General features: G+C 32.5%; 12 protein-coding genes and 5 pseudogenes across 13 annotated transcripts; 9 read left to right on the forward strand and 8 right to left on the reverse strand.

The window, feature by feature from the left end:
* Nucleotides 1-4,596: 4,596 nt before the first annotated feature.
* Nucleotides 4,597-9,712, reverse strand: LOC124832527 (receptor-like protein kinase FERONIA pseudogene; annotated as a pseudogene). Its single transcript, XR_015786083.1, has 2 exons — nt 6,990-9,712; nt 4,597-5,224 (listed from the first exon to the last, which is right to left on the reverse strand). The product of XR_015786083.1 is annotated as a receptor-like protein kinase FERONIA pseudogene (transcript).
* A 10,535-nt stretch (nt 9,713-20,247) lies between these two features.
* On the forward strand, nt 20,248-23,124 carry LOC124832525 (receptor-like protein kinase FERONIA pseudogene; annotated as a pseudogene).
* A 7,442-nt stretch (nt 23,125-30,566) lies between these two features.
* Nucleotides 30,567-30,989, forward strand: LOC148199224 (receptor-like protein kinase ANXUR2). Its single transcript, XM_088112605.1, has one exon. It carries the CDS (start codon nt 30,567-30,569, stop codon nt 30,987-30,989), a length of 423 nt encoding a protein of 140 aa, XP_087968731.1.
* A 1,056-nt stretch (nt 30,990-32,045) lies between these two features.
* On the forward strand, nt 32,046-33,970 carry LOC124832510 (receptor-like protein kinase ANXUR2). The gene is made up of 2 exons (XM_047306727.2): nt 32,046-32,780; nt 33,196-33,970. Exons 1-2 carry the CDS (start codon nt 32,156-32,158, stop codon nt 33,585-33,587), a joined length of 1,017 nt encoding a protein of 338 aa, XP_047162683.2. The 5' UTR covers nt 32,046-32,155; the 3' UTR covers nt 33,588-33,970.
* Nucleotides 33,971-37,552: 3,582 nt separating this feature from the next.
* On the forward strand, nt 37,553-40,420 carry LOC124832522 (receptor-like protein kinase ANXUR2). Its single transcript, XM_047306742.2, has 3 exons — nt 37,553-38,099; nt 38,603-39,402; nt 39,791-40,420. The coding sequence occupies exons 2-3, from the start codon at nt 38,778-38,780 to the stop codon at nt 40,216-40,218; spliced, it is 1,053 nt and encodes a 350-aa protein (XP_047162698.1). The 5' UTR covers nt 37,553-38,099; nt 38,603-38,777; the 3' UTR covers nt 40,219-40,420.
* Nucleotides 40,421-42,888: 2,468 nt separating this feature from the next.
* On the forward strand, nt 42,889-45,542 carry LOC148199225 (receptor-like protein kinase FERONIA pseudogene; annotated as a pseudogene).
* Nucleotides 45,543-47,363: 1,821 nt separating this feature from the next.
* Nucleotides 47,364-48,716, reverse strand: LOC124832515 (receptor-like protein kinase FERONIA). Its single transcript, XM_047306733.2, has 2 exons — nt 48,070-48,716; nt 47,364-47,994 (listed from the first exon to the last, which is right to left on the reverse strand). The coding sequence occupies exons 1-2, from the start codon at nt 48,683-48,685 to the stop codon at nt 47,621-47,623; spliced, it is 990 nt and encodes a 329-aa protein (XP_047162689.1). The 5' UTR covers nt 48,686-48,716; the 3' UTR covers nt 47,364-47,620.
* Nucleotides 48,717-50,097: 1,381 nt separating this feature from the next.
* On the forward strand, nt 50,098-51,463 carry LOC124832506 (putative receptor-like protein kinase At5g39000; annotated as a pseudogene).
* Nucleotides 51,464-53,912: 2,449 nt separating this feature from the next.
* LOC124832513 (uncharacterized) lies at nt 53,913-57,096 on the forward strand. Its single transcript, XM_088113973.1, has one exon. The coding sequence runs from the start codon at nt 53,966-53,968 to the stop codon at nt 56,825-56,827; it is 2,862 nt and encodes a 953-aa protein (XP_087970099.1). The 5' UTR covers nt 53,913-53,965; the 3' UTR covers nt 56,828-57,096.
* A 46-nt stretch (nt 57,097-57,142) lies between these two features.
* On the reverse strand, nt 57,143-58,863 carry LOC124832521 (coumaroyl-CoA:anthocyanidin 3-O-glucoside-6''-O-coumaroyltransferase 1 pseudogene; annotated as a pseudogene).
* A 1,175-nt stretch (nt 58,864-60,038) lies between these two features.
* LOC124832520 (uncharacterized) lies at nt 60,039-65,150 on the reverse strand. The gene is made up of 6 exons (XM_047306739.2): nt 64,862-65,150; nt 64,036-64,417; nt 63,124-63,320; nt 62,405-62,549; nt 61,844-61,997; nt 60,039-60,486 (listed from the first exon to the last, which is right to left on the reverse strand). The coding sequence occupies exons 1-6, from the start codon at nt 64,900-64,902 to the stop codon at nt 60,461-60,463; spliced, it is 945 nt and encodes a 314-aa protein (XP_047162695.1). The 5' UTR covers nt 64,903-65,150; the 3' UTR covers nt 60,039-60,460.
* Nucleotides 65,151-68,522: 3,372 nt separating this feature from the next.
* Nucleotides 68,523-72,040, forward strand: LOC148199226 (protein COBRA-like). Its single transcript, XM_047306737.2, has 6 exons — nt 68,523-68,761; nt 69,587-69,666; nt 69,854-70,310; nt 70,900-71,059; nt 71,144-71,421; nt 71,592-72,040. Exons 1-6 carry the CDS (start codon nt 68,680-68,682, stop codon nt 71,795-71,797), a joined length of 1,263 nt encoding a protein of 420 aa, XP_047162693.1. The 5' UTR covers nt 68,523-68,679; the 3' UTR covers nt 71,798-72,040.
* Nucleotides 72,041-79,245: 7,205 nt separating this feature from the next.
* Nucleotides 79,246-82,950, forward strand: LOC124832517 (protein COBRA-like). Its single transcript, XM_047306735.2, has 6 exons — nt 79,246-79,518; nt 80,442-80,521; nt 80,948-81,404; nt 81,640-81,799; nt 81,883-82,160; nt 82,315-82,950. The coding sequence occupies exons 1-6, from the start codon at nt 79,437-79,439 to the stop codon at nt 82,602-82,604; spliced, it is 1,347 nt and encodes a 448-aa protein (XP_047162691.1). The 5' UTR covers nt 79,246-79,436; the 3' UTR covers nt 82,605-82,950.
* Nucleotides 82,951-83,007: 57 nt separating this feature from the next.
* On the reverse strand, nt 83,008-85,303 carry LOC124832519 (COBRA-like protein 4). Its single transcript, XM_047306738.2, has 6 exons — nt 85,136-85,303; nt 84,964-85,043; nt 84,251-84,707; nt 84,017-84,164; nt 83,654-83,931; nt 83,008-83,558 (listed from the first exon to the last, which is right to left on the reverse strand). The coding sequence occupies exons 1-6, from the start codon at nt 85,185-85,187 to the stop codon at nt 83,278-83,280; spliced, it is 1,296 nt and encodes a 431-aa protein (XP_047162694.1). The 5' UTR covers nt 85,188-85,303; the 3' UTR covers nt 83,008-83,277.
* A 9,398-nt stretch (nt 85,304-94,701) lies between these two features.
* LOC124832528 (UDP-arabinopyranose mutase 1) lies at nt 94,702-97,207 on the reverse strand. The gene is made up of 4 exons (XM_047306749.2): nt 96,796-97,207; nt 95,702-95,952; nt 95,436-95,604; nt 94,702-95,344 (listed from the first exon to the last, which is right to left on the reverse strand). The coding sequence occupies exons 1-4, from the start codon at nt 97,105-97,107 to the stop codon at nt 95,015-95,017; spliced, it is 1,062 nt and encodes a 353-aa protein (XP_047162705.1). The 5' UTR covers nt 97,108-97,207; the 3' UTR covers nt 94,702-95,014.
* Nucleotides 97,208-100,457: 3,250 nt separating this feature from the next.
* LOC124832523 (cytochrome P450 85A) lies at nt 100,458-104,518 on the reverse strand. Its single transcript, XM_047306743.2, has 9 exons — nt 103,891-104,518; nt 102,775-103,096; nt 102,525-102,674; nt 101,889-102,134; nt 101,717-101,803; nt 101,507-101,585; nt 101,048-101,154; nt 100,819-100,943; nt 100,458-100,665 (listed from the first exon to the last, which is right to left on the reverse strand). Exons 1-9 carry the CDS (start codon nt 104,079-104,081, stop codon nt 100,572-100,574), a joined length of 1,401 nt encoding a protein of 466 aa, XP_047162699.1. The 5' UTR covers nt 104,082-104,518; the 3' UTR covers nt 100,458-100,571.
* Nucleotides 104,519-119,555: 15,037 nt separating this feature from the next.
* LOC124832529 (B12D protein) lies at nt 119,556-120,438 on the reverse strand. Its single transcript, XM_047306750.2, has 3 exons — nt 120,320-120,438; nt 120,142-120,230; nt 119,556-119,846 (listed from the first exon to the last, which is right to left on the reverse strand). The coding sequence occupies exons 1-3, from the start codon at nt 120,341-120,343 to the stop codon at nt 119,699-119,701; spliced, it is 261 nt and encodes an 86-aa protein (XP_047162706.1). The 5' UTR covers nt 120,344-120,438; the 3' UTR covers nt 119,556-119,698.
* Nucleotides 120,439-121,896: the final 1,458 nt, after the last annotated feature.

A 121,896-nucleotide genomic window follows, 5' to 3' on the forward strand; every position in this document is an offset into this window, starting at 1 on the left:
TTCAAACCTAGTTCTCCTACTTTACTCCTTGCACCTCATCTTTCCATCTCTCATTTCCGTTTAACAATTTATCTTCCATTTTACTCTGCAACCCCATTTGTCTTATTTGTTTCACTTCTCCTCCTCCGTTTCTTTCTTCTTCATTTTCCTTATATTATTAAAATACATTAAAAATATATTCAAAAATAATAAATTAAAACATTTAAATTAATTATTAAAATATTTCCAAAATAAAGAATAAACTAATAAAACAAACCCTAAAATAAAAAACGTAACCTTTAAACGGAGGTGACATCCTTCAACGGATGTCAACATCTGTTTAAGGAAAAACGGATGTTGACATCCGTTGAAGGATGTCACCTCCGTTTAAAGGTTACATTTTTTATTTTAGGGTTTTATTTGAATGTTTATTCCAATACACACCTGGAGGAAGCAACAAACGCAATGCACCACGAGAGTGACACTGCACCATGAGAGGGAGACTGCTTGAGAATTCTTTCCACCATCACCAATCTTTGCAACTTGTAGTATCTCACAGCAGCGAAAGAAAGAGAAAAAGAAATATAATGTTAAAATGAAAAAAAAAATATTTTACTCATGTACGGAGGACTAGAATAGGTTATTAGTGGAATAGGTTGTGAATGTGTAAAATTAAAAAATAATAATCCTAAAAATAAAATTTTACTTAGGGACAAAATAGTAAATAAGAGGTGGAGGGAGAAAGGTGTGGTGGTGGAGGGAGCAACATCCGACTTTTAATTACCAAAAATGAATTATCCAATTAGTACTGCAAAGGAAGTCAGCTTATAAAAGAAATCATATTTCCAACTGAATTGTTGATCACACTAGGGTTGACAGAAGTATATGAATTCGCTCTCAGTAATTTGAAGATTTTATTGTAAAAAATAAATATTTAATGACTTTTAAGGTTTTTAGTGCAACAATATAAGTTAATTCCACTGTAACGAGAGATGTATTTTATAATTTTAGTTAGTTGTATTATTATCGGGGAACAATTGTTTATCTTTTAAATTTATATTTTCTTCAATTCATTTTAAGTTATGCGACTGAATATTTTTATAGTTTTTGTTTAAGGTTTTAGATAAATTTATTGAATTCCTTCCCTAATTATTAAATTGTTCATTAGTATAAAATTAACCTTTTCACATCACAAAATCAATTCGAGACTAAAAAAATATATAGTGATATTTTTTAAAATAAATAGAACTTATTTACATCATATTTTTTTTTTGTTTATATAAGATTTTTTAGAGTTTGACATAAAATTGAATATTTACATTGGACTATATGTGAGTATGATATACTTGTCAAGATTTATATCAACCTCCAAATCATAAAACTATTTAAATTAGAATTTCTAGTTTTCTTCTTCCTCATGATTTCGACGCTATGTTTTCCTTTTGTTTTTCTTTGATAATTATTGCATGAATGTTGGTAAACGTTTTGAAGATCGTTTTTGTTGTGTGAATTTATGCTTGTAGGTGTTTCATGGTGATGGACCCTTTTCTTTTATTTGATTAAAGTTTTTGTAGATCCAATTATATTATTAAAGTAAGTGTCTTATATATTCATTATATAATTGAAATTTAAAATTTGATTATTGTGTTAATCTCAATTACAAAAAATACATGAATGTCTCAGTTGATTATTATTATTGATGTAATTTTTATTTTCACCAACTTAAATACTCTTCGAAAAGTAATTATTTCACTATGTTTTTGTGTTTTTATTATTCACCTGATTTTGTAAAATTCATCAAAAATGGTTAAAAATTGATTTTTGACTCAATTTTTTTTATGATAACTTATTTTTGTGTATATTTGGTAGTAAAGTCTTTACATGTGATGACATAGTCATAAATTTTGAGATGCAAAATTATGGTGGAGAAAATTCAAAATATTAATTTTTTTATAAAGATTTCGAATTAAGGCACATTTTAAAGAAAGTTGTTCGAGATGAAAATAGAAATGTGATGACCAATTCCAAAAGGATATTAGGAGCTGCCAACATATCCAAATATTGTTCATTTACTAGACAGTTTTTGTTTTATTTTTTTAGTATTTTTTAGGCATTTTTCTATATTTTAAACTTTTTGTTCACATACTTATACTCATAAATTTTTTATGTATTTTCTTATATCATATAAAAATTTATCAAACCTTTACATCTTACATATTTCATACTTTTCATTGTGTGATTTTGCATGTTGTCATTGTTTTTAATTGATGTATATATATATGACCAGGTTGAGTTCACATATTTTGCATTTTTTTATTATGAGATTGATAGGACGTTTAATGGAAATTTTTATATGTTCCTTTTCATAGCATAGTTAGTGAGTTATATAGTGGTATCGTTTCAAATTCAAATTGTGGAAACGTGGCCCATAATAATAATGAGAGAACTTTGAAAGATGTGGGTTAGTTACCAACCAATATACATTCATGTTTCTCCATTGAAATTATAATGGATTTATGAATTATACTCTAAATTGGTTTAGAAACAAAATTTTAACCATCAAAATATTAGTACGTAAATTTGTCTCTATATGATTAATTATTTAAAATTAAAGATTAATTTATATATTAAAACATTGGTATCTAATGTTAGAGATAGACTCTAATTTATAATACAATTATAATTATGTATTTATAATATAATTATTTTAAATACTAATAATTTTAATTTATAAATTAGTATTTAAATTAGTCTATGATTATTTATTTTTAATCTCTAGAATTGATTTTTTTTAATGATTTTCTTGTAGTTCACAAACTATATAACTAGTGCAATCAACCTATACTGTCTCGGTTATTTTTTCAAATAGACACCGGTTCTATAACCGGTGTATATGCACACGAGGTAAAAAAGAATGAATTTTTTAGCTCGGTCCTGAACCGAATCAAAAGATTTCAGATTCTGACTCGGTTCAAAAACAATCGAGGCAGTAGAGTCTTTTAATTTTTTTATTTTCAACGAGATCAGAATGAGATCAGAGTTTTTATGTTTGTTTATTTGGTTAAACTTTTTTCTCTTTTCTGGTTAAACTTCTTTCTCTTTTCTACAATTCTTTTCATCCATGTCTTTCCACAAAATTACTTTGACAATCAAAGAAGAAGGGGAATAGGAAGCACAAAATTACTTTGACAATCAAAGAAGAAGGGGAATAGGAAGCAGAGAGAACAGACCGGAGATAGAGATCCAAACCAAAAACAAAAAATCAATGCATTTCGCCATCTACCTGCAAAGAAAGAGAACCAAAAACCAAAAATCAAAAACCAAAAAACGCAGAAAAGGGTTTCCGCCATTGCAGCCGCCGTCGCGGGCTCTCGCCGCCGTCACGGGCTCTCGCCGCACCATCGCGAGCTCCCTCGTCGCGCCGTTGGAGTTCTCTCGCCTCGCCACACCATCGCGAGATCTGTTCTCGTCGCACCGTCGCGAGATCTGTCCTCGTCGCACCGTCGCCGCACCGTCTCATCTCGCCTCATCTCGTCTCGCCTCGCCGCACCGTCTCGTCTCGTCGCACCGTCGTGAGATCTGTCCTCATCGCACCGTCTCATCTCGTCTCGCCTCGCCGCACCGTCGCCGCACCGTCGCCGCTCCGTCCTAGGGATGCAGAGGGAGAAGCCATCTGGTGAGAGAATGATGGAGTTGAGGGAAAGGGGACTGGAGAATGAGAGCCGCAGTGGAGTTGAGGGAGAGGGGACTGGAGAATGGAAGCCGCAGCGTCCTGGGGATGCAGAGGGAGAGGGGACTGGAGAATGGGAGGGGTTGCAGGAGAATAGGAGGGGTTGCAGGGAAAGTGAAACGTGGGAAATGAAACATCATAACGAAACATGCAGGAGTTAGGGTAATTTTTTAATGCACCGGTTCACTCTCCACCGAGGTATATAGTCCTAAAAAAAAAATATTAAATAGCTATACGCTTCGCTTCCCGTCTAAACCGAGGCATAAATATGGATTTGCACCGGTTCTTACTGAACTGAAACCATAGGTTCTCTACAGATTTCAAAATTCAGAACTTTTAGGCATCGGTTTTGCTATGAACCGAGGTAATATTACTTATATGTTTCAGGTTCCCTTGAACCGAGGCATATAAGTTCACCTAAATTACAAAAATGCCACCGCGTTTTGATAGACTTCGGTTTTTCCTAAACTGATACCTATACCGCGAGTTAGAAAGCAATTTCTTTACTAATAATCTTGTTGTGCTGCCAAATTATATAAAACACACTTTTCCTTTTTTTTCATTTTTTTTATAAATTTAAAAATATTTTAATCTAGCTATAATATTTTCAAATTTAAAATAATATGATTACTTTTTTATTTCAACATATATTTTTCATTAATTTATATATGCATATTTATCGTGTTGCAAAAATAAGAATAAATAAAAATCTTAAGATTCTTGTATCGGAATAATTTTTTAAGTACATTAATTTCTTAATTTGGAAAGGAACAAAAATAATAAAAAGTAACAGTCCATGAAATAAGGCACCACTGTTTACATGAAGTTAGAACTTTCATTATGGTGTCCGAGGAATGAATATGAACTTTCAATTGCTGGTTTACTAATAACATGTAAACAAATCATACTATCGTTCAAGGAATGAAGACAAACTTTCAACATCAGCCGCCGCTATCGTCCGTTATCGTGCAAGACAATATATAACTAGAAACTTCATTAAATGATAGTTGAAATAAGAAAAACAGACATTTGTGACAGTTATTCTTACAGTAATGAAAGTGATACATGCCCAGTAACTCTAGATACATAGAACAACGACGGAAATGGAGGAGGCAGCGAAACACAAGACAGGTTGACATCCCAATCATGGAAGCTATTCAACAATTTCTTTTGTAGGGATCACAACGTTCTTGTTTAGGTATTTTGATCTCATCAGGAAAACAATCTTTATAACGGTTAACGCGGATGTGACAGGAAGATTCACGATTTGTTGTTAGAAAGAGGGTCTTACTGTTGATTTCACCAAGCATTCTGGCGAGGTGAGAGGCGGCGATGGTGGGGAACTCCGAGTCCAAGTGGCGGTGGTTGAGGCACTCCTCTAGGGAGCCATCGCAAACAGAAGTGGTGTCGTTGGTCTTCGCCGGATCTGAAATGCTGAGGCATGCGTTGACAAAAATGATCAGCAACCACATCACACCAGAAATGTGTGCTCTTTTCATTCCGGCTCCTCTGCAACTACAACAAAATATAGAGATATATCTCAACATGAAGCACCACTATATCAATATAAATCCTACCACTGCATCAGCTTCGGTGCTCATTTTTCAAATGCTTAATCATCTTCCTTTTTCACATGTGTAGTTTATGGGGCTACATGTAATTGCAATATAGCTGAGTGATAATGACACGTTCGGTCTAGTTTCCTCCTCCAAGGTCACACTAACCTACTTATAGACCATTTATTTCTACTTTCTTTTATAATAAGTCTTCCTTTAACATAGTGGAATAGATAGTGCTTGTATTGGATGCAGTGGGTAAAAGAAACTCGATCCACAGTCTTTTTCTCTACTATGGCTACATTAATACACTGCCACTAATATATATTCTTTCTAAAACTTCGTATTATACCTCTCTCAAATTCATGTACGATCACTAATCATCGTCCAACTGTTTTCTTACACTTCGTAGCTCTAAAATTGATGTTCGGTGATCTATATAATTATATATATTATTCGACATTTGATAAAGAATTTATTTCTTTGTTATCCTATTCTTACATCTTTATCTATTTTTGTACTTTAAGACATGTTACATTTATTTTACACATATTATAGAAATAAAATAGTTATATAAAATAAGAGAATATTTGTATTTATAAAAAAATATTTAATAATCAATGATAAATAATATCAAATAAATATTCAAAAATTTTAAGCATGAAGATATATGAAAAACATATAAAATATTTCAATGCATTCACGATACCTGACAAAAGATAATTCTAAAAATATATGACAATTAGGCTGTGAGGGGGAGAAAAAGTATCACAATATTTCTCTAATTAAAAAAAATAAAAGTTAAATAAATTGTTGTGGTGTTAATATATCAGTGTCATACTACCTACAAAAAAAAGTTAGAAAGAGATTTTCCTTATCTTCAATACACAAAAGTAATCCTGGTTGACACAGGATGTGAGGGATAGACTATCACTCGTTCCACACAAAAGTTGTCAAAAAAGTTGTCACTGATCAAACAAACAGAAAGAAATGAAGATTTAAAGCTCATATAAAATTAACTTCTTAATACAACACAAACGGCTTCTCTTAAATTCACAATAATTACTACACATCTCTTTCAATAAAAAAACTTGCTTAGACTTGTGTATACACAAAAAAGTTATAAAAAAAATTGTTAAAAAATCATTTTCCCACACAAAAACCACTAAAAACATTTCCACCAAGTTGATCAATGTATACCTAAGACAATGACCAGCTACAACATGTGAGAAAGTATTCATACTTATTTATTTATGTATGTATATATATTGAAGTTCTTACAATAAAGAGATACAAATTGAGTGAGGACCATTGTATCTTCTTTCTGCAACTGTATACATTTTTCTTAAATGAAAGACTTTCAATTCATTTACATAAGTATTTATCACCAAAATGAACCTAACTTTCATAATACTACTGGGTACCAGAACATTAATAACCCACAACAAAAAAAAAAAGGAAAAAGAAAGGAAGAAATTTTGGTTTAATTTCCTAAACAACATTATGCTCTTTTTATAACATTAAGAATAAACAAGAAAGTAAATTCTTCCAATTCCGTTCTTTTAATCCAATCTTCACCAACAATAACCACTTTGCTAGAACTAGTTGTGAACCTTAGGGATGGCTAGTTACACACAGATCAAACTTTAATGCCCTTTGCTATTACAATTGGAACCATTTTTCTTGTCACCAAACTCTACTTTAAATCGATTGAGTACACTAACCTCGATCAGCGTCCCTTTGGATCCTTAAGCTCAGAAAAAACATTATCAGCGATTAACCTATCAGATTCCTTATTACCGTAGCTTGTAGTGTTCAATACACTGCTATTACTATGGGAGCTGCTAAACATGTCCTCGGTTGTACTGCCTTCATAATCCCCACCACTCTCCCACACTACATCACCATGAGCACTGTCCTGAAGCTGAAGCTGCAGAACAAACTCTAACACCCCAACGACGTCGTTCATGGAAGGTCGCTGAGTCCCATCCTCAAGTAAACAGCTCATCGCAACCTCACTAAATTTGCGCAAACAGAGAGGTGCTATCTGACCCTTCAGTGCTGGATCCACAATCTCACTCAGAGATCCCTTCTCATACCGATGCTTCGCCCAATCCACGAGGGACACCTGTTGCTTCTCCACCGTTCGGAGCAAAGGCTGCCTCCCACACAATACCTCTAAGAGCACCACTCCGTACGAGTACACGTCCGACTTCTCCGTCAAACGCTGTCGTTTGTAATACTCCGGATCTAAATACCCAACACTGCCCTTCACCTGAGTGCTCACATGGGTCATTGAAGAACCTATGGGCCCAACTCGAGACAATCCGAAGTCTGAAACTTTCGCCACCCATTTTTCATCCAACAAGATGTTTGTGCTCTTCACGTCACGGTGAATGATCATCTGTTTCGCACCTGTATGCAGATAATGCAGTCCTCGTGCCGCCCCGATGCATATCTGAAGCCTTTGCTTCCATGAAAGCAAAGGGTTATCGGTGTCGTAGAGATGATCACGGAGGGCTCCACGATCCATGAAATCGTAAACGAGGATCATCTCGTTGCTCTCGTAGCAGTAACCGATGAGGGAAACAAGATGGAGATGTCGAAGTTGAGAGAGCATTTCGATCTCGTTCATGAACTCGTTCAGACCTTGCTGAGAACCCGGTTTGAGCCTTTTGATTGCCACAGGTGTTGAATCGTCTATGTAGCCTTTGTACACGTTGCCAAAGCCTCCCACTCCAACGACGAAGAGTTCGTCGAAGTTATTGGTTGCGGCAATGATTTCAGAGATTGAGAAGTGACGACAGAGGTTGGTTGGTAGTGGTGATGACCCATCCCGGCGAGAATTTCCCTCTTTCTTACTTTCAACGGAGATGTTTTTCTTGCGTTTGACGAAGAAGAAAGCGACAATAAAAGAGAGGAAAAGGACACCGAAAACTGTCCCTGTCACGGCGGCTAGGGTTTTCTTGGAGGCTCCGTTTTTATTGTTTGACCCTTGACGGGATACCACTGCGGTTTGTAGAGGAGGGTCCTGATTTGGTCCAGCAAGACTACCTCTATAATTGCTGATTTTGAAGATTTCAATTGCATTTATTTGTGCGTCCTGGATAATGCTTTTAGGGTGAGGATGCATTTTTAGCGAAAGGTTAACTTTTTTCGGATTCTCTGAGATGATAACTACATACTCTTTAACCACGGGCACACCCCACTGTTTCGTCCACATGAAAACGTCTGCCCAATCGGTAGCCAACTGATCATGTATGAAGATGAAGAATCTCAAGAAACCAGCCTCGTGAACTCTCGGGTTAAGCTCACAAAAGTATAACCTTAGCAAGTAGGTGAAGCCGGAATCAACGGTAAGTTGCCAAGTGATGTTGTTCCTCATGTTGAAAGATGCATCCCTTCCCATATTCCTTACAGATCGGAATACTTGGTCTGGTGCCGTGTAGTTAGGAATCTTCTTAGTGAAGCTCAGCTTAGTTGTACTCTTAAACTCAATAGATTCTTCACTTTGAGTATCTAGGTACTTGCTATCGGCATCCCAAGTCCTGAGCATACCCGTGTCCTCAGAGGAGGAGATTGTATGTTCACCAGCTTTTAACCTGTACATGGTCTCGAGAGCAAACTTGTTCTCAACGAAATAGAAATCCGGGGTCATGGTGCCAACAAATTGCGGCTGCTCTGTGGAGTCGTCAGGATCGGTGTAGTAGAGATAAGGGGGCATCGAAACAATCTCGATCCCGTTGATGAAAGCGTAGGAATCTGTGGTGCTAGGAAGGAAGGTTATGTTGAGCTGGTCACCATCTTGGAGGTTGATGCAATACTCTTTGAACAAGATGTCAGGGTGGCTAGGATCATCATCAACATCGGCGTTGAGTGAAGCATTGAAATGTTGAAGGAGGGTGTAGGGGCCTGCTTGGACTGAGAAAGAGGCTAGGGAGCGAGGGAAGTTTTGGTATGAAGTAGAGTAGAAGAAGAGACGAATGAACTTGGGGCCTGGTGTGAGAGGGAATGAGTAAGTGAATGGAGAGTGAGAGAGACGAGCATGGGTGTAGGGACCCTGTATGGTAGATGGTGTGAGTGAAGGAGCAGCGACTGAGAGGTTGGTTGGAGAGAGAAAGTGATTGTCTGAAGTCCAATTCCGAGTGTCGGGAGTGGAGAAGTTGGTGGATGAGCCACAGCTGATGCTAAAGAGGTCAGTGGGACGATAAATAACGTCTGCCATGGAAATGAAAGAGAGGCAGCACCACAGGAGGAGGAAGAAGATGGTTCTTAAAGCTGTTCTTGTGCAACTTGTGTCCATCGATAATCTGTAATCAAAGTAACAAAGGGATCGAACACCATAAATCTACCAATGAATATATAAGGATTTCTGAGAAATTTTCTCAAAGCTCTGTAGTCTTTCTAAGAAAGTGGGACATTTCAAGTCTAAGCATATGTTCCCTCTGTCAAATCTAAAATCCTATGCATGGTTGGTTTGCTAGAAAGGATTGATTAGAAAAAAATATATAATTTTATTTATTGACATTTAATAACATTAAATTATTTTTAATAACTTATTGTTGTAACTAAAAGAGAATAAAATAAAAAACAAAAAGCATGCTTATAATCAGTTGTGTCTATATTATAATAAGTTATGTTTAATTAAATGAATAAAAATACTTATTTTTTAGTAACATAGTCAATTATTATATTTATAAGATTTTTTATTTTGTTTGTCATTCTCAAAAGATTTTCTTCTCTTTTATTCTTTTTTTTTCTTTCGTTTCTTCTTACACAGACGACTTGTCAAAATCACCTCTCTCGTCCCTTTTCCTAAAGCAAATGTGTTCCCTTCCCTTACCTAGGTATATAGCTATGCTTTTATTTAACAAGCTTTGCAAGTTTAAATATTAATGATGTTTCTATGTAGTATTTTATTTAAAAATCTGAAATACTTATTTGTCTTGGTTTATTTAAATGTTAAATATTTATTATTTTTAAATACTTTTTAATTCAGATTATAAATTTATGATCCTTTCCATTTGCCTTTTTTTTTCATTAAAAAACAAGTTTAGCTGAGTTAAAATTTAAAATTAAGGTAGACTTCTTAGTTCAAAGAGTATTTACAAAACTATTTATATTTTATCCTCTAAAAATATTAAAGTGTTGAAGTACTTTATTTGAAAATATGAACATAGTACTTAGTTTTTCACATTTTGTACATTTAAGTAGTTATATGTTGACATTTTTAATTAATGGTTTAAATTTGCCTAAATTAAAAAAATGTACAATGTCTAAATTAAAAGATAACAGTAAACAATAGATAAAATAATTGTCTTTTTATAGGCCTTTGGTCAATGAACAAGCCAATAAGCAAGTCATATTATTAACTATTAGTTTTTGGGTAGAAAGTAAACAAAAGACATTCCAATATTTCCACAGCCAGCCACACTTGATTGGTTAGATAGACTATAAATACATTATGGTGCGTTGTTTACGGGCACAAAGAGGAAGATTGGATCGCACTAATAAGCAATAGATATTTCCCACTCATGACTTACTTTTGGCTTCCATTATCTTTCATTCCCACTTTAAGTCTCCTCCAGTACAAGGATAATTCCAAAAATAAATTTGATTTAACTAAACTTGGATTCAGTTTTGATTTACCTAGTAACAAATACAAATTTTAGATTTTATTTTATTTATTTAGACAAACTATCACTACTAGAAATTCATTTACTTAATCATTTATTTTAGCGACCGAAATATGGTTGATAATAAATAGTGACAGCATTAGTCACCGATTTTTGTAAGTGGCAAATTATAAATAGTGACAAAATGAAAAGTTAGTCATTTAAGAATATTTACCAATTGAATTAGTGATTGACATTATGTATTGCAACACTTCGATCGCTAGATCAATAACTGTTTAAAAGTAAAATAAAGGAAGATCGTTAGTAACTGAATTTGAAACTGAAAAATCCATCTACAACGCATTTGGTTTTGGTTACAAAAATAAAACCAATTGGTAGTGATTAATTCTTTTTTGGTGACTAAATTAAATTCTCCTTTTGAAACATTTCAGCTTGCCTCCATCTTACTAAAACTATGTAACCTCCACAATCACGCATTTGTGTTTCGGTCACAAAAATAAAATCAACTGATGAATTCGTGACTCATTCTTTTTCCGTGACTAAAGTAAATTTTCTCTCTAAAACATTTCAATTTACATCCATCTTATTAAATGTCATTAGCATTGCATTTTCTGAATGTTATCATCTCTTATGTTTATACTACATTCAAAAAAATATGCAAAAAAATATGTAAGCCAAATACAAAATGTTATTCAATTTTATTTAGGTATGGGATGTCGTCACAGGAGTATGGAAAAATATCATGAATTGTGAACATGAATCAATTTTTGTTGTTTTATTGCTTACATCATAATTGTATTTCATGACCTTTATTCTTTGAATATATCAATAACTCTTGGATCATTCATACAATAAATACTTTGTAAAGGCATGGAAAAAATCGAGTATGTATTTAGAAAAAACAACATCAAACACGTATGTTTTAATCTTATTTTATTTAGTTGTTTTTGTTAGATGTTTAATGATGATGTTCATATCATTTGTATTAGGGTTGAGTCTGCTCACTAGAGTCTAAAGAAAGTATTGGATAGCAATATTGGGTAACAAAATTCGAAAATAATTCGACTACTTTACTAACTAGTCTCTGTCACATCACGAATGCAATATAATTGACATAACTCGTCAACAGCGTTGTATTATGTGGACCTTCAAGAAATTCACCTACTTCATGTTCTTCTTGAACAACACCCTCTTGCTTATGAAGATCAATATGAACGTTCGTCCTGGAGGGGGTCGGACGTCTATAATATAGTAGACGTCCGGCCCCTCTAACGGACGTTCAAAAGGCTGACGGGAGAGTTGAAGATTCAGCCTTTTGAACGTCCGCCCTAGAGGGGGTCGGACGTCTACTATATATAGACGTTCGGCCCCCTCCAGGACAGACGTTCAGAAGACTGACGGGTGGTGTTGAAGAGTTGATTGCTTCAGCCTTTTGAACGTCCGTTCTGGAGGGGCCGGACGTCTATAATATTGTAGACGTCCGGCCCCCTCTAGGACGGACGTTCAAAAGGCAGACGGGTTCAACTACCCTGTCAGCCTCTTGAACGTCCGGCCCCCTCCAGGACGGACGTTCAAAAGGCTGACGTGTTCAACTACCCTGTCAGCCTCTTGAACGTCCGGCCCCCGGACGTTCAAAAGGCTGAAGCAATAAACTCTTCAACTCCACCCTGTCAGCTTTTTGAACGTCCGTGCTGGAGGGGGCCGGGCGTTCAAAAGGCTGACAGGAGAGTTGAAGAGTTGATTGCTTCAACCTTTTGAACGTCCGTCCTGGAGGGGGCCGGACGTTCAAAAGCTCACGGGAGAGTTGAAGAGTTGATTGCTTCAACCTTTAGAACGTCCGTCTTGGAGGGGACCGGACTTCTACTATATATAGACGTCCGGCCTTCTACTATATATAGACGTCCGGCCTTCTACTATATATAGACGTCCGGCCCCCTCCAGGACGGACGTTCAAAAGGCTGAAGCAATCAACTCTTCAACACCACCCGTCAGTCTTCTGAACGTCCGTCCTGGAGGGGGCCGGACGTCTATATATAATAGACGTCCGACCCCCTCCAGGACGGACGTTCAAAAGGCTGAATCTTCAACTCTCCTGTCAGCCTTTTGAACGTCCGTTAGAGGGGCCGGACGTCTACTATATTATAGACGTCCAACCCCCTCCAGGACGGACGTCTCCACACTCAATTATTTACATTTATGCCATCGGTCAATTATTTACGTTGAGATTTTTGTGGACGGACGTCTATGGGGTGACGTTAAAGGTCAATTCTACACTAGTGTATAAAGATAAAATTAGGAATAAGATTTGTTAAATTAATTATATCACTTTCTGTATGAGATTATTATAAATACTAAAATGAAACTCCAAATTCTAAATATTTATATTTATATGTGTTCAAATTGCCATTCCAAGGATTTTATAATTATTTATACCTGTACACAGATTAACTAGTATACATTATAATGTTGTCAATGGTCTTGTTACTTTTTTTAAGGATACAGGTTTAATAATAGTTTTATCGAAATTATATATGAGAATACATTTACTATTCAAGTATTTGAATAAATACCAATAACATTTATTTAAAAAAATACAATTATTAAAAACATAAAGCTGGTAGTTTTAAAATGTATTTAAAACTGGAAATAGTTTAAGTGTAATGAAATAGAAATTTCTGGAAAAAAAATTGTAGACTTACATATAAATATATATATATATATATATATATATATATATATATATATATATATATATATATATATATATATATACACTAAATCTCTTATATAATTATTTATATACAGTATACATAGCAGCTCATTTTTTTTTTCTTAAAACGAGTTACTTCAATTCATATATGTTTTAGTAGATATTTTTGGGACCGAGAGACTAACCTGCTAACGTGTCTGGGCTGCTTGCTCGTCTCTAAACTCCTACTGTTGGCCGATCGGTGTTAGGCGTGTGATTTGAAGAACCTCGGCTCTTGGTTGAATATTTAGTGAATGATTATCACTATTGAGTGTAACATCCCAAAAATTCACCTAAAAAAATAATTTTCAAAACTTTAATGGTGTAAAAAATACATAACATCCCGAACATAAACTAAAATCTATACATCAGTTTTAAGCTCAGACGCAACTACAAAGATAACCTTGAATCCTTCTAATTCGATCTTCCATCTCTTCCTCCACTTGCACAGGATCACGTGACAGACCTTCAACTGCTCCCGTATAACATCACACATTATACGATCATCGCATTCACATGCACAAACAAGCAAAGTAAGGGTGAGCTAACCTGAAACACTTCACTTATAAAACGTGCATAGTTATTTCAATACAAATATCATATAATAATTAAGTCAGACATCCTCAAACCAACGTACCACAATTCCTGTTGGACACTCATTCCATAGTACCTAATAATCAACCCAATACACAATAAACTCTCATCCGGATGATACGTTGATGAGCAAATCAACGGAAGGTGTCCCACTTGCAATTTCATTCTTAGTCCCCTCAATATGTCCACAATCAACCACAGATCAAGACATCCTATTACAGTACCCTCAACCTCAATACATACCCAGATATCGTATCATTACTGAATCAAGCGATAAAACCACGAACTTATATTACATCGGATACTGTTTACACAAACAATAAGATTGATCACTTAAGCTCGAAACTGAACATCAAATGCTATTATACCGAATACCATTAGGTCGAATACCAAAAGATCAAACGCTAATTAAGATCAAGTACTTAAACTTCGCGTTAAGACAGTGTACTCTACTAGAACAATTACTATTATTTCGAACACTATTCGAACGATTGCTTAAAGATCAAATCTCGCACACCATAGATTAAGTACCATTCGGACGGACACTTAATTGATCACTTCCTGAATCATGCATCATCACGACTAATCACTATTTATTAATCGATCGTTACCTCAACGACTATCAAGGTCGGTCACTCCCTATAAATGATTACAACCTCAGAGCAACATCACCAATAAAGATCATTCCCTAAGAACCATCACTACGAGACAGGACACTATAATAAAGAACACTTGAGTCTGGTTTAAACGCCTAAAGTACTCTGCTGAACACCTCAGTACTGACCGAACGTAATCAAACTAAACCTCAGGTTACCAAATTAAGATCGGACGCTAGCTACCTCAGATCTACTAACATCAAGATCAACTTTTACCTAATAACGCTCGCTACCTGAAAATAAATAACACCAAGATCGAACTTCACTAGTAAGAATGCTCGTTACTACCTATAGACCCAACAAGTTTTACTTCCCGTCTCTCTCTCGAAGTATTCCAAATCCAACTTTATCTGCACTACCATCTCTCCCGTATCCGTACGACCATCACGGTTAGAAACCACAGCCACAACATGCAAGATGAATAACCAGAATTATCACATTATAAACCCACTACATATACTATAACAATTCCCATGATAAATCGACTCACATGACATTGCAGACTAGTCTTTCATAAACTGATGTCGTTTACTTGTAATTCGTCGTCATAACCTGCTCTCAATAACAGGCGACCCGAGCCGTCATCCATCGCGACTTCAGACCTATCTCCCCGACTCCTCAAGGACTAACGAGTAAAAACATCGATACTACGCGTAACGATGCACTATACTCAACACGAGCCGAAGTCAGTGGGCGAGACATTCACCTCCTCGCGCAGAAGAAAGTGACACTCGAATCTCCGTCTCACGCGTGAGACTAGCAAAAATGCTAAAAAGACCGACGAAGTTACAAGTAAATAACATAGTGTATGTACCACCTCCAACAGAATAAACGTGCTCAATCACGAAGTCATACATATTCTCAATAATATGTATAACTAGAATAAACGTGCTCAATCACGAAGTCATACATATTCTCAATAATATGTATAACTAGAAATAACGTGCTCAATCACGAAGTCATACATATTCTCAATAATATGTATAACTAGAAATAACGTGCTCAATCACGAAGTCATACATATTCTCAATAATATGTATAACTAAACCAATATTGGATCAAGGAAAATAACTAACAATTCTCAATAATTGCTTCAAAATACTTCCACGGATTCATGCATTATTACCGAATGCTATTTCCAACTCTGATGCTGTCTGAACGAACGTTCTAAAATCAATCCTCATAAAAGGGAACGCTGCCGATGAACACCAAACCTAACCGAGCTCTAAGGACGAACGCTCACAGACCAAGGACGAACGTTCACAAATTCAAGGACGAACGTTCACCAATTAAAGAACGAACGTTCACAAATTAAAGGACCAACGTTCACGAAATACGGACGAGCGCTCCCAAAACCAAGGACGAACGCTCACCAAAACCAAGGACGAACGTCCAAGATCCACATCGAACACTTATAACCGAACGCTCTCTGATATCCAAAAACCGAACGCTGACTTACACTCCAAAACCGAACGCTCACTTATACTCCAAAACCGAACGCTCACTTATACTCCAAAACCGGACGCTAATAATTACCACAATACCAAGGCCGAACGCTCAACTACCGAGCCGAACGCAAAGTCAATCACTTAGGCCGAACGCTAAACCCTTGGACGCTATCCTGAATTCATCACTGCTTGGACGAGCGCTTAAAGATCGAAATCCTTAAAGAACGGACGTTCGTTAACCCATAGAATGACCGAACGCTCATTACAACCTATGGACGTACGTCTTGAGACCAAAGCCGAACGTTCCAGAACGTCCCACGAAAATACTAAGTCACGGATGAACGCTCATTAACGCACTGCTTACATACGACTTGGACGAGCGTCCCATATATACAACGAACGAACGCGGACGTTCGTTCAGAACCGAACGCTCACCACTGAGCAATTTGGACGAACGTCCAATTCCACCAGAATTTTACGAACGTTCGGAAGTTGGCCGACCACTAATTGGTCGAGCACTGTTGGGACGAACGTCCAATTTTGACTCCCCAAAATTGGACGTACGCTCATTCTGCAGAATTCTGCAGAATTACGCAGGTTCCAGAGAAAACCCAGAAACCCCTTTCTTCATCCCCTTCTTCCCAAATCCTACCCAGATTGCAGCAAATACAAAATATCTTAAAAATCAAGGAAATAAATCAACTCCCCTTACCTCTTGAAGACTTCCTTGCAAATTTTGAGATCTATCTCCTCCCAAACGTGCAGCTCAAGATCTTCCAGGAACTTCAGCAGCTCTTCACTTCCTCTTCCAGCTCTTGGTGCAAGAACTTCATCCTCACCAGGTGCCCAACTCAGATCCTCCTCTAAGCCCCTTCTAAGGTTGGAACAGCTTCCCATGGGTGCTCCTTGGATGGCTGAAAACGGGAGAAGGGTTCCCCTCCCTCTGGCTGCTCACACTCTCTCTCCCTCTCCTGCCAAAAATGCCTCCCCCACTTTGTGCAAAGCTTCCCGTAATAATGCACCAACAATAATTGCCTTATGATAGTCAAAGGTGGGTGACCACCATGCCCCACTATGTCCCCCACCATAAAAGTTACGGGTCTTACATTGAGTATTTGAGAGTAGCTTAGAGTGAATAATGCGTAAGTGGAACATACATGCCTTTCGGCCCTGATTTTATATTTATAATTTACGTCATGGATCCTAAGCTGATATAAGCCCAATAAAATATAAACAGAATAAGATATAAACAGATTATCTGAAAATCCGGTTGGTTGTTTGTAACCAGTCGGTCAATATTTCATAAGATACATCAATATAAGTTTAGCTTTTTCACATATATTTTACATAATTATGTGGCTCTGATCATATAATTGAACATGTTACAAAAGGAAATGGTACGATAGAGAAAGAGAAGAAACGTTACTCTCTTTTTTCAATCTCCAAATATTTATTTTATAATTATAATTTTTTCAATAAATTTAATTTTTTATTTGAGAGCATATATAATCTATTTTCATTTTAAAGATGAATTTCATTTGAAAGTTTTATATTTTAAATAGTATGTTTTGGTTGGATTCTTATATCTGGTTTTAGAAAAAAAATACTGAAATTATGTTCGATATTTAATGATTTTAAATAAAAATTCCGTAGCAATATTAATAAAAATTTCAAATAAACTTTTGAATAACAAATTTTCTTTTCTCCACAAATAAGATGTGGACAGTGTCTGGTTTAGCTTCCCATCTTTTATTATTATTATTATTATTATTATTATTATTATTATTATTATTATTATAATTATTATTATTATTATTGTTGTTGTTATTATTATTATTATTTTCTTTATATTTTAAACTCATTTATGTCTGCAGATTGATTGTGAAAAATTAGAGTGTGATTCTAGATAATTTGTGTGATAAACATTTCTTCTTTTTTTGCATTTGTCAAATTATAAATGCATATAAATTGCTATGATTTTTAAAATCCAGAACAATTCACACGTACACAGAAAAAAAAAATAAGTAAAATTTTTGAAAGTTAAATTATATATATAAATTTAATATTGACACATAAACAACTTCAGAAAACACAAACAAGGAGTTCAAGAAATTGATTTCAGAAAAAGCTCATAGATATGTTCACAATCTATCTTTCCTGATATTTGTCCCATGGACTTATTCTTGCAATAAAAAGAAACATGGGAAACTGATCAGACATTTTTATAACAGTGGGATGAAGAAACCAAAGCATCAAGAGTACATAAATAGCATGACCAACAAAATCATAATCGTACATATTCATCATGAAGGAGGGCAATCCCTTTGTTGGTACGAACGACAATAAGGACCCTTACCCTGCTTTGGTAGTCTTAATTGCGTACAGTAACGATAACCATCCTTCTGTGTACAACGGATGACTGGCTTACTTTCCTCCAAAGCATTGGGAACGGTATTAACACTGTCCCCAGCAAGCATTCTGGCGGTGACGGTGGGAAATTGTGAGTCCAATTGATGGAGAATGGGGCAGTCTTGTAGGGAGCCATCACACAGAGACATGGTCTCATTGGAGTTGGACAGAGCTGCAATGTTAAGATGTGCATGCAGCGTAATCACCACAACCCATATCAAGAAACGGGTTGCTGATCGCTTCTTCATGCTTCTCCTCACTTCTACACTGTAATGGACATCCAATATCTACCCCTTAATATATATACACATGGTAGTCCCACTATTACAGCTGCACTTCATTATGGTGGCTGTTGCAAATATAAACCTAACTTTCTCCCTCGTTAATTCTTCTTTCCCATGTGCAGTGGGGCATAAGAACATTCTTAGGACAGTCTTTTTGGAATCAGGATCAGCTGTTCAGTTCAGTTTTCAATAGCGCGAATCTTAATTCACAAATCAGGCTATTCATCCATCTTTTCTTAATACCCTCCACCATGATTCCTAATTCAATTCCACTCATAACACACAAAAACATTCTTAATTTGTTAACAAGTTATCTTAGAAATACATTTTTATATTTATTTGATATAAAGATAAAATAGTTATAAAAGAATAAATTTTTATAATTTTTTAATAAAAAAGATAAAAAAATTTGTTAAATAAATATAAAAAATTGTGTGTATCAAAATATCATTTTATTTCGTTTAAATCATTATCGATTGAAAAAATTAACAACAGAGATGTTCTATAAATTATCATGGGATACTTTGTTCTCTTAATCACAATTGAAATTATTCATAATTTTATACATTAAAGATATTTACTTATTATAAATTCAATTAGAGCATAATTCTCTTTATATATAAAAGAGTAACATCTTATTACATTCGATCTATTTAATAAATTTATAAAAAAATATTTTAAAAAAAATTTGTATATATTCATTATACATATATACTTATCGATTCTTTTTAAGTAATACGAAATAATTTCTTATAAAGTGAAACTATAAAAGTAGTTACAGAACAATATGTTTTAAAACTCATAAGATAATTCAAAATATTTTTGAATGTTAATACAAAAATAAAAATAATTAAAATGACTAGTGATGTTAATTTTTTAAAACAGAAAGTGTTACATGTTTCCTGTTTCAATTTTTAAAACAAAAAATTGTTAATACACCTATATATATATATATATATATATATATATATATATATATATATATATATATATTATTTTATCTTATCGTACGATTTAATAAATTTATTGTTTTTATTCTGTCTATATCAACATTAAATACTGGTAAACTTTTTTCTACGTACATAAATATGTTTCTTTTAAGATATTGGATGTTAAACAAAAAATCACTCAGATATTTTTGGCGAAGCTGAAATTTCCACCAATGATAATAATAAATACAGCGAGCGGTGGCACCCCGTGCATTTATGCCTCACATGTTTTCGTGAAACAAATACAGAAATCTGATTAATAAAAGTTTATCAATGGTCTGTGTATAACTAGTGTGTCCAGCTTTGCTTACAGTTTATCAATGGGCACAACTTACACACCAATTGCTTTGGGCACGATCCTATTCTTCCTCCTCTGGTTGTGCCACCCTTATTTTTCCATAGCAGACGTTATCTACCGTCCGGTTGACCATTTCACCGTAAACTGTGGCTCCACTATAAACTTCACTCTCGATGGTCGGAACTGGACTGGAGATAGCAATACGAAATTCCTCTCCGAAAGTAAGGACTCAGTTGCTGTTCCAGCAGACACACAATCAACAATACAGGGCCCTTACACTTATGCTCGTCTCTCTCACTCCCAATTCACCTACTCCTTCCCTGTCACCACACAAGGCCCCTTCTTTCTTCGTCTCTTCTTCTACTCAACTTCATACCAAATGTTTGACCGCCCCAAAGCCAATTTCTCAGTCCAAGCAAGCTCATACACGCTCCTTCAACATTTCAATCCTTCCCTATTTGCTGAAGCTGATGACGACCCAACCCACTCTGACATCTTGTTCAGAGAGTACTGCATCTACCTCCAACATGGTCAGAGGCTCAACATAACCTTCACTCCAAGTACCACAGAGTCGTACGCTTTCATAAATGGAGTCGAGATTGTTTCGATGCCCTCTTATTTATACTACTCCAACCCTAATTACACTGTTTCTGACGACTTCACTGGATTGCCACAACTTGTTGGTCACATGACTAAAGAATATTTCATTACAAATAAGTCTGCTCTAGAGACAAAGTACCGGTTGAACGTTGGAGGACCACAAATCTCACCGTCAGAAGACACTGGCATGTTCAGGATCTGGGATTCGGATGAGAAATACATATCTACTGATAGTGGACAATCAGTTGATTTTAAGCAAAAAGCTAATCTCAGCTTCAATAAGACTCCTAACTACACGGCACCGGACCAAGTATATCGCACCGTAAGGAATATTGGATCGAATCCATTTAAGAACCTCACATGGCACCTTCCTGTTTATTCTGGCTTCTTCTACTTGCTAAGGTTACACTTTTGTCAGCTTAACCCGTATTTTAAAGAGCGCGGTGATCAAATATTCTACATCTTCATTCAGGATCAGTTGTCTGAAACAGGGGCAGACATTCTCAAGTGGAGCGACAAGATGGGTGTACCAGTGGTTAAAGACTACGCAGTTTACATTCCGGGAAATAAGGAAAAGGCATATCTTTCACTGGAAATGCATCCAAATAACATATCCGTATATCAGGATGCACAACTGAATGCAATTGAAGTCTTCAAAATCAACGACACAACAGGTAGTCTCGCTGAATCGAACCCAGACCCTCTTCCACAAACCCCCAATAAGAAAATCTCAAAGAAGAAAAATAGCGGCACCAGAAGACCCCTAATTGCCGCGGTCGCAGGTGCAGTTTCCGGTGTCGTTTTACTCTCCATTATAGTGGCTTTCTTCATCAACAAACGCAAGCAGAACGTTTCCGTTTACAAATACCAGAAAGATGGAACTTCTCGCGGGGGTGGTTCATCATCGCTACCAACCAACCTCTGCCGTCACTTCTCAATCGCAGAAATCAGGACCGCCACAAACAACTTCGATAAACTCTTTGTCGTTGGAGTGGGAGGCTTTGGCGACGTGTACAAAGGCTATATCGATGACGGCCAAACACCTGTCGCTATCAAAAGGCTCAAACCGGGTTCTGAGCAAGGTCTGAACGAGTTCATGAATGAGATCCAAATGCTCTCTCAACTTCGTCATCTCCATCTTGTTTCCCTCATCGGTTACTGTTACGAGAGCAACGAGATGATCCTCGTTTACGATTTCATGGATCGTGGAACCCTCCGTGATCATCTCTACGGATCCGATAAGCCTCCGCTTTCATGGAATCAAAGGCTTCGGATATGCATAGGGGCCGCGCGAGGACTGCATTATCTGCATACAGGTGCAAAACAGATGATCATTCACCGTGACGTGAAGAGCACAAACATCTTGTTGGATGAAAAATGGGTGGCGAAGGTTTCAGACTTCGGGTTATCTCGAATTGGGCCCACGGGTTCTTCAATGACCCATGTGAGCACAAAGGTGAAAGGCAGTGTTGGGTATTTGGACCCGGAGTATTACAAACGACAGCGTTTGACGGAGAAGTCGGACGTGTACTCGTATGGGGTGGTGCTCTTGGAGGTATTGTGCGGGAGGCAGCCTTTGCTCCGAACGGCGGAGAAGCAACAGGTGTCACTTGTGGATTGGGCGAAGCATCGGTATGAGAAGGGGTTTCTGAGTGAGATTGTGGATCCAGCACTGAAGGGCCAGATAGCACCTCACTGTTTGCGCAAATTTGGTGAGGTTGCGTTGAGCTGTTTGCTTGAGGATGGGAATCAGCGACCTTCCATGAACGTCGTGGTTGGAGTGTTGGAGTTTGTTATGCAACTTCAGCTTCAGGACGGTGCGAATGTCAATGTCGTGTTGGAAAGTGGTGGGGATTATGAAGACAGTACTACTGAGGACATGTTTAGCGGTAGCCATAGTAGTATGCATGTTTCGAACTTCAGTAATAGCAGTGGATTGAACTCTACAAGCTACGCGAGTCAGGAATCTGACAGGTTGATCTCAGAGCTTGTTTTCTCTGAGATTAATGATCCAAAGGGACGCTAATTAATCCACTTCAATATGCTGTTACTAGTATTTAATGAAGATTATTACTTTTTTATTCAAAATATTTAGTGGTATTAACTCTTTATATGCATAATTGTCGTAGCACTATTTTATACTTGTAATTTTACACTCTTAATATGGATAATTGTCATAGCACTGTTATATAGTTATTTTTAGACTCTTTTAATGTGTAATTTTCATAGCGCTATATGTAGTTATTTTTAGTCTATATTCAAATTCTCTTTCTTCTAAATTTTATTTTGTAAAATGTTACACCTTGGAATATCACCAATAAAGTGTAAATAGATTCTTCCAAAATCATACTGCTGAGGAAAAGACCTAGATGATAATGTTACTTAAAGTAATCACATTTAAGTTCAGATAAACTAAACAATCTTAGAGTAGGTCCAAGCAAGGAAACAATAGGTCTTATATGAATATCTCATCCTTTTGTAAGAAGACATGCTACCCTTCCAACAGCTTTTAGATTCTTGTAACAAAAAGAATCACAAATACTTCAACATCCATTATAGCACAATTTATAACATGTTTTTATTTGAAGGAGAAAATTATAATTTTTATGGTTATCAACTTATTTTACATTTTTGGATGCATAAGAATTTATACAAGTAGAGTACACTAATCAAGTCACTACTTACTACATTTGCACAACATGCAACGTTGAAAGAAAAGAAAATCAAATGTTGAAATTCTCGGAATGATTTAAAGAAAGTTTCACTAGTTATATATCTAAGGATCATGAGAGCAAAAACAACTAAGCATGTGATACTCTTCAACAAGAGTTTAAATTCAAATGTGACTACGGTCAAACTTCAATATCTCAAGAGAGAGTTTGAGAATAAAAAAAATGAAAGAAAGAGAAAGTTTGAATTAATACTTCAATTTTTTATTGTTTGAATCGGTGACTCAAAATGAATCGGATGGATGGGGCTGGGCATAATTAATTTAAATACCCTAAACTTTAGTTTATCTCATATATGATATGGAGATACAACTGATTATTGAAGAATTGTGGATAAAATTCCCATTAATTTATCCTATGGTGGTTTTAGAAATTAAGGACTTGTTCATCATAATCTCAATTAAGATAGACTCATATGACTTTAAATATTAAGATAATCAATTTAAGTAAAATATTTGTCACTGACTGTTTCACATAATGCATCATTTTAGTAGAATCCATATAAACATTAAGTTTGTTTGTATTAAGTACAAAAAATCATTTATATATATATATATATATATATATATATATATATATATATATATATATATATATATATATATAAATTGAATAACTTTGTACTTCACTTGAATATTTCTATGTTATCAAAATACTAATTACTTTTATCTTATAATTTTTCTCTCAATATTAATCAATTTTATATAAAATTTAAGTCTCACATCGACCAATTTTTAATTTATAAATAGGTGTAAATCTCTTCTATTAGTTGATTTTCTAGAATTGAGTTAGGTTTAAAATCTATATATAGAGTTAATCTGAATATCTATGAATAGTTAATTTATAATAAATTATAATTTATTTTTGTGAATTCATATATTATCACATTATTTTTAAGACTTTCTTAAAATTTTATTTTAATGTAGAAATTTGATAAGATTCAAGGTTTATTAATTTTTTTATATTTATAAATAAGATAAACACACACGTTATATATATATTACTCTTTTTTATGAATATGTTATTATTTAATAAAATAAGAAAAAAAGTTTTCTCTTACTGATAATTTAAATATAGTCCGTTAAGAAAATTAATTTAAAAATTCAATTTCAAAAAAATGATCCATCTTTATTAACAGTTTAAAAGAATCACTTTCAACCAGAAACTTTTACTTTTACATAATTATATATTATTAATATATTCTACTTATACTTTTACATAAATTCCGTCTATTGATAATTTTATTTCAAAATAGGTACATGCTTTTCATTATTTTTAAATGTAATAGTCTTTTATATTTTAAATAGTTGTAATTCAGATTATAAGTTCACGTAAATCACATAAATATTACTACAAAATAAATTTAGTTTTTAAATATCAATGTCCATCAAATTACAATACTATTGGATAATTAAACTGACATAAATATGAGGAATTTTTTAAATTAAAAAATGTACAATTATTTTTTAAGTATTTTTAATAAATAAATATTTATGCTAGTAAACATATTAGTGTTTGCTCAGCTAACTCTAATTTAATTTTTTAAAATAAAAAAGACAAAAAAAATTAATATTACTATTTAATTTTTTATTAAATAAATATTTGTTTGTGTCAGTTTAATAACATTAACTAAAAACTAATACTACAAATAAATAAAGTTAATGTTCACTTAATACACAAACCTTATTTAGGTTTATCATCTTTATTTAAATTATAGTCACTTAAGGCCAAATGTTAATAAAATTATTAAAAATAAATAATTTATCAGTAGATCATAATTAAAATAAATAGTTAAAATAAATAAAATCGATATATTTTAAAGTGATGCTAATCTTAAATTTTTAATATTTATATTTTAGGTAAGTAAATGTTAGTTTAATGATTCTAAGTTATATATTTTAAGTTTTATATTTTGAATTTCCATGCATTATTGAAATGAATATAAATTATAAATTATTTTTAATTTAAAGATTTAAACTCAAAATTGATAAATTCCTTTATTCATAATTTTATGTTTCACTTTCTTTATAATTTTAGTAACATTTATTTTCTTGATTCACGTTCATAAATCACCTCGAATTTAACTTTTTACTCGTATCATACTCATGTTTTATATCAATATTCATCTTTTTTATCTACATTTTTTTTTCTGATCTCCTTCATCCACATTTATTTTCTTCATATACATTTTTATTTTTTATCTACACTCATCTCCTTCATCTATTATAATTTTTTATTCTAATTTTTTTCATTTATATAATTTAAAGATGAAAGTACTATACGATTTTTTTGAGTATCATTCTGCCAAACTGATGCAAATTGGAATAATATTAAAAATATATTTTATTTAACATTCGTTAAACCAATATTAAATTGAATAAATTTCAAAATAAAAAAAATATTAATATCGGTCAAGCTCACGATAAACTATTTCAATTAAAAACATAATTTAAAAATTGGAAAATAATTAAATTGGTTAAGACCACACTAGTTAGACTCAATCTTCAAAAACCCTACTTAACAAATTAGTATCAACGATTTTATAGTTAGGAACATATACATGTGCAATACAAATTCATTACTAGCAACTAATTGACATCGACTTGTATTTGTTACTGTCGGTTTTTGGTTTACAATAAATATCTGTTTTAATGTACATGTTAATGAAAAATAAAATACTTACGGGTTATAATTAACTTAAACCTTCCTCTCTACTACTTATAGTTTCGTCAATGTGTATTTTGATGTCTATAAGAATTTAATATATATATATATCATCTAATTATTAAAAGATAACATATTCTTGTAATAAAAATGTAAAGTTTATAATAAAAAATTATTAATAATATTGTACAAAGCAAGTAATTACTTGTTTTTGACTAATGTTTTACTAAAAGATCAAAATTGTTTAATTTCAGAAAACCGAAACATGTATGATATTTAATATTTGTAAAAGTAAAAAAGTAATACAAAATTATAGAAAGTAAAAATTAGATTGAAAATTTTATATTTTTAGTTAATCGACAAATCGTTGAGCAAGTTATGCAATGATATATTCATTAAGTAGACGAAATATTTGTGGCTAGAAACCATAGTTGCTAACAATATATGCACTTTTCTATATATCCTTCTGGCATTGAAAGAAGATGATGAAAGCTTAATTATGAGTGCTATAAGTGAGAGAACGTTGAAGTTGAAAGAAAATGAGTAAGGAAGCATTCCATTACGTCCAAATAAATGTTTCTAATAATTTAATCTAAGTCTTATTACAAGTTGAAAGAAATAAGTGTTTGTGATTTAAGTTTCTAGAACTAGTTAAATTTAGTGTTCCCACTTGAAATTTAACTTTTTTTAACGAAACATTTAATGATCTGAAATCTTTGATTTATTAATAAATAAGGTGAGGTGTGAAAAATAAGGAAGAAAATAACGTTTTAATAACTACAAATGAATTATTAAGTTTAATATTTACAACTAAAATAGTCTTTAAGTAATTATTTAAAGAAAAGTAAGTACCAGTGAAAAATCACTTTTTATATATTTCAATCAAATTGAATAAATTAAAAGTTATTTCTCTTTAAGTTATATAAACGTGAATTATTTATCTAAAGCAAATAAAGAGTATAAATTTTATATAATTAACTAAAAATATATAGTTATTAAGATTTCAATACTTTGTTGTAATTTATCACATATAATTATCTATTCTATAACTTTTAATTTTAGAAAATATAAAAGCATGGATGTGATAATCAAAATGTTGCAATTTTAATTTATATATATAATTTTTAGTCTACAACTGTAATAACAAAATTTAAATATTTACAAGTTTTGTATTTAGAAGGGGTGTATGATAAAGGAATTGACACCGTTATTAAACTGTGGATCACTGATTAATTCCATAGATTGTATATATAAAAAGATTGAAAAATATGCAACTATCAAAAATGGATTGATCTCTAATTTAAATGTAAATTATATTGTTATTATAAATTAATATTACAAAAAACAATAAGGGGTTGGAAAATATAAATATTATAAAAATTATATATTTACTATATTTTGCAGGTAAATATCAATGCAGCTGTTGTTTGGTGATTATCATACATAAAATATTTAAAAAAATTGATTTTAGTCGTTTTTTAAAAATTTGTTTTTATATTTTTAAATTGATGTATTCAATCCTCTCTTTTTTTAATATATTATTTTAGTTCTGTATATTTAAATTTAATATCTAATGAATTTTTTTGACTGTGACAAGATTTACAGAAAGATTGTTGAATGAAGTGAGAGTTTTAAACCTTATAAACCAAAAGATATTTTTTTTAGTTAAACCAGATTGAAATCCTTAAACTGAAGAAAGCGATCCACCGTAGGCACAGTTTTAGCGTTGTTTTCAAATGTTTATCTTCAACGGAGATGTTCCGCAAAACTAATGGTCCATTGTTTCCCACAATTATTAGCCTTTCATGGTCATCATAACTACCCTAATCAATTGCATGTGGACTTAATCTTATATGGGACATTTCATATATGGAATAATATCCAATATTTTATCTGTATTAGAAAAAATGAAATATTTGAGAAAATAATAATAAGAAAAGTGAGTCGTTAATCTCTGTAATGAAGGTATTTTTGTGTGTTTGTATGAGGATATCAAAAGATCTTAAATTGTCAACATTTGTTTTCTGTTAAAGTATACAATATAAAAATAGTGTACATAAAACAACGTATTCAATTATGTTAACTGTTTTTTGTTTGCTGTGGTTGATATTTTCAGACATATTAAACAACTTTGTTTGTAAGTATTCTTTTTGTAGTACGCACTTCTTTTAGATATCTCTACCTTTTGTGGCCTGTATTTTTAGCATTTTTATTGTATCTAAAGCTGTTATTCTAATTATTATGTACTCTAGTTTAGATTTCAAAGAAAAATAAATTATTGCTTGAGCCTAGTGGAAATAAAGTCGATTAGTTGGTCATCTATTGTTGATAGCGAGTTCCAATATTCTAGAGTGTAGTGTGTTGATAGCGCAGAGCGGGTTGAGAGTGGAAGAAACAAACAAAAAAGATTCAAATTATGCCTAAACGCCGTACTAATTGACCATTTAATATATACCAGATGAATGAAGAGATAGGGAAGAAAACTCATATGGACTATTCTACAACACGTTTTTATCTTCTTTTTCAAAGGGGAAACGCGTAAATGAAACCAAAACAGGACAACCTTAGCTATAATGTTTGAAGAGGGCTAGATAGATGAATGCTTCTGGGCAAGTGCCTAGACTAGTAATTAATTAAAGACTTCACTAGTGCAGTTAGGGGAAACGACAACGTTTATTTTCGTCAATAGACAGCGGTTCTTGAATCGAGGCATATCTAGACGAGATAAAAAGTCTACAACTTTTTGCTTCGATTTTGAACCGAGACATAAAAGGGTAGGATACTGTCTCAGTTCAAAGTTAACCGAAGCAGTAGATTTTTTAATTTTTTTTCGCAGGACTTTATACCACGGTTCAGAGGAAACCAAGAAGTATGTGTAACACCCCTAACGGAGTGCCACTAGAAAATAACAAAATCTAAAATTTACGCCAATTTTTTTTTCATTTAAAAATCAACATCACGGAAACAAAACCTCAAAGGTTTAAGCGTCTTACAACAAAAAGTTCAAACCTTACAAATGTCAAATCCATTAATCAAAAACATAAAAATAACTTTAAAACATGATAAATTTCTCCATAGTTATTCCCATAAAACTTTAAGCGTCTTACAAAACTTCTTCTTCTTCTTGTTTCATGCATTCTCATGATGTTTGGCTTGCAAGGCTCCTTCAATGACACCTTCTTGTCCCATGGCTCTTCTTTGCTCATGTGCATGCAAGGCATTGAAAAGCTCTACAAGAGTGATCTGATTAAGATCCTTGGTATTTTCCAAGACTGAAATAGATGCCTCAAATTTTTCACTGTTAGAAGAATTCTTTTCAATAACTCTGGAGTCTGTGAATGCAGAACCAAGCAATCTGATTTGGTTTGCAATGTCCAATAACCCATTAGAATACTCTTTAAATTGATTTTGTTTCCTTCATCTTCTACAGCTCGAATTCTCGAACCAAGTTCAGCACAAACATTCCTTTGATTCTTGCATTTCCTTCATACTTTGTCTTGAGATAATTCCATATCTCATACGGCGACTTCAGAGTCATAATTCGAGTGAATATATAAGATGAGACTAAAGCGAACAAACAAGTCTTTGCTTTGGATTTCTTGGTCTTTTTCTCCTTGTGCCATTTGATTTGCACCATAGTAGGATATTCTCGGAGGGTAGGAATTTCATAAATTTTTTCAATTGCTTCCCAAATATCCACGTCTTCATATATGCCTCTATACAAACTACCCAAACTTGGTAGTTTTCACCATCAAACACCGATGGAGAAATTGAAGACAGATTGGGACTTGCTTCAACGTCCATGACAAAGACTCACATACCCCTTAAGAATAAGGCTCTTAATACCAATTATTAATTTTTAGAAGCAAAACAATAGCTATTGAAGCCAACAAAACGTATGACTTATAAATAGAAAACATTGCAATATTTAAAACTTAAAAAAGTAACTACCCACAATCCTAATTTTAATCCACCACACATAATAAACAAAATAACTAAATCCTAAAAATTAGAACAGTGACTCATTTAAATTAATAATAAAACACTCTTAAAGCATTTTTTTTAACAAACACGACTTTCTTTATATAAAGTCGTATTTACAAAGCACATTAACTAATTCCTGCAAATTGTTTTCAATTATGGAACCTTCGAGGTGAAGTTCCAGCAGAATGGTAACAAATCCAAGATTTTGTCAGTTAGAATAAGACAATGCTTTCATTTATAGGTACTATTGGCTACATCGCTATGGAGCAATTTGTGAACCTGACCATCACAGATAAAACCGATGTTTATTCATTTGGTATGGTTCTATTCGAAGTTGTGAGTGGAAAGAAATATATGAGTTTGATTACAGAAGAGGAATTTCCGATTGAAGAGAAAGTTGATCCGAAAATCAAAGGAAAGATTGCACCTGAGTCTTGGCAAGTCTTCATAGATATCATGCAAGAATGCTTGAAATACGAAGTAGATGAGCGACCAACAATGGGTGAGGTAGAGGTGCAACTTGAGCATGCTCTGTCGTTGCAGGAACAAGCAGATATCACAAACATCCATGGTGATTATGTTTTATTGTCTGAAACCTTTATTATTTTCCCAAAGCCTGAGTTAGAAGATGAAGATATCGCTATAACAGAAGACAGTGACTCAGAAGACATGTTTCATAGGTAATTTTGTGAGCTCAAATAAAGGCTTTTAGCTTTTCCAGACAAACAAAGAAGTTATCGTATACTTTTGCAATAGTTCAGTTCATTTATGATATCTCTAGCTTTTGTACCAATCCTTGTTCAAGCATTTTGATGAATGCTGAAGTATATAAATATGGAGAGTGAAGAAATTATTGTTGGTTTTTACTTCTCGTGTTTATTCTCAACCCAACTTCTATAAAATATTTGTTGGGAATATAACAGTGAGTCTAAGTCTTATAGACGAAAAAGTAGAGCACCTTATAAAGGTGGAAGACCCATTAATCCATTGTCTTAAAGTTTTGGATAAAGAGTGGTATCAATCCCTTATATAGTTGACTCTAATGTTATTAATATTGGTGTTTGTGTAATTAACAGGAAACCTTCTCCTCGATAGATCCAACAGTGACATCTTCACAATTTTGTTTTTCAGAATACGTACCTGCTTTTCATGATTTTTTTAAATCCAATATGTTTTTTATATTTTTTAGTATTTGTATTTCAGATTATAAATTTACATAAACTACGCAAATACTTGTTAATAAAAAGTAAAACACTTACTAGCTATAATTAACTTTAAATATTTCTTCTACTTCACATAGCTTCGTCAATGGGTAATTTTGGTTTCTATAAAAAGTTAATATGGTCCCTAAGCGTTTAAATTAAACAATTTTAGTCCAATATAATATATCATCTAATTTCTAGAAAAATCTAATATACTTTTAGTAAAAATGTAAAGTTTATAATTAAATACGTACTATTAAAAAATTCTAGAAAACAAGTAATTAATTTTTTGGTGGTGAATGCTTTACTAAAAGATCAACATTGTTTAATTTCAGAAAACTGAAACATGAAATATGATATTCAATATAATATTTGTGAAAACAACAAATTACAAAATTATAAAAAAAATATATATTTATTGTCAAAAAGTCAATGACCAAGTCATACAATTATCTATTTATTAAGGAGATGAAATATTCTTCAAATTTGCTAACAAGGAACAGTCTCAAATCAATGAAGGGAAAAGATTTAGGTGTGTTAAATAATCATTCTTCAATTTAATAATGTACAATTACCGTGAGAAACACGATATATAAGCACTTGAAAGAGTTGAAAGACAGATAACTCCAAAAGAAATTAGAAACAAGGATGTTTCTCAAATGTTGGGGCTTCTGCCATTCGAAGCACACAAGTTCATGTCAGTATACGACAATAATAGAAGAGCTGTGCCATCGGTTCTCTCTCGCCGATATTAGGAAATCAACCGACAACTTTGATCATAAGAGGCTAATTGGGTATGGAGGATTTGATATCGGAGTATATAAAGGTTGTCTTCAGCATGATGGTTCTGATTATACAGTCACTATAAAGCGATTTAAGGCGGATGGACCTCAAAGATGGAACCTGTTCAAGAATGAAATAGAATTGCTCTGCCAGCTTCGTGACCCTAATTGTATCACACTTATTGGATTTTGCAGCCACAAGAAAGAGAAGATTCTGGTGTACGAATACATGTCCAATGGATCTCTGCATCGGCACCTACAACATGGGGATCTGTCATGGAAAAAGAGACTAGAGATTTGCATAGGAGCGGCTCGTGGATTACACTACCTTCATGCTGGAGCCAAGCGCACCATCATTCACTGTGACTTCAGTACTAAAAGAATTCTTTTAAATGATGACATGGAGCCAAAACTCGCAGATTTCAGCTTTTGCCGACAAGGAGCACCTTCTCTGTCAAAGCCAAAACCAATTAAAGTAGATTGTGTTACGAGTAAATTTTATATTTTGAGCTTACACACCGCAATGATTTTTTGTTAGTTAAACTTGGGTTTTCAATCACAAAAGAAAACCAGAGAAAAAGAGAAGAAGAAACTCTGTTTATTAAACAGTAGTACAAATTAAACAGATTAAGATCACGTATCAACCAACCAACCAACCATCCAGGGTACATAGGGCGTTAAACAGTGATCTATATATACCAAGAAACCGTTAAGATGCTAGATGCTTTTTAGAAGTGTAAGATTTTGTAGACGTTCTAATGTTAGGCGCACTTTAGTCACAAACACTAAGAAAATCTAGTCTTACTATGAGTACATGCACTTTAGTAGACAGTTTTCCACGCTTTTATCAGAAGATATGATTTAGAGTTCATCTTCACAAAACTAAAGTAATACTTTCACCAATAGGTACTTCATGTTTCATCGCTCAGGAGTATTCCCGGGACGGTACAATCACGGACAAATGTGATGTTTACTCGTTTGGTTGGGTTCTAAAAGAAGTTGTGTTTGGAACGGGATACCTTATAGAAGAAGTGCCTGGTAGGCCGGTTGAGGATATAATTGATAAAAATATCAAAAGGAATATTGCACCTGAGTGTTGGAGAGTTATTGTAGATATCATACAAAGATGTGTGCAGTATAATCCTCATGAGAGACCAACAATGGGTGAAGTGGAGCTGGAACTTGAGCATGCTCTGTCATTGCAAGAACGAGCAGATATTGCAAACACCAATGGTGACTATACTTTGTTCTCCAAAACCATTATTAAGACTTGTAATGGGGAAGAAGACAGTGTTTAAGCTTCGTTAGTTACAATGAGCGAGTGCTATCCCACATTCTTGCCTAAGAAGGAAAGTCAGGGCACAAAATGAGAGCTTTGAACAGTGGTTAGAATCTCAGAAGAAACAAACAAAATATACATATAACTTTTTTTAAAAACGTTATGTGGAATTTTTCGTTATTAGTTAAAGTTTTGAAAGATAATTGTTAGTTTTAAATAAATCCTCTCAAGAAATTGAAAAACTTGGTTATTTCTCTAAAATAAATTGTGCCCATAATAGTAGAAGTCTCTGTATGTGGTTGAAGAACGCTGGTTTTACGATGAAAGTGAGCGAGGATTTGAATTCACCAAAACTAGGTAGGACTATTTCGTAGAAAGTATGAAAGAATGTATCTCAAGTTTCCAGAAAAATATTTAGACTCAATCTTCAAAAACCTACTTAACAAAATTGTTTTTGGTTTTTGGATTACAATAAATATCTGTTTTATAATGTACATGTTAATGAAAAATAAAATACTTAGTTGTAATTAACTTAAACCCTCCTCTCTACTACTCATAGTTTCGTCGATGTGTATTTTGATGTCTATAAAAATTTAATATGGTCTTTAATTATTTAAAATTAACCAATTACTAGTAAAAAATCAGCATTTAAACTCGCACAATAGATCTTGGTTTAGAAGAAACTAAAGCCTATCAGAATGCGGTGACATTTTTGTAGTTTAGTCGAACTTATATGCCTCGATTTAAAGGGAATCGAGGCATATAAGTTGTATTACCTCGGTTGCAATTCCAACCTATGCCTAATACTTTGAAAAATTCAACCACCTCCCTGCAGAACTGACTTCTCGCACTTGGCAGCTTTTCAGATCTTGCCTACTACCTTGGTTTTTGGGTGAATCGATGCGGTATGTTTGTCCAGCACTGACAAGTCTGATTATTGAACGTTCTAATTCTTTTTTCTCAACACCTACGACCTCAGTTCACTCAAACCCGGTGCGAAAAAGGGTTTATACTTCGGTTAGGTAGAAAACCGAGGCGTATAAGTTGAATGTAATTTCAAAAATGTCATTTTATATTTTATTTTTATTTATTTCTAAGGTGTATAGGCATCGATTGCTTTGTTAACCGAGACATATAGGCATCTATTATCTCAGGTAAGTGAAGAACCGAGGTAGTATAGCTTTTTATACTCCAGAATGTATTAAAAATTTTAACCTACTGTTTAATCTTCTTCTTCCTCCCGCAAGAGCTCTTCTTCCTCGCGCACCCAAGAAGTCTTCTTCTTCCTCATGCAAGCCTCCATTGCTCTGGCACCATCCTCGTTGCTCGCTTTCTTCACGCTTTGGTGCCTCTGATTCTCTCGTTGTTGCTCCAAAGTGTATTGTTGCATCCCTCCAAAGTGTCTCGCTGTTGCTCCAAAGTGTCTCATTGGGCTTGGCGGAGTTTCGCGAGATCAGGAGGAAACTCTTTTCTCATGGCGCGGCGAGAACGCGGCGGTGGCAACGTGGTGGCGATTAGGCGTTGGATCTGCGTTTCACGACACTTCCTTCACAATTTTGGGCGATTTTGTGGTCTGATTTGCAGGTTTGGAAGCTAATGAAGGTGTGAAAGGGTTCGCAATTCTTGCAATTTGGGGCTTGATTTCTGGTTTGGTGATTTTTGTTTGTAGGTCGCGAATGGAGTTTCTATGAAGACGAAGCTTGCAATGACACTGTCTCGTAATTTCCATGGTGGCACGATGGCTTCGCGTGATGAAGACGAGTTCTTGCGGTGGTTGTTGCAATGGGTTTCGCATATGGAGGAGATCGCGATGAGCTCACATGCTTGGAGGTTCGGAGATGGTGGCTTCACGACGACGCAATTTAGTGGAGGCACAGAAAAGGAAGAAGACGCGACTAGGGTTTATGAAAAATGGATGTGTGATTTGGAACTAAAAAAATTAAAAACACTCTACTGCCTCGGTTGTCTATGAACTAAGGCAGAATCCGAACCCTTTTGTCTCGGTTCAAAACCGAGGCAAAAAGCCTACTCCTTTATGTCTCGCCTATATATGTTTTGGTTGCAGAACCGCTGCATATAAACGAAAATAACCGATATTGTTTCCTTTAACGACACTAGTGAGTTTTAATCCAATATAATATATAATCTAATTAATAAAAAAATTTAACATATTCTTGTAATAAAAATGTATATTTTATAACTAAAAGTATTAATAATATTCTTGTAATGCTTTACTAAAAGATCAAAATTGTTTAATTTCAGAAAACTGAAACATGTATGATATTTAATCTTTACAAAAGTAAAAAAGTAATACAAAATTATAGAGGTAAGAATTAGATTGAAAATTTTATATTTTTAGTTAGTGGACAAGTCAATGATATATTCATTAAATAGTTAGTCGACAAGTCAATGAGCAAGTCATGCAATGATATATTCATTAAATAGAGGAAACATTTGTGGATAGAAAGCATAGTTGCTAACAATATATGCACTTTTCTATCCTTCTGGCATTGAAAGAAGAATATGAAAGCTTAATGATTAGTGCTATAAGTGAGAGAATGTTGAAGTTGAAAGAAAATAAGTAAGGAAGCATTCCATTTCGTCCAAATAAATGTTTCTAATAATTTAATCTAAGTCTTCTTACAAGTCTTCCCCTTTGTTCTTTGGGTAGTTCAATATTTATTGTCCTTTCTTTTTCACATTAAAGAAATAAGTGTTTGTGATTTAAGTTTCTAGAACTAGTTAAATTTAGTGTTCCCATTTGGAATTCAACTCTTTTTAACGGAATATTTAATGATCTGAAATCTTTGATTTATTAATATATAAGATGAGGTGTGGGAAATAAGGAAGAAAATAACGTTTTAACAAGTACTCTCTACACACAAAATTGTCTAGATAACTAATAAAAAATTAAAAAAAAAACAAAAAAAAACATAAAGATATAAAATTAAAAAAAATAATAAATAAATAATTCTTTCTTTTTTCTTATCATGTTTATTTTATTTCATTTAATTTATTTTATTTTATTTTGATTCGATGATTTTATTTGGTTTTGGATTTTATTTCATTTTATTTGAGTTTATTTTTTATTTGATTTAATTTTGTTTTAAGTGATTTGATTTTAAGGATTTTATTTTATTTTATTTTGTTTTTTTTTATTTTATTTTATTTTATTTTATTTTATTTTATCTTATTTTATCTTATCTTAGTATGTTTTATTGTTTCTTTCTTCATTTTATTATTCTATTTTGCCAACCTTTAATTCCATCCTTTACAACTCACAGCCCACGTTACAGACTACGGCCACAACATCTGGACCCATCTGCTGGACCCATCTTCTTGGCATCATCCCACTCTGCTCAACAAAAAGAATACAAATCCCATATTCTAGGCACCTCGGATGCCTTCACATGTCCCTCCACCAATACCATCATGACCCACCCATAACACCGTTTCATCACCAATCTGGGGATGCTAATTTGAATAATAAGAAAATGAACTGCGTGTACAACGAGAAAAATAAAATATTCTTTCTTCCTGTATATAAAATTGTGTAGAGCTAAGAGACACTTTTTATGTTGTCCTCTTTTTTATTATCTGATTTTTGAACTTCATACGTCAAATTCTTCCGGAGAGGTGTGTTTTAGGAATTCTTTCTCACGTATTAGGACTTAATAAAGTGTACTTACCTTTTGCAGCTTAACATTGTATTTATAGGTTATTTCATAGAACCTAAACTAGAATAGGTACAATAAAACGAACTTACATTTAAATTCGGTCTTTTATTCATAAATAATTTTCTTATCCTATAATTAGTTATTAATATATATAATCAATATCTTTAATCGTTGTCTTTAATCGTTGTATTATTAATTTATTAACAGTTATTTTTGTCCAAATCATTAGCCCAATAATAATATCTTAAAAATTAGTACAATTGAACATCAATAATAATTTTAAGTGGTGGTCTGTATCAATAAGTTAAGCAGCAGCCAAACATTTAATCTGCTTGACCGCAGCGTACCAAGATTTAATCTGCTTTACCTTTGATGTAAGGAATAGACCGAGTGGTTATGATTGTTAACCTTTCTGCGTATCCTAGATACCATACATACTTCAACTAGTTTCATTTCCTTTTAAAAAACACAATGAGTGGATTGGCATGGGGATTCCCATTTTGTAAAGTAGAGAGAAAGGGTTTGAAATCGAAAAAGAAAGGAAGAATAGTGGTAAGCAGAAAAAAAGCTGGGGCTGGGAAAAGCTACTGGACTGGAAAGAAACCAAAAGGAGAAACAGAGGGGATAGCAAAGAAAACCAGAAAAAAAAAGAAAAAAAAAGAGGAAACCTCTGGAATAAGGTTGGAGGAAAGGAATTGAAGACGATCAGAAAGGATAATTACACAGCAATAGTGAGAAAAGGAAGCTGCTGGAAAGAAACGAAAAGAGGAAAGGAGGAGGAAGCGAGCACGGAGAAAACCAAAGAAGAGTGGTAAGCAGGGGGAAATGAGAGAGATTTTTCTAAAGCTACGAAGGTAAGTCTTTTCTATATTAGCTTTTTGGTCTTACTCGTGTTATGAATCAATGTTTCCTACATGCTGTTTAATCATTGTTTCACCTCTGCATCCTATTGTTATTTGCTCTGTTGTATACCCGTAAGGTTCAATTATGTTAACTGTTTTATGTTTGAATAATGCTCCGCTGTGGTTGAAATTTTCAGACATATTAAATAACTTTGTTGGTAAGTATTCTTGTTTTAATACGCATTTCTTTCGGATATCTCTACCTTTTGTGGCTTATGTTTTTAGCATTTTTATTGTATCTAAAGCTGTTATTCTAATTAGTTTAGATTTCAAACTGAATTAATTCATGCTTGGAAATAAAGTCGATTAGTTTGTCATCTATTGTTAATAGCGAGTTCCAATATTCAAGAGTGAGTGTTGATAGCGCAGAGTGGGGTTGAGAGTGGAAGAAACAAACAAAAAAGATTCAAATTATGCCTAAACGCAGTCCTAACTGACCATTTAATATATGCCAGATGAAGGAAGAGAAAGGGAAGAAATCTCATATGCACTATTCTGCAACACGTTTTGATCTTCTTTCTCAAAAGGGAAACGCGTAAATGAGACCAAAACAGGACAGTCTTAGCTATAATGCTTCTGGGCAAGTGACTAGACTAGTAATTACTCAAGACAGTATCACGGACTTGAACCATGTTTCTCAAATGTGTGGGGTTCAACCGTTCCAAGCACACAAGTTCATCTCAGAGAAAGTATCCAACGATAATAGAAGAGCTGTGCTGTCAATTTTCTCTCGCCGATCTTAGAAAATCAACCAACAATTTCGACTATAGACACAAAATAGACTCTCGTGGTCGAGTATACAAAGGTATTCTTGAACATAATGGTGTCACTGATTATGCTGTTGCATTAAGGCGGATATTTGAGATAGAAAACCCTGGAATCATTCACTTCAAGAACGAAATTGAGTTGTTGTGTCAGCTTCATCATCCTAATTTGATCCCTCTTATAGGATTCTACGAGGGAAAAAATGAGAGGATTCTTGTATATGAGTACATGGTTAATGGATCTCTAGATCGACAACTGGAAAGAGGGGAACTTTCGTGGAAGAAAAGACTAGAGATTTGCATAGGAGCAGCACGTGGACTACACTACCTTCACGCTGGAGCCAAGCGCACCATCATTCATCGCAACATCAAACCTAGCAAAATTCTTTTGGATGCAAACATGGAGCCAAAGATTTCAGATTTTGGCCTTAGCGTACAGGGACAGCGTTTTATGTCAAAGCCAAAGCCAATTAAAGTAGATTATGTTGCGGGTAATAATGTTTTATTTTATCATATTACTTACGTACTGCCATGAAATTTTGGGTTGTTTTTACCATTTTGGTAATGGGTTGGTCACGACTTTGTATAATAAAATCACTTTCAGCATCCAAGGTTATCAGATACCATACAGAGTTGGCACAGCAGAAAGCAAAGCTAACTAGAAACAACAGAAAACTAAAAATGATATGTCCTAATAAAGGTTCTGCTTTGTTTTCATGTTAATCACGACTTTCTTTACATAAAGTCGTATTTACAAAGCACATTTACTAATTCCTGCAAATTGTTTTGAAATATGGAACCTTCGAGGTGAAATTCCAGCGGAATGGTAACAAATCCAAGATTTTGTCAGTTAAAATAAGACATTGCTTTCATTTATAGGTACTTATGGCTACGTGGCTGCGGAGCAATTTAAGAACCTGACCATCACAGATAAAACCGATGTTTATTCATTTGGTATGGTTCTATTCGAAGTTGTGAGTGGAAAGACATATATGAGTTTAATAGAAGAAGAGGAAAAGTTTGAAATGCCGGTTGAAGAGAAAGTTGATCCGAAAATCAAAGGAAAGATTACACCTGAGTCTTGGCAAGTCTTTATAGATATCGTGCAAGGATGCTTGAAATACGAAGCAGATGAGCGACCAACAATGGGTGAGGTAGAGGTGCAACTTGAGCATGCTCTGTTGTTGCAGGAACAAGCAGATATCACAAACATCCATGGTGATTATGTTTTATTGTCTAAAACCATTATTTATCTAAAGGCTGAGTTAGAAGATGAAGATATCGGTATAACAGAGGACAGTGACTAAGAAGACATGTTTCATAGTTAATTTTGTGAGCTCAAATAAAGGCTTTTAGCTTTTTCAGACAAACAAAGCTGTTATCTTAACTTTTGCAATAATTCAGTTCAATTATGATATCTCTAGCTTTTGTACCAATCATGGTTCAAGCATTTTGATGAATGCTGAAGTATATAAATCTGAAGAGTGAAGAAATTGCTGTCTGTTTTTACTTCTCGTGTTTATTCTGAACTCAACTTCCATAAACTATTCTTCACAATTTTTGTTTTGTTTTTCAGAATACGTACCTGCTTTTCATGATTTTTTTTAAAATGCAACATATTTTTTTTTATATTTTTAAGTATTTTTATTTCAGATTATAAATTTACATAAACTACGCAAATACTTGTTAATAATCAACACTTGCTAGTTATAATTAAATTAAATCTTTCTTCTACTCCTCGTAGTTTCGTCAATGGGTAATTTTTGGTTTCTATAAAAATTTTATATGGTCTCTAAGGGTTTAAATTAAACAATTTTAGTTCAATATAATATATCATCTAATTTAAAAAAAAAATCTAATATACTTTTGTAATAAAAATGTAAAGTTTATAATTAAATACGTACTACTAATAAATTCTAGAAAACAAGTAATTAATTTTTTTTGTGGTGAATGTTTTAGTAAAAGATCAACATTTAATTTGAGAAAACAGAAACATGAAATATGATATTCAATGATATTTGAGAAAACAACAAATTACAAAATTATATTTATAGTCAAAAAGTCAATGAACAAGTCATGCAATTATATATTTATTAAGCAGATGAAAATTTCCGGCGAGAAATCAAAGTTTGCTAACAATATGTGTAACTTTCTATCCTTCTGGCTTTGATAGAAGATGACAAAATGTTGAAGTTGAAAGAAAAGACGTATATATGGAAAAATCCCATCGCGTCCAAATAAATGTTTCTAATAGTTTTACCAAGTCTTAGCCTTTGTTCTTTGGACGGTTCAATATTTATTGTCCTTTATTTTTCTCATAAAAAAACAAATTTATGTTAGTTTAAATTTCTAGTTATTAAATTAAGTTAGTGTTGTTACTAGGAATTCAACTTTTTTTTTTTAAGTGGAACATTATTAATATGCAAGACAAGTTGTGGAAAATAAGGAAGGAAATAATTTTCTATTAACTAAAATAGGGAAGAAAAATAAGTTTAATTTTAACAACTAAAATAATATTTAAGTAACTATACAAAGAAAAGTAAATACTATTGAAAAAATCACTTTTTATACGTTTCAATCAAATTGAATAAATAAAAACTAATTCATTTTAATAAGTTAAATAAATGTGAACTATTTATGTAAAGTAAATAGAGTGTATATAATTTGTAAGGATCTAAAATTTAATTTGTAGTAATAAGTGATTATTTTATTAATAAAAGTTAAATTATAAATAAGATTTTGTATTAATAAAGTTTTATTTTATAAAAATTATTATTTCTTTATATATTTTTTTTAAATTTCTTTGCCTACTCTCTAATATGTGGTTTTATTTTTTATTTATTTTAAGATTAGAGATATCGGAAGGATTTTTATAAACAAACTAACTAATCTAATCAATTAAAATTAAAAATAGAGTAAGTTTACTTTTTATTTATATTTTAGTTAGTTTAACGATTTAAGTTTAATGTGCTTTTCTGTTTTTGTATGTGACTTAAAATGTGTTATAATTTTTTATTGAAATTTTCCAAACGGAATTAGAACATTTTGAGACCTAGAATATTTAGGAACAAGTATAAGTGAATGTTTTCTCCACCAGGTAATAGAAATCTTTAATTGTATATTTTAGCTTGTTTGTATGAATTAATGTCTGATTATTGAGTTCAATTGTATGATAAATTTTACTCTGTGATACTGGATGTACACTTGTGAAGATTGAATTATTCGGAAAAGCACAATTTTCATTTTTTTAGTAAGTTAAAATCAAATTACACATACTTAAATTTCTGTAAAAAAAAGAGGTATGGTCTAACTTTTTCAAAAGCTTAATTACAAAAATTAATTTGAAATTCAAGATATAAATGAAGTGATTATATATTTTGTTTTATTGCCCTTAAAATACCCGTGGAGAAATTTGAGGAAGAAGACCATACTTCATTGACTTGTACAGCAGCCAGTCCAAACAAAAAGAAGACAAAGAAAGTATAATCTTGAACTTTACAGGTAGTTTAAAATAATAAAAAATATATATAAAACTTTGACCATTAGAAATCAATATTTTCTACCTAGACATGAAGTTGATTAGTGAAAAAAAGAAAAAAAAAAGGGTAGGCCCTCTGGAATGTTTATATAAAAAGTAAAAATGCAAAAAAATTATTTACAATATCACTTTTGTAGTGATAAATAGAACTATTACCTACTTATACAAATTTTATCACTCAAAACTTGTTTAAATACTAGATATGAATATTAAAAAATAAATTAGGATATATTTTCAATAATAAAATTTTAAATAATAAAATAAGAATAATAGCAAATAAATTAAAATATATTTATCTCATATAAATATAGAAGAATTTTGTCTTAATGAAACTCTAATAAATATGTCTCGAAACCCATTTTAAAAGAATTTAATATATCTTAAGAAAAGTAAAGACATAAAATATTTAATAATTCTAAAAAGTAGTTAATATTAACTTATTAATATTAATTTTTAAGTTGATTTTTGGTGTTTGAGTTGAGCTCTCTTTGTCGCTCTGATTACAGATTATCGATGGACCCAACTTGCACACGAACTGCTTTTAGAACCATTCTCTTCCTCTACCTTATGTGGTGCCTCTCTTTCCTTTCCACAGCAGACGATATTTATCGTCCCACTGACTTCTTTAGCATCAGTTGTGGCTCATCGACCAACTTCTCCACTCCCGACACTCGGAATTGGACTTCAGACAATCACTTCCTCTCTCCAACAAACCCCTCAGTCGCTGCTCCTTCACTCACACCATCTACCATACAGGGTCCCTACACCCATGCTCGTCTCTCTTACTCCTCATTCAATTACTCCTTCCCTGTCACACCAGGCCCCAAGTTCATTCGTCTCTTCTTCTACTCTACTTCATACCATAACTTCCCTCGCTTCCAAGCCTCTTTCTCAGTCAGAGCAGGCCCCTACACCCTCCTTCAAGATTTCAATGCTTCCCTCAACGCCGATGCAGATGATGACCCTAGCCACTCTGACATCTTGTTCAGAGAGTATTGCGTTTACTTTGGAGACGGTGAGAACCTGACTATAACCTTCTTTCCCAGTACTACTGATTCATACGCTTTCATCAACGGGATCGAGATTGTTTCCATGCCCCCTTATCTCTACTACACCGATCCTCACTCCACAGAGCAGCCGCAATATGTTGCCAAAATGACTCCATATGTCACTGAGCACAAATTTGCTCTCGAGACCATGTTCAGGTTAGTCGTTTCCGCTGAAATTGCTTCCTCACGGGACACGGGTATGCTCAGAACGTGGAAACCTGACATCAAGTACGTAACTACTCAATATTATCAACCAGTTAACTATGAGAAAATTAAAAGGCTGACGTTCATTACAACCTATAACTACACGGCACCAGACCAAGTGTACAGAACCGTTCGGAGTATGGGACTTAATGCCTCTATCAACATGGGTTTCAATCTCACATGGCAGCTTCCTGTTGATTCTGGCTTCACCTACATGATACGGTTACACTTTTGCCAGCTTGATCCTAGGGTTAACAACACTGGTGACTTGATTTTCAAAATCATCATAGCGGATCAGTTGGCAACCAACTGGACAGACGTTCTCATGTGGACTGATAATCAGAGGGGTGTACCGGTGGTTAAAGACTACGTAGTTTCCATCTTAGCCCCAGATAATCAGAAAAAGGCATATCTTTCTGTGAAATTACACCCTCACGATAAAAGCTTGATCAAAGACGCACAACTAAACGCAATTGAACTCTTCAAAATAAGCGACCCAACAGGTAATCTCGCTGGGCCGAACCCAGACCTGCCTCCATTATCAAAAACTAAAAAGAGCAGAACCCCTGCCGCCGTTGCAGGGGCAGTTTCGGGTGTCCTTTTGTTCTCCTTTATTGTCGCCTTTTTCCTCATCAAACGCCGGAAGAATGTCGTTGACAACAAGGGTCCCAATAAAAAGGAAGGAACTTCTCGGAGCAGCGGCTCATTACTGATACCGACCGCCCTCTGCCGACAGTTCTCAATGGCCGAAATGAAAGTCGCAACCAACAACTTCGACAAAGTCTTCGAGGTTGGCGTCGGAGGCTTCGGTAACGTGTACAAAGGTCACATCGACAAAGGCTCAACTACTGTCGCAGTCAAAAGGCTTAAACCGGGTTCTCGCCAAGGTATTCGCGAGTTCAAGAATGAGATCCAAATGCTGTCTCAACTTTGTCACCCCAATATCGTTTCCCTCATTGGTTACTGCTACGAGAACAACGAGATGATCCTCGTTTACGATTTCATGAATCACGGCAACCTCAGTGACCATCTCTACGACACTGATAACCCGTCTTTGTCGTGGAAACGTAGGCTCCAGATATGCATAGGTGTTGCACGAGGATTGCATTATCTGCATACAGGTGTGGAGCAGGTGATCATTCACCGTGACGTGAAGAGCAGCAATATCTTGTTGGATGAAAAATGGGTGGCGAAGGTTTCAGATTTCGGATTATCCCGAATTGGGGGGCCCAGTGGTTCTTCGATGAGTCTCGTGAGCGTGAACACTGAGGTGAAAGGTAGTATTGGATATTTGGACCCAGAATATTACAAGCGATACCTTTTGACGGAGAAGTCTGACGTGTACTCACTTGGAGTGATGTTGTTGGAGGTGTTATCTGGGAGGAAGCCTTTGCTCCCTGGGGAGGAAAAGCAACGAATTTCACTTGTTAATTGGGCGAAACATTGCTATGAGAAGGGAACTCCGAATGAGATTGTGGATACAGAACTCAAGGACCAGGTAGCACCTCAGTCTCTGCTCAAATTTATTGAGGTTGCATTCACCTGTTTGCTTGAAGACGGGACTCAACGACCTTCCATGAACGATGTCGTTGAGCTGTTGGAGTTTGCTCTTCAGCTTCAGGATGGTGTTGTTAATGGTGCGTTGCAGAGTTCTCTTAATTATGAAGATTGTAACACCCCCAAAAACAGCATTATTTAGGCCTTTAGGCTTTACTAAATCCTACGCTTTCAACCACATCTATCTTCAGCATTCAAAGCAGAGAACTTCACCATGTTCTCAGACAAAGTCCAAAACATTAAAGTCCAAAACAGAGAACTAAATATAATATTATTTTAATCATATTTGTTTTATATTTTAATCTAAAATTCTAATATACATTATTATATTATTATAATGGGTTGTACACTGGAAATAAGAGAAAAATACGAGAATAATAATTTTTCATAGTCATATTACACTATTAACTTAGCATGGGTCAGCATCTATTCAAGACTTCACTGATTCACCATTTTCTATCAGGTCTTTGACTGAGCATAGGTTTACCTCCTGTTTCAGGTTTTCGGAAAAACAACTTTATCTAAGTGAAGGAAAAACTATACATTTTTACCCAAAAAAATTATAAGAATTTTTTGTCCTATTATTTTTAATCTCTATATTTTTAATCAAATTTGATCATGAATCTGTAAATTTTCAAATTAGTTTTCCTTTAGAAGAAATTTGTGACTTTTGTTCTTCTCTTCTAATTCCATCAATGATCTAACTGACCGCAAGGATAATTTAGTGATGTTTATGATTTGTTGCTACCTGTATTAATGTGTAATTGTTTAAAGTCCTACAGATATATGGCGGCCAAGAGTTGCTTTTTGTGTTTGGTTTCTTCGTTTGTTTTGCGCAAAAACTGCCAATAAAACCTAAGTTTAATAATACTGCAAACGCAAATTCAGGGAGCTCTAGGCCACTAAAAATTATATTTTAGATTATCTCAATTTAAAAAATGTTAGCAAATAATTTGTTGTTTTCAACACTAACATAGTTAATGAGAAAGGATGAAAGTCTTAATTTATCTTAAAAATACAGAACTACTTACGGATTCAAAGATGAATATATCAAATTTGATTAATGTCAGTTTATTTTATTATCTAGAGTTATCAAATGTATGCATTTTAAATTTAAATAATCAATAGGAGTGGACTTATTTTATTTGTCATTTTCTCCTTTACATCTCCCTTGTCAAAAAAAAAATGAGTGGACATTTATATTTCTGTATTAATTAATTGAAATGCTTAAAGTTGAAGTTAAATGACCGTTTTATACATGCCAGTGACCAAGTTAAATAACCATTTTCTTCATTCTAAGTAAACATTACAATTCACAGGAGGCCTGGCTTAATACTTATTTTAGTCCGTTAGTTTTGTTTAAAGTAGTTTTTGACTTTTTTCAACATTCAATTTAGTTTCAAGCACAGTTTGTCATTTCGCGAACGTGAAGATATCAGTATCGTAGAAGACAATTACTTAGAAGTGATGTTTCATTGGTAATTTTGTGAGCTCAATTGAAGGCTTTTAGCTTTTTGGGACAAACAAAGCAGTTGCTGTATACTTTGCGCTGTAGTTAAGTACAATTAAGATATCTCTGGCATTTGTAGCAATCCTTGTTTTAAGCATTTTTATGAGTGTGATTGTATCTGAATTATAAATCTGAAGGCAGTGAAGAAAATCTTGCTTCAGCCTATATTGTTTTTACTTCTTCTCATGTTTATTCTGAATTTCATAACTTCACACTACAAGAAATTGAATGAGAAAACAACAGTATAAAGATGAATCTTTAGGCCCAACCTTAGAAAATAATTGAGAACTTTAATCGGGAGATATCAATAGAAACATATTACATGTTTTTGCGTGCTAACCGCAGGTCAACCCTGTGTCCCAGGACAGGAAAGTCAGCTGTGTTATCTTAACAAATGTGACTAATTTGTATACTCTCCACACTCGACCTATATACCAGATTTAACAAATCACAGTGAAAACTATTATCTTTTATCCTGTAGTGTCATGTTGGCCACAAGAAACAGTAGGAGTAAGAACAATATGCACTCAAACAGTTATTCCTTCACAGCTTTCAAATTATAGTAATTAAAGATAATTGCAATGATGACATCTTTAGATACAGTGAGATTAAAACAGCTACAAACAAGGATCACTACAAAAGCTAGTGATATCTCAATTTAGTTTAACTGCTGAAAAAAGTACATACACATTGAATTTTTTAATACATTTGGTAAGCGTGAGTAAGGAAATGCTTTATCAGAATGGTAGCTCCCTGAATTGATTAGAGCTCACCAAATAACTAAAGAAAGATGTGTTGTAAGCCCTGTGATATCTTTCAGAGACAAAGGATGTTCCAAATCCCATTCTGGTCTAATTAATAATGGTTTTGGACAATAAGGTATATTCAACATTGGTATTTGCAGTATCTGCTTGTTCCTGCAACAACAAAGCATGCTCAAGTTGCATCTCTACTTCACCCATCGTTGGTCGCTCATCTGCTTCATATTTTACGCATCCTTGAATGATTTCTACAAAGACTTGCCAACACTCAGGGGCAATCTTTCCTTCGATATTCGGATGAAGTTTCTCTTCAACAGGCCTCAGAAATTCTCTTTCTGTTACCCTTTTCACATATGACCCTCCACACACAACTTCTAATAGAACCATACCAAATGAGTAAACATCAGTTTTATCAGTGATGGTAAGGTCCACGAGATGCTCCTTAGCCAGGTAGCCAAAAGTACCTATAAATGAAAGTATCATCTTAGTCTAACTGGTAAAATTTCATTAATAAGCAACGTCATGAAATGAAACATTACCAACAACAGAATCTACTTTAATCGGCTTTGGCTTTGACATAAAACGCTGTCCCTGTACGCTAAGGCCAAAATCTGCAAGCCTTGGCTCCATGTTCCCATCCAAAAGAATGTTGCTAGGATTGATATTACGATGAATGATGGTGCGCTTTGCTCCAGCGTGAAGATAGTGCAGTCCACGCGCTGCTCCTATGCAGATCTCCAACCTTTTCTTCCATGACAGTTTCCCGCTTTGTATGTGTTGATAAAGAGATTCATTGGAAAGGTATTCGTACACAATAATCTTCTCTTTCTTGTGGTTGCAGAATCCTACAAGAGAGACGATATTAGGGTGACGAAGCTGGCAGAGCAACTCTATTTCATTCTTGAAGATGTCATTGTCTTTTACATTAAATCTTTTTATTGTGACTGTATAAGGAGAGCCGTGTCTATGTTGGAGAGAAGCTTCATATACTTTGCAAAATGAATCACGTCCAACTACCCTTTTTGGATCAAAGTTGTTGGTTGATTTGGTAAGATGGGAGAGAGAAACTTGATGGCACAACTCTTCTATAATTGTTGGATAATTTCTCTGAGATGTGTTCTTGGAACAGCTGAAGCCCAGACATTTGAGAAACATAGTTTCAAACACTTGCCTCTAACCCACCACTGTCCACCTCTACTCATCTTCGATCTTCGTAGCTAAGCTTGTCGTTGGTTTGTTTAATCAACGCGTTTCGTTAGAAAGAACTTTGTCAACCGTCCAACATATCTTGACAGTTGGCGGATCATATTTGTTTGAAATATTTGGAAATGTACGTGACTTTTTCTTACGGTCATTTTATTAAAATGTCAGATGTCTATGGTGTTTGTATTATGATTTCATGAGGACATCAAATAATTCAAGTTTGGGGAGTTGATAAATATGAAAAATATATGTTTTCAGATTTATTAATTAACTCAAAATTTGTATTTATTTATGAAATATTGTGTTTTCCTCGTTCAAAAGTTGTAATTAGAAGTAGAAAACTGTGTAGTAAATTGTACAGGAATTTATACATCAAAGTGGAGTACTATCAGATGTTTATCGCTAAGCCAGCATTAAATGGCTTAGCTAAATAGAGTTTTATTCGCTCAGCGCACCAGCACAACTCGCTGAGCGAATAAAGAACAATTAAAGATATGCTGCAGTTGAATATTTGCTTAGCGCATAAAGAGTTATGCGCTTAACAAATTAGTTATTTTTTCAATTGGCTTTTAAAGTGGGAAATAGACAGAAAGAACTCCTGACAGAAGTTCAGACTAAAGAAAGAAACGAAAACATCTCAGGAACTTCTGGAGACTACTTTAAGGCATCAAGACACTATTTTTTGCAAGGGATTGCTTCAAATGTGTATGTTTAGATGACTAGGAGTAGTTTTTCTTTCGTTGGAATGGGATGTAATGAACTCAATGTGATGTAATTTTTCTCTTCAATATATCGTTGTTCGTTCATATGCTCTTGAATTTACTATCATTGTATGAATATAATATAATGTTATTTGAATGTTTCTTATTACTGGAAAGTAACTTTGAACATGGACATAGATAGAGCACCTAAGTGATTTGGGATTTAGGGATAGACTCAATAAGTTGGTCATTCTTAACGTCGGACTTAATGCAAATTGTATGTTAAATTGACTAAGGGATTAACATTTTGATATATAAATTTAGAACAAGATGCTAAGGGATTAGGACTAATATTCCTTGATGTGAATGTTTAAATGAAATAATGATATATTGTATTTATATGATTCATGAAACTCAATTCCAACCAAATTTCTTTTAAATATAATTCCTTGCACACCAACAATTTGATAAAACACCAAAAAGAGTTTTTTGTGTTGTTTTGTGCATTTTGATGTCTAATTGAGTTATAAAAGAAGAATTGTCATGTGTTACACAAGTCCTTTGAGAGAACGATACTATGAACTTACTCTATATTACTTGGAACGATTTGGTATACTTGTCAAAATAGTTATCATTACTTTTCATTATCTTCCAACAACTTTTATGTCCTACCTAAGGTTTTGGATTGTGTTTATCACTATATTTTAAGTAGACCCAAAGTTGTTTTTATTCATATTCTTAAAATAAATATATATATATATATATATATATATATATATATATATATATATATATTTATTTATTGAGACACATAAACTTTTATATTTATTTAATATTGTTTCTTTTTTATTTTTTATTTTCTTTTTTCTTGAAAATATATAATTTTTTTTTATAACTGTTTTATTTTTATATTATATGTCAAATCGTACCATTTCAACTGTACGTTTCGGCAAACATCTAGATTCTATCTTTATTTTGAAAAAAAAAAGTTAGTTTGACACTACTTTTAATAATACATATTATTATTTTAAATTAAAAACATAATATAATTATAATCAAAATATTATTATTTAACTGCTTATAATTTCATTCCACGGATAAAAGTAGAATGTGACCCATTTAATTTGAAAAGTTAAATTTTGTAATGGGAAAATGTTCTTTTAACAACATGACTAGACATGTCCTTTTTTAGTTTCTGAGAAATATTTAAGAGCTTAGATGAAGAGAGTGATGAGATGAATGTTTTTAGCAAGTGACAAGTAATTAAGCAAGCAAGCGTCACAAATTGGAACCATTCTTCCTAAATGTTTGGGTTGCTGCGGTCGGAAACAGTATCCAACCGTAATACAAGAGTTGTGCCATGAATTTTCTCTCTCTGATATTGAGAAATCGACAAACAACTTTGACCGTAAGAGAATAATTGCAATTTCAAGCTTTGGTGGTAAAGTATACGAAGGTTGCCTCCAACACTACGATGGTTCTCAATATTCAGTTGCAATAACGCGATTGAATGAAGATGATGAAGACAATGAAGGACGCGACTGGTTTGAGAAAGAAATAGAGTTGCTCTGTCAGTTTCGTCACCCTAATTGTGTGTCTCTTAATTATAGGATTCTGCAACAACAAGAAAGAGAAGATTATTGTGCACGAGTACATGTCCAATGGATCTCTAGATCAACACATAGTACGAGGTGGGGATACAGAAGCACTTTCATGGAGGAAAAGGATAGAGATATGCATAGGAGTAGCTCGTGGACTACACTACCTTCACGCCGGACTCAAGCGCACCATTATTCACCGTGACGTTTGTCTCAGAAACATTCTTCTGGACAGCCACATGGAGCCAAAACTAGCATCTTTTAATCATTGAACTTAACACAAATTGTTTTGTTGAGTTACATATTGAAACTTATCAAAGGAATTTAGGTTCTTTTCATGTAAAGAATTAGGGTTTTTGACCAATTTGATGATGGAAGTTAATATTAAAATTCAAATTATTTGATCGAATATAATATTGTAAGAGTGATGTGTTCAAGTTATGTCTAATCTCAAAGTTTTACTCCTTTGCACAAACTCTCAATACTACAAGAATTTTAAGAATTATTGATAAATTTTATCTTTATAATTTAAATTATCAAGGATATTTTTTTCGATAATAAATTCATTGGTAAAAATCGTCAACAAAATTTGTTTGTAAAATTTATTAGAAAATTAGAAGTTATATTATCGATATATATATATATATATATATATATATATATATATATATATATATATATATATATATATATATATATATATATATATATATAGATAACAAATCTGACTTTTCATTTCGTCCATAATTTATAATTTTAATTTTTGACGAATTCTTTTGTTAGTAAATTTATCAATAAATTAAGTGACAAATTTTACGCTAAGTGATTTTTTATATATTAGTGTCAAGAAGAAGAAAATAATAAGATAAGGAGAAGGAGGAAGAGAAGGGCGAGTATGTCATGAAAACAGAGATGTAGTAACAACTTAATGGCGATGTGAAGGCACAATTGTGGCAGGGATGTGCGACGACAATGGTTGTTAGAATTGGAGGAGGTAGAGAAAGTGAAAGAGAAAAATAAAGAAAATGAGGATGAGTCAAAATTGACGGTAGTCAACATAGTGGTGATGGCAACAACAATAGAAGTGCGACAAGGGTGAGAGGAGGTAAAAAAAGATACAGAAAAAAGATGAAGAAGAGAATAACAAGAAAAGGAGAAAGATGAGTTTTACCAACAAACAGAATCTGTCAATAACTACCTATAAATATTTAGCGATAAATTTGTGATCATCAATAAATACCAACCTATTTTCTAATTCGTCAATAAAATTTATCAAAAACCACTTTATTGACATTTTTGTTGTTGATAATTCATGATAAACTTGAATTACTAATTGATTTTTACTATTATCAACCAATTATTTCCATCAATAATATGTTATTTCTTACGAGTCAACTTGTTAGAATATTTGTTTATCTTATTTAACAATTTCACAATAATTTGTTTATAAAAATTTTATAGTTCAATTAATTTAAATAATAAAAAAATATACATTTTGTTGCTATTATGCAAGTTTATTGAAATTTTTATTTCACTACTTGTATAATTTGGTATATTTGTCAAATAGACAGAGACGTGAGAAACTTTATGATATCAAGTTTATATATTTTTTATCATTGCAAATACTTTCTTAAGAATGGCATAGTCTTGAACAAAGCTATTTTACGAATAATATAACTTGGATTTTCCTAAAGTTTTGATATTGACCAAAGATTTTGTTACAAATTATATACTTTGATTTTCATAAAGTTTAGAAGAATATGAAGTCCTTCAAAAGAAGGGTTCAATATTTTAAAGACTTAGGTTAGGAGCTTAATCAATGAAAAATATCTTCACAAAGTAAGATTAACATAGGAAATGACTAAGAGATAAGATCATAAAGTCATGGTTGAATGGAAGTTAGACATAAAAGCATAGTGCCAGCAAATGATCATTTCCACGTACGACAGAACCAGCAAGAACGCAGGAAGCTTCAGACTAAACGCGCTTCAAGGAATATCCAAAACACTTTGCTAAAAGCCACGTGGGTGTGACACTTCACAAATACATCGATTCAACGTACAAAAGAAGTTTGGATTGGAGTTTATGAAGTTAGCGTCAGGATTAAGGCAAAGACTAGAAATAGGATTGCACCCATACTTCTTTTTCTTTACCTAAAACGCACGATGTTGTCTCTATTATCATTTCATTGACTAGACATGTTTATTTTTAGTGAAAGTCAATGCACGTAGGGACAGAGCAAGTAATGGGAGTGGCCAGCAATTAACTGTTCAATGTGATGTCTTTTGTTTCTGATCACCATTTTGTCTTCCCTTTCAAATTGAAACAATAAAAAAACTTTAGCTTTTCAAATTGAATGGTCACTTTGTACCTTTTTCCGTGGAAAAAAAAATGAGAGAAAATGAATATAGAATGAAGACTTTTTCCAAAATGCAGGGTTGAAAGTATGGCAGTGAGATCTAACAAGAGAAAGCAACTTGAATCTACTTAAAATATATACTCTATGGGAACATCTCTGACGTTTTTTTTCTGAAAACAATCTTGATACTTCTCCATTTAAGAATTGGAACTTATGTTTTATCAATCAAATCTCCATTTCAGATATGCTGAATGAAGTAAGGACGAGTTCAATGTAAACACATCACAGTAGCTTGAATTTAAGAGTGAAGCTTTTTGGATTGTAGATGATCAAGTTGGCTTCACGATTAACACAAAGACCAAACTAGACCGGCACCCATAATTTTCTTACTCAAAATGCACTACACAATTATGCTTGTCACTGTCATAACTAAACATTTTCAGTCTTGATAAAGGTCAATTCAAGTGACTAGATATTCTGCATACACAGTTGATACTTGAGTATAAAACCACTTGGTGCATCTGGCTTTTTATTTGCACATTTCAACCTACAAGTTATTGAAACATATAAAACAATGGGGTTTCGTTGGTCTCTTGCTCTGTCAATCCATTTTCTACTGCTTTATTCACTGTTTTCATTCTCAGTTACTAATTGTCGTCTTTCTGTTAATCATACAAAATGCCATGAAGATGAAAGCTACGCCTTGTTGAAATTTAAGGAAAGTTTTGTCATTAGTAAGTCTGCTTCTTATAATCCTTTCGGTTATTCTAAAATAGCTTCTTGGAATGCAACCATAGATTGCTGCTCATGGGATGGTATTCGATGTGATGAGCACACAGGTAATGTCATCAACATTGATCTTAGTAGCAGCCACATCTATGGTACAATGGATGCTAATAGCAGCCTCTTTCACCTCAAACACCTTCAAAGCCTTGATCTTTCTGATAATGACTTTAATCACTCTCGAATTCCATCAAGGATTGGTGAGCTTCGACAGTTAAGATATCTGAACCTTTCTGGAGCCAATTATTTTGGTCAAATTCCACAAGAAGTTTCACATTTGACCAAGTTGCTGTCTCTTGATCTGTGTAGTTTATTCTATTCACCGGATCCTGTCAATCTGTTGAGTTTCAACATATCCACTCTAAGAAGCTTAATTCAAAACTCATCTAATCTTGAAATTATTCGTCTTAATTATGTGTCGATTTCATCACCTGTACCTGATATATTCATAAATCTTACTTCTTTAAAACAACTCAGTCTTTACAGTTGTGAACTATATGGGGAATTTCCAATTGGAATATTTCATCTTCCAAGCTTGAGATCTCTGGATTTGGGAAATAATTATCACCTCAGTGGTAAACTTCCAAATTTTAATTCAAGTGCACAAATTACCATGTTGCAACTCACTTCCACAAGTTTCTATGGTACACTGCCTGCGTCCATTGGGAATCTTAAGTCTTTGAAATATTTACTAATTTCACAATGCAAATTTTTAGGTTTTATCCCTTCCACATTTGGGAACCTCACTGAGCTTACTTATCTAGATGTTGGATACAACAATTTCAAGGGTCATCTTTCTTCTTTATTGGTAAATCTCACCAAACTAAGCATGCTGAGAGCAGGTTTTAATGAATTTGTTACTGACACCATCTCATGGATTTGTAAGCTGCCAGGAATAACTGATTTAGAACTAGACTTTGTAAATATTGGCTTCGATAGTCCACTCTGTTCTGCAAATCTCACCCAGCTATCTGTACTATCCCTACGTTACACCAATTTAAGTGGACAATTTCCATCTTGGATAATGAACCTAACCAGCTTAGGTTACATGGATCTTTCAGGAAATAATCTTCAGGGTGAAATTCCAAACTCTCTCTTCAAACTTGAGAACCTAGAAACTCTTTGTCTGTCCAGTAACTTGTTGGAAGGAGAATTAGAGCTTAATAAGTTTCTAATGCTCAAAATGTTGTTTTTTGTTGAATTATCTTTGAACAAGTTGTCATTAATTAGTGGAAAAAATTCATTCAATGCGAGCCTTTCTCACATTCAATTGTTAGGTTTGGGTTCATGCAATTTGAAAGAGTTTCCAAAATTTCTCCAGAACTTGTCTGAGCTGTCATATCTTTACGTGTCAGACAATAATATCAATTCATTCCCCAGTTGGACCTGGGGGAAAACAAGTCTTCAGAGGTTATATGCTTCCTATAACTCATTCATAGGAAGTATATCTCCACTGATATGCAATTTGAAATCTCTTATGCATCTTGATTTATCATTCAACAACTTAAGTGGCATGGTTCCCTCGTGTTTGGGAAGTTCTATGCAATCTCTGCAGACATTGGTGCTCAAAGGAAACAAATTGTCTGGCCCCATTCCTCAAAGATATATGGTGGCAAGCAGTTTGAGAATGATAGATCTAAGCAATAACAATCTGCACGGTCAACTGCCAACAGAATTGGTAAAGTGTAGAATGTTAGAGGTTATTGATTTCAGCCATAACCAAATTAATGATTCGTTTCCATGCTGGTTGGGCACTCTTCCGGAGCTGAAAGTTGGAGCTTTAGGTCATAATCATTTGTATGGATCTATAAGGTGCCCTGCAACGTTCTCATTTCCCAAACTGCACATCATTGATCTTTCTCACAATCAGTTCTCTGGAAACTTTCCTTGGGAAACAATCCAGAATTGGAAATCCATGATGGCTTCCAACGAGAGTAGATTGCAGTATGAGCTTCATTCAAACATCACGTTGTCGGGAAGGGTCAGTTGGTGGAGTAATGGTTATAGTTATTCGCTGACAATGTTTAACAAAGGGAGTGTCTTGGTTTATCAAAATCTCCAGGAGCTTTACTACTTGATAGCCATTGATCTTTCAAGCAATAAATTCTCTGGGGAAATTCCTGTTGTTATGGGAGACTTAACTGGACTTGTTTTTCTCAACTTCTCCAACAACATGCTTAGTGGCAGCATTCCTTCTTCCTTAGGAAAGCTTTCATACCTTGAAGCATTGGACCTTTCTTTCAATAGATTATCAGGGAACATTCCCCTACAGTTGGAAGAACTGACTTATCTCTCATACTTGAATGTGTCCTTTAACAACCTCTCAGGACACATACCACAACATAATCAGTTTGCTACATTCCAAAATAGTTCATTTATGGGTAACCAAGGACTGTGCGGGAGTCCATTATCCAAGAAATGTGAGAATGATGCAGGGTCACCGTTTATTCCACATTCTACATCTGATGATGATGATGATGATGATAAAGATTCAGGATTTTTTGTTGGATTTAACTGGAAAGTGGTTCTGATTGGGTATGGTGGTGGACTTCTTGCGGGATTGGCACTGGGATGGACTTTCAGTCAAGAAGTATTTGAATGGCTTAAGACTGTTCATTTGAGTTTTTATTTTTTCTTAAAGGAAAGGTTTTGAGCTCAGTTATAATATATAGGAAAGTGGAATTTACTGTACAACTTTTTCTTTTTAGGTACTTCTGAGTGTAGACTTTATTTCCCTTCGGATGTTGTGATTTTCACACTCTCTCTTGTTAACAAGAGTGTTTTGATTGTACTTTTACTTTTGGAATTATTAGTTAATGTAATTAGGAAAGACAACGATTACAGCAAATCAGGAGACTAACACTACCTATATGTAAATAATCTGGACCATCAAGTAAAGACACAATTAGAATTTTCCTTATATTTTCTTTGAATCAACGTAATATTTTTATGTATGAATAACTGCCACTAGACCAAAAGTATCTTTGATACAGACAATCATAAAAGGTGTTACAAATACATTATAGCTATGCTTGGTGCCATGTTCAATAACCTTGTCCCATAGAGAACAATAACATGACTATTGGAGAAGATTAATCTATGAACATGTGCTTGTTTTAATATAAAGAGACATAAACCTTCGGGCTTAATTCATATGATATGAATATGAATGAAATTTTTCAGTCAAGAACGCTAATTTCTGTGAGATGCTCTTCCAGAATGGTACTGAATTTCTTCATTTGACTCTTTTCAAGTGCTAACCCAACTTCAATTCGACCTTCTTTGTCTCTACAGTCAGAAAGGGAAATTGATCCAGAATTATCGACATTAACCACTTCACTCTTCTCGGGCTTTCCCCACCCGAAGTCCGTTTCATACACTTTAAGACTTGGAAACCCTGCAATTATTGTCGTGTGCTTCCCCAACGTTGCAAATTCAGTAAAATTAGACATCAATGTTTCAGCCCCTTCAAATGTTCCTCGTTGCAAATGTCTAACCTCACTACCAATAGCAATGGCTGCCTCCAAAATACCATTTTCTCCAACAAGCTTGCTCCTCTTGACTTCAGCATTGCCACAAACCAAACAATTTCCAAAGTATTCCAACGGAATGGAAAATTCAGGACGATTACGACAATCTGCCATAAAGGCCAAGATGTAGGACTCATCATTATTGAAAAGTACAGTACCAACTTTAATCTCTTCTGATTTCACCTTACAAAACCAAATCAAAGAACATGTCACCACAAAGGTTGTTATGTGTGGCAGTTCTAGATCATGGCTTTTGCATTTAATGGAGACCCATTTCTTGAGTTTCTCAACATGATCATGACTCAAGACAAACGTGTGACGCACCATGTCAGTAGGAACATCACGTATTTCGCCCTTGGACTCTACATTCTCTGGTAAAAAGTTCAACAGTTCCTGCAAGAAAATGTGCTTAAGACCTTTCGGGTCTTGAATGATATCCCTATTGTGCAATGGTATAGCAAGGGAAGCCAAAGTCAAGTCTCCATTGGACTTACAAACAGAGGCCCAGAATTTCATGAAGTGATGAAAAGATTTTCCATCAGCAGCCACGTGTCTGAAAGTGATGCATATGGCGAAGGCAGAATGGGGCATAACAGTGACCTGAATGGACATGAGAGGGATAAAAAAGGTGCCATCTTCTAAGGTTTGTGGTGGGGGCAAGACAGGAACAAAAGGGTGCAAAGCTGTGACATCTTTAGGGGAATCAGAGACAAAGGTGTTGAAATCTGCTGAGGACTCAGCTACTGTGAAGGAGAGAGAATTAGATTGTGTGTAGAGGATGTGAGGTGGGTTTGGCTTTGGAGGGAAGAGAAGGTTGGAAGAGAAAGGGAAGAAGTGTTGGAGAGTGAGGGAAAGAGAGTTCTTGAGAGTTGGAAGGAGAGTTTGGAGGAAGTGTTGGGTGGAATAAGGGAAGTTAAAGAAGAAGATACGTTTGAGAGGTGGACAACATAGCCATGGAAGATCGAAGAAAGTAAGAGGGATAGAGGTTGAAGGAACAGAACCTGGTGGAGGACGAACTTCACACTGTTCTATCACCTTCACTGTGTCAGCCATGGATTACAGGGTTGAACTTCGATTTGAATGTGTGAATTCACAGATAGACAAGAACAAAGATAAGAATGACAGACACTGTCCAATGAAACAAACAGGTTGAGTAATCCAATTTACAATTGAATCTTAATTCGCTAACTCAGTTTCTGACAGCTGATGTCAACTATTGTTTTTTAATTAGCATTAAATGAAATAAATTATTAACCAATTGTCTTAATTTAATTTTTTTAAATAATGAATAAAATAAATGTAAGAAATCATAATACTTCTTCCTTTGTTCCTCATGCTAAGGTATTGTTTTGAATTTTTCTAGTCTTTTTTTTTTATGAAATTCTTCTTTTATTGTCTTCTATATTGATAATTTTTTTATTAAAAGACTAGTTACTTTCTTGATTCATAAATAATAAATATTATAAATTATTTTTTCTCTTACAAAAACTTCAGAAATAAAATATTTAATTTTAAGAATTAATACTGTACTAGTATTATTTTTTTTTTCATACTTACCTACTTAGAGAATTTTTTAAAACAAAATAAAAATTGAATATTATTAACTAATTAACCAACTTTATTAAAAGTGTGAATTAGTCATCAATTTTACACATTTCCGACTAAAAAGAGTATATGTCGATTATAATAATTGTTGCTTATTATATTATTTTAACATTACAATATATAAACTAATAATAACAAAAATTTCAAAAACTAGTTCTTGAAAGGGCGAGTCTTGATTTGTTTTTACATTCTATCTTCTTAACCACTATTCATAATTTTATATTATTTAGTTCTCTTTTTCTAATGCATGGTATTACTTATCATAATTATAGACGTCAAACACCAATTTTTCGGATAAAGAATACAAACATTATTTAAGATCTTTTCATTAACTAGTACCCTAGTACTATAATTATAAATTTTATTTTATATCAAATTTATAATTGAGAATAAATACATACATATATATATATAATATTTTTTAATTTAAATTATTAATAAATAAATATTTTACAGACATAAATTATATTATGAAAAAATATTCAACAATTTATACTATTAACAATTTCTGTGAAATATTAAAGTTTAATTTAAAAACGAAAAGAAAAGCTATGAATTAAAATGGATAAAAGTTAGTAATCATTTAAAAAAAATGCTCTAGAATAATAAAAAAAAAACTATTCAATATAGCTATTTAATTTATGTATGAAGAAGATTTAGCATAAACTGAAACAAATGACAAATAGAAAGACTGGTGACACAGAATTTATTTTTCTTCAGAGATGGAGGTTTGTTTCAAATAAACATATTGAAAGATGGTTCAATAAGATTTAATAGTTCAAATTTATTTCACATTTCTTTACAATACATCTAATTGCAATCTATTTCCTTCCCTTCCATAATACAGTACCCAAGCCAATACTGTAAAAAATACCCCAAATCCAATATAACTAATAAAAAGAATGATACAATTCATTGTCTACTGGGAATTTTTCTATATTTATAGCCAGCAGGTGTTTGATGAGTAATCGTTAGCATAGGTTTACTGCAAAAGTTTAACTCTCGAGTCAGACTGATAAATGTTGAGCAGTCACTCCAATGCTGAAGAAGTAGCCGTGCAGGGTTATTAAGCTATTGTGTGCTTAGCCAACATCATCATCCTAATCTTGGTTAATCAATCAGTAAAATACAAGCTTTCAGATAAACTGCATCTATTCATCTTTTGCGCATACGCGTTCTGCACAAAGAAAAAGTTGAAATGCTTTTAGGTTAGCTATATATGGATACGGAAAACAAATACAATGATAAATGAGGATTCATAGTTTAGCATATTTGTTCCAAACTCGATAACCAATAACTTCACAATAGATGCTGCAGCAACAGAAAAAAAAGTAACCTATTCAATAAATATGCAAATAAGATAAGCATGAGAAAGGAAATCAAAAGAAAAATGCATGCAATCGGAAGATCAAATTAGTTTGTTGACATAGATTGTGTAGTGTCACAGCTAAACAATTTGTGAACTATTTTCTATAAGGCCAACAGGGATGACATGTTGAAGAGCTTTCACAGTGAACTTCGGGGAATATTCTAACAAACAGAACTATGTAAAGTATGATTTCCCTTTGTTAGAGAAACCTATAACAGATTGCTTCTTGTCAAGAACATGTAAACAGATCATTTATAAAAGCCAAAGTAGTTATTAATTGGCATATGTAATATGAAACGTGATGACCAAACCTTTGGCTACATTAAAGGAATACTAAAAAAGGATCTATACCGGAAAGTGTTTATCACAAAGAATACAGTTCAATAAAAAGAGCAAAGGAAATATCTAAATAAACATTAGGTGAAACATTAAAAGAACTTTTTTAACTATATTACTTTAATAAAAGTTAGGTTTTTTAGGAGAACTCAATGATGTAAACTTATCCACACGGGTGACCACCTGGTAGGCTAAAGTTTGGTTGTTCTATGATATATGGGCATTTTGATAGAAAGGGAATGCATGTGACTCTAAATATGTCTCTCTTTCTTCCCTGCCAATGTTCTTAGATAGGATTGTGTTAATGTCCTCTCTTTTGTTATTTGTTTATGTTATTCAAAACGAAGGAATTCCTGTTGCTGATATGAAAAAATATTGGACAGCTTTGCAGTATGATGCAGGTTTTAGCTACTCTAGCCCACTGTTTTCTTTTCTATTTTCTTCAATTAAGGGGGGATTTCTTATGCTCCCTCCAAATTTACTTCCTCAAATATATTGTTCTTCCACAATTTGAAGAATAAAGAACATTCTACTGTAACTAAATTTTATCCTTTCTACAGTAACTGCTTTTAGGTTCAGTTTCGTTTCAGTTGCTTTCTCAAGTGCAACATTGGAAGTAAAAGAACGGTGGGAGGGGGTCTAAATATAAGAACTAGGACGATGACATTAGATGTCATTAATTAAATTCATTATACCAAAACCTAAGTTGAAAAATTATTCCAATATTTGCTTGAACTAAACCAGAAAACACAAACAGATAATACACATAAAAAATAAGTACACATACACATAAATAAAATGTAATAACCAGAGAGGAAGAGTTTCTTACTCAGATACTCATAAGTCAATATCATTGAAGTGCCCCACGCTGACATGCTAAAGAATCTTGGGCCAAACCCTCTATAAAAGCCTTTCCAACCATCTTCGTTGATTAAATCTTTAGCAACTTGTTTTATAGAGGTTTTGTTTTCATGACCCATTACCTGGAGTGCAGAACTAGCCACTCAGAAAAATTTAAATAGGTGGTAATTGGAATAAAAAGTATTTTTGTAAGTTAAATGAAAACACTATGTTCATTTCATTCTTTTATTCTCCTTTTAGTCTTCTTTGGAGAATGAGGGTGCAATCTACCATTCACCAGAATAGTTCAATGAACTAATTCTGTGTATACTCTGAAGCAATAAGTATATTATTATCTCTCTTCATCTTTACAATCTAAAGAGAAGATGCTATGCACATAAAGAGAAGATGATGAGAGCCAAGAAAAGATTGATGAGCAGAACTATACAACAAGAGAAAAACCTGCTCTGGAGGATGGTAGTGATCAGTGATCACAGAAAACAATGAACTAAAAAACAGAAATAATCCGGTTCAATGAAATTACGCAAACCTGTAATCGTGTCTTGATAGTATCCAATGGGGTTGTTATGCAGGATGAAGATGCACCAGCAATAATCCCTCCCATAGCCTGAACCAACATTATTTTCTGCAGACTAGGAGTGTGTTCATCATATTTGGTATCATGACCCAGGAACCTGTTCATGCAACCAGGTGCTAACTGTTCTTAATATAGAAAGTTTTCCTGATAACAGAAATGAAAATAATATAGCAAGCACGTGTACTAAAAGTGCATTACCATATTATTTACAAAAGTCACCACGATAAACAATAGTGAATCAGAAGTCTACAGCAGAGACTGCTATTCTTTTGGCAGGGTTTCTCAGCCAAGAAGAAAATCTACCTTTCCTGACTTAATATAATTTTGCTGTCAGCCTGCAGAATGGCAGATGCAATTACAGCATCATACACTTCAATTGGTGTAATTCCATGATTACAAACTGAATGTTACGTTATCTGACCAAGCTCACATTGGACTTGAAAATATTTATCAGATTTCAATAGTACACAGTGACCGCGCTTTTTTCCATTTCCACATGTCCTAGGAACACAATAGGCTTCCATAATGGAAGACATACCTATAAGCTATGTTTGAAACTCGTGCATAGAGATAATAAATTTTCTTATCATTTGTCAATTGATACAATATAAAAATAACTTCAAAGGTAATGCAACAAAGATTCAGTTCTAAGACATATTATCATATCTTACCTCCAAATGACCCGTTGGCTTGAACCATAACTTGCCCACCATACTGCACTAGAAGGTGAATAAGTCATAACAGACAGACCAAACCCTCTATACAATCCCCGTATGCCATCAGATCTTAAAACCTTGCGAGCAACATCCAAACCCCCGCTGTACTGGGCATGGCCTGAGTATCCTTGCACCATCAACTTTTGGCTAACCTTAATATCATTCAATGTGAATTAGATATTAGAATTATCCAATGATGTAAAAGAAGAAAAAATCATCAAGAAAAGAAATGAGACCAAATTAATAAAATAAGGAACTTCTTTACCACAAAAGAAAGGCAAAAAATAAAAAATAGTTTTCTGTATGTTTCAGAGAATCAGCCATCAGAATGCTTTAAAAGAAGCACCAGTAGAAAACCATCACAGACAAAATATATTTATAGCACAAATAAACTAAAAAGTTTTCGATTTATAAGATGTCACATCATTATACAATGGAATACACCATAGGTAGGAAGACTAACACATCACTGCAAAACATAGCTTTCCATACTTCATTCAAAAAAAAATCTGAGCTTTAAAGAACAAATTTTGCATTTTGTGTCCTACGCTGTGAATTCAATAATATTACTTTCAAAATCTTAAACAAAAATGAGAACAAGAAACACTTATTTTGAATTGATTCAATTGAATCAGACATGATAGAAAATTAGTAAACTAAAGAGTTCCCAACTTGCCAAAATGTGTAATGGATTGTTGAGCTGCCGAAAGAGCATGTCTAATAGCAGAAAAGATGCATTTGAATGTATCATCATCATGTGCATATTATACATATAGAATGGCTGAGTTAGTCCAAAACAAAGTATTTTGAGTTCAACGATATAAACACACAGTAAATCTCAAGGTTACGCAAATTGGATTATCATACCACATCAATTGGTACAAACACAGATTGAGCAAAAATCGATGATGTCATGCCTGCAACTCCATTTGCAATGGCAGCTTGGGTAGTTTCAGATAGTCGAAACGGTTCAAGCATTCTGAAAGCAGCCACCTTTGTGGTCTCTAGAGTGGAGAGGAAAATTATTCTGGCAGGAATAGCACCAGTGATAACTGTGCCAAACCCTCTATACAGACCAGGGACGCCATCTGTTTTAAGTAGTCCTTTTACAACAGAAAACACACTTCTCTCTACGGCATCTTTTGTGGCAACCTGCAGCCTAGTTTTCACAACCGAAATGGGGTAAAGTGCCACCGAGACACCTGTAAAGAGTCCAGCTCCTACGACATAGAACCTAGTTTTATCTAGCCTGTAGAATTGGGAGAAATTCATTAGGATAAGCTTGTAGATGCAAATTTCATACCATGACCTCAAAAATGTCAAAAAACATCTGCAAGATATGTTCTTGATAAATCAAAGCAAGGGCAAGAAAGAAGATGGCACAATCTGTAAGGTACATTTTTAACTTTTCAAATATGGAACTTCAAAAAAAAAATTTCCTTTTCCTTTGATAAAAATTAGCTTACCCTTTTATAATTTTCACTCGATTCAGAGAATACAAACACAGCAGAAATCATAACTCCCCCACCCCCAAAATAATTAGTCCAAAGGAAGAAACTTTAGCGACCATGGTCTATCAATTTATAATTTCCGAATGATGGGTATGTCGAAACACAGAAAACAAGAACAAAAATAATAAAACAACAGCATCATTCAGAATATGAAAAAGGAGAAAAAGAAGAAGAACCAGTACTTGTCCCAGTTAATCTCGGTCTGACCGAAGGACTGGGCCATTGGAAGAATGCAAAAATCTCTCTCAGAATAGAATCTAAGAACACGATCCGAGGCAGGCTTCTTTGCCTTGTAAAATTGTAAATTGTAATTCAAAGAAAACTATATTTGCAAATAAGGGAAATGATTTGTTGAAAATTTGGTGAAAAGGCTGCGGCGTACGCGGGGTTGTGTCTATGTTGTGGGAGAAGCACGCGTCCCAATTTCATTTCCTCCATTTTTATTTTACTTTGACCATTCTCTATTTTCTTCCTCTGAACGCCAAAATGGAATAATTTAATTTAATGTATAACCACAGACAACTTATCTAAGGTAACTGAATCTTTGTGTAGAGGAAGAAGATTTCATTCAAATTATTTTTTACTAAATACTTTTGTAAAAGAATTTACAATATTCTGTATACAAATTAAACTTTATTCGTTTTTTTAACTTTATTTACTCAAATAAACTATTGAAATGTTATTTTCATTCTCATATTATTTGTCCTTTAAAACAATATAAATTTGTTAATGAACTACGTAAATTATAATAAAAATAATATTTATTGCAATATACTCGAAGTGGGGATTAAATTTCAAAACTAATCAATGACTTCAACTAATCAATTGCATCGTGACATCATTACCCTAACCACGATGTAGAACAACGGTGGATTCTTATTGGACATTTGAATAAAAAATTTGAGGAAAAATACAAAAATTAAAAATATATATATATATATATATATATATATATATATATATGGGGTTTGCTAACGCGCGTACGCCTGTTTTTCAGTTGGTACATTTTAGCAATGTGTACCGGATTTTAGTAGACAAAAATACCCTTATATATCATGGATTCAAGTTTTAAGGTTAAGGTTATTTTAATAATTTTCATTCTCAAAACTTAAAAAAAAAAAAAAAAAAAAAAAAAACCCCAAACCCTTACTCACTTCTCTCATTCCTCTCAATCCTTTCTCTTTCATCTCTCTCACTCCAACCTAAAATCAGAAACACTTGCCTTTAAACAATTTGTCTTTCTAAAGAGTTGAGTCATTAACATATTCACCTTGAGGCAAAGGTTCATTCAAGATCTCTTCAATTTCACCATCTTCACTAATTTCTCTAATTTCATCACCTGCATATGTTGAATCATCATCTCTAAAAAAATCCCTCCAGGCCAATTACCAATTCTTTCGGATGTCATTATGCTTGTGAAAATTAGATAAAATTAGATAAAACAAAAATTATAAAATAAAAACTCATTATAAAATCATTTTTTGTAAGAAATTGTTTAACAACAAGTATTTCTGATTTTTTTCCAGGTCAATTACCAATTCCTTTATACTTGTGAAAATTGGATAAAATTAGATAAGACAAAAATTATAAGATCAAAACTCATTATAAAATCATTTTTTTGTAAGATTGTTTAATGACAAGTGTTTCTGATTTTTTTAATTGGGGCTACAGTAGGGTGTTTCTGATTTTTTTTAATTGGGGCTACCGTAGGGATGACAGAGAAAAGATTGGAGTGAGAAAGATGAAAGAGAAAGGGTTGATAGGAATGAGAGAGATGAGTAAGGGTTTGGGGTTTTTTTTTTTTTTTAGTTTTGAGAATAAAAATTATTAAAATACCCTTAACCTTAGAACTTAGAATCCATGGTATATAAGGATATTTTTGTCTACTAAAATCCGGTACACATTGCTAAAATGTACCAACTGAAAAACAGGCGTACGCGCGTTAGCAAACCCCTATATATATATATATATATATATATATATATATATATATATATATATATATATATATATATATATATATATATATATATATATATATCGGAAACGTAGCTAGGGTGCATTGGTCATTATGGGATTTATCAACTGTTCCAACTATTAATTTGATAAAAAATACTATATTAAATAAAATATTTAATAAAAAAAATTTGTTTAAAATGAATTTTTAATTAAAAAATAACATATATAATTTTAAATATAATATTATAATAGACTATGGTTTTATATAATTTACTACAAATTTATTATATTAAAAATTAAATTTTAAATTTGTATGAATTTATAAATATTAAAATATTAATTTAGAGTTTAATATTCATAAAATTTAAAATCTTAACCTTGTATCTGTATTCGATAACAATTATTTATTTTATTTTATTTTATTTATTAAATATTACTTATTTATCCAATCGAATATCTTGTACTTCAATTTATTTTGAAATTCTTTTATAGATTTTTTTTTCACCCGGCCATGTTTCAAGTAACATTTGCAGATTTAAAATTTAAGCTTTACATTGATGGAGGTTTAGAACCATGATAGCAAAGAGGATGAAATTAAAAAAAATAAAACACATCAAAACTTATAAAATAAATTGTTTCTAAATTAATATTTTTAAAAGATACAAAATAAAAATAATAATCACCAATTTTACATTTCAGTTTAAATTTAAAGAATTCATGGTAAAAAATTGAAATTTACGTCAATTAATTGTTTCCAAAGTTCTTATTATTATATTTTAAAAATAGAAAATGAATAAATTATGCTATTTATTAATTACTTTTAGGAAAACAGTAACAAACAGTGATTGAGAGATAATTAAATTCAAATAGTTGAAAAACTAAAAGAAGATAAATGTTATTTTTTGATAAAGACTAGTACTCTAAAGAAAATTGTGGCATGCAATTTCTAAAATTTAGATATTACTCCTTTATTATTTGTATTCTTGAAAGTAGAAATATGTTATAATCTTATAAAAAGAAAAGTATACAAGTAATCTTCAATTTCTAAAACAATATCTAGCAAATATTAATAAGGTCATTTTACAAACTACTCTTAATTATAAATTTTATATAAAATAACTTACTGTAAAAGGTAAAAGTCAGAAATAAATATGCCATAGTCTAGTATTTTATATAAAAAATTACTATTTATATAATAAAAACTATAGAAATGAATATTTTACTATAAATAAAAATAATATTATTTATATTCTTGAATTTTTAAATAAAAACACTTATACTACTAGAGAAAAAAGTACTTTATGGATCCATATTGTTTTAAAAATTTCAAAAATTATATATGTGTAAGTTTCTTTCCACTACGTTTTAGGTTTTTTTTTCTACTCTTTATTTTTTATTTTGTTATATATATTTCTTTAATTGAATTACTATTCATTATTATAATTTTTTTACTGACACTTTAAAATATTATTGAAAAAATAGGAATAGATTTTTGTAGGTAGAAGAATTTATTATATTATATTGTTATAAGATGACTTATTAAAGGAGTTAACTAATTTAACTATATTTCTGGACTAATATTAATATATATATATATATATATATATATATATATATATATATATATTAAAATTTAAACTAAAAAATTCAGGGCCCAATCTTTCGAGGAGCTCCGTTTCTGCATTTATAAGCTCTATCTTCGAGGAAAGTTACTCTGCAGATTTTGTTGACTTTTATATAATGTGTACGAATTTTAAAACGAGCTTGAGTTTCTTCTACTAAAAATAAGAAAATTTAAAAAATAAAAATTCAAAAAATTATCTTTAAATTTTAGATTTAGATGGGAGGTAGTTTATTAATAATGAATCTTCCCTAAGTAATGGATAACACTAAGCACTTTGTATTTCAATATATATAGACGCCAGCTTCTGCATCCTCTTATTATGCAATGATGTGTTTCTACCAAAGTTAGTCTTCAAAAGTTTGTTGACTTCGAGGTCAGCGCTTGATCTGCTTCTGGTGCAAAGGTGTTGCTAAAAAAATGGCCTTCTCTCTGCTACCAAAATTAACTCCTTGCATTTTTTTCTTGGTTCTGTTATCTTCAACTTGCTTCACTTCAACAGGTTCACCCCATTGCCATTGTTTTCTTTCTTCCTCGTCTATTTCTTCAAATTGTAATTGCTTCCGTGTTTTTTGTATAATGGGTTGTTCAGATTTCCTTAAATGGACAACCTTTATAATGTGGTATTCTTTAATGCTGTATGGACCTTACGTTTTGTGGATTTTGATGTACATATTTATGCCTGAGAAAGATGCTACATTTCAACTTGATAAGTTAAACGTGGAAACTTTGTATCATTTATTAACTTCTGGCAGCTAATCTAGTTGCTACCAAGTATATTTAGTTTGAAGTGAGTCGTTTAACTTGATTTGATTCTATGAAGATCTAGATATGGAACAAAAAAGTTATATAAGCTTGTGTTCTGATTATGTTGTTATAAGAATTGTTGCTTTTGCATTTGAGTTTTCTTTGAGCCATCTGAGAAGTAAATTTATGATTTGCTTTATTGTTTTCCCCTTTGGCGTTTGAAATATGTTTCAAGTTGAAGCTTACACGAGATTTGTCCCAAGAACTCCTGCAACTGGGAAAACTGCCCGTGAGTTGGTGGTCACCAGTAGAGATTTTTTTTTTTTGCTGTAAATGGAATAATTCGTCATGAATCATTCTATAAGAAATAAATATGCAAAGATGAAGAACTATAACTTCACCCATAAAAAATATATGTACTTGTGCTTACTTCTTGCCTTTGTTTTAATGACTACATAAGCAAGTATAGCAATAGCCCGTAGAGTAAATTATTGGAATTTTTAGAGGTTCAACATTTACTTTGCTTACTTTCTTTTCCTTTTAATCACTTTCCACATGATGTTAGTTGTTTATCTTTCAGATGCTTATGATCCGCTTGACCCAAATGGGAATATCACAATCAAATGGGATGTTATGTCCTGGACCCCTGATGGATATGTCGTAAGTACATTCTCTTACAATATCACCCATTAATGTGAGAACATATGTTGAACATTCTGCATGATGCTGAAATGTCTTTTTTGCTTTTCTTTCCACTGGTTTGGTTCCATCTTTTGTAATTAATTTGCTTTGGCTGAATTTTGTCCGATGAGTCACTCGAAATTCTAAGAAAGAATTGAATGTACAGGCTGTTGTTACAATGAACAACTTCCAAAGATATCGTCATATTACTTTACCTGGCTGGTATCTAAGGTGGACATGGGCAAAAAAAGAGGTAATATGGACCATGATGGGAGGGCAGACCACTGAACAAGGAGATTGTTCAAAATTTAAGGGAGGTGTTCCACATTCTTGTATGAAAAATCCAACAGTTGTAGATTTGCTTCCTGGAACACCTTACAATCAACAAATTGCAAATTGTTGCAAAGGTGGGGTGCTTAGTTCATGGGTGCAGGATCCAAGCAGAGCAGCAGCATCTTTTCAACTTAGTGTTGGTAGAGCTGGAACCACAAACAGAACTGTTAAACTCCCAACAAACTTCACCTTGGAAGCACCTGGACCACGTTATACTTGTGGACAAGCTAAGATTGTCAGACCCACTAAATTCATTACTCCAGACAAAAGGAGAGTGACCCAAGCACTGAGTAAGTTTTAGGATTTTTAATCTCATTTTCACATTTGTGCAGTCAGTATGATCATCTATTTTCATCCTTTATCAGCCTCATTTTCTGTTGTTAGCAACTAGTAATTAAGGATTCAGAGTTAATTCTTATTCTCCCTATAGATGTGGGTTTGATTCTTCTTAAAACTCTTTAGTCTTAGTGAGCAAATTTCTCCAGGAAGATCTCCTTGTTTCAAGGGACTAGTTGACCAATTGTGATTGAGTAAACTGCTTGTGATTTAAGTTTGTGAAGTAGTCCTTTGGTCGGCCATTATTGGTAGCACCAAACATGTCTGCGTTTGAAAACCTAATGATTTAAGTGTTGTGTTAAGGTGGTCATTAGCTTGTGGTTTTTAGTAAAGATATGTTTCAAGTGTTTCTCCTCCTAGGATTCCCAAGATACTACTTCTCTTTACCAATCTCATACTCTTGATAATTAACCACATCTAGGACACAAGTAGCTAATTCTCTGATTCAATTTAAAACCAATTGAAGCTTACAGTTGTTATAAAGAACTGTCAGCAAATTGCTACAAGTTATTGTATCCTTAATATCATTATTATTTATTGCAGTGACATGGCAGGTGGTATGCAGATACTCACAATTTCTAACTCATAAAACTCCCACTTGCTGCCTCTCACTTTCATCTTTCCATAATAATACTATTGTGCCTTGTCCAACATGTTCATGTGGCTGCCGAAGTAACTCATCTCAGTCAGGGAAATGTGTAAAGTAGGTTTCCAATCTCCATTGTGCAGTGTCGTGATTCATGGATACCAAGTTGTAGTAAAGTCATTTTTTCTTCTGTGGTTACAGTCCAGGTACACCACATTTGGCCTCATTTGTATCTGGCTTCGGGAAGAACGAATTTTCACCTACGGTTCAATGTACCAATCACATGTGTCCAATCAGAGTCAACTGGCATGTTAAGCTTAACTCCGAGAAGTACTGGCATGTGAAGATTACTATTACTAATTTGAATTACAGGATGAATTATTCTGACTGGAACTTAGCCATTCAACACCCAAACTTTAACCATCGGACTCAAGTGTCCGGTTTCACCTACAAGCTAATGACTCCTTATGCTTCAATAAGTAAGTGTGAAATGATCCTAATTGTTTGTTTCAAAATTCTGGAGCAACACATTTTCTGAAATGCTGCTAAATATTTGTCAGTTCTTTCTTCATCATAAAATATTAAAATTTTGATCTTGTTTTTGGGAAAGTAGAAGGTAATTAGCGATTCTAAAAGTTGGTTTTAACAGATGATGCAGCAATGTTGTGGGGAATGAAGTCCCAGCATAATGATGTTCTCATCCAAGCTGGCCCGAATGGGAAGGTTGAAGGAGATGTAGTCTTCCGAAAGGATAAAGCAACTTTAAGGTTTGATAAGGGATGGGCTTTCCCTCGAAGGATCTACTTCAATGGTGACACTTGTATTATGCCACCACCCAGTGCTTACCCCTTTTAGAGTATTATGAGATTGCAGTCTTCGATCAACAAGAGACACTGTCAGAAGAGTTTGCTGAAAGTTCTTCTGCATTACTTCTTTTAAGACCATAGTATTTTCTTGTTGCTTTAAAAGGTCAATAATGTTGGTATTCCAATATAATTATGCAAGCATCGTGTAGTGCTTCTAATTTAGAAGACAAATCAAAATTTCAATAAATAATATTTAAAAAAATTGAAATGTTTTGTTAGTATTGAAGAACAATGTCAAACATCAGAGAAGTTATTTTCATCATGATATTGAAGATGCTGATATTAGAGATGTATTGAGTATTATAACATTATATATATTTTAGAAAGTTTTAGGCCTTGTTCACTTGAATGGATTTGGAGGAGAGTGATTGAGAAGATTTGAAAGTAAATTTTTTTAATCTATCACATGAATTAAATCCTACACTAATTCTCACAAATTTTAATTTCAAATTTTCTCAAATCCTCTCAATCACTCTCCTCCAAATTCATTTAAGTAAACAAGGCCACAAGGATTTTAATCTAACATATACTCAATCTTAAAATTAATCAATAAAAATTGTTTAAAAAGGCTAAAAAAACATGTGAAAAAAGGTTTTATAATTATGTTAATGGACTAAGATTTTATATAATCAAAATGAATTGATTTTTAGATTTTTAGAACAAGATAATCGACTATTAAATGTGCTATAACATGTTAAAATAGAGAATAAAATTATATATTTTCAAATGTTTTTAAGAATTAAACGATTAAATTCTTGCATAATCTATTATATTTGTTTTCTAAATTAGATTCAAAACTAAAATACATATCATGATTGTTTAAAAAAATAATTATTTTTCAAATTTATTAAGAATATCAATTATCAATTTAAGTTTTTAATTAGTGTTTCCAAAACTTTATAAATAAATAAAAAAATCATTCACTCTTTTAAACATCTAAAATCACTTTGAAAAGCAAAACAAATTCAAAACATTCGTCGATGTTGTGCTATTAAAACTAACTTATGATTTGTTTCTTTTGTGAAATTTCATATATATTCTTTCTTTTACTAAGTTGTAAGAGTGTTTCTCATTAATATTTTTTTGTATGATTTTAGGTTGACATCCTCTTATAATATTGTTCAAAAGACATACATTTTGAGTATCTTCAAGAGTTAATTTTAAATAACTTGTTGACTATTAATATTGTTGTTGATCAACCCTTATTTAGGTTTCATCTTATAATCGTTTATCGGTTATGTTTTTCTTAGTGACATTCTTCTTATTGTAATACATATATATGTTAGTATTTCTTCCGATTGTGAATTAATGTAATCAGTTTTCTCTGGTTTGTTTTCTCTTGTCTGTCATTCTTTTCTCTATTCATGTGTCTTGTTTGTACTTGCGAGTGAACAAAGAAGCTTTGGCAATATGTCATGGAAGAAGAACTTGGAGCACTAAAAAGGAATAACACTTGGAAACTTGTAAAGTTATCTAAGGACCAGAAGGTGATTGAATGCAAATGGATCTTCAAGAAGAATGGTGAGATTCTAAGGGTTCAAAAGGCTCAATTCAATGCAAGATTGATGGCAAAGGGGTTTACCAAAGTCAAAGTGTGGACTATAATGTGATTTTTGCACTTGTGGTAAAACATTGCTTAGTGAGAATTTTGATGTCAATTGTAAACCAATTTGATTTATATATGGAGCAATTAAATGTCAAGATTGTTGTCCTACATGTAGATTTGGAGGAAACAATATATATGAGCCAACCAAAAGGGTTTTCTCTTGATGATAGAGTATGTCTCCTGCAAAAATCCTTATACGACTTAAAACAAATTCCTAAGCAGTGATATAAGAAATTTGATGACTTCTTAATGAAGTTGAATTTCAAGAGATGCAACTATGACAATTGTGTATACATAATAGAAAAAAGGAGATTGCTTGTACATATTGTTGTATGTAGATGATATTCTAGTGGCAAGAAAAAACCAAGGATGATTAATGATGAAAAACTTACTCTAAATTTAGAATTCGAGATGAAGGATCTTGGAAAAAGCTAGCCAGATCCTTAAAGTAGACATCATCAGAGATAAGTTGCAAGGTACCTTGTTTTTGTCTCAACAGGTTTATTTGAGAAGTTGTGGAAAGGTTTAGGATGTATGAAGTTAAACCCATGAGCACACCTCTAGCCCATCATATGAAACTTTCAAAGAGTTAAGACATCACGTATGATGATGATAGGAAGAAAATGAAATCTATTCCTTATGCTAGTGGAGTAGGCAACATTATGTATAGAATGGTTTGCACTAGACTAAACCTTGCACATGTTGTTAGTATTGTGATAAAGTTAATGGCAGAACCCATACATGCATATTGGGAAGCCCTGAAGTAGATTCTTAGATACTTGAATGGATCATTAACTTCTGGACTCCTATATTAGAGGAAGACTCGTTTTAAATCCATCATTGAAGGTTTTATTGATGCTGATTATGCCAGATGTCTTAATACTAGAAAATCTCTCTCAGGATGTGTGTTTACTCTACTTGAAACAATTGTGAGTTAAAAGGCAAATGTCCAATCTGTTGTAGCTTTGTCCATCACAAAAGCATAATATAATGTATTGGTTGAAGGAAAAGTTCTTTGAACTTGGATTAGAACATAAGAGTGTCCAAATCTTCTGTGATAGCCAAAGTGTTATTCATCTAACTAACCATCAAATGTATCATTCAAGAACCAAACATATTGATGTTAAACTACATTTCATTAGAGATGTGATTGATTATGGTGTCATTAACGTAGTGAAGATTACTTCTAATGACAATCCAACATATATATTAACCAAAGTGATACCTAAGAATAAGTTTGAAAACTGTTTAAGCCGGATAGGTTTAAATCAAATTTGAAATTATAGAAATGATTGTTTTTAAACACCATCTTATAAGTGTCAAGGTGGAAATTTGTTGTTGTTTGACCCTTCATATAGGTTTCATTTTATTATCATTTTAACGGTTTTGTTTTCTTAGTGACATTCTTCTCATTCTAATACATATATACGTAATGTATTCCGTCCAGTCATGAATTAATACAAATTAGTTTTTTTTTTCTGGTTTTTTTTTTCTTGCCAATCATCCTTTTCTTTGGTCTTTTATGTCTTGTTTTACGTGAATCTTAACAAATATTTTGCTAGTGAGTATTTATACAAAAGTTGAATAATTAAAATTATATATATATATATATATATATATATATATATGGGGTTTGCTAACGCGCGTACGCCTGTTTTTCAGTTGGTTTTAAGGTTAAGGGTATTTTAATAATTTTCATTCTCAAAACTAAAAAAAAAAAGAAACCCCCAAACCCTTACTCACCTCTCTCTCATTCTTTTGAACCATTTCTCTTTCATCTTTCTCACTCCACTTCAATCTTTTCTCTGCCATCCCTACTGTAGCCCCAATTGAAAAAATAAAAAACACCCGCCGTTAAATAATCTTATAAAAAAATGATTTTATAATGAGTTTTCATCTTATAATTTTTGTCTTATATAATTTTATCTAATTTTCACAAGCATAAAGGAATTGATAATTGACCTGGAAAAAATCAGAAATACTCGTAGTTAAACAATTTCTTACAAAAAATGATTTTATAATGAGTTTTTATTTTATAATTTTTGTCTTATGTAATTTTATCTAATTTTCACAAGCATAATGACATCAAAGGAATTGGTAATTGGCTTGGAAAAAAATTAGAAACACTTGTTGTTAAACAATTTCTTACAAAAAATGACTTTATAATGAGTTTTCATTTTATAATTTTTGTCGTATATAATTTTATCTAATTTTCACAAGCATAATGACATCCGAAAGAATTGGTAATTGGCCTGGAGGGTTTTTTTAGAGATGTGATGACATATGCAGATGATGAAATTAGAGAGGTTAGTGAAGATGGTGAAATTGAAGAGATCTTGAATGAACCTTTGCCTGAAAGATGAATATGTCAATGACTCAACTCTTTTCAAAGGCAAGTGTTTCTGATTTTTTTCAATTGGGGTTACACTCGGGATGACAGAGAAAATATTGGAGTGAAAAAGATACGAGAGAGATGAGTAAGGGTTTGGGGTTTTATTTTTTTTTTTTAGTTTTGAAAATGAAAATTATTAAAATACCCTTAACCTTAAAACTTAGAATCCATTATATATAAGGATATTTTTGTCTACTAAAACCCAGTACACATTGTTAAAATGTACCAACTGAAAAACAGGCGTACGCGCGTTAGCAAATATATATATATATATATATATATGATCATTTATAACCCACATTATTATAACTTGTTTTTTTTTAATCTTTCTTTTCCTCTACCATCCTTTTGTTTTTATTTATCTTTTATCAAACTTAATTCGTAAATCAATTATATTTAACTTTTTGATTGAAACAATGTTCATGATTTTTTGAACCAAGCTGGCTCTAAAGGCCATGTTCAAGCAGAGCTGCTCTTCCCACATGATAACGTAACTTGTACTTTTAGCAGCAGTTCGAGTTTTCCTCGAAAGATTTATTTGACAATTGTGTGAGGCCACCACTCAGTTCTTAGCTGTTTTAGAGCTTCATAATGAGTTTGCAGAGCTTGTCGGAAAATTTTCTTCATATTTTAGAGTAGGGTTAAGTATCAAGCGGTATGAACGGTTCAGATTTAAAATGGCTACCCAATACCAATTGACCTTGACTTTCTTTGTATCCAATATTATTGTTACTACGTCATTTGTTTAAAATAAACTATCAATATTATTTCGCCAACATAAAAATAATTTTTATCATATTTCCTTGATAACATTTCACACTTGACGATATTTTACTCAAAAGTGCGAAATTGCAATTTTATAAAAACACCAACAGAAATACTTTTCTTTGAAATAATGCCACATTCTTTAAACCTTCCCAGAATATCACCGAAAATACGCCCTAAAACCAATAAGTTTATGAAATATTGAAAATTTCTAAAAACAACATTCCTAAAAGATTGCATGCATGTATGCATAATAGTTTTATTTCCATCAAAATAATTGAAAAATCAAAGCATGAAACAAAATAATTAAAAAAGGAAAAAGCATGCGAGAGACTTCACCGCAATAACAGCTGGCAATGACATTGGTGTTTCTTATATTCTTACACTGTCAAACATAAGATGACAACTTGAGGACACAACAATTCTTACCTCACACTCTCAGTTGCCAATTTTCCAGACCTTCCCTGCCACTATTTCTTTCTTTGTTTGGTTGGTTTTAGTTGTCTCGTGCTTACCAAAACGACAACAATAATAATGTTCGATATATCATTCTACTCTCTTATTTTTGGGCTTATCAAACTACAATAATACAAACCACTGTGTAAATATTTTTAGTTCAAATATTCAATCGCATGTTTGTGCTATCAATTTCCCAAAAAAGAAAGAACCACATTTAAACACCCCTATAGAAGTGGGTCTAATCTAATTGTGTCGGTAAAGCATATATAAGTACAAACACATTAATATATATACATATATATATATATATATATAACACAACCCTACTGTACTGCATAAAATGCCCCACCGACACAAAAATCCATTCTGTTCACACAAGTGTGTCCAACCACAAGACGGCACGTGTAATTGTACTTGAAAGAGGATCGATTTCTTTAATTAGGAAAGTAAATATGATGCAGAAGAAATTATGAAAGAGCTGACCAAATGGGAAGGGTTGCTTTCGTGAATCTGCAGACTTAGTTGGTTTGATAATGATGGGGATTAGCAATAGCTGTTTATATCATTAATTAATTTGCATTAGTCTACTTCTTTTTGTTCTATTATGCAATTAAAAGCCATTCATATGGTAGGTGCAACTAAATTTTTTTATTTTATTTTTATATTTATATTTGGAAAACATTGCAAAAGTGTATATTAGTTTAGGTTCGCAGTAAACAAAATACTAAATAGGAAAACATGTTTTACAAAATAAAAACTGTTGCGTTTGGTGAAGCAATTGTTAAACAATAATAGTCATATACTTTTTATATTAAATAATTTATTCGACTAACTGGGAGGAAGTTTTGCATTTTTGCTTATACACAGATGAAGCCAATTTATTGAACTTACCTTTTGGGTTTGGAGTACTGTGTATTACCAAAATAAGAAGAAATTTTTTATGAAGTGACAAAAAATAATGGCATATTTGTGCTGACTTCTTTATTGGAGTCTTTTTGTCTTTAATTACAAGGGATGTTTATGGATATAGTAATTGAGCATTATTCCTATTTTATTCATGTTTTACATTATTTTCAAAGATTAAATATAATTAATTAAATTATTTTTTATTGGATAAAGAAATTTGCAATGATTTGTTTTTGTCATATATCATAATACTCAACAGAATAATCCATATATAAACTTCGCGCCTCTCACTTATTATATGGATAGTTTTTAAATTTATTTTAAAATATAAATGCAGTTTAAACGTATTTATTTTGAAAATTAAATGCAGATTAAACTTGGAAAATATTTTTTAAAAGTAATTTAGATTTGAAATAAAATACTTAACATATAAATTAAAAATAATTGATTTAAGATTTTGAATTTCAAAATTTTAACATAAAATAAAAATAACTGAAAAATAAAATTAAAATACTTACTAAATAATAGTAAAAATAGAAAATATTAAAAGTGGTCCTTATATCAACAAATGAATACTCATATTTATAATGTATGTATTAATCATGATTAGTGTAGTATTAACTAATCCCTAAAAATGCTCATTGATTAATAAAAGACAGACTCAATTAAAGCTGTTTGAACGTCATCGTACAAGTCAATAATATATATATATATATATATATATATATATATTTTGCCATGTCAATGCCACATTATTATAAGTATTTACAGCATATTTGAGAGAAAATCACTTCTAGATGAAGATAAGTATTAAATAAAAAAAATCATTAAAAATTGTATCTTTTACCAAATTTCAGTTAATAAAAGAGTACAGGAAAAAGTATAGTTAACTTTTCTTCACATTATAAATATAAAAACTTTTAAATTTATTTTAAATATAATTATAAAAATAATCATTATATACTTAAATGACTTTTTTATTTTCTACCTCCTAGGTAATTGGATTGTTCTTGTTCTCATCATACCCTAATCATATGCCACTTCTACCATAGCTTTTGCAGAGCATAACAAGCTTCTCTCATTATTATCTTGTGCGGAAAATCAAAACTCATTTTGTTTCACATGGCAATCTTTAGTTTCTTTAAAAGGTGAATGAGTTTGTCATCACAAATTTGCAAGAAAAAACATTTTTTTATGTACAAAAAGCATTAGTTCTGCTTTATTTTAGAACACCTTCAATAATGAGTTTAGGTACGTGCGTAGTATTTTATAGATAACAATTTGCATATATACCTTTCTTAAACACAAGATGATGAGCTAACTGGGACAAACTAGATAGTCCGTTTCTGCCGCTTATTTTTTCCACTCTCTCTCTTGCTTTTTTTCACTCTCTCTATCTCTCTCCTCTTCTTCTTTTTCTTTATTTCTAGTCTTCTCTGTCACAGATCTTGAACTGTTCAGGCAAGAACTCAGACCACTCACCTTCTTGTGGCATCCAAAATGGGTTTCTCTCTGTTACCAAAAGCAACTCCTTGCATATTGCTCTTGGTTCTGCTGTATTGTACTTCCTTCAGTTCCACAGGTTCACCCCATTACTGTTTTCTTTCTCTTTTTTCTTTATCTGTGTCTTGGAATTTTCATTGGTTCTGTGACTTTGTTCAGTTTTCATTAGATGCTTAGCATTTTCTATTTTCTGGTGGTCTTCATTTTATGCTGCGTGGACATTACGCCCTTTTCGTTCTTTAAATGAAGGCTTCTGAGTTATGAAAGATGCTGCCTTTGTGCTTTGAATTTGATAAAGAAAGTGGGTTTTGTCCTGTTGTGGAAAATTTTTATCCTTTATTAGCCTTGAAGGGTAATCTTGTTTCTGCCAAATGTTTTGCGCAGAAAATATGCTGTTTACACTGTTTTGTTACTATAAAGATTTCATTTTTAACAGGGAACTTAATGAAAGTTGTGTTCCGACTATCTTTTGATTAGAATTGATTTCGCATTTGAATTTTTGTTGAGTCAAATGAGAAGTGAGTTTACGGTTTGTCTTGTTTTTACCTCACGGTTTTGAGGTGAAATTATGATTGCTTCCACGAGATCTGTGCCTAAGAACCCTGTAATTAGGTATACTCTGCATGAGGACTTGAGTAAGCAGTCACCGATGCTGATCAGTTTTGGCTGTTTATGGAATAATTCATGTATAAAGGTCCATGCATATTTTAGATCCCAGATATCTTCCAGTTTAATTGATGGAATTATGAATCATACATGCTAAAATATGTACTGATAAAAAAACTGTAACTTCACCTGCCGTTGACTTCAACAATGTATTTGCTTATTTCCTTTGTTATTTTTGTGACTGCTTGAGCAATTATGGCAAATGCGTGTCTAATCATTTCTACCGTATGTACTTTGTAATATACTATATGGATATTCAGAGGTTCGACATTTACTTTGTTTTCTTTCCTTTCCTTTTAATTGCTTTCCTCTTGCTGTTGGATGTTTATCTTTCAGATGCTTATGATCCGCTTGACCCAAATGGGAATATCACAATCAAATGGGATATTATAAGTTGGACCCCTGATGGATATGTAGTAAGTATACTCTTTTACAATAACAAACATTAATATGAGAAGCAAAACTGGTGTTATGCATTATGCATGGATTTACTCCTTCTTTCCACCGGTGGCTCACCGTCTTTTGTGATGCATATGCATGTTCTTGTCAGCTGCATCTCATGTAATATATCAATTCTTGGATAATAGAGTTTTGGATAAAGTAATTTTATATCAGCTAGAAACCTGACATGGTCCGAATTTCATGTCACAATCATGAGCCGTGTTACAACTATATTATGTTATTGTTCATTTACTATTGAAGTTTTAATTAATGAATAAGGTTGATAACTCAATTATACAGATGAATTTATTTAAATTAGTGATTATATACATTTAAAGTGACTTTAGCTTAATTTTCTTCTGTTAGTTATTTAGATATCTAAGATACCACTGAATGTGCAGGCTGTTGTTACAATGAACAATTTCCAACAATATCGTCATATTGCTTCACCTGGCTGGTCCCTAGGATGGACATGGGCAAAAAAGGAGGTAATATGGAGCATGATGGGAGCGCAGACCACTGAACAAGGAGATTGTTCAAAATTTAAGGGAGGTATTCCACATTGCTGTAAGAAGGATCCGACCGTTGTGGATTTGCTTCCTGGAACACCTTACAATCAACAAATTGCAAATTGCTGCAAAGGTGGGGTACTCAGTTCTTGGGTGCAGGATCCTACCAATGCAGTTTCATCATTTCAAGTTAGTGTTGGTAGAGCTGGTACCACAAACAAAACTGTCAAAGTCCCGAAAAACTTTACCCTGCATGCACCAGGACCAGGTTATACTTGTGGTCCAGCCAAGATTGTGAGACCCACCCAATTCATTCAAGCAGACAAAAGGAGAGTGACCCAAGCACTGAGTAAGTTGTAGGACTTTTAATGTCATTTTCATGGTTGCCAATATGATTATTTATCTTTCTGCTGCCTCCTTCCAACCTCAAACTCTTCTTCAACTGTGCCATCCGCCAGATGTAGGTTTTGTTGGTAACAAAATCTGAGACTAATGTTAAGAATTCTCTTACAGTTAGAACTAATTGAAGTTTACAGTTGTCATATAAGTAACTATATTCATTATATAACTCTTGTTTATTGCAGTGACATGGAATGTGACATGCACATACTCACAATTTCTAGCTCAGAAAACTCCCTCTTGCTGTGTCTCACTTTCATCTTTCTATAATGATACTATTGTGCCGTGCCCAACATGTGCATGTGGTTGCCAGGGTAATTCATCTCAGTCAGGAAGCTGTGTGAAGTAAGTTTCCACCACTAAGTGAATTGTCATTTCCTTCTAGCCACTAAGTTGTACACTTATATATTTTCTTTCTGTGGTTACAGTCCAAATACCCCACATTTGGCATCGGTTGTTTCTGGCTCTGGGAAGAATAACTTTTCACCTTTGGTTCAGTGTACCAGTCATATGTGTCCAGTCCGAATCCACTGGCATGTTAAGCTAAACTACAAGGAGTACTGGCGTGTAAAAGTTACTATTACTAATTTTAATTACAGGATGAACTATTCTGAGTGGAACATGGTTGTTCAACATCCAAACTTTGACAATTTGACTCAACTATTCAGTTTCAACTACAAGTCATTGACCCCTTACGGTACAATAAGTAAGTGAGGCAACTTATTTGTTTTAAATTTCTGGGCTTAGGAATTTTCTTGAATGCTGTGTATTTCTTATTTCTTCGAAATAAAGCATCAAACTTTTACTCCCTTTTTACACAAATTTGAAGGCAAGTACTGATTTTTAAGTTCCCTTTACAGATGATACAGCAATGCTATGGGGAGTTAAGTTCTATAATGATTTTCTCAACCAAGCTGGCCCTAATGGCAATGTTCAATCCGAGCTACTCTTCCGAAAGGATAAAGCAACTTTTACTTTTGATAAGGGATGGGCTTTTCCTCGAAGGATCTACTTCAACGGTGACAACTGTGTCATGCCACCACCTGATGCTTATCCGTGGTTACCTAATGCTGGTTCTCGGCAAGAGGTTTCCTTGTTTGCCTTAGTGATAGCTTCTTTGGTAGCCTTGGTGTTTTATGCCCACGCATAAAGTTCTTTTCTGTGGTACACTTAGCCTTGTAACAGAAAATTTTCAGTCAGATCAGTTTTGACTCATTTGTGACGTCAATCTGTCATTTGAAGCATGAGGGAGGAACGAGGATGACATCTAGTGGCGACTCAAGATAAGCTTCACATGTCCGATGGTTTGTTACCGAGGGTTCAGCACATTGGTGGTAGAACTTGTTTTTTTGTTTGTGTTTGTTGCAATTCAATGATGTATGTATCGTTATTATGATGTAACTGTAATTATAATAAATATACGCACCAACATGTCACATGAAAATATAGACTAGAATCATATGTGGGTTTGAAATGATAGTGGTCTTTTACTTACAGTTTGCTACACAGAACTATTTTGTATCATACTCGATGCGATCTAAACAGTACCTGAATGAAAGGAAGAAGTGGGATCCAATATCCATTACAGCATTGCCATATAAGCATTTACACGATTCAAACAAAATCATTGCATGGAATTATATTCGCTATTCAGCACCCGATCAGCGCTCATGGATCGGCTCACAAATTCATGAGTTTAGTTTGGTGTTTTCAAACAATTCCTATAGAAGAATCTTCATACCTGATGCACGTTATGTGGGTGTAAGAAAACTTGGTTTCAAAATTTCACAGAAAAAAAAATTGAATCTTGCTTATGTGCTAGTTCACAAAACAGCTAGCATGACAAGCATTGTGAATATGAATTTTGGGAAGTTCAATAGGTTCAAAGGGGCAGAGTTAGGAAGGATCGGGTAGGTATCTGGCGGTGGCAGCATGCACTCTTCGCCATTAAAGTAGACCTTGCGAGGAAATGCCCACCCCTGCTTGAGAGTGAATGTATCCTTATCTTTCTGAAGAAGAATTTCTGATTGAACATTCCCAGTCGGTCCAGCTTCCATCAATAGATCGTTAAAGTATTTCATTCCATAGAACATACCAGTATCATCTGCACACAAGATAATACATATTACCACTCATTCTTAAAAGGTTATTGATTTGACTTATAAAACACACTAAAAAGATCTATTTCTTGCCACTCACTTATGGACTCGTATGGAAGTAGAGGCTTGTAATCAAAGCTGAAAACTTGGGTGACATTGTTAAGATTTGGATGCTGAACAGCAAGAGTCCAGAGGGAGTAGTTCATCCTGTAGTTGAAATTTGTTACGGCAACCTTGACTCTCCAATAGTCCTTGTAGTTGAGCTTCACGTGCCAGTGTACTCTTATTGGGCACATATGATGAGTGCACTGTAGCAATGGTTCATTGTCTTTCTTTGGAGTGTGAATCCCCACCATGTTGATACGTTTAGAGTCACTCCTGCATATCATACCAACACGTAAGAGAATGATTCTAGTTGTTGGATATTAAGAGGTCATTCATTGTTTTGAAAATCAGACTTTACTTGACACAGTTCCTCCTGTTCTGGCATCCACATGCACAAGAGGGACAAGGGGTAATGGTCTCGTTGTAAAAGGATGACAAAGATACACAGCAACCTGGGTTCTTTCTTGCCAGAAATTGTGAGTATGTGCAAGTAACATTCCATGTCACTGCATGATATAAAACAAAAGAAACTAAGGAAACAATTGAATGGAATATGGACAGGAAATTGATGTCACAAAGTTAAAGAACTAACTCAGTGCTTGAGTCTTGCGGCGCTTGTCAGGTGTAAGGAAAACGGTGGAAGGAACAACCTTGGCAGGACCACAAGTGTAGCCTGGTCCTGGACCCAAGAGAGTGAAGTTCTTGGGAAGTTTAACAGTCTTGTTTGAAGTGCCGGCTAACCCAATACTGACTTGGAAGGATGAAACTGCTGCTGAAGGGTCTTGGCCCCATGCTGCCACCACTCCACCCTTACAACAGTTTGAGAATTGTTGATTGTAAGGTACACCAGGGAGCAAGTCTACAACTGTGGGAGTTTTCTTGCAGCAGTGAGGTACATTGCCTTTGAACTTAGAGCAGTCTCCTTGCTCTGTTGTTTGAGCTCCTACCATGGACCATATTACTTCCTTCTTTGCCCACGTCCACGACAAGGTCCATCCCGGATTCATGATGTGCCGAAACATTTGGAAATTGCTCATTGTTACCACTGCCTGGTAAAACAATGCAATACACAGAAAGAAACAGGAGATTTCATTAAATGAAAAATTACCTTTCTATTTAGTTATATTCATTTCCTGGACGAGTAATGGCAAAAAATGATTTTGATCTAAATAGACTAGGAATAAATTCGTCAATATGAAATCAAACATATGAAAAATTGACTTCAAATCATGTTAATTAGGATTTCAAGGTGATTAAGGAAAATTACACAGTTGAACAAATAAGAATTCAGTTTGTATTACTTACTACATAGCCATCTGGTGTCCAAGACACAACATCCCATTTGATCGTTACGTTTCCATTTGGATCCAAAGGATCATACGCAGCTAAAATAAGAACATCATAAATCAGTTGAATGTGTGTGAAATGTAAATGAAAGTGAAGCAAGTTCAGCATAGAGGGTAACTTGTTATCTCACCTGAACAAGAGAATAGCACTAGAACACATGCAGCTGATATGACAAGCCTCATTCCCTGATGTTATCAACTATATGATAAGAGTGGTGCCGAGAGTTAGCAACCTTTTTTCAGTGAGATTGGAGTAATATGAGCTGAATGGTATGGAATTGGATGTGTAATATTGTAGAAAAAGAGCTCTGAAGGGAATTTGTTCTAAGTGATGGCTCACCTAATGGTTGTTGGTTACCTTAACATTTATATTTCTATCATTGTCTGAGCCGTGAGATTTCCTTTTGAACTTCCCATTTCTTAAAGCAACGGCCACTGACTAGAATAGGCGGGAGATTCAAGACTGAACATTACACGTTAACCGTTGTGTTTGAAGGATCATTTCTTCTCTGATGGCTTAGCCTCACCATACCATCAACTTACAACTATACCCCTTATTAAGTCTTGCAGAAAAATGTATATCAGTCCAAAATGATATCCGTCCCCATGTTTATCAGAGATTAAATTGATGAATGCTCAATACTTTAAGAGCTACTTACATAATTTTATCCATTTAAAGAGTATTCAGGAAAGAAAATAACATTTCAACACCATATTGATGGTTTATTGAAAAAACATGATGGTTTGCTTCTGTTGGCAATAAACTACCCTCAAAAGGGCCATTTTCTTCATTTCCCTTTTACCCTCTTTTTAAAGGTTGATCTGGTCTAAACATTTTCATTTAGGTATTCAATATGTAGTGTTGTGGCTCAAACCCAATCTTATGTAGTGTTAAGGGTCTCCATAGGACACAATACATCCAAATGAATATGATAGCAGGAACAGTGTGTATGATTTTCTTTTGTATCTGTGGCATTCCTATTCTTTTGAACCTTTTTTTAGCAAGAATGATAGGAAGAAAAGTGTTGAACAAGTGAGGGATGAGATGAAAACGTGGTACTATGTTGTGTCCACAAGTTGATCATTGAATTAGGTAAAAAATGTCACTTCTCCAGACCCTGCCAACTAATTTTGTGAACTATTCTTTATGGTCTTGCTTTTGACACCACTTTGAATAAGAGACATGAGTTTGAAGCAAGCAAGCTAAGTAGGGACTAGGTAGTGAGTTCCTTTCTAGTCAAAAGGACACTCTATCCGCTGCATGCATCTCCACAAAACCTTCATTGCTTCAAGCCTAGAACAGCAAAGTTTATCAGCCAGATACTAATTTCTGTACTGTTTTGTCCCTTAAGAGTTGTTCATGAAGTTTTTGATATGCAAATGATCTGTTTTTTGCCCCATATCAATACAAACTAATACCAGTCTAGCATTCAAAACCGAAAGGGTCGTTAGCTATGATACTCAACCCTATACATGCAACGTATTATGAACATTAAGAATAATATAAAATTATAAGCAAATAAATATTATAAAATTCAGCATATGAATGGATATGTTCCAATATGGATAGAGTTTGATATGAATTTAATATACGTTAAAATTCAGATTAGGAAAAATTTATCCCACCTACAATTAAATCCTTAATCACCCTATATTAATGAAAAAAAATTGTACAAGAATCTGATTTCAAGATTGGAAAAAGTTCCTGTGAACTGTAATATAAAATTTGAAAAAAAAATTACATATATTTCTTAGGAACTTTATCGCCAAATAATTTCATTTGTTAATATAATGTAATGCTAAGATGAATTTACATTAAATTCGTGGGTAATCTTTTCTTTTACATTTAAACTCATTTGTTTTTAACTAAAAATTAAAATATACAATTTAGCAACTGAGACTTTCATTCTCTCAATTAGACAACGTTCACTACCATGTTTGCTTGTTGAAGAAGGCCCATTTTTAATACATTCTAGATAGCTGGATGGTACAGTTGTGCCTCAGTTTGGTAGTGTCACTTTGTTGTTCCATGCATTGAATCTAGGAATTTATTTAGTTGAATATTTTTTAATTTATTTAGTTGGATTAAATGTTTTGGAAAGTATTTTTCAAATCCAGAAATATATTCCCGAACAATCAATCAGGAAAATATAAAAAATAAAGAGGTGTAAGTGATTCTTATTATAATTTTAATAAAGAGTAGTTTGGGAATTACAATTTTTGTGTGGGTGATGAAAGATAAAAGGTGGTGCAGAAAGAAAGACTCATGCTATTGCAGTCTATAGATGGTTAATGGGCTTGGACATTAAGCAGAACAAGGTTTTTTCATCTTGCATTACCATGATTACTAAATGCACCTCCATAATGACTAGAATACCTTCTCTGTTATACCATCTGAGAGAAAAAGTGTAAAATGGTAGGTTTGGTTAGAAACTTATTCCCGAAAGTTAGTTACAAAAGATATTATATGTATTTTGTAAAGTTTGTTCTAGAAATTTTGTTCCAAAAATCTTGTTCTAACTTATTACGTATGTTTCTAAAAGTTTGTTCTAGAAAGCTGGTACTGCAACGTTCAATTTGGAAAGCATCTCATATATTACGAAAAACTTATTATGGAAAGTCAAAAACTGTTTTGAAATGTATTTTATATATTTTGGAAAGCTTTTTCCAAAAATCCTATTTGAGAATAAATAATTCGGAAATCATCTTTACAAAGGGTAAAATAGGCATTTTCAAAATTAAGGGGGATGCAGTGAGAAAAATCTGCAGTACATTTAACTTGCAATTTCGTGACCTTATAAATATCTTCACGTACCTCTTTCATTTCGTGACCTTATAATAAATGTTGTTTTTGTATAATAATTAGAACTAATTAAATAAGTGTAAAACAGATATTGTACTTCAAATATGGATGATAAATATGACGATCTTACCATTAAACGATCTTCACTAAAATGAGTTAACGATTGTGAGATTGATCATCAACTTCATAAATCTGTATTTAATTTCCAAATTCCAAAATTAATATATAATATAGATACATGAAATGAATTAGTATAAAAATAATTTGTATACCTTTTGTTCATCTTATTCATAATCCTTCTAAAGGTGCAATTTCTTTTAAACATTTTCAAATATTTCTTGTAAATCATATTTCTTTGATTCAAATTCAGTATCTTTGATTTTTTTTTTCTTTATTTTCATTCTAGAAATCGTATAATTGGTCATGTATGAATACTAGACGTAAAAGATAAAATACATTTTTAGAGAGAGATTAATATATGATCTTGTTTATTGTCATCCAAAACGTAGACATATATAAAAAATGATCTTCTTTAAAACTTGAAAGGCCATCTAGAATCAAATAAGAATAAGTTCATTCTTGAATAACACAATTTTCCACATCATTACTGATAAGTGTGAAAAAGAGTTGTTTTTATACTTATAAATGAACTCAATCTTGTAATTATTCATGTTGTTCCTCATTGAAAAGTTGTAATAGGTAGTAGATTGTTATGTAAAATATTGTACAGGGAATGATGTATTATTTAGATTCTGTCAGCCAATTTTCGCAAAGCGAAAGCCAAAATTCGCACTGCCAGGAAATGGAGATTCGCATAGCGCACCATTACTTGTGCGTTGTGCGAATAACATCAGTTGAGAGGCAGCGGTTACACAAAATTCGCATAGCGCACCAATACATGTGCGCTAAGCGAATTAATGAATTTAAGTGGCTTTAAAAGACGTGACAGAGCGACAGAAACATTCTCTTCGAAGAGAAGTTCCAGACAAAAGAAAGAAACGAAAACATCTTAAGGAACTTCCAGAGACTGCTCCAAGGCATCAAGACACCATTGTTGCAAGGGATTGCTTCAAATGTGTACGTTTTAGATGATTAGGAGTAGTTAAATTTCTCTTTCGTTGGGATTGGATGTAATGAACTCACTGTAATTTTCCTGTTCAATATATCGTTGTTCGTTCATATGCTCTTTCTTGAATTTATTATCATTGTATGAAAATATAATGTTATTTGAATGTCTTTGATTACTGGAAAGTAACTTTGAACATGAACGTAGATAGAGCAATTAAGTGATTGGGATCTAGGGATAGACTCAATAACTTGATCATTCTTAACATCGGACTTAATGCAAATTGTATGTTAAATTGACTAAGGGATTAGCATTTTAATATATTAATTTAGAACTAGTTGCTAAGGGATTAGGACTAGTATGCCTTGATGTGAATGTTTGAATGAAGTAATGAAATATTGAACAGAGTTTTATATTCATATGATTCATGAAACCCAATTCCAACGAAGTTTCTTTAAATATAAATTCTTTGCACACCAACTGTTTGATAAAAATACCAAAAAGAGTTTCATGTGTTTTTTGTACACTTTGATGTCTAATTGAATTATAAAAGAAAGAATTGTCATGTGTTGCACAAGTCCCTTGGGAGAACGATACTTTGAACTTACTCTATATTACTTGTAACGATTTGGTATACTTGCCAAAAAGTTAACAAGTTTTTGGCGCCGCTGCCGGGGACTTGTGTTCCAACACAAGGCAATTTGGGCATTTATGACTCTTTTAGACTTTGTTGTGAATTTTCCTTTTTAATGTTGTTGGGTATGCAGTTGGCTTTAGTATTTTAAGACTTTCCATTGATTTAGTTTGAACTTAATGCCTGTCTCGGGGTACGCTTTAGAGCTTGATGTTGTTATTGAAAGTTCTTAGGAATGAGATTTCAGTAACAGAACTAACTAAATCAAACTAGATGTGCAAATCACCAGGGATGGGGTTGTGTGTTTGGATTCACTGTTTTGGAACTTAAGGCAAGTTTGATGGACTTCTTACACCAAGGGATTGGGTGAGGGTTTGTCATACTTAGGTAGGCACAACAAGAGGGATCTGAGTGTTCTAACTTCAGAAAACAGGGAAAGTGGAATTCTTTGCCAATTGTATGTCTCTTTTTGTTTGAATTTCTTTAGATGTTTCTAGTTGTTGGAAGATCCTAGGGATGGGATTCCAACAGCTGAAAGGGGAGTACTAAGTGATCTTGCAACAAGAGGGATCTGAGTGAGGTTATTTAGGAAATCCATTTCAATCATTTTGCATATTGGAATTGTTGTTTGGTTGGTGTGCTCATGTTCTGTAATTTTTTTTTCTTCTTTTCCTTATTTCTTTGTTTGTGTTTTTATTTTATTTTTCTATTTCACTTCTCTCTATGTTACTTTTTGCAAGTGCAGGTGCAGATGAAGTTATCTTCAATGTTTAGTTATGTTATTTATGTTTTGTAATATGTTTTGAACTATGTGTTAGTTGTAAAGACATGTGACTTTGTGATTTAATGATTATGCATTGTCTTGATTAAGTTGATGTGATTCTTGAAAATGATAACACATATGACTGTGGTTGCAATGTGCTTCATATATTTTTATTTGTGTGTGAGTATGTATGACCAGATCTGTGAGTGTTGAGAGCATATATTGATTGAGAGATATTGAGTTGTCTAGATATGGAATTGGCTTTTGCATGATTTTGATTTTACGTATATACACACATTTTTTGGTTAAGGATGAAAAAGGCCCTGTTGATTATTGATTATATAGCTACTTGACCAGATAGCCAACCTTTAGACATCATGATACATTTGTGAACCCTTTTGAGCCTTGAAAATTTTTTCCTTCCACCTTGAGCCTATTAGATGATATCCTACCTTACACCTTAGAAGAGAACATGTATTATGCTTTAAAAGAGGTTAAGGTTGAATTCAAGTTTGTGGGAAGAAAAGATCAATAAAAAAAATATGATAAAAAAAAAGCTCAAAATGAAAAAGAAGGTTGAGCTGTGAAAGAAAATGGTATGTGATGAATGATATATTTTGGGATTTGAGTACTGGATTGGGAATTGAAGTTGTTCTCTTCTTAATAGGTGTCTTTGAATCCAAGAAAAACCATGATTCTTTTTCTAGCCAAGCCAAGCCTTAACCTGAAAAGACCTTTGGACTTAACCAATAGTGTGTAAAGTGTGTGAATCAAATGAAATGCAAAAAGCTGAGGAAGTTCTATGTCAATTCTACTGTCATGTGAGGACAAACACTTGAGTGTGAGTAATGATAAATGCTGATCTGGTTGTTCATATTCTATGCACAGATGATTTTATGAGTGATGCATCATGTCATACTTGTTTGAAATCTTTGGGAATGCATATGATTATTCTGATGTGCAGAGTCATTTTATCAAAATGTCAAATGTCTGTGGTGATGATGTTCATTTTCTTATGTGATTTCATGAGGGCATGAAATAGTTCAAGTTTGGGGGAGTTGATAAGTGTGAAAAAGAGTTGTTTTTATACTTATAAATGAACTCAATCTTGTAATTATTCATGTTGTTCCTCATTGAAAAGTTGTAATAGGTAGTAGATTGTTATGTAAAATATTGTACAGGGAATGATGTATTATTTAGATTCTGTCAGCCAATTTTCGCAAAGCGAAAGCCAAAATTCGCACTGCCAGGAAATGGAAATTCGCATAGCGCACCATTACTTGTGCGCTGTGCGAATAACATCAGTTGAGAGGCAGCGGTTACACAAAATTCGCATAGCGCACCAATACATGTGCGCTAAGCGAATTAATGAATTTAAGTGGCTTTAAAAGACGTGACAGAGCGACAGAAACATTCTCTTCGAAGAGAAGTTCCAGACAAAAGAAAGAAACGAAAACATCTTAGGAACTTCCGGAGACTGCTCCAAGGCATCAAGACACCATTGTTGCAAGGGATTGCTTCAAATGTGTACGTTTTAGATGATTAGGAGTAGTTAAATTTCTCTTTCGTTGGGATTGGATGTAATGAACTCACTGTAATTTTCCTGTTCAATATATCGTTGTTCGTTCATATGCTCTTTCTTGAATTTATTATCATTGTATGAAAATATAATGTTATTTGAATGTCTTTGATTACTGGAAAGTAACTTTGAACATGAACGTAGATAGAGCAATTAAGTGATTGGGATCTAGGGATAGACTCAATAACTTGATCATTCTTAACATCGGACTTAATGCAAATTGTATGTTAAATTGACTAAGGGATTAGCATTTTAATATATTAATTTAGAACTAGTTGCTAAGGGATTAGGACTAGTATGCCTTGATGTGAATGTTTGAATGAAGTAATGAAATATTGAACAGAGTTTTATATTCATATGATTCATGAAACCCAATTCCAACGAAGTTTCTTTAAATATAAATTCTTTGCACACCAACTGTTTGATAAAAATACCAAAAAGAGTTTCATGTGTTTTTTGTACACTTTGATGTCTAATTGAATTATAAAAGAAAGAATTGTCATGTGTTGCACAAGTCCCTTGGGAGAACGATACTTTGAACTTACTCTATATTACTTGTAACGATTTGGTATACTTGCCAAAAAGTTAACCATTACTTATAACCTTATATTATTATAAAGACCGTTTGTTTAATTAATATTTCATAAAAGCATGACAAGTATACCAACTTTTAATTTAATTTTATGATTGGAAATATCTGAACATTTAATATCATTCAAAACTTTTAGTGTAAACCTGAATATCTTGCTCTTTATCAAATTGGTAAGATGTGTCTAAATTTAAATAAGTTTATACTTCACCATAAATAAGAGATAAAATGAAATCATTCATTTGTTCTAGAGACTTAGTTGTGGGACAAAGTATTACACCATCGTTAAAAAACTTAAGATTTATCATATTATGCAAAAAAAACCAAGATAAACAAATTCCACCAAAAAACATTAAGATGAATCATATCTTATGGTATTTTAATATTATCTTCACCATTTTCATTCAAATGCATGTGTTAATCTCAAACTTTTAGAATTCAATCAACAAATTTTATATTTGTTGCACTCTCGTCTGATTTTGTAGGCTTTAATCTCATGTCATGAACAAGCTTTAAAAACTTTGCAGTATTTCCATAATTCAAAATAGTTTATCGTTGACTTCACAATCTTGATCTTTTTTACTATAGGCAAAATTTGTCATCACCTTCCAATACAACATTTTTTTTTGCCAAATGGTTTTTGACAATTATCTTCATTTTGGGCTCTCATAATATCTCTCAATGTTCTATAAAAAAAACTTCAAAACAAAATTGATTCATCATTGTGCTTCATTCCATACCAATTTGGTTTTCATCAAATTTTTTTAGCACGAATACTTTCTTGACTTAGTTGCAAGTTGACTCATAATTTATTGACAATGGTATGCAAAAAGTAGAATATGTTGTTTTGCCTCCTAGAAACAATAAAGAAACATTTTTACTTGAAGCTACATTCCAAAATAATTACTTCCTTGGATCTAATAATAGTTGATAAAATTCTTCACATAAATATTTTTCTGTTTATAGGAAAAAAAAAATCCTCTAAACTTCTGAAATACGATTGTCATGATCTCTTGATAGACATGTAATTGCTTATTAATAAGCTATTGAAACCACTATTCATGAACTTTCTCTATGTTTTCTTTTATCGTAGGCCAGTTCATTTATAACCTGTTTTGGAATATGAATGAAACTCAAAAATCAGGTTGTCATTGTGAAATCTTTTAGGAACTTACCATTTGAAATTAAGAGTTCTTATACTTCATTAAGACAAAAATTATGTAATTAAAACTCTCCAATTTGTAAATTTACATATAAATTTTGAAACAAGTAATTGATTGAAAAATTAATTAAAGTTAACACCCGTAGATTGAAGTCCTTCCGTTTTGAATGAGTATTTATTTGGAATGTAAAGTTACATTCTACACGAGCAAAGATTTTTATAGGATGTAAAGAAAAAGAAAAAACACCCTAGTTAACTTTAAGTTACAAACAATTGTTCTATTGAATTTGATAGTTGTTACAGTATAAACAAGAAACCGAAATAATGAATAACAAAATTTATGAATTTACCAGTTAGTAAGTACAAACATGACCACCACAATTTCCCTGAAGCAATAACTTCCATGCCTAACTGAATGATGAAGCAACATTTTAAGGAATTACAAAGTTGTATCACCCAATAAAACCAAAATAAAACAGCTCTGCAGCTTCAGCTTTCAAATGAAAACCATAATCTAGAAGCTCCAAATGTATGGGGATGTCTATGTTCGTATGCCAGCCACACTACAACATGTTTACAGTCGCGTGCATTCTAATATGCTACAACCAAACGAAGACACTATCATTTTGGTCATCATTTTCACTTCAGCATTTTTTTTTAATCTACACAAAGGACTTTTGTTGTCTGATGAAATTTTGTATTAATGAGGGATTTTAACTTTTGATGTGAATATAGCTTGAAAGTTTACTTATATAAATCATTATATTATCTTTTTCTTTAGCTTGTGCTTGTAACATACGAGAACGGCCAGATATGAATTACAAATTTTCAAATTGATTGACATTCATTTTGCATATTGCGGTTGTTTATGTAAGGATTCTAGGTTCAGGTTTCCAGCAGTTCTTCTGAGTGATTGTAAGTTTTCATTCAATTGAATTTAGTTGTTCGTCATCTATTTGGAAAGAGACTTGTATTTACATAATAACATGATGGACAAAGCCCTCGTAGATTTTGATGTTTTTCATTTTCAAATTAGTATAGATGTTAGGACAGTGTTTAAGTGGCAGATAAAGTACCAAAGAAAAATCCAAAGCTCTGATCTCATCGGTTAAAAATTGATCACTATGGAATCTATACTCAGTATTAAACAAAGTATACATCGATATCTGTCCTATTATTTCAAATGTAACCAAAAGCCGCCATCTGATCCCTAATAATCAAACAAGAATCAAAAGAAAATAACACCCTATAACATGTGCTTCTTATTTCTTCTAATAGAGTTACAGCTAATAGTGCTGCAAATTTCAAGAGGAGAATAACAGCTAAGTTGAAAATACATACCAGACAAAATAATACAGTATACTTAATTTGGGTTGCAAGTTTTGTGGCTGTTATGCAGTTAACCAAAGCTGATTCATTTTTTGCCATTGGCCAGTGATGCTCCAGCAGGGTTAAGTTCATCCCAAGCTTCAATCCAAGTGACCATGGCATCTGCCAACTTGTCAAAGTAAGGATCTATCTTGGAAAGCTTTTCCTTGACTTGCTTGGCAAGTACAAGGTAGCACTTCTGAACAGTGGTAGCTTCTTTTGGCAGAACAATGCTCTGGAAGAATGGGATAATGTCTTCTTGCCAGAATATGCCTTTGTACTCTTTCCTCAGGTTCACAAATGGGTTGCTGGCCTTGCTGTGATAGATATAAGGCAAACCAGTCTTGATTCCCAATCCTAAGTGATCACAGATTACCTAAACAATCATTCACCAAAATATCTCAGTTGCTTTCATGCAATGATATTCATATAAAAGAAACTATCAATTGATTGCAAAGATTTGGTACCTTGCAGCACCAACCAGCCCACATGTCATCGTAGCGTCCAATAGGCTGACCATCACCCATCAGACCAAAGTACATTGCTGGTCCTATGAGATCGCGATCAAAGGCCAGGTTCATTCCACACATGGGAAACAAAGTGCCCTTTGGTATGGTCATAATAGCATCCACGTACCTAGTAAGAATCACAATATTCACAATATAACACACTCACAAGTTTTTTTTTTTTTTTAATTTTTCAAAAGGTCACAAGGGTAGAAGGGAAGGAGTACCTAGTGTTCCTCTCAAGAGGCTTCACAAGCTGAGTAGGAGCATCGTAGTCTGGGATGTTGAGCCAAAGACCATGAGAAACTGCAGTTGGCACACCTTCCCGGAGACTGAAGGGGTAACCGCGAACAAAATCTGCACCTTCTCGGTAAGGTTCATAGAGAGTGTTGAAAAAGAAAGGTGTGGATGGACAGAGAATATTTTTTATATGCTGCTCAAGTGCATTAATCTGTTGTCCAGATGGATTGGTGGCAACCTAAGTCACAACAAAAAATGATAAATCTTAAAATTTCAAATGAAGATTAAAAGAAATATTCCTTGATGAAATCCAAAAATGTATTAGAATCTGTGCCTAACACTATATATATATATATATATATATATATATATATATATATATATATATATATATATATACATATATATGTGTGTATACATATATATGTGTGTATACATATACATATATATGTATACATATATATATATATCAAACAAATGTCGGCATTAACACATATAGCTGGAGGGCACCTCAGGATTCCATCATTTGCACATGATTACATATATATCATGTTATTATTAACCAAATGCAGCAATAAAGCTAGCCATAATTTCAAATTTCACTCCAACATTGGTCAAAGATATCAAAACGGGTGACAAACCACGTTTACATCGTGGACCAATATCAAAGCTTTACAGTAAAAGAATAACACAACCTTAATGTAGGCAACTCTTCCAATTTTCATCTCATCACATTGCGAGAGACTAACCATTTCCATTAGACCCAACTCCATAGATTCAAAAATCACCAGTTACATTGTAAGAAAGCCGACATTCTGTTTCAAACAGATCATAAAAAAGGAATATCCGATCCATGCAATGGCCAGAAATAGCAGAAGCAAGACCATCAAATACACTTGCAAACAACAACACTAACAACCAACATAACAAAAAGATCAAAATTTTACACGGCGAAGGAAGAGATCGTCCTTGCAAAGCAAACCATGTCAAGATCTAGCGAAGACCAAAGTCAGAATGCAAAAACCAAAAACATCCTAACAAATGGGTGATGAGATTGAGAGAAAAGGAAAACAAAACTCACAAAGCAGTCATCATCAATGGTGTAGATGTATTTCTTCTTAGAGACCATGTAGCCAAAGCAACGGCATGCAGAGTCTTTGAACGAGATGCAACTGGCCTTGGGACCAAGAATCCTATTGATGTCATTGCGGTTGTAGAGCTCATAATCAAAGCCTTGAGGGACCTTGATGGTCTTTGAAGGGTCACCATCTTGCACAATAATGAGATGGTAAGGCTGAAAGAATGGCCTCCACATCTCCAAGAAATCGAGGTTCCTGATGGTGGGGATCACGATGTCGAGCTCATCTTTCAAAAGGGGTGTTGGTGCTGCCATGGCACTCAAACGGAAACTAAACACAAGGTGGTGTGCGTTTTTCACAAAAACAGAGTTATGTTATGTGTGCGTTCGTTTGAAGATGCAGAGGGAAAGGACTACAATATAGACGAGTGGCACGTGCGAATCCACTGTTTTCGGCACGAGTTGGGGAGCTTCCACGGAGACGTGTTTAAATGTTTAACCTGAGAGGACTCCTTCAATTTCTAACGTTGTTGGTGTGTGTTTGCCTTACGTTGATAACTAAATCTATAATTTTATTCAGATTACATTCTGAAGTTTAGAAATAATCCTGATTAAGTAATAATCCTGATCTTACCAATATTAATCTTAGATTAAAAAAAACTGAAATATATTATTCTCTAATTATTAAATGTATATGTTTTGTCTAACTTAAACACTCACTAAATATACTTAAATTTATTCAAGTTTAATATTAAAACTATAATAAATGTGTAATAGAAACTTTCATAATTATATCTTTGAGGTGGATTTATATATATTTTTTAAAATATTTATTAGGATTGATTTAATCATGATCCAATTTTATTTAAATATTATTACTAATTTATTTGGATAAACTAAATAATTAATTAATTCTGATAAAAAACAATCAGTCTCTTCCAAACTTGATTATTATTCATGATATTTTGATTGATATATACCGTTATATTACAATATATTTATTTTGTTTATGAAATGTATGGGTTGCTATGAGCTCTTTTATGGAATTTTTTTATGAAGAAAAGTCACGCAATAATCCAAGACTCATATTTGGTTCTTTCAATTGATATTTAGGTAATGAGAGGAGATAAGAAAAATCAATGCCTTTTTAATGGATAAAAAAATGTCATTTTCTAACTAAAGAAGAAACTTATGGTGATGTATTGGTCAAATTAGTAGTTACAAAAAGACCCGATCTTTGGATACTTTGAAAGTGATTTCTCTGGAAATCTATCAGCTGCGTTTTCATTTTCTTTTCTTTTCCATTCAATTTACACTACTAATGGTCAAAAGGGTTTGCGATGATTCTGCCAACCCTCTTATCACGCTGCTAAGACTATTCTCAACTCTTGAATTCTTCAATTACAAAATATAATTAATTTTCTTCAAATTCAGGCAAAAAAAAATCTGAAAGTTTATTAAAAAGAGTAATTTTTATTTTTATATTTTAGCTAATACAAAAAGTAAAGAAAACCATTTAGTATATAACGTGTTAAGTTGATTTGTCTGTAACAAACTTCACAATTTTACGTAGTTTTATGAGTTTTATACGTGAAGAGCATGTGAAGGTGAATATAAAAGTTTGAAGTGGCTGATTATCGTGCTTAATGATTGTAATAAAGTAACTTTTGTAAGATATAATATATTTTTCTTATTGTTTATGCCATAACTTGTGGGTTCAATATTTGTGTGGTGTCTTTTGATGCGGAGATAGTAGCGGAAAAGGGAAATTGGGATGCCTATGCGTGCAATTAGGGAAGTTTCTTTGCTTTCAAAATGAAAAAGAAAGTCACATTAATGATGTGCTTCTTTGTGGAAAATTGTGTGCATGAATAATGGTGATGGAAGAAATATATTTGCATTCATTAATATAAAAATGTTGTCATTTCTTAATTTCTCACAATATGATAAAACATTATTTCAATTTTTTATGTTTAGATATGCTCATATTTTTTACTAGTTTGTGTTTCATTGTTATTTGATATTTTCCTTTGTTTGCTTTCTTGACAATGTTAGGTTAACATGATATTAGGCAGAATTGGTGGAAAATGCATATGCTTTTACGTGGTGAATGGGGCACAAACCACATTGATCATCATTTACTGGGTTAGGCAATTTTTAAGTCTGAATGGCACCATGATTAGGTCACTGACCAACCATTTCAGTTTTTTTGGTCAATCTTTTGCCATTTAGTTACAAAATGTCACATTCACAAGCACACTGACAAATTCTCTCTTTTGGGGTCAAGAATGTAGGTTAAGTGAGAAACACAGGGTCAACCATCAACTTCCATACCAACACACTTAAAAAGGACTGATTTTGTAAAATTGTGAATTATAAGGTCTAGAATTGTAAAAAAAAATAGGGAGAGCCAATTGGTTGACCAAGAATTAAATGAAGACCAAATTATAGTTCAGTATAAAAATATTTGAAAAACTAATTTCGGCAATATAAAAAAGTGAGACGACTGAAAAGAAAGGCAAAAGGGCCACAACTTTCTTCCTTTTTTTTCTAGGTTTAAATTAAAGCCCAATCTTGCAAATTTGAAAACCCAATAGTGCAACAAGTGTAAATGAGTCAATGTATAGTTCCAGTGTGGAGGAGTAAAATGAAATAGGACAACACCAAAAAGGCTTAAAAGAACAATTATATGGTTTTTTTCTTCCTGCGCCCCTATAAGTTTTTTAAAACGCCATTTTACATATTGCAAATGTGATTTCGGGAGAATCTCTGTTCTAGAGAGATTCTGCAACAAGTTTTTTAAAACTTCTGGAACAGAATTTTCATAATAAAATGTTTGAAAAAAAAAATTCAAAATCAAGATTTCTAGAAACCTACAAAACGCCTTTTAGATTGAATTTTCCAAAACATAATTTTCAGACAAAATAATTTAACGAAAGTTTTTCACAAGTGTAGCATTTGTGTAATTTATTTAATAATTTTTCTTTGCATTTTTTAATTTTCTGATAATTATGTCTGATATTCCTCAGTTGATAAGCCGTCAACGATATTACAACAAAGCATTAAAACTAACATACGATATATCATTAAAAACTATTACAACGACAAGCACTAATTTTGATTCGTTTAGTTTCTTTGTCATGGTTCTGTAACCATAACATAGTCGGTGAATTCACGTGACTTACACAAATGGTAGCAAACCGAACATATGTGTGAGAGCTTTTTCACGAATCAGACACTTTTACACAAAAATTCATTCCCTTTGCCATCGAACTAAAACTTCTCAACGTACTTATTCACATCTCATTTTTCATTATTTCTGTTTCGTTAGTATTTTGGTCGTATGAAAGCAAGGGTTGAAGTATGGCAGAATACGAATATGACTGTAGTTGGGTTGAAAGTGAGTCCTGCCATTTAGCCCAAGAGTTTATACAGGGCCTAGCCCATGTTGACCAAGTGTGCAACATTTGAAAGGGAAAGGAGCATCTTAGAGTGTGGCACACTAGCCTCTAGCTTTGACCAAACCATGTTATACTCTCAAAGCTTTACTTATTAAGCATGGGCTAGGCCTCAGTACTGACAACTCAGGCCTATAACACTCCCCCAGATTTGTTCATTGCACCTTAAAAATGTTGCTCAAATTAAAGGAAGAAGGAAAACAAGAATGGAAAAAGAAGCTAATTTTGATTGATTTCTCTACTTGTTAGAGCATATTATCATACAAAGGAACCCTTGGAGCCTACTATTTCCTATATCTCAGTACTGTACATGCGCAAAGCCTAGCTAGTAAAAGATGAGACCCTTATGTGCAGTCCATTTGGTGCCACAACTCTAGGAAACTTCATTAGTTTATCTCCTCCTACTTCTTCCCACCTGCAATCAACATTAAATATCACATGTCAGAAACTGCATGTGTTTATCAAAACAGACAAACCATTGTTTTATTAATGTGTAGGATCAGTAACATCAAACAAACGAATTTGGATGTGATGGATGCTGATCAGGCAAAGAGATCAATTCTCTCACCTGTATCTTGTTACAAAGTAGTGCAAGAAAGTGGAAATTTCTGCTATCCCTAACTCCTTCCCTGGACATTGTCTGGTGCCCCCTCCAAAAATCAAGAAGTGGCTTTGTGACTCCAGACTGTTACCCTGCATTTTGCAGTTCCTCATTAATTATGCTGCCTTTTCACTTTGCTACCCTTTATGTTAAAACGTTAATTACAAACGGAAAAGGTGTAGGTTGTGTTACAAACCAGCCATCTCCATGGATTGAAGGTCAGTGGATCATGATACAGAAATGGATCATAGTTGATCTCTCTTGTGTATACATATATCCTCCACCCTTTAGGAATCAGATACCCTGAAAACAAACAGAAAATACTCCGATAAGTCTCTTGATTTCAATAAGAATATACCAGGTGACACATACTGCTTTTGAAATAAAGTAACATTTTTTTTTGTAATGGCATCGTTCTTCATTTCCATTGTGACTCAAACATTAAAAAGTTTAAAGTGGTTAGGAAGTTTGTCTCTCGGGTAATACCATGTGTACAATTACATTATCCTAGGGATAAATTTATTTGCCGGGTGCTTTGTAAGAAGTTTTGTTGAAGCAGAAAAAGTTGACCCCAAAAGTCAAAAACTGCTTCTTGAGCCCATAAACCTAACTCTATACAACAAAAGCTTGAGACATACTACATAACATAACCCACCGTTTAGCTCCATGTCGTGAGTTGTTTTTCTTAGAACCCCGTTAACTATTGTTGCTAATCTCGAGGTCTCGAAAATCACCTGCAAAAGGGCAGAGATGACAAACAAACAACATAAATACTGTGATCAAAGATTCAACACGGTTGCTGAAAAGAAAAACAGAAAAGACAGATCAAACAATGACATTAAATGAAAAGATAGCAGCATCTCACCGCACGAGTAAACCTCATTGACTTGAGATCATTACAGTCAATTGGATCCTCTGGCTTTTTCCTTTCCCTTATGGCAAAATGCTCTTTCTGCATTCAGTGTTATCACAGTCAGGTCAGAATATAATAAAGCGAAAACAACATACCTAGAGAACATGGGAATTTTTGCACTCACTCTGATTTCTTCAAGAACTTTGGGATGGTCATGGAGATACTTCACTGCCATCATCGATGTGGTTGAAACAGTTTCGTAACCAGAATACATAATAGTAATAACTAAATCAATGATTTCCTCATCAGTTAGTTTGTATCGGTTTTCATCTCTATTCATCAAGCAACCCAGCATGTCCACGTGGGATTCTTGGGATGCTATCCTTTCCTTCAGCAACTGACTCAGAATGCTGATAATACTTTTCCTTGCCTACAAGACATTAAAGCGCACATATCAATGTATAGTCTACGAAATAGAATGCAATGTGATTACAGAATGTTATATATTTGTAAAATTTGAGTGTTGAATTGTTAAAGTGATTTTGTCCATAACTTCTGATTAAATTTGACTTTAAATGAAGAAATTATGTTTTATTTTAAAATGGTTTAATCATAAAAATTCAGTATTGTTTTTCATTGGATGCTTTACAAAAGTTTTTTCAATTTTCAACTCAGATAAATTTGAACCATATTATCTTCTTAACATGAGACCAAACACATAAAAACATATACCAAACCAAAAATATCAGTAGATAAATTCAATGTGAAATCAAACAGGGAGCAATATCAAGCACCAATGGTTAAAGATGAAGGACCATACCTGCAATCCACCGCGATAATTTGTGCCAGGAAGGTTAATAGGCAAAGAGAGTGTTCCCAAAACTAGTTTGAAGAACTCTGTCATGAAGGGTTGAGCTATTGAGCTGGATTCCATACCAGCAATCTGCTTCAGGGAAGAGAGAAAAGCCATCTGTTCCAAATATTTGAGTATCAGTACTTGAAAAAATTCTGATAACTTTTCCTGTTAAACATTGAAGTCTATTGAGTTTTGAATTGATGGTGATACAAACCTCTTTAGTTTTCTCCTGGATGTTTATGACTTTGTTATCCCAATCAATCAAGTGGGTTCTCATGAACTCATCAATTTTCGGTAAAAGCTGATCCCTGATCAAGGTGGGGCTAATAATTGAGAGCAGTGCCCCTCTCATGTACTTGTGAGTGGAGCCATGAACAGCTGCAATATTGCGTGTGCCTAAGATATCTAACATGGATTGTGGGTACCCAGGAACAAGCCCTTTTGCTTCATTCATCAGTATGAATCTGTTCAGCTCCGGATCCATGGATACAATGGTAGGACACCCCAGAATGTGAGATTTGAAAAAACTGCCATACCTGCCATTCACAAAACAGAAGAAAAAAAAAAGTTGTAATCACAACCAATTAGGTAAAAGACCAAAAGTACAAGAATGAATAGTATTTACCTCACCCAGTTTAACTAGTTTGAGGAAAAATATTACTAAGATCATGTTCTGTCCAACAGGTATGCTTTTTTTCGTGCTATTCCTATTAAACTTTTTTTTAACAATCTCCACAATCTTCTTTTTTTTCCATATCTCCATCACATCAATTATATATCTCTATTTGTTCTACAAAAACAACTATACCAAAAAAATTGTTGTGCATATCCAATGTCTCCTTTTTCATTTCACACGTTGATGATGTGAGTGCCATTCATCAGGGACAGTGAGAGTTTATCTTTCCCTGGATCTTCACGTCTATGCTTTATAACCCTACCCCACTTTCCTCTTCTCTTCACTCCCAGAACTACAACGCAAGTAGTAGTTCACTGATTTTTACTCAGAAACAACGTTCATCGGCATCTCTTAAACCACTTCATGAGTGAACAGCCACAAGCTATTCCTCATGAAAATGCAAGATGCCAGGCGCAGTACATGCCATATCCTTAATTACTGTGACAAAATCACAGTGTCATGCAGGGGATGCTGATGAAACAGCTTTCAATGAAAAAAAGGCTAAAATATGCAACAAATCATGCTCACTCAAAAAGCACAAGACTTTCTCAAACTTTCACCAACGAAACTTTCTCCACTTACACAAACGAACCAAACAAGACTTATTTGAACACATGCACATAACTACGAGGAAACAAGAACATATGAAGTTACCTTGCCCTCTTGTTCTTCATGAAGTTTGGACCTTGCTTGAGAAACTCGGTTGTCTCCCCAAAAACTGGCCAACCCATTGCGCCAGGAGGCAAGCCTTTCCTCCTGTATCTCACTCCATTCCACTTCAAGAGAACAGAGCAAAAACAGAGCACCAACACAACAACGCCAAGAATTGCCATGAACAAAGCCATTGGTGCCTTCAAGAAGAGACTTGAAGATAGCAACAGCCTGCTTCAGTTGAAGTCACGAGAAGTGCACCAACATACACACATATATATATAGGTCCTTGAGCTACCATTTGCATATAACAAGAATAGCTACATAGAAAAAAACCGCCACTCTATGGTCTAGTGGCATCCCCTATTGTAGGCCTTGAAGATTAAAAAAATTGAAAAGTGAAGACACAGAGAAAAAAGAAAATGGATTGGAGATTATAGGGTAGGAAAAAAGGAGTTGCCTTTTGGAGAGGATGTCAGGGGAGTGCACAACTCAACTCAGCAGACATTAGCAACCTACAATGATTTGTGTATAAAAAATACAGATTTTAAGCCAGAAACCTTTGTTGCCTTTATAGAAGGAAGAGAAGGAAGAGAAGAAAGGAAGGGTCGGTTGGAAGGATGTTGATTGATGATTGTTCAATGAAGTATATAACAGTAAACTATTTACTGAGCCAAGCTTCTTTTTGTATAAGGTTTTGTTGGATTTGGGTTACATTGGATGGAAAAAGCCTTTTTTTTCTTTCTTTATCTTTTGAATTATGTAACCCAGAGGAATAACATTATTGCTACTTTCATTTTGACTTTATTTTCTCTAAGTTATGAGTGTTCATTCTTAATTATAACAGTCTGAGGATTATTTTACTTTGTCGATAGTTTTAATGTTATATAACAAACCATGTTAAAACTTAAATGATAAATTGTCATATGATAGGTTGATATATATACTAGGTGGTGATTACGAATTTGTATATATCATGGAGATCTCCACAAATAATTGTAATATCTCTTTTGCGAATTAGCCTTTGACAAAAATAAAATCAAGAAAAAAATAGTAACTTATCTTTCTAAAAAATTGTTAGTTTCTTACAAAACTAGAATTATTCAATTTCAGTCAATCAAAAATTGCTTTTTGGACAAGTTTAAACTTGTCCACGTTGAAATTTCATTTTTCTTCTCGTGCTACTGTAATTCCTAGAGAATCATTCAACTGTGTTCTTCGTCTTTTCGATTGTTCAGTCTTGTGATATTTCAGAATGAGTAAACAAGTACAATCAGATGCATCATCTCAATCATGTTCATGAAAATAATAAAGAAATACGAAGAGAAAAATAAATTCAGGTTTAGAACGTATATATCGTTTAATAAATGAATTTATGTTTAATTCAAACTCATATAATTACGTCCGTTTATATATTATAATCTGATTTTATTCTTAATCCATATAAGATCTTCCATAGACACATCTACCTATTAAATATTTACATGTATCACATAAGTCATAATCAATGAGAGATAAACCTTGCCATTTATATCTTAACCAACATGAAGTTCATCATGAAACTTGTTACCGTCCCAAGAAAGAAACATTGTAATATATACATCCATGACTGATGATTTTTATCTCAATTATGTGATTTGTCCTGTAAATAGGAGCAAAAAATTAAGCATTTGTAGCTACATAGATAAGTACTTAGTTTTCTGCTAATCACGTCTGGCTGAATTAACATAATTTTTTAAAGATGGTTACTGATTACCCTTCACTATTCGATTTTTGGCTCGTTGTAGATTACGAAAATTTGCATGGTTGAGATAATTGAATTTGATTTTTAATTTTCAAAGATGCTTATCGATTAGCTATTCAGTTTTGGACTTCTTGCAAAAATTTGCATGGTTGAGACTTGATAGGATGCACAGTAAGGAATTTTTTATTTGAAATTATTAAAAAAAAAGTTTACATAATAATAATAATCGTATTTTATGTATTTTAATAAAAATAATTCTACTTCTGATTTCGTAGTATCTTAAGAACACCACTTAACATTTGTCTTTCGCTTTAGATAATGATATAATAACTAATGAATTAGTTTTTGTTTCGTACAGTACATACTATTGGATCAATTCTTCCATATTTTTGTAAAAAGTGTTTGGAAGTTAAAATAGTTTTTACTAATAATATTACATAAAACCTGACAGTTTGTCCTTAAAAAAACAAAAGGAAAAGAAACAATAGAAAACCGATGCAAAAAGTGCAGAAAACGATCGAAAAAGAACATCAAAATAACTGTCGATGTTTTAGAATAAGAATAAATAATGTACGCAATAATGTTGTAAAATATTTTTATATATAGTGTTATTCAATAATAAGTTGTAAAAATAATTTATAATAATTTTTTACTTTTACATAACTATCCCAAAACTTCTTTTTTTCTTACTGGCTGCTTTCATAAAAGCTTCACTATCACATACCACAAATTTTCAACTCGGACCAATTTTATTATTATGTCACTGTTTTTTAACAATCTTATATCATTTAAGATTAAAAAAAGTAAAATAAAATATATGATATAATAAAGAAAAAAACTTACCAAAATGTTTTTTCAAATATAGTTCAACGCTTTTTAGAATATTAAAAACATTGCAATTTAAGACAAGAAGCATAAACAAGTCCATCAAGTTAAGTCTGACAATTGGTCAAATAGATTTATATAAATTATAAATCAATAAATTATATTCTGATTTTAAGAACGTGGAAGAAAGAAACTAAAGAAAAGGGAAACTTTTAATAAAATGTGGGAGAATTTTTTTAATATTTTTTTATTAACATGGTGAGAACCCTTAAACATATGAAGACTGTTTGAAATAGATTTTTATCCTTAAAATCGTGAAAATTAGAAACCTTAAAGAAAATGAAGAAAGAAGAAAGGGTTTGGTCCCTGTACACCGACTGAACATTGGACATTAACCGTACAAAAGATGGTAGCCAATCAAAGTCATTCGATGAAGATGAGATGAATAATGCCATGCCATCCTATAATAAAAACTGTCACTTTCTTCTTAGTATTGTTTTTTCTTTTATATGTTTCTCCTTAGTTTTATTTGTAAAATATGTTCAATACTATTCCCTCTTCAAAACACTTCAATCACAAATCAATAAGTATTGCTTGTTAAGGAAACCATGGTACTGGATCTCAGGCCAACCATGTATCACTAGAAAGAAACACTTCTCCTTTTATTAATTTTATTGTGTTTTTTTAGTTTCCTTCTTTATCATTCTCCCATCCATATTCATGGAATTAGATACACAATCAATGCAAATCCTAGGGATAGTTTCGCACAAATTCTTCATGGACCATATTTAACATTTGCTTACTATCTTAGTTTTTAATTTTCTTTTTCATTTCCATTAATAAATCATGGATTTTTAGAAAAATGTTAACTAAAATAAATACAATATTAATGAGACATAAATTCAAATTACATAAAAAAAAATGGACACCACCTTCGATGCAAAACATTAAAGCAATGACTTTTTTTCTTTAATATAATGTTTAATTTTATCATATTTATCCAATATGGAACTTAAAGTCACGTTTGGATTGGGTTTCTTCTACACTAATAGCGAAAGTATCCTCAACCACACATATTTCTTAATTGTACCGTTATTCATTTTAGCGGGACACACTTACTTAAACTCTTTATTAAAAAGATTTTCGATACAAAAATCATAGTACTCATATGACTTAACCACCAATATTAACTCTCAATCCTATGACCATTTACGGGTCCTTAGAAAAAGATTTAGTAGAAAAATACAATACCAATAAGATTTGAATACAAATCATATAAATGATCAACAACATTTTTAACTCAAAATATTAAGATAATGGATTTATTAATTTCCATCCATATCCAGTGCTCATACATTAAATGTAGTATTTGTACTCACACTTGTGTTATCAACATTATATTTGATTTTGAACGATCACTAAATATAGTAAGACACACATAATTGAAAATTTATCTTTAATGAACATGAAAGAAAAAAAAAATAGTTTTGTCTTGCTTGCGTATCAAATTATTATTGACTAAAACCACATGTGACATATGAGTAAGAAGTTATCGTTATTGAGTAGAGTTTGATGATTGATATTCTACGTAGAAGTACGAGAGGATCACGGCTCTAACATGATTCCAATAAGAGGTGTGATTTTCTGGTTAACATAGATTTCTTTGCTCAATCGTGGTATTGTTTTTTTGACTAAATTTGCACGAAGAAGAGGACATGTCTTCAAGTGGTATAAAAAGGTTAGATTGGATGGTGACCAAAAGAAAAGTGTGGATCCACGTAGAAAGATTTGACACCAAACAATGAACATCTTCTTCTCTCATATCATAAATTACTGTATATAATCATTTTCTTTTTTCTTTTCATCTTTCATGTGTTTCATATTCTTGGTTTCTTTTTGAAAAATTAGACATTTACGTCTACCTTCAAATATATTAATGTTAATTCACTAATACTTGTGCATATGAATTACATATTTAATATAAAGAATGTTTTAATATTGTTCACAAATTGAAATTTTATTCTGAGAAGAGCATTTTCGCTGGGAATAATTTTGTTAAAACAAGTTACGACCAAAGTAAAAAAGTTCGGAGTTATAGTAAAAATAAAAGTACTTCATTTTAAGTTTGTATTTGTGCAGTTTGCATGCACAATTACCATGACGTATGTTGCTCCATGGAATAATGATTATCATAAATTTTAGTTCTGTGTATATGATGATTTAAACGAAGTGGATTAGAATATAAATGTTAATATTTCAAATTATATTTTAAAGATATAAATTAGATTTAATTTTTAGTTATTTGTTTATGAAAGTCACTATTGTATTTATAATATATCTTCTTCTTTTTTATATTCTTTCCAACTTTTTAAAGTGGGTTTTTTTTATCAATTAGATTTCATCATTGAGGAGGTGATTAAGTATAGACTTTTTCCAGCTAATTAATGAGAATTTGATTTTGAATTAGTCCTTCTTTTCCTTTAAAGACTCTCAGTTTCTTATCCTTGTGCTCCTATCTTGATTATATTTGTGAGTATTTGATATTTTGCCATTTCAATCAATTAAAAAAGTTGTTATTTTAATTGGTCCAACTTTTTGTTTATGTTTTGATTTGTTAGGTGTAATTTTCAAGGTCTTTATGAAAATTTGGTATAATTTCATCTCTTTTTTCTTAGAGTTGTTATTACTCGAAAAACGTGAAATTATTAGTCATGAGGTTAAGTCGTATTCTTTTGTGTGCTTTTTAAAATTTTTGTCAAAAGGACCTTTAATTGTTTGCAAAATTGTGAATTATTGAATTTTGAGATTGGTTTTGGATTCCTTAGATTTAATATGGATTAAAACAAGTGTATTTGGCCTAACTTAGATGTTCCTATTGAATATGTGAACTAGTTGATAAATTTGTCCGTTTTATTGTAAAAACAAGTTGCATTTAGTGTGTAATACATGTTAAATATATAGGAATAATTGAATTTGATTTGGAATTCTTTTATTATTTGTTATTTTGTTTATTGTTTTGTTGTTTAAGAGTTGGATTAATTACTCGTATATGTTACAAATTATAAGAAAAAAATGAGATGAGATGGAAAGTTTTGATGAAATGAATGATTGCGAGGAATATATGAGCAATTAAGTTTATAAACAAACATTCATTATGGAGTATGTACACTTTCTCTTTATATCTTTGTGAATGTGTGCATTCCTTTAGACTTGTCTACGTATATGTGTGTGAATATGGATATGACGTAACGTTGATTGCACTAACAATAATTCTTTGTTAGCATTAATCTAAAAATCAATAAAAATCTAAAGATAATTATTTGATTAATAAAAATCCTGCTTATTACATATGATTTTTTTAGGCAATCATTATGAAACTTATTTTCGATTTTTAAGAATTTATATCGTTAGATGTAACGTGTCAAAAGATTATGTAAAATTAATTAATATTTGCAAAACTTAATTCTTAAATTTGACCTTTTGTTTAAAAAATTACTGTTCTAATTTGTTGTTTAAGGTGGATCGCGAATTGAGGGTAGTGAACTACAGAAAAATAGGTTAAAAATAGATAAAGAATATTAAGGTGAAAGAAAAGCGTCGAAATAATTGGTTTGGTTGAATTGGTTGGGCGATGTGGGCCATGGAAATGGTTGCAGAAATGAAAGAGAGGAATGTCTACCCACACGCATGCATCAAATTTAGACCCTTTCTATTTTTCATTTATATTTCTCATTTAAACCAAAGTTTCAGCTATGCATCTTTTTTTTTTTTCTGTCCCAAAAGTTTGTGATGTACATTGAGACAACTAGTTTGCACGAGGGTCTCTGTTCTGTTTTCTTGTGCTTTTTTGTGCTCCTTTTCGTTCGTCAATTTCCTTCTCCACTCACATTACTTTTATCTCAGTAATCACCATTTTGGGAGAATTTATTTCACAGCAAAAATGCAATTTCTTCCTCAAACATAAAAGCTGAAGTCCATAGGAAAATTTTTATTCAATCAAAAGGTTGTATGTTATATACACTTACACGTGACGTGTGCAGTGATGAATGAAGTTATGTAATTGAAGGAGCAATTGTGGGTGTGAGTTACAGCAGAGAAATTCAGATATTTACTATAGTCCCTCGAGCCATTTTTGGGTGGTTTATAACTTTTTTTTTCTCTGTTTTGGTGAATTGTAGTGAGGTTGTCATGTAGTTCTTCATGATGTTTGGCTCCATATTTTGAGTGATCTCAATCGTGGATAGCTTGGTGAATATACTGGTAGTTCTACTACATGTTATGTTATATTATATTATATATGAAAAGTTTCAGCACACAGCATAATGGGATTGGTGAGGAACATTTATTGATCACTTTGTCTGAATAAAGCCAATGCATACCATTTTGATCACGGCTCTGTTTTTGGCTGATTCTATCGACCAGTGGCTGTCAAGAAATTTCAATCTTTTTTCAGCTCTTCGTTTTTCCTTCGATAGGTGTACTATAATCATCAACTTTTGTTATCTTCTTTTGCTCCAAAAATGTGCACGATTGTTTGTATTTTTGTTTCGACGTGATCATTCATGAACCATCTCATTCAATTTTTTTCTTTTTTTTCTTTTCCACCAATGAATCCCTCATCACATCAATCTTTCTGATTATGTGGTGCATACCTTCTTTTCACTTTTTCACCATTATGGCCTTTTTTTTTTGTTTATATCAACTCATCATATACCCCCAATCAATCCTCACCTTGCACAAAAACTTTTTTTTTATCCAATTTTAGCTTGTTTATTTTATCTTATTACTTTTTAAAAAAATTCAAATCTATTTTATTTTCTGTTTTTAAATGACTATATGAAAAATATTAAATAAGATGTTATTATTTTCACTGTTTCTAACATAAAATACTAAAAATAGAAAAATCAAATTATATTTTGAAAGACATCATATATCGATTCTATTGTTCCCTTCTTTTTAAACAGTGTGTTTGAGTACAGAAAATAACAATAAAATTTGCATATGTTATTTGATACATATATACCAAAGAAATACTTAATAATTCATTTTTGCAATAATTTTTATTGTAGACTAAATTTATTACAAAAAAAATTAAATTTTTGTGAGTGTTCTTATTTAAGAAGTCTCTTTCATGCTTTTGTAATTTTTATTAAATTGTGAAAAGTTGTAACTGATGTAGTCTGGATTTAGTATGTGTTCATTAAAAACATGAAAAAGATGGTATATCTTCATTAATTGCTTCCTTGTTATCTTGAAACCGTTAAATCAAGCGTCTGGGACCATATCTTAAAACATAAAATGAGATATTATCCAAAGATTCCAATGAAGATGTCTGAAATGTTGGCAATCTTTTTTCTCTGGTTCTCTTTTAACTACCATAATTATGTCACCAAATCTTATACGTGTCTGTCTGCACACGAGGATATTGACATGTTTTCTTCTTTTACTTACATCTATTGCCCCAACTTATTCCAGAATACGAGTATTTACTGATTTCTTTAATACACTGTTTATTTTAATTTGCAAATTTTATAATCGGATAATTTTAAACACTTTTAAGAAAATCATTTTAATATTAATATTTTTATAGTGCTAGAGTGTATTTTTTAATTATATCAGCTATGTTCTTGATGTTTGAGTTAAAAAACAAAATATCAAATGCATAGTTGAATAAAGTGGTGAACAACCCAAACGTAAGGAGGGTGTCAGGAGTCAGACTTTTGTGTTTGGAACTGGTGTAAGGCATTCCTCCTATATTACCACGCCTTATGGGTAGTATTTAAGCTATCTATTCAATTCTCGTGTTTTGTGTTATTAAGGTTAGGTGTTTTGCATCATATAAATAAAAATAAAGTGAGATATTTTTATATTATTTAACATATAATATAATATAACAATAAAAATAGTAATAAAAATAAATTTTTATATTTGAAAAAAATAAAAAATATAGTATCAAATAAATATAAAAAATTTAAATATAATAAAATATCATTTTTTTAAAATTATTTTAATAAATAATGTCGCATGGACGAGAGGTTCTTGTTTTAAGAAGTGAAACCAAGAGATAACAAAGTGTTTTAATGTGTTGTAAGACATGATTATAATGGCGTGTTTAAAGATCTTACATAGTGTGAGTCACAATTGATACAAAATCTAAAGATATTCACTTAAGAGGAGAACTATTCTATGGTGAAGTGCAGTTGAACAAGCAACAATAGTCAAAAGCAGTCATAAAATAAGTTTTATACATTTCTATATTATCGCATGATTGTTATAAAAGAGTCTTTCGATAAAATTGGAGAGAAAATTTCTTTAAAGTTAACATATTTCTTTTGGGTATAACCCTTAGTCATAAGACGAATCTTATATCTTTTCATATTATCTTTGAAATTTTGCTTAGTCATAAATATTCATTCGCAACCAATGAGTTTTGTACCTTTTGGAAATGGGACAAGTTTCAAAATATTGTTACTTGCATGAACTTATACTTCTCATTCGTTATTTAATCCATATTTTAGAGTTAGAATCTTGCATGGCTTGATTGAAGTTGATGTCCTCATCTTTTATAATTCTATTAATTTCTTCGTGTTCTAAGAAAAATACCACATTATAATCTAGAATAACTCTTATCCTTTCTCTTGTGAATCTTTATAAAGATATTGGCTCACAAAACATAAGTTCTTGAAGATCTTGAGTTTGATATTGAGTTTATTCTTCATAATCGATCAAATTTTCTTAAGTGAGAATACTTTGTAAAAATTCCAAACTTGCTTTATAAAAAGCAATTGTATGAATATAAAATTGCTTACTGTTCTTTTAAGGACATATATAACTCATATCACTTCTTTATACATTACACTAGTTAATACAAACATACATAAACACATAACTTACAACAACAACACTATATTTCAAGACAATATCATTTGATTAACCTCATCAATATAAACTCATTTCACTGGAACAAAATGCTAATATTCTCTTAGATTCTCCTCATCTCAACAATTACCTTATTACTTAAGAATTACAAGTAACGCTTAAATAGCTTCTTATATTTATAAAACATCAACAAACAAATTTCAAGTAACTCTTCTATCACATTTGATCACTTTAAATATTCACCCAATATAAAATCATGTGTTATGTATTGCCTCAACGATAGTTAAGTATTTAACAAAATGCTTAAGCTATAATTGATATGACTTGAAGACACTCTCAAATAGTAGTTAAGTATATATTTCTAAATGAGAGAATTATTTCAACCTTTCTCTTATTTTCTCCTAAACTATAAACCAATGTTTAAATCACGTCATTTGAATATCGTTTTAAATAACACTAGACAACTGATATATTTAATTCACTTCGGAGTGGTGATATTGAATCCAATAACAACTATAAACAGCAAAGTTTAAAAATTAAAATTGTAGAATGAAATAAGAAATGTTATAGAGCTTATTATTCTATTTCAAACTTTATTATTAAAATTATTTGGATCTTATAATTTGATATATAAATAAATTCAAAATATAGTATATATTGTTAATTTATTATTTTATTGTGAAGACTTTTTATGATGGATTTGGCAGTGAGTGATAGGTGAGCATGCAGCTTTGTTGTCCTAGAGATTCTCCAAAAACTGAGTTATGAACTTAAGAAAAAAGAAAAAAAAAAGAAAATAATAGAGGTTGGTTGTGCAGACCTAGAAGGATAGCACTAGCAGCTAGACTCAGTTCTCTTCAGAGGTCAGACTCAGACAACAATGTTCATTTGTTTTCTAGTTCTTTTCTTTACAACCTTTTTATTCTCATCACAATTTCACAAACACATCTTTTTTATAAACAAAGAATGAAAAGAGGTGAAAAATCCGCATGATCATTGAGTACACGTGTGGCAGGTCCTATCCACGTGCACCTGTTTCTATTCTTTCAATCCATCTATTTGTCGCTTCTTTATCATATCTTTTCTACTTTTTCTCCATTCCACGCTTCCATCAAACCATATGTAATTTTCTTTACCTTTTCTATAGTTTTACTATTTTTTAAATATATACACGCATTTCTTTTTAATCTTTAATTTCAAAAACCATTCTTTTACTTCCTCAACTCCTCAGAAATTCCTATGCTCTCGTGGAAGACAAAAGAAAATAAATAATGCAAAAATACTGTGAAAAACGAAAGAAAAGGATGTGAGTAAACTTAATTACATATTACATTAATTAACATATACAATAAATGTGATATTTATTTGAGTTCACATCTTACTTAGATAAAACAATGTAATATTTCTTTTAGAAATTTCAATTTTATCATTGTTTTCGATTTTACTGCAATTTCCTTTCAATTGATATAATATCTTGATATAAAAAATGACTTTCGCATTAGTGTAAATTTGTGATGATACCTTCCTTTTATTATCAAAGTAAAATTTGTATTTCATTTATTATTTTATTTGTTTATTTCAAGTTTTTCGAATACATCCTTGTTTTATTTAGTTAGCTCAATTATCTATCCAAATCGACACAATTAAGATCAACTTAAATTACTTCAAAAACTATTTTTCATTTCATTGGATATTAAATTAGAACAAGATTAATATATGATCACAATACATTACTACTAATTTTAACAGTTATTGTAATTAAAAAGTAAAAAATCTCTCCAATTTCCCCTTCCCTTCCCCTCCCCATTTTCCCATTTTTAAATTTTTCACTTTTTATTTTTTTTTCAATGAGACACTTTTTTGTTGGTTACAATAATTTTTATTGACATAACATTAATGATGTCACTTTTAATTACATGAAACATAATAATATCACCTTTTTTTATTAATGTGATACTTGAAAGTTTCACAATCAACGTCTTTATCAATTTTGGACCTTACTTAAAAGTGCAACGAATCAGAACCTAGAGTTAAAAAAAAATCTGTATAGTGTTTTTTTTTATTTGTAAATTATTTCATATAACTTTTATAAACAGATTGAAATTATTGTTTCTTTTTATTTCTCATTTTGTTGTATGTATATTAAATTGTGTTACGTATTATTTAATTTTTTCTGGTTTTTATATATATAGTTTTGATGTGTTGCATTCATACTAATTATAACTCGTCGTAATTTATCACCACGTAACGAATTAATGATGATTGCTTATTTTTCTAACAACAGTTACGTCAAAATTCAAATTATAAAAGAAATAATACTAAACGTTGATGTATTGTTAAAAGTGTACACGTGGAGTCTAAAATAATTCAAAATGCAAGTAATAACCATTGAGTTATTAATGTAAAAGTTAATGGATTAGTGTAGTTTATATGTAACAAATTAATTGGATGAATAATTATATCCAACATATATATTTGTAATCCTTTGAATCAATTAATTCAAAATTCAGTGGTCGAGCCCAAGTTTTGAAGGGAGAGTTCCTTGTATTGAACTGTGTATCAGTATTTGAATTTCCTTTTATGAAATTACTTTTAGGAAAAAATAAGCTGGAATACATGGAATGAAGGAATTTTATATTAATCTATAAAATTATAAAGAAAATGATAAATATTTATAATCCATCCTTTGTAATGAATTGAAAATCTATCAAATCTCTATGACACTCTGCTTGTCACTGCTACACAACTGTTGAGAACTCTTGAGTATTGAGTATGAAAGATCTGCATGAAGCCTATGAGAACTGACACGTGATTTGTTATCCTTTTCTTAAACATATAAAAAATACAAATTGAATTTTTAATCGGTGAAAACGTGTTCATATTGTTTTGACCTGAGTAACATCTTACTAGAGTTATAGTGTTCATATTTTATATAAATTTCTTAGGAGTCCAAACTCACCCATGATGTTGTATTTTCCCATGTGGTCGATAAAGTATTAATAGAAGGATGGATTTGAGTAACACTTAGAGAAGTGTATTTGATTTAACATTAGAGAGTTTAAGAGTTATTTGGGGTTAGATAAAGGGTATCTGAATGAGAAGAATGTCTGAAACGAAGATTGAAAGTTGTAGTGATTGAAAATGATTTGAAGATAAATGATTGAGTGTGATGAACTTAAGGATGATATAATAGAGAGTTGGAGATAGAAGAGTTTGGCATTAATAAGGTAGACTTAGGGGTATGTGGTGGGTGGGTCCAGTTGAGAATATGAAAGAGGTGAAGCCATGTGTAGAAGGTCCCCTATGGGTTTGTTTGATAGTTGAGGAGTGCTTTTGTCTTTGCTGTTGTTTCTTTCATTCCCACTGATGCAATTTGTATTAAAATCTTTCATTCTCTTGCTTTCAGGCCACATTAGGTAACCTTATGTTAGAAAGGAGTACCAAAACCCATGTGATCTGGTGTGTGCTTGGTCACATTGAGGATGAAGCTCGAGAACTTGTGGGGCTGCCCTGGGACAACTCTTGTGCCACAAACAACAAGGGAAAATGATGCCTGATTGCATGTTACCCCCTCGTGGGAATATCGTACCTTGGTACAAAAACAAAGCTTTTGACAAGTACCAGACAGTTAACTTGTGAGCCCCGTTACCAAGCCTCTCTTCCCATTCAACAAATCAAACCCATCAAATAATTCACACTCCATTCTTCCATTTTCCTTTTACATTCCACACTATGCATGCTTTCAATTAGCCATCAGGTTTTTCTGATCAATCAAATCTCTTCAAGACACTTTTCACAAATCATGCCACAAAAACCGTCCACAAACCACAACCCCTTTTCTTCTTTCTTTTTTCTGCAGTGAGTTACGGTGTCCCACTACTATTATAGCACCAAACCACCAAATGATCTCGGAAGAGAAAGCAAGCATTAGGTTAATCATCGGATCCTGTATTCTATATATAGACACAATATTTTGAGAAAAAGGTCAAGATGGATTACTTTTTTCTGGTATATTTTAATTGCTGCAATATTGTAGCATGTGTGAGGCACTTACGTAGTAATCTACCTAATCACATGCTTCATAACAAAAAAAACTACACGGGGTGAGAGTAAACGGATTAAACTGTTACTAATAGAGATTACATAAATGATTGGCAGAAGTTGAAATCGTGAAGCATTGAAATGTGTGTTGAATGATGAGTGTAGATTCAGAAGCTGAGGTTGACTTGGTGCCTCTTTTTGCTCACAATCTTATGGGCTCCCTCTGACCCTGACTCTCTGAATATGTGTCGGTGGATGCATTTACTATACTGGAATACGAATGGAACGGCTCTTCCGATGTGGGAGTATCACATGTCCAACTTAAAGGTTGGCCCCAAGATATGTGTTTAATCTCATTGCAAATCCTACTTTCTTAATAATAAATGTAACAAGTTTCCTTTGTTTTTCAAATTTAGATTTCAAAATCCTGAAAAGCTTTGTACAACAACTCAGTTTTTCTTCCAATGAAATGATCAAGCAAAATAGAAAAATGATTCCTTCGGTGAAAGTGATATATTTCACATGCTTTTGACGATCATGCTTTCAAAGTGCTTTTATTTGTTAATCTGGAATTGCTTTGAAACAGATGGTGTTGCTAAAGAAGTAAAAGAAAGAAAATAAAAAAAAGGGGTAGCTGAAAAGGATTAATTAAAGAAAGGTAAACGAAAAGGATTAGATTTGCATGGTGATATACAACTAAGTTGTTATGGATTTAAGGCACAAAAAGCTTGACCATTGATGTTTGTCTAGATTTAAAAACTGATAAGGTGTGTGTGTCGGGTCATAGGGTAGCCAAATCAGTACCCAGTGCCAGCAAATGGTGTTGGGAGTTAAATGGATATGTGTAATTTTTTGGGATTATCTTTTTGTTCTTTGATTACTTTCGCTTTAAATCATTCTTAAGTTGCAACCCATTATTCATACAGCAAAACATGGGAGCAGCATAACTCTGTGTGTATCTTGTGCTATCATTGAATAGCATCCAAAGAATCATAATGCATAAACAAAGAGGATTCTGGATATTTTCAATTGGCTTCTTCACATGTACTTTCATCCCTTCTTTCTTAGTTGCTTCTCATGCACGTGGCCCTTTATTTCATATCAACATACCCATCCATTTCGTTACTCCTTTTTTTCTTTTTTAATATCAATATGCAATTAATTTTTTTTTTTAATTCCATTCTATTCAATTATCCTATTCATGGTACATTATTTTTCGCTCAAAAGAATGACCGATACAAGTCAACGGCAGCTGAGCCCAAGTTCATGTTTCGCACTGGGTTATTTATCTGGGCTTATACAAAGATCTTTCCTTTTGCACCCCTTTTCTCTCCTTTCGTCCCCTCATGTCATTTTGATAATTATTATGGTTTATACTTGGTGTAAGCCCAACTTTAATTTTTCTTCTTTAAATTTTGAGAAAGTAAGAAAAATAAAAGGATTCTTTAGAATTGCCCTAAAAGAGATGGCAATGTGTCATTAATTAAACACTGTTTGTTTATAATTCTCTATGAAACTTCATGAAATTATTATTAGGGTATTTATGATTATGTGCTTTGTCCTTACATGTAACGCTCCGGCAACATATAAGGAATATTGTTTGTCACCACACAACTCCAGGCTAAGCTCGCTTAACCATGGAATTCTTATGGGTTAGGCTACCGAAAAACAAATGTATTTTGGTGATATGAGTAGCCAAATCAATCCCTTTAAGCTATCCTTCAACATAGTCTCATACCTATACAATCTCTAGATCCCTCTCATTCCGGTGTATCTTCGATTCATCATGTGTCCATTCCACTGGAAGCCTGCGAGGAACCGCTCCTTGTTAGTGTCCCTTGCACTTCGTGCCTTTTGTATCGACGATCACTCCCCGCCCTCGTCAGTGTCCGGATGTCACATCAATTTTATATTTAATGATCGATAAAATCTGGCCAACTTTATTAATGATTGGTTAATTGAGAGCATAGAATCTGGTCAACTTATAATGATGATTATAGTTCTATAATAGGGTTAATATTCTGGAGATTGTTCAATTGACCATGTGTTGGTAATATTGATTAATCTGAATGCTGATTAATCTATCTAAACGTAAACTATAACGATTCAATTAAAAAAAAAATTCATTGAAGTAAAATAATTATACATCGATTATTACTAATGAAAACATCAAATACTCATCACTGGGCGACAAAATAATGAAGGATCACTAGAGATAATTAAGATAGAACAAGAGAGGTTTACATTCATAAACAAAATTCCAAAAGTTTTATAATTAGTAGTTTATTTTGCAGAGAGAAACTGATAAACTTGATTTTTGTTTCATTTATCCTGGCTGAAGAAGTGGTTAATGGTTGGCATAATCTCTGGTGGTCGAGTACGAAGAAACTTCCTCAGACTATGCTCAGCATATTTCTCTCCCTCTTCTCTGTTATCCAACACTGCCATGCTGCGTCGTGTTTTGTTAATCCTACACCAATTTTCCAACCAGAATTAATCACCAAAATACTGCATTCAATCCATTATCATATCATTTCATTCAAATAATAATCTGATTACAAAACGTTCAGTTCTTATCATTGGGAGTATGTTCGTAAAATATTCATAGGGTTTTATAACGTAGGTCCATCTGTTTTCATCCGAAATGTATTTTAAGGAACACCCACCTTAACAAAAAATACGTTGACTATGTAAAAATCCTTATACTAATTTCATGTGAAAATTAAGCTCTTAGTTAAAATTTGACTGAGTTGAATAAGCTTTACCTAACATCAGGGTTTTGGAGCACATTTCTTGTTAGTTGGAAGACACACATGGTGGTGACAAAGGTCATTGCAGCCAATAGAGGGTAGACCTAAAAAAGATACAAGAAAGTGAGAAAGCACATGATTAATGATTAGACTGATAAATGAAGTAAATTAAATTATGCATGGTAGTACGTACCTCTGGTTTCATCCAGCGTCCCATTAATTCGAATAATGTTCCTCTCGTGAACCTTGAAGGTGTTTTTGATACTGTTACAAAGAACAATGGCGGTTTTGATCTTGATTTTGTTACTTGGAATGTCTGTGTGCCATCTGTATAAATAGTAGCTGTTAATGCAGAATTTGGAGGGCTAGTTTGAAGAGTTGGCATGCAAGTGTGGTATACAGTGGGCTGTGTGAAAACATAAAAATATTTGACTTTTGGAGAAAACTAGGGGCTGGCCTCATGTTTTCTGGATTTTTTAAGGTAAGAATTTGCCAGGAATGACCCAAATAATAGGCAATAGGGTAACGCAGTTATTCACGACAGCTTCAATCAGAGATAAAGGGATCACGACGTGGAAAATTAATATCACACTTTCTTGTTTCAAGGGACGAAGAATTGACCTGCTTGGTCAGACTCTTATCTTTTCTAGTTTTTTTTTTTTTTTTTTTTCTGAACTATTAAATTTTTAACTATTTTTATAACCCTGCTTTAATACAAATGACGTGAACTCAATTAATGAATTACTTATTTTAACATTTAATGGATTTAAAGTTTAATTCATTGTGAACGTATAAATATAAATATAAATACATAAGATTTTTTGTTAATTGGTTTGCTTATATTCTTAGCATATTTGTATCATAATATCTTAAATACCGTTTTTAATAAAAAAATAGTTTATATATATATATATATATATATATATATATATATATATATATAATAAGTAAAATTACAAAAATCATATAATCATTAAATATTTATAATATTATTATTCAAATCATTATATTCATATTATATATATATATATATATATATATATATATATATATATATATATATATATATATATATTCATTTTGTAGCACTTGCATGTTCCAACCTCTATACAAAAAGTGTATACAATTTTTTTTTTATTTATTTCATATTTAAGATTTATACATTTGATAGGAAAACCTGTCCAAATTAAATATTTAATAATTATATGATATATATATATATATATATATATATATATATATATATATATATATATATATATATATATATATATATATATATATATATATATATATATATATATATATATATATATATATATATATATATATATATATGGGGTTTGCTAACGCGCGTACACATGTTTTTCAGTTGGTACATTTTAGCAATGTGTACCAGATTTTAGTAGACAAAAATACCCTTATATATCATGGATTCTAAGTTTTAAGGTTAAGGGTATTTTAATAATTTTCATTCTCAAAACTAAAAAAAAAAAAAAGAAACCCCCAAACCCTTACTTACCTCTCTCATTCCTCTCAATCCTTTCTCTTTCATCTATCTCACTCCAACCTTTTCTCTATCATCCCTACTCTAGCCGCAATTGAAAAAATCAGAAACACTTGCCTTTAAAAAATTTGCCTTTGTAAAGAGTTGAGTCATTGACATATTCAGGCAAAGGTTTATTCAAGATCTCTTCAATTTCAGCATCTTCAATAACCTCTCTAATTTCATCATCTGCATAGTGATAATGCTAATTCTTACCATTATCT

The sequence above is a fragment of the Vigna umbellata genome, chromosome 4, assembly GCF_029865625.1.
Source record: "Vigna umbellata cultivar VRB3 chromosome 4, Vumbellata_1.0, whole genome shotgun sequence".
In the NCBI taxonomy this organism is placed as follows: Eukaryota; Viridiplantae; Streptophyta; class Magnoliopsida; order Fabales; family Fabaceae; genus Vigna; species Vigna umbellata.

What these genes read in the sequence shown, in the direction of transcription:
- LOC148199224 (XM_088112605.1), top strand. Translation starts at nt 30,567, where the DNA reads ATGGAGCAATTTGTGAACCTGACCATCACAGATAAAACCGATGTTTAT.
- LOC124832510 (XM_047306727.2), top strand. Translation starts at nt 32,156, where the DNA reads ATGTTTCTCAAATGTTGGGGCTTCTGCCATTCGAAGCACACAAGTTCA. An exon ending in TAAAGTAGATTGTGTTACGA is followed by an intron (nt 32,781 to 33,195) that starts GTAAATTTTATA and finishes TTTCACCAATAG; the next exon opens with GTACTTCATGTTTCATCGCT.
- LOC124832522 (XM_047306742.2), top strand. Translation starts at nt 38,778, where the DNA reads ATGTTTCTCAAATGTGTGGGGTTCAACCGTTCCAAGCACACAAGTTCA. An exon ending in TAAAGTAGATTATGTTGCGG is followed by an intron (nt 39,403 to 39,790) that starts GTAATAATGTTT and finishes TTTCATTTATAG; the next exon opens with GTACTTATGGCTACGTGGCT.
- LOC124832515 (XM_047306733.2), bottom strand. Translation starts at nt 48,685, where the DNA reads ATGTTTCTCAAATGTCTGGGCTTCAGCTGTTCCAAGAACACATCTCAG. An exon ending in TAAAGTAGATTCTGTTGTTG is followed by an intron (nt 47,995 to 48,069) that starts GTAATGTTTCAT and finishes TTTCATTTATAG; the next exon opens with GTACTTTTGGCTACCTGGCT.
- LOC124832513 (XM_088113973.1), top strand. Translation starts at nt 53,966, where the DNA reads ATGGGGTTTCGTTGGTCTCTTGCTCTGTCAATCCATTTTCTACTGCTT.
- LOC124832520 (XM_047306739.2), bottom strand. Translation starts at nt 64,902, where the DNA reads ATGGCCCAGTCCTTCGGTCAGACCGAGATTAACTGGGACAA. An exon ending in AGCCAACGGGTCATTTGGAG is followed by an intron (nt 62,550 to 63,123) that starts GTAAGATATGAT and finishes TTGCATGAACAG; the next exon opens with GTTCCTGGGTCATGATACCA. An exon ending in CTATCAAGACACGATTACAG is followed by an intron (nt 61,998 to 62,404) that starts GTTTGCGTAATT and finishes TCTGCACTCCAG; the next exon opens with GTAATGGGTCATGAAAACAA.
- LOC148199226 (XM_047306737.2), top strand. Translation starts at nt 68,680, where the DNA reads ATGGCCTTCTCTCTGCTACCAAAATTAACTCCTTGCATTTTTTTCTTG. An exon ending in AACTTGCTTCACTTCAACAG is followed by an intron (nt 68,762 to 69,586) that starts GTTCACCCCATT and finishes TTTATCTTTCAG; the next exon opens with ATGCTTATGATCCGCTTGAC. An exon ending in GGACCCCTGATGGATATGTC is followed by an intron (nt 69,667 to 69,853) that starts GTAAGTACATTC and finishes TTGAATGTACAG; the next exon opens with GCTGTTGTTACAATGAACAA.
- LOC124832517 (XM_047306735.2), top strand. Translation starts at nt 79,437, where the DNA reads ATGGGTTTCTCTCTGTTACCAAAAGCAACTCCTTGCATATTGCTCTTG. An exon ending in GAGAGTGACCCAAGCACTGA is followed by an intron (nt 81,405 to 81,639) that starts GTAAGTTGTAGG and finishes TGTTTATTGCAG; the next exon opens with TGACATGGAATGTGACATGC. An exon ending in GACCCCTTACGGTACAATAA is followed by an intron (nt 82,161 to 82,314) that starts GTAAGTGAGGCA and finishes TTCCCTTTACAG; the next exon opens with ATGATACAGCAATGCTATGG.
- LOC124832519 (XM_047306738.2), bottom strand. Translation starts at nt 85,187, where the DNA reads ATGAGGCTTGTCATATCAGCTGCATGTGTTCTAGTGCTATTCTCTTGT. An exon ending in AACAGGAGGAACTGTGTCAA is followed by an intron (nt 83,932 to 84,016) that starts GTAAAGTCTGAT and finishes TATGATATGCAG; the next exon opens with GAGTGACTCTAAACGTATCA. An exon ending in ACTTCCATACGAGTCCATAA is followed by an intron (nt 83,559 to 83,653) that starts GTGAGTGGCAAG and finishes TCTTGTGTGCAG; the next exon opens with ATGATACTGGTATGTTCTAT.
- LOC124832528 (XM_047306749.2), bottom strand. Translation starts at nt 97,107, where the DNA reads ATGGCAGCACCAACACCCCTTTTGAAAGATGAGCTCGACATCGTGATC. An exon ending in CCATTGATGATGACTGCTTT is followed by an intron (nt 95,953 to 96,795) that starts GTGAGTTTTGTT and finishes GTTGTGACTTAG; the next exon opens with GTTGCCACCAATCCATCTGG. An exon ending in GGGCTGGTTGGTGCTGCAAG is followed by an intron (nt 95,345 to 95,435) that starts GTACCAAATCTT and finishes ATGATTGTTTAG; the next exon opens with GTAATCTGTGATCACTTAGG.
- LOC124832523 (XM_047306743.2), bottom strand. Translation starts at nt 104,081, where the DNA reads ATGGCTTTGTTCATGGCAATTCTTGGCGTTGTTGTGTTGGTGCTCTGT. An exon ending in ATGAAGAACAAGAGGGCAAG is followed by an intron (nt 103,097 to 103,890) that starts GTAACTTCATAT and finishes TGTGAATGGCAG; the next exon opens with GTATGGCAGTTTTTTCAAAT. An exon ending in TCCAGGAGAAAACTAAAGAG is followed by an intron (nt 102,675 to 102,774) that starts GTTTGTATCACC and finishes TATTTGGAACAG; the next exon opens with ATGGCTTTTCTCTCTTCCCT.
- LOC124832529 (XM_047306750.2), bottom strand. Translation starts at nt 120,343, where the DNA reads ATGGGACGCTGGATGAAACCAGAG. An exon ending in GACGCTGGATGAAACCAGAG is followed by an intron (nt 120,231 to 120,319) that starts GTACGTACTACC and finishes TATCTTTTTTAG; the next exon opens with GTCTACCCTCTATTGGCTGC. An exon ending in CTCCAAAACCCTGATGTTAG is followed by an intron (nt 119,847 to 120,141) that starts GTAAAGCTTATT and finishes AAATTGGTGTAG; the next exon opens with GATTAACAAAACACGACGCA.